Raw genomic sequence first — 144,179 nt, 5'->3', positions numbered from 1 at the left:
CTTGGAGGTCATCTAGTCCAGCATTTCCCAACCTTAGGAACTTGAAGATGCGTGGACTTCAACTCCCAGAAAGCTATGCTGGCTGGGGAATTCTGGGAGTTGAAGTCCACGCAACTTCAAGTTCCTAAGGTTGGGAAACGCTGATCTAGTCCAACCCCCTGCTCAGGCAGGAAACCCTATACCAGGGGTAGGCAACCTCGGCTCTTTTATGACTCATGGACTTCAACTCCCAGAATTCCTGAGCCAGCTTGGCTGGCTCAGGAATTCTGGGAGTTGAAGTCCATGAGTCATAAAAGAGCCGAGGTTGCCTACCCCTGCCCTATACCATTTCAGGCAAATGGCTGTCCAGTCTCTTCTTAAAAACCTCCAGTTTTAGTTTAGTTTTAGTTCCCCAAAACATCCAAGTCTCATAACCCGCCGAAAGGTAGATCCCAAGCGCTACCCTTCCCCCTCCTTCCGAGAACCTCGAGCCGACGAGCTCAGCGGGGCCAACGCCCTCCATCTTGGAACGCTTCTGCGACAGCGAGGGCCCTGCCGCTCGTCTCAAGCGGAAGAGCTCCTGGGTTCCGCTCGGGGAGGGGGCGGAGGCGCCATTTCAGACCTACGGAACTGCCTAGCTACGGCGCGGGGGTTGATGGGAAGGTGGTGGATACTGTTGCTTCCGGCTTAGACACTGGAAGGTGATTTCCCCCCTCCCCTTTGCCCCCCCCCCTCCCCGCTCCGATCCGGTCTCTGAGCTCCCTTTTGGCTCCCGCCGTCCCCACCGGAGCGTCCCCCCCCTCCGCTGTTCAGCCGGTTGTAGTGGGAGGCGGGGCTATGGAGACGGAGTATTACGGTGGGGAGCAGTCAGGTACAGTCGGAGGAGGCGGGAGGGCGAGCTGGGCTCTCGGCTGGTAGGATTTGGACTGTAGAGTTGGCCTGTCGAGATTCTCAAGTCATCCAGGTCGTGGTTGTCTCCCAAGTGCTTTTTCAGCTCCCGTTTTTCCTCTTGGAAAAAAAAACACCTTTGGGACGACTCTACGGCTTGCATATGAGAGCAAGGGAGTCACGAGCTTTCTTGCTGTTTGGTTGTTCCAGCAACTGGGTGCGTGGCGTACCCGTTAGGCCCCATTGTGTTATGAATCTGTCGGTACCCGACCGTTGCCCGAGTTCCTAAGCCTTTCCTCAACCCGAGATCCTCTAGATCAGCGTTTCCCAAACTTAGGAACTTGAAGATGCGTGGACTTCAACTCCCAGAATTCCCCAGCCAGCTACGCTGGCTGGGGAATTCTGGGAGTTGAAGTCCACGCATCTTCAAGTTCCTAAGGTTGGAAAACGCTGATCTAGATCAGTTGGGCTGCTGTTTCTGGAATCGTCGGGACGAAGCTGATAGACTTAATGAAAGTGATGCTGCCCTGCAGGGAGAGAGAGGAATTTGCCCAGTCTAACTTAACTGCGTGTCGCATTTCCATGTTGTGTTTTGATAATAGGCAGGTTTCAAAATATAGTTCCAAAACAAGGAAGGAAAATAGATTTTGCCCTCCTACGATCTGTGATCCTGTTAAACCTCCTGTGGGAGGACAAAAGACTTGAAGACATTCTCCAGTCCGCCAACTCCCTTCTTGAAGCTTCTGTTTAATTTTCTAATCAGTGAGGGAAGAAAAAGGAACAAAGATAAAATGTAATTCAGTTTGTGTGGCTAGAGCTGTGTGTTGAGATGTGCGTTATGGAGGTGCCCATTGAATCCAGATCTCTGCACAGCCCGAATAACCAAACAGTTTGGTTATTGTTTGTACTATTATTTATACTATTGAAGTCTTTAATTAACTATGGAAAGCAAATATAATTTAAAAATAGAATGGAGAGCTATTATTTATTTACTAGATTTTTATCCTGCCTTCTGTGTAAGTGATTTGAGTGGTGAATATACCTATACTCCTTCCTCCACCTATTTTCCTCACCTGTGACATTAGCTAAGAGAGAGTGACCAGCCCAATGTCACCCAGTTGGCTTTTATGGACTAGAACTCACGGTCTCCTGATTTCTAGTCCAGAATCTTTCATCACTACACCAAACTGGCTCTCAATTGACTATGTGTTTGAAAGGGATGTGTGCAATTCACTTGATGAATAGATGTATCTTTTTTGTGTTAGCTTCAAATTAGGTTTGAGTTAGTGACATTTCCCCAAAAAAGGAAACGTTTTGTGGACCAAATTCTTCAAGTAAAGTTTCCTCTTCTTTGTTTCATGTATAGTAATTATAGAATAGTGATGATGGCTTTTATTAACTTCCAGGTATTTTAAACTACAGCTTATGTCAGCCTTAAACACTGTGACTAATGGTGAGAAATACTGTAGTCAGTATGTTGAAGACAGTATGTTAAGGAACCTACTCTATTTTCACTTTTATGTCTAGTGTAGAATAGAAATATACTGAAATTCAATTGAGAGAGAAATATATATTATTGCAGTCAGTGACCAGCCCATAAAGTATATTATATACATAACATGAATAGTAATGAATAAATTAATTAGGTAAGCAAATCAATCAAAATGTTGCTCTTCTTACATATTGCATGATATAATTTGGCCAACTTAAAGAATTGAGCCTGGAATAAGAGTTTAAAATAAAACTGATGAAAATGATCAAGAAATTTAGTTAACAGCTCACTATAGGTATCAGCATAAAACAAACAATATAGCTTTGATGGGTTCAGTGGTTCCTCTATATGGGCATAATTTGGATTTGAATGGGATAACCTTGTATCAGCCCTCTAAAATTTCTGATAGAAGAGTGTTGAATTGTGTCAACATTAAAGCCATCCTTAGTTTTGGGACAACAGTTGGTTCAGATAACTGGCAGGTCATTAAGGAGAAATATAAGGTTAGTTTGAATAATGATGTTTCTATGACATTTGATTGCTTCTGTTGTATAATCATGCCCTACCATAGATACTTAAATTAAAGAAAACCCAAAGAGTTCCAGTTCGTTGTATGTTGCCTTAGTTCAAGGGGAAACAAAATTATTGGAAAGAACCCGAGGAGTTAGATCTTCTGGGGAAAAGAACAATTTAGTTCACTACCTGACAATTCATATCCAAGCACTGGATTCAATCTTACTGACACCATCCTCTCAATGTAGAATTACATATGGAACACTTGGAATATGCTCCTGAGGAACTTAGTCTGAACCCTTTCCAAGGGGGCAAAAGAGGTATGGATCTATCTGGACACCAATTAATAATTGTGTTTGAACTTGTCCTGAGTGAGCTCAGAATGCAGCAAGAATAAGCAATGTCTATTTACTGTAAAATAATTTTTGCAGAGCTGTAGCTGATTTTTGGGCTTTTTTTACATGTAGATATGTCATAAAGTACAACACTAAGATATTTAAATAACCATTCAATTGGACGATTGTTTAATTTCCAGATATATTTTTTACGGTGTTTGGCAAACACCAGTGCTTACTATACTTGATTTCTAAGGCTACTGTATTCAGTATTCAGCCAAAGCTCGCAATGCTCTCTTTAGACCAGTATAGGTCTTGAAGAGCAGAACTACTCCATGTGCTTAAAAACAGATTACTGTATATTGTTCTGCTTATTTTGAGGGATAATGGGAGAAATTGTTTATCTTGGCAACTAAAGGATTGATGTAATAATTGAAAAATAATACTTCCAGAATATATCCATGCCAAACTCTTCTGTTACCAGACATTTTCTTGATACAGTGATTTTGGGTAATGCATCTGACCTCTATAGTTGAGTTGTCCTATAATTTATAGACAATAAACAGAAAGGTTTTGAAGCTTATATGCTAGATTAGGCTGGGAAATTAAATCAAGGACTGCTATAAAATCAGTGAAGGCTGCATATAGCTTTGCACATGGTTTTTAAGTGATTTCCCCCAAAAAATGTTTCAGTACAAGAGCATAGTGAAAAGTAGAGTATGCATTTTTAAATTTAACTTGTTTCTTGACTAATAATGTATTTTCTCTAGGTCTAGCCAATACCAGAACTTAATGGATAGATATCTGGCATGTTATTTATTGATAACGTTGAGGAGATCAATAGGCTAGTAATTTAATGGAGTTCGGTACTTTTTTTTGTAAATGGGAACTATTAGGAAAAAGCCCCCAAAATGCAATTGTATTGTTAACATTTTAACTCTTAATTTCATTTTGATAAGCTGATTAGTTATGTCTTCCTTTTTAAATGGTCCAGAACATAAACTTTCTCAATGAATATTATATAAACAGTTGCCGTCCTACTCCTGTACCTTACTACATTATTTGTATGTAATAATAGAATCTGTTTCCATGGTTCACTGAATATGTTTACAGTATTTCAGGATTGGTAATCTTGACTATGTTGAGTTTCTAGCTCCATCGTATTCCAGCCGCTGTCTGAAATTGAATGTCTAAACAAGTCTTAATTATGGAATATTTTAATTCAACATTTTGTTTCTGTTATTTATATTTTTATTTTAGCCATTTTTAAGTCTGCTAACTTAAAATGATTCGTAAAGCATGATACAATGAAAAAAAACCCAAAACAACACTCAATCCTGTAATAAAAGCTATTGTTAAAACTGAGGCTTCAACACCACTCTAACCCAAGATCTAATGAAAAAGCCAGTTTTTGGAACTCTTTAGAATACAGCCAATGTGTAGGATAGATTTACCTGAGGGTGAGAGGGCAACAGCAGAAAAAGGCTGCTATCTGAGTCCAATCAGTTGACACTGGTTAAAGGATGGGATCCAGAGCATGCCAACTTTGTCCGATTATGGAAGACAGATAATCCTTTAGATATCCAGACTCTATGCCACGAAAGATTTTATAGGTAACAACCAGCACTTTGAACTGTTAATTGAAACCTGTTGGTAACTAGCAGAGCTAGTAAGTTCACATGTGAAGACCTCCAAATTCTCCATCAATTCTGAAGGGAAAAGTGCAGTATTACGTATTAACTCCAAAGTGGTGAGTTACCTCACTCAGCAGTCTCATATAGGTGTTAAACAAGGGGCAAGAATATAGAGATAATTAAAACTAGTACAGTACAGTATTCATTTGCATTAATGTAATTGTTTCTACGTATTGAAAGCCATTGTCAACTTTTTGTTTGATTTAAACAAATAATGTGTTACAGATGATGGTGGAGCCACACCAGTACAGGATGAGCGTGATTCAGGATCAGACATGGAAGATAACAGAAATGGACAACACTCTGGATCAGAGAATGGAAGCATAGGACAACATTCAGAGGTAGTATGAAATAAATTTTTAAATATTAACTGGAAACTATTCTGCCCATGGTTCCTATCTGTTTAAGCAAAGGATTTCTTAAAAGTTAAAAGTTAATATTTAATTCATATGATCTTTTAAAAGTAAACTGCAAATTACAGTATTTCACTATAAAACAATATACATTTTTCAAAATGTACAAGGAAATAAACATTTTGCATAAATTTCATGTGTACTGTATATTTCAACAAGGTTTGCAATAACTTTCATTACTATATACCTATTAATAGTGTTAGTGAAGCATTTTGAAAAGGATCCAGGCTGAAAAAATAATTTGGGATTGAGCAGATTGTTGCCTTTGAAACTATTTCACTTAATAGTTTCCTATATTATTTAAGTGGAAATAAGTGTTGATTTTATGTTGTATGAACGGAAGATTTTAACCTAGTTGATTGCTAATATGCATCAATGATTTAGTATGTGCCTTTGAAGTTGATGTCAACTCTTAGTAACCACATAGTTAGATTTTCTTCAATACGATCTGTCCCTAACCTAATCTTTCAGGTCTTCCTACAGGGCACCCATCACTACCCATCAGTTTTCTTAACACACCTAGCCTAATAACAAAACAAGTGTTATTCTCATGAACCTGTACTGGGTTCCCTTTTTAAGGAGGCTCCTTAAACTCCAGTAACAAATGGAGCCTCCTTAAAAAAATGAAGCCTCTTTAAAAAAAATTAAAAAAACCACCTTGTTGCAAAATAGCAGGAATTTGCCACCAGGCTGTATCTCTAAGAAACTGATCCTGTATCAGGCTGGGTGCCTCTGTCAGAAGCTACAAAAAACAGAGCATTAGTTGGGTGTTATTGGAACCTGGAGGAGGCCAAGTCATGCAAGTCCTTTGGTGGGATTTCCCCTTGTTTGCTGGAGGCTCCAGACGGCCTGATCTCTCCTTTTGCTGGAGTTTGGAAACTTTGGCTGGCCTCACTTCCCCTTGCTTGCTAGGTGGGAAGGCAGCTGGAGACTTGCAAACTCCGGCTGGCTTGATCCTTTTCACTAGCTGGGAGGGAAGCTGAAGGACTGCAGGGACCCTGGCGAGAAGTGGGAGTACAGGGTGCCTGAGGTTGGGGTAGCCATCTGTAGGCCTTCCAGGGACTCTACCATCCCTGAGGTACCCAGTGCTCCATTTAATGACCCTCACATTCATTTAATGGTTGCATCAGGGAGAACAGGGAGTGGCGTTGTTAAGTGAAGCTGTTTTGCTTAACAGCCACCATGGCATACAACCCCAATGGGTAGGTTCCATTACGGTCTTATTTTGAGGACTACCTGTACTTAATTTACAATTAAATGCTAAACATTTCAGCTGTAATACCTGTGATCATTTTTGCTTTAATTATATTATTTGATTTGGCCTTCATTTACTTTCTGTGGCTTCCTTAATATTATTATTTCTATTTTTCCAGAATGAACTTAGTGATGGGGAAGATGACAGACAAACTCTAGAACATCCCATGACAGACTCAGAAAATGAAGATACACCGGGACAGAAACATAGTGATTCAGAAAACGAGGATGCCGTTAATCATAATGGCAGTGACTCAGAAAACGAAGGGGTTGATGGAGAGAAAGACAGTGACTCTGATATGGAAGATAATCCTGTTCAACCCGCCAGTGACTCGGAGAATGAGGATGCTGTAAATAATCAGGCCAGTGATTCTGAGGCAGAGGAGCCTCTGAAGGGCCATGGCAGTGAATCTGAAAGTGAGGAACCTCCCAAGAACACGGGCAGTGATTCTGAACATGAGAGCTTGCATAAAAGGCATGGAAGTGATTTAGAAAATGAAGAGCCCCAAAAACATCCAGCCAGTGACTCGGAAATTGAGGAGCACCCAAAAACCCTTGACCCTGATTCAGAAAATGAGACGGTGCAAAAACCTCTTGCCAGTGACTCTGAAAATGAGGAGCAAAAGGTCCAGTCCAGCGACTCTGAATGTGAAGATCCCCCCCGAAATAAAAAGAAAATAGAGGTAGGTGACAGTGATGGAGAAAATAAGAAGGAAGAGGAACTGGTGAATAGTGCCCAGCTTTCAGATAGTGATGTTGGAAAGAGACTACATGGTTTTGACAGTGAAGAAGAAGGAAGTCCCAAAAAACAGAAGATAGACAGTGATGAAGAAGATGGAAAAGAGGAGGAGAAATTGGCCAAAAGGAAAGCTGTTGTGCTGTCTGATAGTGAAGATGAAGAAAGAACACGTAAGGAAAAATGAATTTAGAAGTAATTTTCAGTCTATATATGCTGTGATTCCAAACTAAATGTGTGACATAACGTTTTGGCTCTGAAGTTTTATGTGTGATGTGCTCACATCAGCATATTATCATTTGCATCATCCAGGTGACTAAAATGCATAAGCAATCCTGACATTAGGGATTGCACATTCAGTAGTAATAAACATAGTGCAGAATAGGGGATAAATGTACAAATATTTTATTTTTTTTATTTTTATTTTATTTTAATTTAATTTGTATACCGCCCTTCTCCCGAAGGACTCAGGGCGGTGAACAGGGCAATAAATACCAAAATACAAAAATTAAAAACAGATTAAACCATAGTGCCCAAATACAATAAATAAATTACTTAAAAACAATAATTAAAACCCAAACCCATCAGACCAGGCCAGCTTGTTCAAACAAATAGGTTTTTAGATCACGTCAGAAGGAGCAAAGGTCGGGAGCCATCCGGAGCTCAACCGGTAAACGGTTCCACAGGTCAGGCGCACCCACAGAGAACGCCCTCCTCCTGGGGGCCACCAGTTGGCATTCTCTGACCGGTGGCACCCTGAGGAGGCCCTCTGTGGGAGCGCACTGGGCGGAGGGAAGTTGATGCCGGCCGCAGGTGCTCCCTAAGGTACTCCGGACCCATGCCATGTAGGGCTTTGTAGGTCATTACCAGCACCTTGAATCTCACCCGGAAGGCAACTGGAAGCCAATGCAGCTCACGGAGCAGAGGTGTAACATGGGAGTATTGGGAGACCCCCAACACAACTCGCGCGGCTGCATTCTGCACCAGTTGGAGCCTCCGAGTGGTCCTCAAGGGCAGCCCCATGTAGAGAGCGTTGCAGTAGTCTAACCGAGAGGTCACGAGCACATGAGTGACTGTACGCAAGGCATCCCGGTCTAGATAGGGCCGCAACTGGCGCACCAGGCGAACCTGGGCGAAGGCCCCCCTAGTCACAGTTACTATATGATCTTCTAAAGAAAGCTGTGAGTCTAGGAGGACTCCCAAGTTGCGAGCCCTATCTACGGGGGGTAATAACTCACCCCCCCATAGTAAGAGATGGAATGATCTGAGTTTCCCGAGATGCCGGCACGCACAGCCACTCAGTCTTGTCAGGGTATATATATGTGTGAACAGTGATTCATTTTGATATGTCTAACAGTTGTCACCTTTTCATACTTTGGAATGGACTAAATGTAACACATCTTGAAAAGCTGAATCCTCAAAAGTTGGAGGAAAGGAACTGAAAAATTTCTCAAATTCTGTTGATATCAGTATGCCATTATTCTACCTCCTGAAGCATTAGGCCACCAAAATAAATAGGACATGGTGAACCCCAGCTGCTAGAAGTTGTTCTCAATCTACATCCATTGAAAAGTACATCAAAAGCAATTTAGTGTGTTCACTTAATTATAGAGAAAAGTACTGGAACTATTGCATGTATTGCAACTTCCCTATCTTCCCTAGATATATTTAATGATATATTTGTACTACTTCTGCTACCCATTTAGCACTTTCTGTTTTATCTATTCTTTCCATAAACTGATAATTTTCCCCCCTATAGGATAGGAGAAAGCAATAAGAGATATCGAAGTGGAAAGTGCAGATTTCTTTTAATGTTTGTGTAGGGCAAATCGTTTAAAAATGAAATTATGTTCAGTCTTCAGCATGTCGATGATTCTCAGTTATCCATTGTAGTTTTCTGGAAGTTGAATTGTGGCAATTGGACTTCTTTCCTTTTTTGGTTTAAAACATTTCACTGCTTATCCAAGTGGCTTCTTTACTCTATTCTTGATTGCATTACAAATACTGCAGCAGTCCAAAATGAGCTTTCTAAGGTGTGGGTGGTGGATGATTTCTCTTCATTAAAATGAAGAGAAAACAGATCTTTGCTTGATAACATCTTCCATGCTAAATGAAGTGGGCCATACAGTGGCCCATTATACTCCACCCCCCTCCCCCCAGACGGTTGCTATTTGACATTATAACAGCAGGTTGAAAAAATTGCCTTAGTGCAGTTGATTAGCAGGAAGTATGATAAAAATGAATTGGCAGAGATCTACAATGACCTTTTTGGGAAAAAAATGTTTTTAAGCTAGCTATACAACAAAGAGGGACTCGGTGGCTCAGTGGGTTAGGACACTGAGCTTGTCGATCAGATGGTTGGCAGTTTGGCGGGTCAAATCCCGAGTGCCGCGTAGCAGAGTGAACGCCTGTTACTCGTCCCAGCTTCTGCCAACCTAGCAGTTTGAAAGCATGTAAAAATGCAAGTAGAAAAATAGGGACCACTACAGTGGGAAGGTAACAGTGTTCCGTGCGCCTTTGGCGTCTAGTCATGCCGGCCACATGACCACGGAGATGTCCTCGGACAAGCACTGGCTCTTTGGCTTTGAAACGGAGATGAGCACCGGCCCCTAGAGTCAGAAACGACTAGCACGCATGTGCGGGGGAACCTTTACGTTTATACAACAAAGATGTTAAAATAGGACCTTATTACTTCAGAGTGGTTACTGGAATTATTAATAAACTTAGGAGGACTTGCTGTTACTTGACACAAGTTTAATTTTTCTGCAGTTATCTTTGTAAATAATTCCTTTTGCTTTTAATGTTGAGATTTTTTTCACAACTAGTTGATAATTATTTTGCTCCAAATTGGCTCTGTTTTTGATTCATTTATTTATTCATCTGTTGGTAGCTGCAAAAAAGGGCCGTGTTATCTCTGATGGTGATGAATCAGACAGTGATGCTACAACAGGGAAACATGAAAAGCAAAAGAAATCTGTCGCTTCTGATAGCGAGGAAGACGATGACAAGGGTGACGGTGGAAAGAAGAAAGAAGAAAAAGATCTTTTTGGAAGTGATAGTGAGTCAGGAAATGAGCAAGAGTAAGTAATTTTAAGATTAAGTTCTGGAACAATATTTTTTGCTTATTGTACACTATCCAGTGGTGTTTTAAGTTGGGTTGCCATATAAATTCTTGAAGCAAATAAAAGTTGTGGTGTTAGGTAACATGTATAGAAAATGGTTATGAATAACAGCTTGTTGGTGTGTTTTTTTCAGAAACCTCATAGCAGATATATTTGGAGAATCTGGAGATGAGGAAGAAGAGGAATTTACAGTAAGTACACGATGAATTTATATTTTGTTCTTCCCATTCATCACTCCTTCCTGTAATTTTGAGGGATCTGCCAATACACGTTTCTTTAAGTAACTTTCATCTTTGTTCAGTATATTTCTTAGACTCTGATAACAAAATAGTATGCCATTTTCAAGTTCACTATTATGCTTCATTGGGAAAACATTTATTGGTTGTTTTTTTTTCTGCTCCTGGATTTGAAAGACAACCCGCACTCTATACCATAAAATATAAAAAACATAAAAACGAATAAATAGCAATTAACACAAAATAAACAAAAAAGAATAGCCTAACTAAATATAAGTTGCTGGTGTTGAAGCCATGCTATTTGCTTTAGTTACAGAGGTTAGCTGTATTTGCATTTCTGAAGACCATTAGCAAGCTACTTCCATAATGTCAAAAAAAAATACATAGGCATATCAGCTGTGCTTTTGAAGCAGGCTTATCTTTCTTTACCTTTTTATCATCTTGCCCGATGGAAATTTTTTAGACACTTCCAAAATCCTGCATGCCATTTCATCACCTTTGATTTTTGTTTGTTTGTTAGCTTTATCAATTACTGGATGTACAATTGATAACCCTAGCCAGCTGGAAATGTGATATCCTGGATGAAATATTAGTATGAACCTTGAAAGCTTTATATAAATTCTATGATTGATCTCTGTTAAGTATTCTTAAAAACACTGTTTATATAATGCATTATATAATATACATATTATATTAAGTTATATTTAACCAACTTCTATTGTGTTTAACCCAAGGGATTTAACCAAGAGGATTTGGAGGAGGAGAAAGCAGAAAGAAAAGAAATAGCAGAAGAATCAGATTCTGATGACAATATCAAAAGAGGAAAACAGTAAGCTTCTTGTAATTTTACAAGAAACCAAATTGATACGATGTATATCAAATTATGTATCATGTTTAAAAATCTTGCATTTTCTCCAGGCATTTCAACGTAGCACACGTATTTCTCTTTCGCTCCCCAGTTTAAATATCTTTTTCTAATCCTAGTTCAGGTTTGAGGAACAGCCATATACTAAACTTTAGCAAAAAGTTTTAATTAGGGCAAATGTTTTTATTATTAGAATTCTACATTGCCATCTTCTATAAAGGAGGTAGAACTAAGATGAGGATGTCAGTACTTTCTCTAAATAAAACTTCGATTTCTGATATTATCTACAAAGCCATCCATCCATGCTCCTATACTTTCTATTGGACAAGGTACCCTTTGAAAGCCATTATTTGTATTTTTGGTTCCACAACCAGCTTGCTTTTATAGAACATTTGTTTAGGTGCCGTGTGTTTCTGTGCAGGATAAGGCCTATGCAGATCCTTTATCCTGTGGGATTTAGGATAAAGGATGGAATTATAGTCTTAAGGTGGTAAAAATATAAAAATCACTTGGCTGTTTCATGCACTCTATATTGGGATTGATAGCAGATAACTTAAATCCTAATTTACAGCTTGATACTGTTGCTTTTCCTGAATAACAAAACAGAACATTTCCATACAATTGCTTTTTGTAATTCTTGAGGGTGCTACCTTTTTTCTTTAAATACCAGTACATTTACAATTTCAGGATTGTGGCCAATGTTCTAAATTGTACATCATAATTTTTAGGAGTAGATAAAGTGCTCTTTATTTTGTTGATAGATCTGTCCCAAATACATCATGTATTATATGTATTGGAACCATTCTTGCTTAAACTTGGTTAAGCTATAACTATATCCTGTTAATCCTTGAATTTTGTGAAACACTGTCTTTCAGTATGGATTTCATGTCAGATTTTGATATGATGTTACAACGGAAGAAGAGCATGAGTGGCAAACGCCGGCGCAATCGTGATGGCGGGACATTTATTAGCGATGCCGACGATGTAGTCAGTGCCATGATCGTTAAGATGAATGAGGCCGCAGAGGTGTGTTTGTTGCTTTCCAAGGCTTGTAAGGATATAATTCACGCATTATATAAATTATTTTAAACTGGATTTCAGGAAAGTACTATGTTTGTCTCACTGAATTGAATACAGGTAGTCCTCAGCTTATGACAGCAATTGAGATCAGACTTCTGTCATTAAGCAGTGCCGTGAGCCGTGCTTGGTTTTACCCCTTTTTCTCTGTAACCATTAAGCATATCCAGCTTTTCACATTGAGTTTGTTAGTTAGAAGCCTCCTGGAAATGTCACAAATGATGATCGTGTGACCCCGGGATACTGAAACTGTCGTAAATACAAGGACAATTCAGAAATAAACCTTCACTTGAGCATGTGCGAGAAATGGGCGGGGATAGCGATGCCCGTCCTACGGCACCATGCGCAGTAGTTCAGTAGGCAATGAGTGGAAGGAGAAGGTTGTGTTGCAGTTGAACCCTGCCATAGAAAATCCCACCAAATGTGAAGTGCATGCAGTAATACGATCCCTATGTGTGAAAAAACCTTCGGCAGCTGCGATTCATCACGAAGTGTAATGTTTACGGACCAAACATGATGAGGGAGGGTGTCTACGTCAGTGGTGTTGCATGTTTAAAGAAGGACTAACTGACATGCATGATGAGGCAAGGAGTGGCTGCCCCTCTGTATTCAGCGATGAACTCATGCAGGAAATTGACAAAAAGGTCCGTGAAGTCTGTCGGTTCACAATATCTGCACTTTCTTTACACTTTCCCCAAATTTCTCAAGAGTGTTTTGTATGAGGTAGTGACAGAAAATTTGGGATTCCACAAGTTCTGTGCTCATTGGGTACCAAAACTTCTTTCTGAGGAGCACAAAACACACCGAAAGGGGTTCTGCTTTGGACTTTCTCACACGTTATGCCGAGGAACAATTTCTTAACAGAATTGTAACTGGCGATAAGATCTGGGTGTCGTACGTGAACCCCTAAAACAAACAGCAGTCAATGGTGTGGTGTCATAACGCACTACTCAGAAACCCCAAACTCAGCAAATATTGTTTGCCAGAAAGGAGTACTGCTAATGAGGTTCGTGGAGCGTGATTCGACCATCAATTCAGAAGTCTACTGTGAAACGTTATGAAAACTCAGACGAGCCATGCATAACAAGCGTCGGGGCATGCTGATTTCTGGTGTCTTGGTTCACGATAATGCTCATCCGCACACCACTAGATGCACCCAAGAACTTTTGAAGCAGTTCCGTTGGGATGTTTTTGATCACCCCAGATTTGGCGCCAAGCAACTACCATCTACCATGCTGACCTCTCGTTTGGACTACTGCAACGCTCTCTACATGGGGCTGCCCTTGAGGACCACTCGGAGGCTCCAACTGGTACAGAATGCAACCGCGAGAGTCGTGTTGGGAGTTTCCCAATACTCCCATGTTACACCTCTACTCCGTGAGCTGCATTGGCTACCAGTTGTCTTCCGAGTGAGATTCAAGGTACTGGTAATGGTGTTCAAGGCCCTACATGGCATGGGTCCGGAGTATCTTAGGGAGCACCTGCTGCCGGCATCAACTTCCCTCCGCCCTGTGCGTTCCCACAGAGGGGCCTCCTCAGGGTGCCACCGATCAGAGAATGTCGATTGGTGGCCCCCAGGGGGAGGTCCTTCTCTGTGGGCGCACCGGAGCTATGGAATCGGTTGCCGGTTGAGCTCCTGATGGCGCCCAACCTCCGCTCCTTCCGACGCGATCTGAAAACACATTTGTTTGAACAAGCCGGCTTGGCCTGATAGGGGGTGGGTTGGGTTTTTTATTGCTCTTAATATTTGTATTTATTGTTTTTACTTGGGTATTATGTTTAATTCCTTTTAACTTTTGTATTTTTTGTATTTTATACATCTGCCCTGTTCACCGCCCTGAGTCCTTCGGGAGAAGGGCGGTATATAAATAAAATTAATAATAATAATAATCTTCAGGCATGTGCTCTTCAGGCACATGAAACAGTGGCTTGCGTTGCACCCCTTTGACGATGACAGTGCGCTTCATGATGCTGTTACAGGGTGGCTTCATTTCCATCTGGGAGATTTTTTTGCAGAATGAATTTCAAACCTTGTGAGACGTTATGACAAGTGCCTCAATTTGAATGGTGATTATGTTGAAAAGTAATGTAATGTGGTAGTTTTCTAATGTGTATAATAAAAGTTCTGTATCTGCGAATGTCTATAATTGATAACCAGACGGAGGTTTATTTCTGAATTGCCCTCATATTTGCCAGTTGCCAAGTACCTGAAGTTTGATCACATAACCACGGGACACTGCAACGGTCATAATCCAAGGACTGGTCATAAAACATTTTTTTCCATGCTGTTGTTAACTTTAAACGATCCTTAAAGAAATGGTTAGAAGTCTTGGACTACCTGTAGAGCCAAAGCTGATAATTTGCAAATCTTTTAAAAGAGGCTCACCACGTTTTTTCTGTTTACAAAGTGCAGCATTGCTTGTTAAATTTGCCTTTTTTTACTGCTTGCTTAGTTCACATTCTATAGGAGAATTTTTATTTATTTATTTATTTTATTTTAATCCCATTTATATCCCGCCCTTCTCCGAAGACTCAGGGCGGCTTACAATCTAAGCACAAATCAAATGTGCTTAGCAGTAGTGTCAAGATCTTGAAAAAAGCTCTTATTCCTGCTTCTGCCTAATACCACAAGAGTATAAGTACTCTTGTGTGGCTAACATGTACACTGAATGAAGTCCGGATACAGAAATCAATGATTCAGCACATAAAAAAACCTCAGGTATAAATGTAGGAAATACCAGTGAAATTTACACAATCATAATTGCTATTTTTTTCTCAGTTATTTTGTTTAGGCTTGGTTGGGCTTCCTTTTTTAGTTATTTCATTACAAAAGGTTGTAGTTGGTTTGATTTGCAAATGTTTTAAGCATTTTGCTTTTTTCTGCTTATGTTTAATTCCATGTATAATTTCTTGCAGGAAGATAGACAGTTGAATACACAGAAGAAACCAGCACTAAAGAAATTAACTTTGCTTCCAACTGTAGTCATGCATCTTAAAAAGTAAGCAAAACTCTTAGTTCGTTTTTCTGTACAATTTTGGAAAAAAGGAAGGTTTGATGTAGATGGTCATATGCTAAATCGTTATGTTTTTATCTAGGTAAATAGATACTGTAATTATCCTTTACTTTGTTTTATTATTTTAAAATGAGATGAATTTAAATTTTTGAAGACTAACTTTCTGTTGAAAATAACTTATGACTTTTAATGGTTTATTATACCTTGGGAGGTTTTATTAAAATCACTGAATTGTTAAAGGATTTTAAAGGTGAATAAAACCTAACTTGATAAGAGTTTTTCAGATAACCTGTTTGGAGTGTAACCAATCTAGCTACAAATCTATTGGTAATATCAGTGAATCATTTCCTTGTAATAACTAGGATCCACATAACTTTGTGCATTTAGATTATTTAGGTTTTTGCACCAAATTAGCCTATATCAGACATGTCAAACTCGCGACGTCACGTGACGTCACGCGACGTATCGGAACTTTTTCCCCATTGCCGGCAATGGGGTGGGCGCGGTTTCTTTGTGACGCGTCCGGCCCATGGGCTGGCAGTTTGACACCCCTGGCCTATATCCTCTAAAAGTTGTTCTTCAAGTGTTGTATAGAATCATAGGATTCAGTGGAAACTTAGAAGTCATCTAGTCCAACTACTTGTTTAAAATATGATCCATAAGAGTACCTCTGACAGATTGCAATACTGTCTGAATCCATGTCTTTTGAAGATATGTAGCAAAAGAGAACTCAACATATTACATGGCAGACTGCTCCATTGGTTGACAGTTCATACAGTCAGGAGGTTTTAATCAAACCTGTATGTTACTAGAAGTTTGTATAAGACCTTGTTAAGTTATATCCAGTATACTATAATTACAGTATTCCCTGATCCACTAATAATTTTATCCAAGAAGATAATAGTCTGATGTCGTTTATGTTTTAAAAAAACATTTGCATGGTCCTGTTAATTGAATCATATCTATCATAAAGATACTGCTTGTCTGTTCAAAGATCTTGCCCAATAGAGAAATCAAACTAATAGATCAGAAGGGCAAATAGTTGTAACTGGAAGGTAGGTACATAGGTGATTTAAACATATTGAAAATGGCTTCCCATCCCATTTTAATATTTTTGTCATTTTAGGCAGTGGAATAAAGAAAGAAATAGATAGACTTCCATCAAATATGCCTTTTTCTTTACTTTCGAACTGCTAGTTTAACCTTTTGTTTTCAATTTTTAGGCAGGACTTGAAGGAAACCTTCATTGACAGTGGTGTAATGTCAGCCATCAAAGAGTGGCTTACTCCATTACCAGATCGGAGTCTTCCTGCCCTAAAAATTCGAGAGGAGCTTTTGAAGATTTTGCAAGAGGTCAGCCTCCCATGCATGCAGAGTCAGCATAATTTATTTAGAAGACTTGTTTTGTATTCGGCTAAGATTAATATTTGAGAAATTAATAGGCACATAACAGTAAGATGATTTGTGATACTTGCATAGTTTCAGTACCTACAGAAATATTTTCATTTTAAAACTAATGCAGTAATGAAGTATAGCTGCTCTGTGAGGCCAAATTCTATAAAAATGTGAACATTTGAAAATGTGGGAATCTCTGGATTTAAATGATTTCCAACAGATGCTTAATTTCTTGCATCTTATATGTGTGGATCTCCACAGCTGGCCTGAGCATCTGTTTTGTCCTACTTTAAAAAATCCTTCCTGATATATGAACCTAATATGCTTAGAATTTTGTTATCAAAACAAAGCTGAAGTTTAAGTAGACTATGGTTTTTCATCATTCTTTTTTGTAGTTACCTAGTGTGAGCCAAGAGACCTTAAAACACAGTGGGATTGGAAGAGCAGTGATGTATCTCTACAAACACCCAAAGGAATCACGGCCCAACAAGGATATGGCAGGAAAGCTAATTAGTAAGTAAAGTAATATACTGCACGCTACTGAAAAATAAAATTCACTATAAAGTCCATCATCTGACAAAAATTAAAATAAAATAGCATTAATTAAAATAATCTACCTATCCCAGGTCTTTGGGAAGGACTTGAAAAATGGATAAAAATGCCAAATCCTGTCTGAACATCTAGTTGTCTGACAAACTATAAAAATAATAATTAAAAAATTAATGAATGATTGAAAAAGAACAAAAAAGACCCTTCAAAGAGCAGACCTGATGAATCATTAGCTCCTTTTTTCTACTATCAGTTTTCTGTTTCTAAAATAGAAAACGCTACCAAACATTCCTACTGTTGAATATGTGATGCGGTGCTTTGCAGTCTTAATTTAATTTATTTTCTTTATTTTCTTTTTTTTTTGAAAATCATTTTTATCTTTCATTTTGTGTTTGGGAATTCAGGTGTTTGCAAGATTACTGCTGATAAATGCAGGCTTAAATATACATAAAACTTGTATATTTCAGTTCTTTAAACTCATTAAGTGAGGGGCCTAAACTACAGCTGTCTTAAATATTTGTCAAGCTGGTATTGTGTCTTTATATGTGTGCTGATTTTAACAGTAACTAAAATGTATATTTCTCAGTATTTATGATAATTTTAAAAGCTATATTTTCAGATTTAATTAAAGGAAACTATAAATTTGTTAAATTTAGTTTAACAAATTTGTTAAACTAATTTAGTTTTGTTCTTCACCCTTTGTTAATTTAAATGGACTAAAATCTCTGTTTAAGGTTAAGCAGTTCAAGTGGCTGTTGGAAGTCAAGTTTCTTATTGGGTAGATACTGGGTGTGTGCTGTTTTCTTACTTTTACTTAATTAACTCTTGTTCTCTCTTTTTTAAAATAAAACTAAACAGATGAATGGTCCCGGCCCATTTTTGGCTTAACATCAAACTATAAGGGAATGACCAGAGAAGAAAGAGAACAGAGAGATCTGGAGCAGATGCCTCAACGAAGGCGATTGAGCAGGTAAGTATCTTATACGAATATATAATGCCTTTGGTGTTTCGACTCCAAAAGCTATGTAGTGATTTCAGTTATGTATAATTTAAACAGTAATCAAAAAAGTTGCTGCACATAGTCTTCTGGAGTCTCTTCCCTGGAATGTTTTGGAACTTGTCATTCAGTTTGTAAAAGTTTTGATATTATGAAAGTACTATTTATTTTCAAAAACCTTTCATTTGCTTCTTCCTGAAGCATTCTTCGTTAGGAGCATTCTTGTTCCTGTGAGTTTGCAATTTGCCGAACATGCTTTATGTATTTGTTCCTGTGAGTTTGCAATTTGCCGAACATGCTTTATGTATTTTATATATATATATATATATATGAAAGAGACTATTTTGATTGTGATTTGTTTACTCATCTTTTGTAGTACTAACAATCCTCCTTTTGTTTTTGCAGCTCTGGTGGTCAGACTCCCCGCAGGGACTTGGAAAAAGTATTAACAGGAGAGGAAAAGTATGTGGGGCTGGTTAAATATTGTTTTGATACCTCACAATTTCATTCTGTGGTTTGTAATGAAGAATTTTGAGCTTTTTGTGGGACAAAAGAGCCAACTGGTGAGATTGAGAGAGATTCTTAAAACACTCTCGTGTTATTTAGCAGTACCTTTGTTATATTTTTTTAGAGCTCTCCGACCTGGTGATCCAGGATTTTGTGCTCGTGCCAGAGTTCCAATGCCTTCCAATAAGGATTATGTAGTGAGGCCAAAATGGAATGTGGAAATGGAGTCCTCTCGGGTAAGTGGCTAATGGAGAAGGAAGACATTCAGTAACGTTGAAATTAGATTTCTTCTAAGTTAGGTGTTGCAGGATTCACTTAAATTGTTCTTCACTGCTCCTCTCAGTATCATTTCCATAGCTTCATCCATGCACTTCATATGCTATTCTGTCCCTTGTGAAAATGCAACCTATATATTTATCAACCATTTTATATTGCTGCTCTGGCAATGATCTTGGAGATATTTACAACGGTTCTTTTTCGGTCCAATCCCATAATTATCCCACAAAGCTTTTAGATGACTTTCTTTACACCATCCTTTCTGTTCATCGCAGTATGAAATGAAAAGCATTCATCTCTTCTGACTTCTATTTTTTATATGTGAAACAAGGCAAAGAAAAAGAGTGTTTGATTATGTTGTCTGTTATCAGTAGTCCATTCTTTAATTTCTAGCCCGGGACTCTTAAAAAAGGTATTAATCGTCTGGAAAAACACAAGAGGCGATTTGCTGAACAGAAACGCCTCAGTAAAGTGCATCGAGCTGTCAAGTTCAGCATTGAAGGCAACCGGATGCCCTTGTAGCCTTATATTTCACTTGTCCCTGATCTAAGAGGTATCCCTGAAAGAAAGTGTGAGCTGTGCATGTGCTGTTCTGCTTGCCATTGTTATCCATTTAGACAAAAGAGCATGTCTTCACCAACTCAGAGGTTTCATTAAAGCTTTCTGATCAGGGAAAATAACGAATACGTTGGGTTTTGTGTTTTTTGAGGTTTTCAGGGTTTTATGACTGAAAAACTAAAAAGAGTTGACATTTAAAACTAGGCTGCTTTTCAGCAAGGATACTAACAGCTATTTTATATAGCATTTTCTTGTGGTGGTGAGCTTTCCACATGCCCAACGTGTTGCTTTTACTGTATCCTAACAATTCTTACCAATCCAGCTCATACCAATTCCAGGTGAGTAGTCCAATGTCAGTTCTGCTTGTTTCTGGAGCTGTCTTGAGTCCTGTCTTCGGTCAGCTATCTTCCCCTAGAAGTCCTGGGAATTCACATCCCAACTCAAGATCTTTTACGTGATTTTGTAAAAGGTGTAATAAAGATTTTGTCCTAATATAGATTTTTAGATATTTTCTATGGATGATGCAGCATTTTGATTCTTGTTTTATTTTGTTCTATATGTTGTCATGAATGTGTAAGCTAAATTTGTAAAACATTTCTCATGAAACTGTGTGATAATATTCTTTGATTTGTCAGGTAGCTACTTATTATGTATACTAGGGACTTTAATGGTTTTGAATCCCATTCACATTCAGAAGTGGCATGGTTGCCTAGAGGTGCAGATCCTCGCCTCACAATCGGGCGATTGAGATTTCAATCCTAGGCAGCGACCGATGTTTCTCTATCAAGGCCCAAAGAGAAAATATCTGCTGCAAACTCCACATAGGTGTCAGGAAGGGCATCAGGAAACACGCAGCTCAATTCAGTCACCCCGACTCCACCATGATAAAAGGGTTTGCAGGATAGTAAAAAGGGAAAAAAAATCTCATTCACATGCAGATTCAGGTGTTATTACTAATTTCAATAGACATTTCCAAAGGGAAGCAGAAGAGAAAAATATAGCTGTTTGGGAGATAGACTGCTCAACAGATAATGCCATCTCCTTCGAAGAGTTTCTACTCACCTACTGTGGGACAGAAAATTGCCAGTTGAAAGAAATCCAATGGGGTTCAGTAAATTAATATTCTAGATAGCGGTGGTGATGCATCATAAATATTTGCTTTTTCTTGCCCTCACTGTTATATTTTCCATATTGTACAGTATTTACCAAGCCAATCTGCAAAAGACTGCAGACTTAATAATCTTTTAAAGTAGATTTTTATTTTTTTTAATATACAACAAAAATCCAAATAAATCAAATACAGGAAAAATAACTTGGTTTCTAACATAGTATTAAATCTTGAGAACATAGGGTAATCATTTCTTAAGCAGTGAATGAACGTTTGCATTTATTATGAGAATAGCCAGAATTATATGTTAATCACAGAACCTTCTAAATACTACTTGCTGCCTCTAATGCTCAGAAACAAGACTAAATGTTACATTAAAAGAGGAAAGTAAACCTTGCCTAAGATATTAGAGAGGACATTTAATGGATTTCTTATAATGTTGTTAATGTTCCTGTGAACTCATTTGCATATTCCAGTGATGTATGGAATATTTGTTTCCTATCCATCTCTTATGAACGAAGCCTATGTGAATAGCCGAGCTGGTGCTTGAGTTTTAAATCCATGGTCTAGATTCCAAACTTCAGCAGTATATGAAGAATTGTGTCCATTTTTATAAAAAGCAACACCTTTTTTGTATATCTTTAATGTACAGTACATCTCTAGACAGTATTTGAATATAAGCCTTTGAGAGTCCCTCACAGTGTTACTAGTTTCTATAAATGAAAGATAGCAACAGCAGCAAGGGATGGTATATGTATGTTTTTGTGGTTTATAAATATCAAGATGTCATTGATGACTGTTCTAATACTAAATAAAAGTTTTTTTTCAAGTTCCAGGCAGGTTCCAAGAAAGGGGTCAGTCGCCTGGACAAACAGATGCGGAAGTTCACAGACATCAGGAAAAAAAGCAGAACATCCCATGCTGTAAAAATCAGCATCGAAGGCAATAAAATGCCATTGTGACCTTCCGCAGAATCACCTTTGATGTCTCCTGTATAGACTCTCAGAAAATGTCTACATTTTTTAAAAACACAAACTTTGGGGGTTTTAAGTGCATCTTCAAATTGTTGGTTCAGCTGATTGTAATACATGTAGAGTTATGAACCCTGGGACATTGTTCATTATGGTTTTATTTAACCCTGACTTCTCGTCTCCTTTGTACAGACAAAACCTTGTATTGCTGCAAATCTCATACATTAAAATCTGTTTCTGAGGTGGGGTTTGTGTGATATTTTGTGAACTGAATATGTATATAGAAGTTTTACTATTCTTAAGTCTCAAAGAATACAAGAGCTATGATTATATTTTTATAATTAGAGGTAAAGTGTGTTTGTGCTCTGTTTACATATGTAGATTTCTGTTAATTGACCAAATAACACTATGATAAGGCACCTTTTTCTTTAAAAAATACCATTTTTACTTTGGGACAAATATATCACATTTTAAAAGAGAAAGAAAGAACATATTAAACATTTAATATGCTTATATCATTGGGTTTAAGAATCTTCTGAAGCCTTGTAATCTCTTTATCTCTTCTATAAATGTATTGTCGTTTTAATGCTCATGAAAGAAGGAACGCATTTAAGTAACAATAGTTGGAAGTAATGAAATTCCACTTCATATTATAGAGTCAGTCAGATGTTCAGACTGGATTTTATCCCTATATCAAGTCCTCAAGAATCTGGGATAGGCAGCTGTTAATATTGATGTTGTTAGCGGTATTGTGACAGGATATAAGCTGTTCCAAACAAAGCTGCCTTTTGCAATTGCCTGATGGCGATTATTAAAACAGAACCAACTGGAGTCATTAATATGCTTAGGATCACAATAGGAATATGGATTTATTGAAATTCCTGCAGTCTGTTTTATTATTATTATTTATTATTATTTATTATTTTGATTTATATACCGCCCTATTCCCGTAGGACTCAGGGCGGTTTACAGGGCAATTAAAATCATACCATACAAAAATTAGAAGATTTAAAACAATTAAAACAATTAAATTTGGAGCCCAAAATTTAGAAAAGTTAAAACATTAAAATCCAATTAAAACCCCTCAGTCTAGGCTCGACAGCTCAAAGAGCCAAGTTTTGTTTTGCTGTCTAATGGCATTCTGCTGAGCTGATACTCAAAATTAGGCATCCACTTACAAGAACAATGATGAGAACAGAGGAAAGGAATATGCTGTTTATTAAGAATGAATATGAATTTAAACACAAGAGCTTAGAACTACCATAGATATTAGTGGTAAAGTAAAAGGAATAAAATATATGGCATATATTTTTCTTTGAATACCCTAAGGTAGGACTTGAACTCACAGTTTTTCAGTTTCTAGTCTGGTACTTCACCACTACACCAAATTGGCTTTCTTCCATCAAATTAGTCTGCAATCATTAAAGAATGTGATGTGAGGAAGTTCAGTGGGAGGAGATTCTTCAACTCCCACTTCAGGGAGCAATGATAGCAATCTGTAATTGCATTACTGTTGGATGGAACATGCTATTCAATTATTCAAGCAACTGGAGGCCGTTGCTGAAAGTTCTTGGCTTTCTAGCATATATCCAGATTTATTTTGCCATTGTTAGTTTTGTAGATGCTGCCTTATAGTTCAGCTGTAAAAATCCTAAAGGATCTTTCCTCTTTGCTAAAATGTCCTTGAAGATTGCAAAGCTATTATATCAATTTGCAGTAGAATATTTTCTTAAATTAATAAACTGCAGCAGCTAGACTAATACATGGGAGATAAATGAGGCTTTTAGAAATAGAAGTGTGTAGACAGAGGAAGTGGATGTAAACAAATGTCTTCTAAGGATTAAAAAAACCTGTTCCTTTTTGTAATCCTCTTAGTTCACAATTTTAATAATTAAAATGAAATATGTTTTCATTCAGAGGGTCTCATCTGTTCAGCTGTAATAATGCTCAAAAGCTTTATTTTTGCTTACATTAGGTAAAGGTAAAGGTTCCCCCGCACATGCATGCTAGTTGTTTCCAACTCTAGGGGCCGGTGCTCATTTCCGTTTCAAAGCCGAAGAGCCAGCGCTTGTCTGAGGATATCTCCATGGTCATGTGGCCGGCATGACTAGATGCCAAAGGCGCATGGAACACTGTTACCTTCCCACCGTATTTTTGCATTTTTACGTGCTTTCGAACTGCTAGGTTGGCAGAAGCTGGGATGAGTAACAGGCACTCACTCTGTTACGCAGCACTCGGGATTCGACCTGCCAAACTGCTGACCTTCTGATAGACAAGCTCAGCGTCCTAACCCACTGAGCCACCGCTAGACTATGACTAATTCTGCTCCAATCCTAGCTATATTTGGGAACATGACTTGAAGAATGTGAAACATTCCTTTCTTGAGATCTTTCTCCTCACTGTTTGCTTACATCATATAAAAGATATAGTTCTGTACATCTGTTTTCCATGTTGGAAGAGAAGCTTGTTCTTGTAGCTCAGATACATACACTTGATCGGCTTGGGCTGGTAATGTTTTCAAGCACCTGTCATTCTAGCAATCCTTGTAGTTTGCTGTTGGCACTATTGTTCTGACCTGTAGCTGCACAATGCAGTACTGACATTCTTACAGCTATGAGGCATAAAAGCATATCCTTAGGCATACTGGTTCAAAAGTAATAAGGTGAAGCATATTTTATTCAAATTTAATTAATGGAATAAAATCAAATTGTTTATTTTTTTCTTTCACTTGGCCCTACCCACTTTATGGAATGCAAGTCATAGCACATCATTCAAGTATAATTCAGTCCTGTGCTTGAGACTCCCTCCACATTCAGTATGTCTCTAAATACTATTCATCAGAGAACAAGTGAGTGGAGAAGAAGTATAACCTTGGGCAGTGGGGGAGGGGGCAGGGAGAATACCCCTTATGTATTTGACCTTTATGGGAGAGGTTTAAAGAGATTTGGCATTCCTGTTGTAAATGTTCCTAGTTGGAAGCACTGGGAGGCACTGTCTCTATTTCAGATAACGTGCATTATATTACACAATTCAGAATCTGAAGTCTATGCCTTGAATAATCTTTAGGAGACAGCTCAAGGCTATATATGTGTGTGTAAAAACTGCTGAATATTTACAATTTATTTTCCATGTTCTAGAAACAAATCTGTCCAATCTGTACTGCTGAATGATCGTGATCTGGCACCAAAATTGCCAGCACAATCTGGGGATGGAGATGGAGACCTCAAATAGCATAGTGTGCTTACCTAAACACTGCAATTCTTACTTTCAAAAGCAATCACACCATATTCATATATTTTTAAGGTTTTGTTGTTTAACTCAATTTCACTGGCTGCTTTATATCTCTTTTTACTCCTTGGACTGTTGCAATCATTGACTTAGATCATTATTTAGATGCAGGGAATGGATTGACAGAAGCAGCTCCTGTATCCACCATTCTGAAAATAACAAGAGACAACTAACCAGGTCAATTAAAAACCTGCAGTTGTATGCTTCAAGAGTAACAGTAACTCAACATGGCAAGTTGTGCAGCTGCAGGTTTTTCATCTTTGGCTATTTTATAGTTTAAACATTTTGTGAATCCATGACAATGACTTGTCAGCCTGATCAGTCATCAAATTATGCATGTTCATATGAGCACGAATTGAATGTTTGGCTCTTCCTTTTCCACCATAGCCTACTGCACTCTGCAGGATCACACAACCCCATGGCCTTTGTGGGGGTGGGGGTTGGGGGGAGGAGGGGAAAGATTTCAAGGGTGGATCAGAATGATGAAAGCAGAGTTGTAGAACACCCTGCACGCTCCACCTGTTTTTAACCCATATATTGTTCAAACATGTGAAAGACACCGCTTGTGGTAGGACACTGACGCTATTTTTGACAGTATCTTTGAAGCCCTTTGCAAGGGTTGAAAAATCACTTTGGGAAGTGGATGCTGAAGCAGTATTTCTACCTATCCAATTGCTTATGCTTAAATCTGAATTGGATACTGATACAGATTTATAGAATAATTGTTTCTGAAAAAAAATGGCAACGTAATTACTTACTTCAGTTAAGAACAGCTATAGGAAACAAACCTGCAATGTGATCTGACTACTACTAAAGTCACAAAAAATATATTTTATACAGATTGGTTTTCAGTGCAGGCTATGCAAAAAAACTTCCAGAATTAGTTTCGATTACTTCCTTTATCCATGAAATATAATTGGGTACTAGAGTATAAGCTCCATATTTTCCGACTTCAGCACAGCCTTCTCCCCAGCTGACAATCCCCAAGAGATACCAAGTATTATGATAAGATACAGCAAAAGGTCCACCGCTATCTCCTTTGCAAGCATCCTGCCCTTCCGCATCATAGCCTGCACAAAACATGCTGTCCGTAATGAGCTTCTTGGTTGACTGCCGACAGGTCTCCATGCTCACAATGGGCAACCTAACTTTCATGAGAAAGCGAGTTAACCTACCCTTAGCATAAGTTGCACCCCATCCGCTAACTGTTCCATGAGCTACGTCTTCAATCAGCAAAGTAGCTAAGTTAGGACGAGGAAGGCAGATGGGAAGTACATTCTGGGTAAAAATGACATCGCTAGTCAATTGGACCAAAGCAATGTCATTGTTGTAGTTCTGTGAGTTATACTGAGGATGTCTCCAATAGTGCCGTACTCTCACTTTTTGTTCATCTCGTTCTCGCTGATGTTTGTCAAAATCTCCTGAAAAGCAAATGAAAGTGTGAAAACAAAGAAAAACTAAGCAGTGCTGACAGTGGAAAACAAGGAAAATGAGGGGAAAAAAGAATAGCCTTAGATCCAGGTAGAAATACCGCACGTTGGTTATAGAAATACTGATTCTGCACATTAAAAATGCTTGTAAAGTATTTTTTTCCTCAGGCACTTCAAAAACAAGGGGGTTTCTAGATGAAGCTGTCATTGTGCAACTACCCTACCTCGTTTAGAGAACTCTATGGGAAATTGAAATGACATTGTCTTCCATTAATAACATTATCATTGTTCTTCCACTGGTGCTTTCAATTTTTTACTATTTTTTTAAAGGAAGAATACAGTATATACTACTACTCGACTATGAGCCCTAGAACAAGCCAGATGTTTTCTCTGAAATAATATATGAAAACTGAAAAAGTAGAATGACTGTGGCAAAAGAAGGCAAAGATAGTACCAATAGTAACAGGAGCCTTGGGAACAATCCCAAAACATCTGGAGCACCACTTGAACACCATTAGCCTCAACAAAATTATCATCAGTCAATTGCAAAAGGCAGCTTTACTTGGAACAGTTTATATCCAGTGATGGTATCTTTTAACACCAAAGTCACTGAGAGTGACTTGGGCAGCCATGTAAATTTTCATAAATAAATAAATAAACTCACCATAAAACAACATCTGCCTAACTCTACTCCTTGGAAAGGACTCTTAGGTAGATTAAAAATCAAATTCTAAGTTTCTGGCCAACTATGATCAACCATAATAATCCAGGCAAAATATTTGGCTGATTGTGTGACCAACCATAATAATTTATTAAGTTCAAGTTCAAGTTTCAAGTTTAATTTATATACCGCCCTTCTCCTTGGTAGGGACTCAGGGCGGTTCACAGGGCATATATAAAAAAACGATACAAAAATTAAAAAAGATTAAACCAATGCCCAGTTAAAAACAGTAATACAATTCTAAAACAACAATTTAAAACCCATAATCCCCTGTCAGGCCAGACCAGCTAATTCAAATAGGTGGGTCTTCAGGCCACGACGGAAAGTTCGGAGGTCTGATGCCATCCGGAGCTCCACCGGCAGTTGGTTCCATAATGCCGGAGCGCCCACAGAGAAGGCTCTCCCCCTGGGGGCCACCAGTCGGCATTCCCTGACCGGCGGCACCCTGAGGAGGCCCTCTCTGTGGGAACGCACAGGGCGGAGGGGAGTTGATGCCGGCAGCAGGTGGTCCCTGAGGTAACCCGGACCCATGCCATGTAAGGACTTAAAGATCATAACCAAGACCTTGAACCTCACCCGGAAGACAACTGGTAACCAATGCAGCTCGCGGATCAAAGGTGTAACATGGGAGTACCGGGAAACTCCCAAGACAACTCTCGCGGCCGCATTCTGTACCAGTTGGAGCCTCCGAGTGGTCTTCAAGGGAAGCCCCATGTAGAGAGCATTACAGTAGTCAAGGCGAGAGGTCACGAGCGCATGAGTGACCGTACACAGGGCATCCCGGTCCAGATAGGGCCGCAACTGGCGCACCAGGCGAACCTGGGCGAAAGCCCCCCTAGTCACGGCCACTATATGATCTTCCAGGGTAAGCCGTGAATCTAGGAGGACTCCCAAGTTGCGAGCCCTATCCACGGGGGGTAAGAGCTCACCCCCCATAGAAAGAGATGGAACATTTTGAATGTCCCGGGATGCCAGAATGTACAGCCACTCAGTCTTGTCAGGGTTGAGTTGAAGTCTGTTCCTCCCCATCCAGACCCGAACCGCCTCCAGGCAACGGGACATCACAGCGAGGGCATCACTGGGGTGGTTTGGGGTCGAAATGAAAAGTTGGGTATCATCGGCATATTGATGATACCCAACTCCAAAACCACGAATGATCTCACCCAGCGGTTTCATGTAGATGTTGAACAGGAGAGGCGAGAGAACCGACCCCTGAGGAACTCCACAAACGAGAGACCTAGGGGCCGATCTCTGCCCCCCTGCCAACACCGACTGCGAGCGTCCCAGGAGATAGGAGGAGAACCACTGAAAAACTGTGCCTCCCACTCCCAATCCCCTGAGACGCCGCAGCAAGATACCATGGTCGATGGTATCGAAAGCCGCCGAGAGGTCTAATAGGACTAGGACAGAGGAATATCCCCTGTCCCGAGCCCTCCAGAGATCATTCACCAGAGCGACCAATGCCGTCTCTGTGCTGTACCCGGGCCTGAAACCCGATTGGTAGGGGTCCAGATAATCCGCTTCATCCAGGACCAGAGGGAGCTGATGCGCCACCACACTCTCGACAACCTTCGCAAGAAAGCGAAGGTTGGAGACTGGACGAAAGTTGTTCAATACAGCTGGGTCCAAGGCAGGCTTCTTGAGGAGAGGTCTCACCACCGCCTCCTTCAAGACGGTGGGGAAATAACCCTCACTCAAAGAAGCAGATATAACCGCCTGGAGCCAGCCTCATGTCCTCTCCCTAGCTGCATAAACCAGCCAGGAAGGGCACGGGTCCAACAAACATGTGGAGGAGCTCAGCCTCCCCATAATCCTGTCCACTTCATCAGGGGTCACAGAATCAAACTCTTCCCAGGTAACGTTGACAAGACCGCCCGTGTCCTGACCGCCTGACTCTGCCCAGCTGGAGTCCAAACCGGTCCGAATCCGAGCGATTTTATCCGACAGATGTTGACTAAATTCCTCGGCACGACCCTGCAAGGGATCCTCCCTCACCTCCTGATTAAGAAGTGAGCGAGTCACCCTAAACAAGGCGGCCGGGCGATTATCTGCGGACGCGATGAGGGTGGAGAAGTAATTACACCTCGCCACCCTCATCGCTGCGAGATAAGACCTAATATAGGTTCTTAACTGCAACCGGTCGGGTTCGGATCGGCTAGACCTCCAACGGCTCTCTAGGCCCCGTTTCCGACGCTTCATCTCCCGGAGCTCCGTGGAAAACCATGGAGCTCGCTGGGATCTGCGCCGGGTCAGGGGCCGCAAGGGTACAACCCGGTCAAGTGCCTCAGTGGCTGCCCTTTCCCAGGCTTCCACTAAGGCATCCGCCGAGCTGTGAGCAGTGGAGGCAGGTGGGGACCCCAGCGCCGCTTGGAATCTATCAGGATCCATTAAGCGTCTGGGGTGGTACCATCTAATTGGCTCCGTGCCCCCACGGCGGGGGGTGGCAAAACGGAAGACCAGCCGCAGGAGATGATGATCGGTCCATGACAGGGGCATAATAAATGGAGAGCCCCCACCAAGATCATCCAACCACCGTCTAGATAAAAAAATCAGGTCAAGAGTGTGGCCTCCCTCATGAGTTGGTTCTGAAATTACTTGCGTCAGGTCCATGGCCGCCATGGAAGCCATGAACTCCCGAGCTAGCTCAGATGAACCTCCCAGGGATGGTAGATTGAAGTCTCCCAAAACTATAAGTTTGGGAAACTCAACCACCAAACCCGAGAGGATATCGAGCAGCTCGGGCAGGGCTGCCGCTGTGCGACTAGGCGAAATGTACACCAGCAGCAAGCCCAACTGCGCCCCAGGACCAAATCTCACAAAGAGAGACTCACACCCGACTATCTGAGAAACGGTGGTCTCCCGCGGGCATAAGGTCTCCCTAATAGTAACCGCCACTCCCCCACCCCTACCATGAGCTCGTGGCCGGTATAGCACCCGGAAGCCTGGTGGGCAGAGGTCAACCAAAGGGATCCCACCCTCTGGGCCCAACCAAGTCTCCGTGATGCAAGCCAGGTCCGCATGCTCACCCTCAACTAAATCCCTAACGAGGGGAGCTTTGTTAACCACGGACCTGGCATTCAGGTACACCAGCCGGAGCTCAGGAGGCTGCACATCCTCGCTCCCGGGATCTCGGGGAAGAAGCAGAGGGTCGGAGCGCCTCACCGCTTGCAAGTAGCGGGGACGGCCCTCCCGGTAGTGATACGGCCCCCTGTCTATCCGCCTGCTGCCATTCCCCGTCGTGGGAATTGATAATCCCACGACCCGCTCATGAGCCCCAGCGACAACGCCACCCCGTTCTCCCCCCGTGCAATCAGACCCAAGTCTGGTCTGAACCATGGTAGATCGGCCACCCCCCATAGCCAAACAACCCCTATCTCCCACCCCGCTCCCTAGCCCTATAAAAAAATTAGATAAAAAAATAATCAGAGGCTTAAATTAAATGTATACATTGCCCAACTCCCAGAGACTCAGGGCAGTTTACAATTCTTAAACATTTAAAAAGAAAGAACAATATAAAAACCATCAAAACAGAAGTAAACAAAAAAAATTGATAATAATGAAAATAAACTCAGAGGGGAACAAAAAGAAAGAAAAAGGGCATTAAACTAGCAATTCTCTCCAAAGGCCTGAACAAATCAGGTGATCTGCAAATCAAGTACACCTCCATAATATACTCAGGCTGGTAAATAATCAGGATTCAGTATCATTTTATAAAATTAATTAAAATATATCAATGTTTCTCAATCTCAGCCTTAAGATGTGTTGACTTCCTGGATGAACAATTCTGGGAGTTGAAGTGTTGAGGCTGAGAAACACTGAGGTATACGTTTGCTTGCTTCTGTAACTGCTAAGGTTAGAAATTCATTCATTTATTATTTATTTATGTGATACCAGGACAGGAGACTCTACTGCTTCTTTTAGAATACATTGTGGGGAAAATCAAGCATTACAACACTGTAATTTTGTTTGTGTCTCTCTACAACTTACCCACTGTAACTTGATGTGGGGTGATGGTATCAAAACAGTGCGCTGCAGTAAGTACCCACTGACTACTGATCAAGCTGCCCCCACAAAAACCGTAACCTCTATTATTTTGAATCAGTACCTAGGGAGAAAAAAAATAATTATTTTTTAACCCCAGCTGCAAATCTGTATGAATTTCCTACATTCTCATTTCAATTATTTAGTATTGAATCAGAGGTTAATCGTTGTACACAAAAATACAATGATTTGAAGCAACACATTTCTTCATACACACAGAACAGTATTGCAAGCTTCCTTTTTCCAATAGTTATACAAAAGGACAGCATATACTGAACAGTCAGTTGTCCTCCCTTGGGAGGCAAAGGTATCATTTAAGAATATATCTGGACAAATTTTAGAGGTCCTGTTGGCACTGTGCTTGTTGAAAGGAGACGTTCATGGTCTGAGGCTCCAAGCCTACATGCAATTCTCCACAGCCTTAAGGAGGCCTAGATCTCTGCAAAAAGGTAAAGGTAAAGGTTCCCCCACACATGCGTGCTAGTCGTTTCTGACTCTAGGGGCCGGTGCTCATCTCCGTTTCAAAGCCGAAGAGCCAGCGCTTGTCCGAGGACGTCTCCGTGGTCATGTGGCCGACATGACTAGACGCCAAAGGCGCACGGAACACTGTTACCTTCCCACCGTAGTGGTCCCTATTTTTCTACTTGCATTTTTATGTGCTTTCGAACTGCTAGGTTGGCAGAAGCTGGGACAAGTAACAGGTGCTCACTCTGTTACGCGGCACTCAGGATTCGACCCGCCAAACTGCTGACCATCTGAACGACAAGCTCAGCATCCTAACCCACTGAGCCACCACGTCTCTGCAAAAGATGTTGCTAAATATCTTGAATGACATAGAAGGAGTTAATTATGAACTATTGAGAGTTCCAACATCTGTGTTCTGTCTTTCTTTGCTTTTTGGAACTTACCTCCTAGCTTGCCACTCAGAATTAACTTCCGTTGAAAAGATTGCACCCTGCTGCTTCATAAGGAACCTCACCCTTCAATTCTAACAATGTAAAATGAGGTTATTTTATCAAACGCTTTAAGCGCAGAAGTGTTACCTGCCAAGGACATGCTCCTGGGCGGCAAAAAGATCCCCCAATTATTTTGGGGTTCCTATCTGTGTAGTTGATGTTTGACCATCTGAGTAAATCCTCTTCTGTGAAATTTCCTTCTAGCTTTTCCATGTTGTCTTCAGTTTCTCCTGTGAGATTCAACCATTCTGAGGAAGCCCAACTTAACATCTGATTCCAATTGGTCATGTTTTCTTGAGCATTCGTTTCGCTTTGCGTGATATTTCCTCCCTCATAAGAACGTGTGGATCGCTTAATCAGCCCACAAGGGAACGGATCTGAAATCAGGGAGATTAAACCACTGAGTTTAAGGAAAGTTGCTTAAGCATGTTTTCATTAGCTTAAACATTAATAGACATATGAAGACTTAGTGCTAATGAAGACAGCACTAAGACTCATCTTAGGACTTTGCAATTCTTCAGATTTGAAGGACAAAAGATGAAAATACAGCCCATCATCTGAAAATCCTTAAACCAGAAATGTATTTCTCAGCAGCTGCATGAAGAGCAGTTTATATGAAAAAAATGATCTTATTTTATATGCTTCCTTTGTTATTGAGTCATTGAAAAAATGCATTAAACAGTAATTCACCTTTTTTGTTTATATACTATATTTTTATTCTTTTTTTACTTTCTCAAGATATGGAAGAATTAGTTAAAATTTAAAAGTAATTTAATATAGTTACAATAACAATGAATAAGACTTCTAAAATCATAGATTTAAAAGCTACAAACTCTTTAAAGTTTGTGAACATCCAACAGTAATATCACCTGGACAGAAATTGAAAACTGTATTAGCAAAAGTTCTGGATGAATAGAGAGACTTAACCAGTACTGAAGCATACAATGCCTGATGCCAAATGTAATTAACTAGGGAGTTCAAGAGGATTTGTATCAAGAATTGTGGCTTTCATGTCACCACGTAGCAAATCACTGGCAGAAGAGGCACCTCAGGGAAACCTTGCCACTAGAATGTTGATGATGGCCGCATACTTATTAGGGTGGGCACTAAATTATAAGTCATACAGGGCAATATAAGTTATAACAATTACCTTGATTTTGACTTGATTGGAAACTTGTAACCAGTGCTTCTACTTCAGAACAGGTGTCGTATGTCTATGGCTTTCTGTGTCAATCTAGATGTAGAATTTTGTACTAGCTACAACTTCCAGACCAATGTCAAGGCTCCCCTCACATGTAGCACATTGAATAACACATGGTTTTTGCCTATCTAGAAAGTAATGAATATTTTGAAAAGTTTGAAAAAGGCATTCTTTGCCACTGAGTTGGAAGGATATTTTGGATACACATGAGCCAAGGGCTAGAGAGAACTCATGACTAAATGGATGTAACCTTTTCATATAAGCCCAGGCTTTGTTCAAATTATTCAGCACAAGAAGTTGTTTATAGAAAAGAATAGCAGATAAGGAGAAATGGCTAATGTAGCAAGAGTTATTACAACAAGTAGATGGAGAATTTAAGATGAAGTGAAGAGAACAATTGGAAGACATTTCAATTGTTTTCATATGCTCAGTTAAAAGAAAGGTTTAATATGGATAAAAAGACAATTGGAATTGAAAAACACAAAACGGGATTTGAAATTGAGTTATATTTAATAAATGAGCATGCAATAGCAAAAATGTTTTTGCTAAAATTTGAAACCGAAGAACAAGCTAAAGACTGCATGACAAAATGGACTATTAATTTTAGATATAATATACAGATGGACACTTGGGAGACAACGTGGGTAACTGTACTTAATTTCCATTGTGTCCTAATTTGTTTCACTGAAAGAAGAAAAAATGTTATATGAAGATTTATGGGCTTGAGGATTTAAAAAGATGTGAACTAAGTGAGGAGGTGAAAGAATTTATGTAACATTTAAGAGGAGAGAAGATTATAAGACTGTAATTATCTGTTGAAGGGAAGGTTGAAAGTCATTATATTTCATAACTTCATTTTCTTTGTTTCCCTTTTCCTTTTCTTTTTTTAGATTTGTCTTTTATTTTGTATAAAATTCTCAATATATACTGCATACATAAATAAATAAAAACCTGTAACCTGTCAAGCACTAGGAAAAATCAAAGTATGATTGATGGATCAAAGTACCAATAGCCAGCCAGAATATGAACATCTAATAATTGCTAGATACCGCTGTTAATTGTCTTCTTAACTGTAACAATATTCCATGACAAGATGGATGAAAAACAGTTGGTCAGAGGCAAATATTTTTAGGTTATAAAACAAAAGATGAACTCATCCAAGTGTTGTTCTGTTCCATAACTGCAATTTTATAACTGCCTTTTGCCTACTAATTCTCTTGCTATCTTTTCTACATTGGGAAATTTTGTGGAATCAAGGAACAACAAATTAAATTATGGTAAATATCTAATTAAGGATTTCGGTAACCTCCCTGCTTGCATTGGTTGAGGAAAATGTTATGTATGTGTCTGATCAGTCTTTGTACCTCTAATTACTTATAAAACTAACTAACATCCCTAAATATATTTAAGTAGATAATCCTGAGCTGCCACCGCTTATTTATGACGGGCTGGGAAAAATGAATTCAATATTTAAAGCATTGACCAAGTGTTATTCTACATATAAAGAGGAAATTTGGTCCAATTTTTTTCAACATAATACTTCATGATCTGTGCATCTAAAGTGCTCTTCATGCTGACTGGTTGGAAATTCTGGAACCATAACATCAACCCATTTAGGGAAAACCAGATTGAAAAGGGCTGCTGGAACATTTAGTTTCTAAACCCACATTTTTAAACCAGTAAAATGAGTCATTACCTGAGGGGGTACAACTCTTCCCGTCTTCATTTAGTGTATATCCTGCTGCACAGGAGCAGGTCACACGAAGTGAATGTTCGGTATCTTGGCAGTATTGCTCACAATTTCCATTTTTGTACCAGCATTCAAATTTCTCTGCATTGGAGACAGGGATGAAGGTCCTTGAGTCATTACTACTTACTCTCTCCAACAGACCATAATCCTATAATAATAGACTATCACTAGTGGGAACCCAAATCACAATTTATCATTTTTTAAATTAATAGAAGGACCTTCAAGTTATACTTGGGCCTCTGTGTGTGTGTGTGTAATGTGTGTGTGTGTGTGTGTGTGTGTGTGTGTGTCTTTGAATCAATCCATGCAGTTTTCTTGGCAATGTTTTTTTGGCAGTGGTTGCCACTGCTGTCTCTCTAAGGATAAAACTGATAGTGAGTGGCTCAATATCACCCAGCAGGCATTATACTTAAGACAAGACTAGAACTCACATATCCTGGTTTCTAGCCTACAGGTGAAACTTGAAAAATTAGAATATCATGCAAAAGTTCATTTATTTCAGTAATGCAACTTAAAAGGGGAAACTAATATATGAGATAGACTCATTATATGCAAAGCAAGATAGTTCAAGCTGTGATTTGTCATAACTGTGATGATTATGGAGTACAGCTCATGAAAACCCCAAATCCACAATCTCAGAAAATTAGAATATTGTGAAAAGGTGCAATATTCTAGGCTCAAAGTGTCCCACTCTAATCAGCTAATTAAGCCATAACACCTGCAAAGGGTTCCTGACCCTTTAAATGGTCTCTCAGTCTGGTTCAGTAGGAATCACAATCATGGGGAAGACTGCTGACCTGACAGTTGTATAGAAAACCATCACTGACACCCTCCATAAGGAGGGAAAGCCTGAAAAGGTAATTGCAAAAGAAGTTGGATGTTCCCAAAGTGCTGTATCAAAGCACATTAATAGAAAGTTATGTGGAAGGGAAAAGTGTGGAAGAAAAAGGTGCACAAGAAGCAGGGATGACCGCAGCCTGGAGAGGATTGTCAGGAAAAGGCCATTCAAAAGTGTTGGGGACTTTCACAAGGAGTACACTGAGGCTGGAGTCAGTGCATCAAGAGCCACCACACACAGACGGATCCTGGACATGGGCTTCAAATGTCGTATTCCTCTTGTCAAGCCACTCCTGAACAACAAGCAATGTCAGAAGCGTCTTACCTGGGCTAAAGAAAAACAGACCTGGTCTGTTGCTCAGTGGTCCAAAATCCTCTTTTCTGATGAGAGCAACTTTTGCATCTCATTTGGAAACCAAGGACCCAGAGTCTGGAGGTAGAATGGAGAGGCACACACTGCAAGATGCTTGAAGTCCAGTGTGAAGTTTCCACAGTCTGTGTTGATTTGGGGAGCCATGTCATCTGCTGGTGTTGGTCCACTGTGCTTCATTAAGTCCAGGGTCAATGCAGCAGTCTACCAGGAGATTTTGGAGCACTTCATGCTTCCTTCTGCAGACGAGCTTTATGGGGATGCTAACTTCATTTTCCAGCAGGACTTGGCACCTGCCCACACTGCCAAAAGCACCAAAACCTGGTTCAATGACCGTGGGATTACTGTGCTTGATTGGCCAGTAAACTCGCCTGACCTGAACCCCATAGAGAATCTATGGGGCATTGCCAAGAGAAAGATGAGAGACATGAGACCGAACAATGCAGAAGAGCTGAAGGCCGCTATTGAAGCATCCTGGTCTTCCACAACACCTCAGCAGTGCCACAGGCTGATAGCTTCCATGCCATGCCGCATTGAGGCAGTAATTGCTGCAAAAGGGGCCCAAACCAAGTACTGAGTACATATGCATGCTTATACTTTTCAGAGGTCCGATATTGTTCTATGTACACTCCTTGTTTTATTGATTGCATGTAATATTCTAATTTTCTGAGATTGTGGATTTGGGGTTTTTATGAGCTGTACACCATAATCATCACAATTATGACAAATCACGGCTTGAACTATCTTGCTTTGCCTGTAACGAGTCTATCTCATATATTAGTTTCCCCTTTTAAGTTGCATTACTGAAATAAATGAACTTTTACACAATATTCTAATTGTTTGAGTTTCACCTGTAGTGCTTTTAAGTACTAGACCAAACTGGCTCTCCAGGTTCCTTTAAATAGCCAATTTTTGTCTTGTTTAGTGTTATGACTTACTCCCTAATTTTACACCTTCTCTCCCAGCATCTTTTGATCCCTGCTTCACCACCTGCCTTAACATAGCAGCTTAGTCGCTACCACCACCTACTTTCCAGGGGCGGCATCTACCTGATCTTTTCTCCAATCCCAACATATGTGAGATAGGATTCCCACAGATGGCAGATAGGCTGCCATCTGTGTAGTAAGTGTGGAAGTATAAGGGCAACATGTATATATATAAAGGAAATACATTTCTATAGCAGTAACTTCTGACTCTGTGGTATGCAACTAGGGAATTCAGCCTGTCCTCCTTTGGGAGGAGATAGATTAATCACACAATAAATAAATAGAAGCAAACTTTATTTTTGAAAAAGAATGTTATCATTCCTTTTAACTTTAACTTTTAATTTAAATAGTTACATGCAATATATGCAATAATAATGGAGGAAATAAAAAATACTGAGTTAGTTAAATCACAGAGAGCACTTTAAGTTACTCTTCAACAGAAAAAAGTAGAGGTAAAGATAAGAGTAGAGTAGAGTAGAGTAGAGTAGAGTAGAGTAAAGTAGAATAACAGAAATGGAAGGGACCTTGGAGGTATTCTAGTCCAGAGATGTCAAACTCGCCAAGTCCATGAGTCATAAAAGAGCCAAGGTTGCCTACCCCTGTTCTAGACCCTGCAAACTGTTGGGGTCTGCAGCATACTTTGTTGCCTGAATGAGGGGGAGAGGATGATACGAGGGGGCAAAGCCAGTTCTGTAGGTAGCCTGGCCCTATGACATGTAGTGCTTTACAGGTAATGACTAACCCCTTGACTTGGACCTGGAAGCAATCTGGCACCCAGTGCAGTTTGTGGAACAAATGTATTGTATGTGCACTTTCTTTGCTCACCCAGTATGACTTGTACAGTTGCATTCTGCACCAGTTGAAACCTCTGGATACTTTTCAAAGATAGCCCATTTAGGGTATATTGCAATAGTCCAATTGGGAGATGACCAGGGTATAGAGGGTCACCCTGTCCTGGAAGGGGCATAACTGGCACACAAGGCAGAGTTGGCCAAAGGCTATTCTTGCCATGGCTGCCATTTGCTCTTTGAGCAGGAGCTATGGGTCCAAGAGGACCCCTAAGTTATCCACTGGGTCTGTGTGTGATAGTGCAATCCTATCCAGGGCCAGAGATGACTTTTGGATACAGAGGGGCCCACACCCAGCCACTTCATCTAATCAGCTACTTCAAGCAATTTTTGGGAAGAATGGAGTTATATATATATTTAAGTTATTTATAAAAAGATTTTTGAAATTTATGTTGGAATGAAAACAGATATTATAATTCACATTTGGAAATGAAAAGGAGAAATTAGGAAGTAGTTGTTATGGTAACTGAATTAAACCTGAGTCCAAATTCTGAGTGATAAGACATTAGAAAGAAAAAAGAATATTATTATTCAAAATAATAACGATTGGTCCATTTAGTAATAGCTTTGATGCTTCTCTGCAGCACAACACATAAACAAAAATTGCACCACAGGATAATTCTTCAGCCACCAATATCCTTATCTCACACTGTAAAGCAAAGCATAAAGTAACATTCACCAGAAAACCTAACTCTAAATACACCCAAATGCCAATAGGAATGTATTAACCTAAATGTTACTGGTTTTAAAATGTTCGTCACCAACAGTGACCAAAACTTTTGCTCTGCCAGAATAATGCTCAAATAGTAGACATTCAAAAGTCAAGGTGAGACCTCTGAAATTAGTCCTCTTCCTTGATAATAACTGATGCATCTTAATTTTTAATTTTTTAAATTTTAATCCCATTTATATCTTGCCCTTCTCCGAAGACTCAGGGCGGCTTACAATCTAAAGCACAAATCAATGTGCTTAGCAATAGCCTTCATTCTATGTATGTCCCCCCCCCAAGCGGCATTTTTACAAAGTCAGCTTATTGCCCCCAACAATCTGGGTCCTCATTTTACCTACCTCGGAAGGATGGAAGGCTGAGTCAACCTTGAGCCTGGTGGGATGCGAACCTGCACTAATTGCAGGCAGCTGGTGTTACTTAAGGAGGCATTAGCCCACTGCTCCACCAAGGCTCTTAAGTTTGAAGCAAATCCTTTGACAAATCAGGGACCAGGCTATTATTTTGGTTCTCTGATCCCAACTACATGACAGCTTTTCCTGACACACGTCCTCTCTAAGCTACCCTTTTATTCACCACGCTAGTATGACTTTTGGCCAACAAAGTATCACCAGTTTAGGAAAGCTTCCACAAAATGTTACAACAACAGTAGGTAGGCTAATGTTATTCTCCACTCACCTATTTCACACTGATTTCCTCCATACCTTGGGGGACACGTACAGGAATATGTGTAGTGTCTGACTTTACATATTCCACCATTTTTACATGTATTTTCTTTACAGGGGTTGGAATCTGTTTGGAAAAAGAGATTTGATGATAGAAATCAAATCCAGGTAAATATTTGAAGTAAGTTCTTATTTATGCATTAAAGTATTTTGTTACTCACTTCAGTTTCAATAACACACTACATAATCTAAAATATTTAAATAATAAATAACAACAAAAATAATAATGTCAATAAAATGAGAATACAATAGATTAGTGGACAATGGAGGAAAACTATAACAGTTCATTATATGAATAATACATTAAAATAATTCTATCAAGTAAATAAAATTCTTGCTAGAACAAAAGCAAAATCTTCAATAGATTTCAAATGTATTGAAAAGTTAGCATAGGTGTTTATAACAATTATTTGCGCAGAATACACAGAATATGAGCAAAAGTTTTACCTTTGTAATCAAACCAAAACTCCATCTGCAAAATAAATGAAAAATAAAAACAGGTGATTAGGCCAAAGCACCCTTATAAATTAATTTAAACAATTCAACATAAATAATTAAGACACGTATGATTTAAAATCAACCTGGTTCTATAGAAAAGTTTTGAACAGAAGGTGGATCTGCCTCACTGATTTGCATAGATTATGAGGATTTGCATCATGAATATACAAATACATATGGCACCCATTTCTCAATTATATATATACCAGATTATAAAACTAAAAGCTCTAAAAGGCCTGGATTTTTTTAAAGACTGAGCAGTCCTTTGTTGATTGTATTACAGAAAGAACCTGTAGTAACTTAAACAGTAGTTTGCTCCAAAGTAAGACTCTACTTACTAGCTGCTATTAATTTATTATTTATTTATTAATGCTGTTAAGTGTCCCTGTATCTGCAGGAGGTATCTGCTTAAAATGATTCTCCTTCAGCCTCAATTATGTCACTGAAACTAAAAAAACGAGTGTAATTAAGCATAGCAAGATTAGTCTGAGCACTGTTTAGATTTAGTATTTGAAGCAAATTGCAGAAATTTTTTCTTAGGTTAAGACTTTTGAACCAGCCTTCTGTTAAAAAATAATATAGTTTCCACAACCTTGAAGCTAATCCAGACTAATATAGATTATTATACTCTGTTGTGTTAATGCTTTGCCTCATCATTTCCTTGTTGTGTAACACAGCTGATCTGTTCAAAGAGGGTTTGGGCTATAAGAAACACATCCAAAATATTCCCATACCTCTTTAGTGTGACATCCTGTAAGACCTGTAGGAGGTGAAGGATGAATCACAAGAAATCATGATTTCAGCTGGAGAAGTATGTATACAAGTCCATTTTAAATACGTGAGGATTTTTTGCTGACTGTTTAAAGAAATAGAAATATTTATTCCAGCCACTGAAAGTCAAAAGATTGCTCTTGTATTTTACTTATTTATTCAGTTTGTATAACTGCCCTTCTCAAACCAGTGAATCTGAGTAGCAGACAAACATTGTATGTGTAATTCTTTTATTTATTGATTTTAATGTGCCAAATTATTGCTAATTTTAAATGTTTTAACAATAACTACAGTGGTATCCGAGAACCAGTTTGGTATAGTAGTTAAGGCACCATGCTGGAAACTAAGAGCCTGTGAGTTCTAGTTCTGCCTTATCACAGCGCCATCTGGATGACTTTAGGCCAGTCACTTTCTCTCAGCCCTAGGGAGCAGGCAATGGCAAACCATTTCTGAAAAACTCTTGCCAAGAAAACTAAAAGGACTTGTCCAGACAGTTACCAGGTGTCAACACTGACTTGAAAGCACAAACAACAATAACAATAAAGCAAACAAAACAGTAGTTTCCATGAATGTGGTTATTTTCAGGAATCAGCAGTTTCTATGGGATGTTTCGATTAGACACACTTTCCTCTTACACTTGCATGAAATAGTCAGATGTCCCTACAATTCCATTGCTCACCGTTTTCTCCCTTGACTTGAAAATCTCTCTTGCCTCCTCAAATGAACACTGTTCCTCTCTGCATTCTCTCTCCAAATTTCCTGGGAGAATCTCCTCCAAGAAAGTGTTAGCACGTTTCTGAATCCTCAGAACCCGGTTTGCCTTCTCTTTTTTCACAAATACTGTAGGTAAAGTGTAATATATCACTAAGAATTCCAATTTCTTCAATTTAGGGTAATATATATATGTATATTCACACTGAACATACTGCATATACATGTATAATATATGCTTTACTGAAGGGCTAAACTGGGGAACATGTTTGGACATTTCTCCTGGGCTTAAATATGGGGGCGGGAGGAGAGATCCATAAATGAAATATACTGTATTTATTGGCGTATAACACGCACTTTTTCTTCCTGAAAATAGGGGGCAAATGATGTGTGCGTGTTATACGCCGATATAATTTAAGGTTTTTTTCCTGAAATTTCCTTTTTAAAATGAGGTGCGTGTTATACGCCGGTGTGTGTTATACGCCGATAAATACGGTATTTAAAAACATGTGACTGTGTTTCATCTTCAAAATTCATCTCAAAACAACACTTATGAAATTAAAATAGCATTGTTCTTAAAGTAACAATCAGAAACATATGGGTTTAAATATTAACTATGGTTGTTAATACATGATCCATATTGTGACTGTTGGTAATGAATAATAGGTACCTGATAACGAATGTGAAAAGATGATGAAGCAGCAGATTAGGAAAATCAAGGTTGGCCCCAAGAAAATTCTAGCCATTGTATATCGAAAGTGAATAGTAGAATATACTGATTTGGAGACAGTCACCTATACATAGGAAACAAGACTAAACAAAATATCCCTCAAGTACTGAGATAAGAAAGAGCGAACTAGACAATAAGAATTATGTATATACTGTATGGGGAATAGTTGAGAAGGCTATGATCTAGAAACAAAGAGAACGGAAGCCAAATTTATTTTGTGGCCATTTGGATAGTGCCTAAAACCAGAATTAAATGTACTGGAATAATAACTCAGATATTTTGCTCTTAAAGGAAAAATTAGCATGTTGAGGAAGTTAGAAGTATCTGTTTTTATCACTGATCTGATGCACTAGCAATGGCTATATATTCAATGTGTGCAAGTGAAGAAACATCTGAAGAATAGTAGTGCAAGCAGATAAGGCCCACTTCCTTTTAATCTCCTGTTAAAACTAACGTTTTAACTGATGCACCCTATAGGAACAGATGGTATTTCATTTTGTTTTTACAGCCGTTGATTATGCTCATTTCATCAAACAACAATTGCCATCCAATAACAGAAACTTTGTTGCTCAGGAAATCAGGTACATGTTAAAGTAAGAAAATAAAGAAAAAACCAGGCAGCTTTAAAGGAAACAGTCTCTGATTTGTTGCAGCAAATTAGAAATGTTGCGTTCTCTTACCTGATTAGGAAGGGAAAAGTGCAGAACATCTACAAAAGCTAGGAAAGAAAAGCTACTGAAAATTATATGTTGATGATTAAACTATTGCAAATATTGACATGGAAGTTCTGGTCTTAGGATACTATGGCAAAAAAAACCTCCCCCACTGCAGCCTAAACATTTTAAAGTTAAACAGATTCTTTTTCTTTGCTTGTGGCCTCTTTTTTTTTATAATCCTCACATTTTTATAGAACTTGGGATTGGGGGGGGGGGAAAGAGAGAATGCTTTCCTATGTTTTATTCATCACACCATAAATGACTTTTTGAAAAACATTGGAACTTTCTCAAAAACCTTCTCTTCCTCTTCTTTCAAATAGAATGTTTTCTGGATATCTGCACTTTTTATCCCTCCGAGCTGTAGTTATTATTTGATATATTTCGGTAATATTCTGCTTTAAGCACATGCAATACATGCAAATACTTTAAGCACATGCAAATACAGCTTCCTCAACAGGTTTTCTAGCTGGAAGATAATTCATATATCAATATGTGCATTTATGTATGTATCAGAGATTTGAGGGAGGATAAATACCCCATGTCACAAACATGGAAAGGAATCGATTTAAAATATTTAAAATAAGATGGACCAAATTTTTTACTCCTAAAACATCTAAATTAAACATAATCTTCCCAGATAGTCAAATATTGTTAAGTTTAATTGGTCACTGGCATCAAGAGAACAAAACAAGATGAAAATCACTTTGATATAAAAGCCAATTCAAAGTGATGCATGGGTTTGGCAAAAGATGGATCTGGATCCTAAAAAGGATCTGAGCAGGACAACCTGCCACACAAGGAGCTACAGTGACAGCTGTGATGCCCCATACACCATTAAGGTGATTAGATTACAAATATGTAGCTTTAACACATGGCCTTTTGTCTGAGGGGCTTCCTTTTGAGAAACAGATTTTGATGTGTAGCCTTATATCCATGGATGGCAATTTATAGTTCAGGAAAGGGAACAGGAAAGAAAATAGATGGTAGCATATTGAGCATATGTATACTCCACGTGAATATAGTAAACAAATAGAATAACAGTTCTAAAAAATACCGTAGGAGTTATGCCAAATAGCCATGGGCTTCACCCCACAAACTCTATAATTGTGTCTATTCAAGGATAACACACACCAAAAAGAAAACTCCATTATGCAAGCAGCAACTCCCACTAGCTTGCATTCAATTTGAACTTGTTCTCTCCCATCTAAATCTTCACAGGCTCCAGGCACCAAGACATAGTAATAGCAGCACCTCTGCACAACTCAGGGTAATAATTTATGCTTTTGATAATAATAATTTATGCTTTTGATATCAGGGTAATAATTTATGCTTTTGATATCATCAGCATACTGTAAAATGTTGGAGGACCTTTCCCAAGAGTTTCACATACTGTAAATGTTAACAATCAAGGTGGTGAGGACTGATTCCTGTGGTGCCTGGTAAATGATGTGTCACTTGATCAACCTTTTCTACAATAGATTAAAATTATTCATAGAGAATGGAGAAGAAGCACTGCAAAACTCTTCCTCAATCCCTAACCATCACAGGAGGTCCAGTAAGATAATATGATTGATGGTGTTAGACTGCAATAAGGGAGGAGAAATATGTATGTTTCACCTCCTTTGTCACCAAATTATAGACACAAACATGGACATAGATTCATTTATGGTTGAGTTGGCTTTTTGTCTTTCTTCACTACCACTCCCGACATCATCTTTCAGAGGGACTTAGTAAACTAAGGCACCAAGTGAAAATGGCATCCAGAAAGAAGCTACTCGTGGGTAATAGAATGAAGTTCCAGTTTGCATCCTGATACCCAGTTTTGAGCTGAACTGTCTATCAAGCAGTTGGGAAAGTCCCCAATTGTTCTCTTGAAATCAAAATGGTTGTAAATCCAGGATTGTCATAGAAAACTTTTGCTGCATTTGACCAAAATGAATTTGCCAACATTTTTTGCAAAGAATCTGTGATACATAGCGAGACTATTGTAGAAAAGCAACACAAAGCAGAGTCACTTGTATGTTCTGTTTTTATTGATCATTAGCATAATAATTTTATGATTTCATTTTCTGTCTGATCCAGTCAAGATATGAGCTGATCTTAGTGTAGATTCCAAAATTATTAGGATCCCCACAACCTTCTCCCCAACTCACTAATCCAAGTAGGAACCAGGTGTTCTTGAATTTTACAACCATAGGACCACCACTGTCTCCATGACAAGAATCTCGTATATCTCCTGGTATCCCTGCACAGAACATGTTATCTGTTAAAGAATTCCACATAGAATGGATACAGTCATTCCGTGATGCTACAGGGATTTCAATAAAATTGAGAACAGAGGAGAAGTTCTTCTTACTATTCGCACTCTGGCTTCCCCAGCCTGTTACTATTGTTTGAATCCCTTCTGTCATCAACTGTTGATCTGCCAGGTTTTGGGTAGGCAGGCAAATGGGTATAATATACTTATTGACAACAACTGGGTGGGATAGATGTAGTATTGCAATATCATTATCATAGGTGTCTGAAGAGTAATTTTCATGAAAGAATATCTTGTCAGCAATGATAGTTATCTCACTTTCATCTATTCGTCGTCGGTGATATTTCCCTGTAACATAAAAATTTGGAAATATTATTTTCTTGAAAGTAAGCCAAGTCTATCTTTCTCCAAACAGTTAAAAAGACATTTAATAAAGGTTGAACATTCTCCCTGAATATTAGAATAAGCAAACTCCAAACTATAATAGGAATAAATAGCTACTCAATTATACTACAGATTTGCATGCAGCAGGAAAATTGCCTACTATATTGTTCTTGTTAACCCATAATCAGGAAAAATGGAAAGGAAAGAGAAAACATGCATATAATGGAATTGGATGGAGAAAATTAGAACAGAGGTGGGTGGACTGAAGACCATTCATTCTGTATATCTTGTTGGTTGAAGAGGATGGGAGATGCAAAAAAACATTTTATACACATTTCACTTTTTCAAACCAAGAAGAGATGAAGTATATGAATGCCAGATATTTTTAAAAAATTAAGAAAAGCCTGCATGGAACAGATAATAGGTTCCTCTAATCCAGGGGTGTCAAACTTGCAACGTCATGTGACGTGTCACAACATATCATGACTTTTTTGCCATTGCTGGCAATGGGGTGGGCGCAGTTTTGCCATGATGCATCTGGCCTGCAGGCTGGCAGTTTGAGACCCCTGCTCTAATCTAACCTAGCATTTTCTTCCTATTGTGACCAAAGAGTGGCCCTGGGTAGTCCTCAGTCCGCTATTTGTGTTTTTCAACAGCTGGCACTGAGTGATAGACAGACTCCATAATAGTTAATTACATCAACAACTTTGTCAAATTCCCCCTTTTCAAGTCATCAAAATTATTATGGACAGCATCATGTCTTCATAGTTTAAAAAGAGGCAGTGTCAACAAGTCCTCTTTTATCAGTCTTTTATCTTTCACCACTGAGCTTCATTAAATAATCTCAGGTAGTAATACTGCAAGAAAAGGAGAAAAACTCCTAGTCTAGTTTATTACATTGTGTATATAGGTAGATCTCGACTTACTAAGTTCATTTAGTGACCGTTTGCAGTTACAACCAAACTGAAAAAAGTGACTTGTGATATTTCTTCACATGAACATTGCAGCATCCCCATAGTCACCTAATCAAAATTCAGACCCTTGAGCAACTGACTCATATTTACAACGGTTGCAGTATCCCGGGGTCATGGGATCACTTTTTGTGACCTTTTTGACAAGCAAAGTCAATGGGGAAGCTAGATTCACTTAACAACTCCATGTCATTCACTTAACAACGGCACCAATACACTTAACAAACTGTGGCAAGAAAGGTCATAAAATGCGGCAGCATTCACTTGGCTACTGTCTCACTTAGCAATAGGACTTTTGGGCTCCACTGTGGCCATAAGTCCAGGACTACATAGGTAATTTTATATGTCAGTATAGGTCCCCATCTTACTTGCTGTGTAAGTCCTAAAACTCCCAAACATTCCTTTCCTCAGATTGGAAATATTCCAACCTTTTGATTATCTTTCTTGCCTTTTCTGGGCTTTTCAAGATTTGCTGAGTAACACATAGAAAAACAAAAAATCATATTTGTAACATGTACGCCCTTGTAATGCAATCCAATCGCAATCAAAATTAACAAGTAAAAGCTAATAAATTCAATATGCACCATTAAATAACCACAGTAAAAATAACTCACAAAACTGAAGGACTCTAACTCTATAAATCTAATAAAATTTCAGTTTCACTTGCCACACAACTAACACAGCAGATCCTTCCAGACCCCAAATGCCTTTCCTTGGTATATATAAAACCATACATTTGGAAATAAATTTGTTTCTATAGAATGGGTCAACAAATTGTGGATGGAATAGTGAAATAGGCATGGGAGTTATGCTTTTGGTTCAATTACTTTTATTTATACCTATTTAAGAGTTCAATCCAGTGGTGGGATTCAACCAGTTTGCACCAGTTCAGCAGAACCGGTAGCCAATTTTTTGTTGCCCAGGCCCAGAACAGACTTCTGGAAGCAGCATCCACAGAGAGAACCAGTTGTTTACATATTTGAATCCCACCACTGGTTCAATCCAAATTTATCAGAACAATTCTGCAGATGCCATGCTGTGTCCCAAAGGCACTTCTGCACCTGGAGACAGGATTGATAAAAGTCGAAGCAAGAATCTATATAGCTTCCTTAAACATCTGTCTACTCGTCGCAGCTTCTGCCAACCTAGCAGTTCGAAAGCACGTAAAAATGCAAGTAGAAAAATAGGGACCACTCCGGTGGGAAGGTAACAGCGTTCTGTGCGCCTTTGGTGTCTAGTCATGCCGGCCACATGACCACGGAGACGTCCTCGGACAAGCGCTGGCTCTTCAGCTTTGAAACGGAGATGAGCACCGGCCCCTAGAGTTGGAAACGACTAGCACGTATGTGCGGGGGAACCTTTACCTTTACCTTAAGGCTTAATTGCTTTCCGCAAGGCCTTGCTCTATTAATTATTCAAGATAAATTGCCTTCATGGATCAAGGCAATCGAGTCCAACCTTGCCAAACTAGGTTTCTCATCAGCCTCAATTCTCAAACTGGACTACGACCGAGCAAAACAAACCTTGTGTCAAAGGGTAGTAGAGGACATTGAGAGGCAAGGGGACTTAGGTATAGCTCTGCTGTTTCTGGCTCCAGACTCTATTAGATATGTGGTTACACCTGCCAGGTATCTTAGTCAGTTGGAGTCAGTAAACCACTGGAAAACATTCTCACTTGCACGGTGCTATGCATTTTCATTGGCCATCCTATACGGCAAGTATAAAAAGACACCATTGGCTGAAAGACTCTGCTTCCTGTGGTTCAGGAGAGTGGAGACCATTGGACACATACTCCTTCAATTTTCTTTCTATAGAGCTATTCGGAAAAACCATATCTTCCTCATAATTGATAGGTATCCTGGTCATTCGGAAAATATTTATCTCCAGTGGTTGCTTAAGGATGAGCAGGCAGTGATTACGGCACAGGTGGCTAGATTCTGCGCAGCAGCATTGGGGATTGGCCAGAAACATAAATAAACATTTTAAATCTTCTTAATAATCTTTTATAATTAATTTTATTACATGTTTTTATCCAGCATTAGACTATACTCAATGTATTTTTATTGTCAGGCCAGTATGATTCAGTTTTTCTAAAGGTAGCTAGGTTTTGTTATACTGTCTGTATAACTAGGCAGACCTTGGTCATCCATTGATTACATCATTAATTATAATATATTGCTATGTCTTCTTGTGTTGGTTCTGTTTAGTTTTGTTTTATTTGAATGTTTAATTTATGTGTTGGCCTTTGGCTGTAATAATAAATTGAATTGAATTGAATTATATCTATTTTCACATGTTCCATCAAGCTACCCACTATACACTCAAGTTCATGATCAGCAACTATCAGCTTAGATCCCTTCAGCTTATAGGTGAAATTAAAATTGTTGTTTTCTAAAATTGTTGTTCCAATGTGTATCACTGTTGCATTATATTTTTATTTAAATTTAAAAATTATTATAATTAACAGTTGAGCCCAAAATGTCCATTGCTAAGCAGGGACTTAAGTGAGTTGTGCCTCATTTTACATCCTTTTTTGCCTCAGTAGTTAAGTGAATCACTGCAGTTCTTAAGCGGATTGTGTGGTCATTCAGTGAATCAGGCTTTCCTCCATCGACTTTGCTTGTCAGAAGCTGGCTGGGAAGGTTACAAATGATGATCACATGATCCCAGGACAGGGCAACAGTCATAAATACATGTCAGTTGCCAAGCACCTGAATTTTGATCACATGATTATTGGGTTGCTGCAATAATTGTTAAGTGTGAAAACTGGTCATAAGTCACTTTTTTCAAGGTTGTTGTAACTGTGGATGGTTGTAAGTTGAGAACTACCTATAAATCCTTTGGCCCTGCTCTTAGATTAAAAAAAATCCCATAAGCTTGTTTTCAACTCTTGTAAACAGATGATGTAAGCATCTATTAAGGAACTTCCCCTGGCAGGATTAAGGAGTTTGCCTTTTCCCCTGTGGTCTCTGCCTGTGGAACATTCTACCACTGGAGGTAAGATCTGCTCTTACCCTCTTGGTCTTCTGGAAGGTCCTGGTTTTGCTGGTTGGCTTAGTGTCCTGATGGGAACACTCTTTGCTGGAGATGGTTGATGGGGTAAGAGGAAGACCTTACTTCTGTGCCACCTGTCCCTTGATTCTAGTTTTTATACAATTCTTTTTATTTTAATTGTTTTTATATTTATTTTTATCTTCTGAAAGCCACCCAGAGTCATTTTATTACTGAGATGGATGTTTTATAAATTCAGTAAACAAATAATGAAATCATTGGAGAAACACTCTTTTAATTATGCCCCTTGAAATTCATATCTCAGACCCTAGGTCTAGGATCAAGAAGTAGAAATGTGAATAGGCTGTGTACTTAGGAGCCTAAAGCAAATGGTCTCCTTAGGAGAATGCTGTTTCTCCCAATAGATCAAATCTGATTGATGACTAGGTGCCTCCAGCATTTAAGCCTCCACCTGAAAACAGGATGATGATTAATAGAACAAATTTTGTGTTCTGGGAAACCTTGATCTCATACCTTCTTATCTCTGAATATGCTACTGGTAAGATACTTTTGTTTTTCTTAAATTTTATTGAAACTGGAATCATAGCTCTGATGTCAACTGTAAATGCTTGTTCATGGCCTTGGATTTTTATTGTCAGTTACCTTGCCTCGCAGGCAAGGTAGTTTATTTAACGAAGTTTAAATTTTAATTTCTTGTTACTAAGAGTTATTTCTGGAAAGATCAGTTCAGACATACCAGTAGAATCTTTTTAGAATAATATTATTTTAGTTTGGCTCTCAATCAATCAGTCAGAATAGAGGTGGAAGGAAAGTGGAGGTCTTGTAGTTCAACCCCCTGCTCAAGCAAGAGACCCTATACCATTTCAGACAGGTGGTTGTCCAGTCTTTTCTTAAAAAACCTCCATTGATGAAGCACCTAAGACTTCTGAAGGCAAGCTGTTCCACTGGTTCATTGCCTTCACTGTTAGGAAGTTTCTCCTTCATTCCAGGTTGCTTCTCTCCTTGATCAGTTTCCATCCATTGCTTCTTGTCTTGCCTTCTGGTGCTTTGGAAAATAAGTTGATCCCCTCCTCTTTGTGGCAGCCCCTCAAATACTGGAATACTGTTATCATGTCCACCCTAGTCCTTCTTTTCTCTAGACTGGGCATGAAGACTTGATGGATGTATCTACCCAGAGTTAGGAATTCAGAAATCTCTACAAAAATAGGCATTATACCAATGTTTCTCAACCTCAACGACTTTAAGATGGAATTGACATCCACACATTTTAAGTTGGTGAGATTGAGAAACACCGCATTATACAGGGTAAAAGACTTATTGACACATGCAATATTAAAAAAGAATACAGGCACTAGGGTTTTCCTTACCAAGGATCAGTTTGATTCTCGATTCTCGAAACACACAATGTGCAGCTGTCAATACCCAAGCAGGATGAATGAGAACACCACCACATTTAAATTCTCCTGCACTATTGCCCAACATAACCTGCAATGGAAAGAGGAAAAGGCTGTTAAATCTGTTCCCTTGCCCATGCCGTTCTGTGTTTTGCTCTGCTGGTGATCATAGAATCTGAATTTACCAAATTGTTAGGTCAAATGCAATAGCCCTTGGATGTTTTGCTGGTCAGGATATTCTGAATGGAATGGAAATCATTGGGACAAATACTGTAGGAACTGCATAAAATTAAATTTACATTTCTTCTGATGTACTTATCTTTCCAATTGGTATTGAAGTTGTCACTTTTATGCTCAGCAAACTGTTTGAATATATTATATTACAGTAACTCAAATGGAATTCTTAATTTGGTCACAGCTCAGGCTGGGTGCTTGTCATCTTCTCTGAAAATTCTTTACTGTCTTGAAATAATTCTAAAATGGAGTTGCAGGTGAGGATTCAAAGTGCTGTTAGCCCTAATTTTAAATTACAGTTGCTTCTGCATTGCCCAGTGTCCTTTTTATTAAAATGCAATGACTGTATATCCCAATCCCAGGATGAGAGTCCTGAGAATTCCATTCTTAGACATCTGTATGGTGTAAGCTTAAGTGAAGCTGGTATGTTGTTCAACAAAGCAATTTGGAAAAATCAGGTCTTCTTAACTGGTTATAGTAACTAGAATCCATTATACAATGCATCAGCTCCAAATCCTCTTTTTTTGTAGACTTCAAACTTCAGCAATCCCTCTGACATGGTTGCTGAAAGGTTACAGCATAGCTTCCTACCATTTTGAAGTAGAAAACTATACTGTAAATCCTAACATAGGAATATCACAATAAAAAACACCCAAAATTCAGCCCTACTCATTCATATGATATAGGTCATTCACTTCCTCTTTGTAGCCCTTAAGTCATCTTCCCATTCTTAAGTATGTTCCCTAGATACCTAAAAGTTTTCCAATCTGATATATTCTAAGCCTTTTGCTTTGACATGACAGTATTTGTCAAGAAAATATAATGAACAGTATATGGCGGCGCCTGGAATGGCTGCGGCTGCATTGGCTCTTGAAGGTGAATAGTTTTGGGAGGGATAGTAAGGGCTATAGGCCACATGATCAGGAAGATTTTAACGTGTTTGAGCAACATGGTGGAACTAAGGTAACATATGACATACGACCGACAATCTTTGCTGGCCTGGCGAGTTTCTAGTTGTTTTGGAACTGTTGGTGAGACCGTTAAAAGTCGTTGGCGCTGTTTGAATTTGTTCTGCCAGCAGCAAGATCTGACTGCTGGCCCAGTGATGGATTCTACTGCAAATCAGGGCTGTTTCCAGAGGAGGAGAGGACCTGGAGCTTATGGAGTGAAGGAACTGGATGAGGCTGTCAGCAGGCCCAGAGGAAGAGAGAGAGGCTTTTGGAGGAGTTGGTGGCAGCAGCATCGTGCTCCAGGGGCGAAAAGAAGCAAGGCCTCTTTAAGGAAAGGGTGGAAGAGTCAGGATCAGAAAAAGGAAAGAAGGCGAGGTTGTCAGAATACAAGCGAATTTGAGGGCTAATCCACATGGAGCCCCATTTCCATCTGTCCTGTTTGCCATCGTTCACTCCCTAGAGACTAAAATGGACAATGTGAAATTTAAGTGGGCCCCGAACAAGGAGTATATATCGGAGGTGGTGACCCTTTGAGAGCTGTATGCAACGAAATTTCATTTTGATGTATGCCAATTGGTGTACATTCAAAGTGACAATAAAGTTATCATCATCTGATGTTGTAAACACTGAAATAAAAAGGACTTACAGGCCAATACATGGAATAAAACAGATGCCCATTTCACAGAAAGATCAAAGCTACTACAAAATGAAGATTTCATTACTACATACTTGCCAAGGGCTGTCTCCTCTTTTTCCAGGATTACCCCCAATTATTTTTGCAACCTTTAATTTGGATTCCACAATTCTCCCACAGGAATACTCCACTGCAAAAAAGGAAGGAAAAGAAAATTTGAATTACCACTATTATACCCTAACAATTATCCCAATATTCAACCAAGATTTTTCAGCTGGTTTCTATTTTGCCTCTTTCTAAAGGTTTTTTAATTCCTATAAACTGCCCTCTCAATTTCTCATTTACTCAAATAGTGGGAAATGTTCTCCCAATTACTTTGGCTTTTATAAGGAAAGTTAAGTATTTTTATACTTATATGACTGTGAGGTTGTGTTTTATTTATTTCTGATAAATGTTCAGTAATACCTGAATATTTTCATGAGTAGAAAAGAGAAGTCTGGAAAATCGGATGCTTTTTATTTCTTTATCTCCAGGTTTGCTAGGGTACAGATTTCCTATTTCTTCTGTTTAGCCACTAGGAACAGCTGAAATCCAGCAAAGGAGTTACATGTAGGATGTTCTGAGATAGTAATATTTGGCAAACCATTATTCATTTCTCAGGTTCCAAGAAGCTCATAACAACATTTATGCTGGGGTACTACAGGTGGAAACCTTATTTCACTCAAAAATGTTTTCTTGTCCCAAGTATAAAGTGGCATGTTACAGTTAATTCATTGAGTAACTGTCACACTGAAACTTCTTGAATTGTCTTCTTTCAAGTTTCTATAGATTCTATGTTGAATCTGAGAATTCTAGTAAACTGAGCACATTGGGCAGGGGTGGAGAAATAGTTTGGAAATGATGGTTTGATTCAGACTGAAGAGTGCTGTTTCATTCTTGTTTACTTGGAATTATATCCTTCTGTTCTTAAGGAAACATACTTCATAGTAAGTATATTTAGAATTACATCTTAAACATTACTAAAATCAATGCAATTTCAAAGGTATTTGATTCATGTCTTTCTTTGCCAACAGAACATGCCTTCTGCTGGTAATTTGTATGATGCAAAGTCATCCATCTCTAATTCAATGTATCATCATACCAAGAAAATCCCAATAAAAATGTATGTCTTATTCATGGAGTTTCCAAAGCCATGTTTGCTTACGCAGTACCTAGAACTGATATTTAGTCCATACACTTCTCACCCCTCCAGTTAATGATCGGCTATCAGAGTCACAATTATTTTGAAGGCCCCTGAATCCACAACTGCCATCCTACCAGGATCATAATTCATAACCTTGAGGTTTCTTAATGCAAGAACCTTGTCTTACTGAGGATTCATTTGTATTTCTTAACAATAGCAATCACACTTAGACTTGTATACCGCTTCACAATGCTTTACAGCCCTCTCTCGTCTAAGTGGTTTACAGAGTCAGCCTATTGCCTCCAACAATCTGGCTCCTCTTTTTACCAACCTTAGAAGGATAGAAGGCTGAGTCAACCTTGAGCCATGAGACTCGAACTGCCAAACTGCTGGCAGCCAGGAGTCAGCAGTAGTAGCCTGCAGTACAGCATTCTACCCACTGCACCACCAGGGCTTTTAATCTACATAACAGGTTCTCAGGAGATACTTTTGTAACACTTGCGAACAACAGTTTCCTTTTATTTATTTATTTATTTATTTGTTTGTTTGTTTGTTTGTTTGTTTGTTTGTTTTATATACCGCCCTTCTCCCGGAGGACTCAGGGCGGTGTACAGAGCAAAGTAAGTATACAATAAACCAACAATAAAACAAATAAAACCCCAGATCTACAAATAAAACCCCAAATCTATCAGGCCAGGCCGGCTTGCTGGAATAGATAGGTTTTTAAATCTCGCCGAAAGGTGCGAAGGTCGGGGGCCATCCGGATTTTGGCTGGTAAGCGGTTCCAGAGGATTGGCGCACCCACCGAGAATGCTCTCCCCCTGAGGGTCACCAGCCGGCATTCTCTGACCGGTGGCACCCTGAGGAGGCCCTCTCTGTGGGAGCGCACAGGACGGAGGGGTGTTGACGCTGGCAGTAGGTGCTCCCGTAGGTAATCCGGACATGCCATGTAGGGCTTTGAAATATGGGATGTAGGAAATTTTATTCAATACACAATCCATGACAGCTCAGTTGGCAGAACATTAAGCCACTAGAACTGCTTGCAAAATTGATCATGGATTTTGCTCTTTGCATGTTTTTGTCACACAGGGAGGTGTGAACTCAATTAGGGTTTTCTCACTTTTTTTTCAAAAGAATTCCAACTTACTTTTTCACAAGTATTTAAAAGTCTTAGGGAAACAGCCAGCTGGTATTCTGGAAAAAACCCATTACGTGATTTTTGGTGAGCCTAAACGCATTTTTCTTTGAACAAGGCTGATTCACAGAAACAGTATATAATGCTTGTCCCTCAGTAAAATAAACAGCAATATTTCTATAGTGTACCGAATAAATATTCTCATGATTATTATGTTCTAAGCAATAAGAGATTGGTAAATTTTAAAATTCACACTGCAAAATCTAACACACTTTAAATAATGTTTACATAAATGTATGTTTGCCTGATCATCTCTTTACCTGAAGGTGCACAAGAAGTATGATTATCCATCAGGTGGTAGTCCAAAGCACAGCTGCACAAACGGTATTGCTTATTGTTTCCTTCACTCTCATGGCAAAAATGTTCACAGCCACCATTGGCAATGGAGCAGTTAGTGTAGATGACCTCTGGGCAGCAAAAATAGAATGGCATGACATGTTCTTATGACAAAAAATTAATTAATCATTACGGATCAGTTAATATCATATATCCTTTCCCTATAAAGTTATGTGGTGGCACAAAAGTTAGAATGCAGTTTTGTAGGCACATTCTACCCACATACCAGAACTTCAATCCTAACAGGTTCAAGGTTGACTCAGCCTTCTATATTTCTGAGGTCGGTAAAATGAGGCCCCAGATTCTTTTGACAATATACTGGCTCTGTAAACCCCTTAGAGAGGCTGCAAAGCACTACGAAGCGGTATATAAGTCTAAGTGCTATTGCTATTGCAATGTGAAAAATGAAATTGGCAAAATCATGTGTCTAGCAAATCACAATCTTGTGACCTAGACTCTACAACTAGTGGTAAATGTGACAGTTGTAAATGTGACTACAAGTCATAAGTCCTTTTTCCAAAGTCATCATGACTTTGAACTATTGTTAAATGAACGGTTGTAAGTTAAGGCCTACCTGTATTACCATCCTATACATTTTGTTGTTGTTAGTTGCGAAGTCGTGTCCGACCCATCGCGACCCTATGGACAATGTTCCTCCAGGCTTTCCTGTCCTCTACCATCTTCTGGAGTCCATTTAAGCTCACGCCTACTGCTTCAGTGACTCCATCCAGCCACCTCATTCTCTGTCGTCCCTTTCTTCTATTACCCTCAATCTTTCCCAGCATTAGGCTCTTCTCCAGTGAGTCCTTCCTCCTCATTAGGTGGCCAAAGTATTTGAGTTTTAGCATCAGGATCTGGCCTTCTAAAGAGCAGTCAGGGTTGATCTCCTCTAGGACTGACCGGTTTGATCGCCTTGCAGTCCAAGGGACTCGCAGGAGTCTTCTCCAGCACCACAGTTCAAAGGCCTTAATTCTTTGGCGCTCAGCCTTTTTTATGGTCCAACTTTCACTGCCATACATTGCAACTGGGAAGACCGTAACCTTGACTATACGCACTTTTGTTGACAGGGTGATGTCTCTGCTTTTTAGTGTACTGTCTAGATTTGCCATGGCTTTCCTCCCGAGGAGCAAGCGTCTTTTAATTTCTTGACTACAGTCCCCATCTGCAGTGATCTTGGAGCCCAGGAAAATAAAATCTGTCACTACCTCCATTTCTTCCCCATCTATTTGCCAGGAATTGAGAGGGCCGGATGCCATGATCTTGGTTTTCTTAATGTTTAGTTTCAACCCAACTTTTGCACTCTCCTTCTTCACTCGCAACAAGAGACTCTTCAGTTCCTCTTCACTTTCTGCCATTAGAGTGGTATCATCTGCATATCTTAGGTTGTTGATATTTCTTCCAGCAATCTTAATTCCAACTTTTGACTCCTCTAGCCCTGCCTTTCTCATGATGTGCTCTGCATATAAGTTAAATAGGCAAGGCGACAGTATACAGCCTTGCCGGACACCTTTCCCAATTTTGAACCAATCAGTGGTTCTGTGTCCAGTTCTCACTGTTGCTTCTTGGCCCGCATATAGGTTTCTCAAGAGACAAATAAGATGTTCTGGTACTCCCATCTCTTTAAGAACTTGCCACAGTTTGTTATGATCCACACAATCAAAGGCTTTAGCATAGTCAATGAAGCAGAAGTAGATGTTTTTCTGGAACTCTCTAGCTTTCTCCATGATCCAGCGTATGTTGGCTATTTGATCTCTAGTTCCTCTGCCTCTTCGAAATCCTGCCTGTACTTCTGGTAGTTCTCGATCCACATACTGCTGGAGTCTAGCTTGTAGGATTTTAAGCATAACTTTACTAGCATGAGAAATGAGTGCAATGGTGCGATAGTTTGAACATTCTTTGGCACTGCCTTTCTTTGGAATTGGAATGTAAACTGATCTTTTCCAATCCTGTGGCCACTGTTGAGTTTTCCAAATTTGCTGGCAAATTGAGTGTAGCACTTTTACTGCATCGTCTTTTAAGATTTTGAATAGCTCAGCTGGAATACTGTCACCTCCACTAGCTTTGTTGTTGCTCAGCTTTTCTAAGGCGCACTTCACTTCACATTCTAGGATGTCTGACTTTTATACATTTATGATTATAAATTAATCTTGTGGAATGGAAGTTGGTAACAAGGGCTACATTGGAGATGCCATCACATATGCACATTATATAGTTGTAAGTAATCAATTAGAGTTGTTTGAGATAAGATAAGGAACCCATGGTATAATATCAGTGATAATAAATCTGAGTATCAAAAGTAGCATTACCATTTTGGCAGAATCGTCCCTCCCAGCCTTTGTTACATATGCAGTCAAATCGCCCAATGCCATCCTTACAGAATCCATTCAAACATGGGCTGGAAACACACATATCTCCATCTAAAAAAAAAAGCATCAGAAAACCCAGATCATACAGATCTTCACAGTATTTATTTAACACTTGATGTATTTCTATTCATGTTTACTCCAAGAGCATAAAGTAATGGAAACGTTCTTTCATTTTGTCCCCACAACGATAACCCTGTAAGGAACTTAGCTGAGACATAGTGACTGGCCACTTGGTGACTTTTTGTGACTGAGGATGGACTCGAACCAGGATGCCTCCCCTTCTAATCTGACTCCTTAGTACGTACAGAATGCAGTTCCTTTTTCTCTCAGCCACACAAATTCTTCCCTTTGTTATGATTCACTTCTTTTGAGTAAAGGAGGTTCAGAAGATATTAGGAAAAAGAGATGCAGGAACTTGTTTGGAATTTAATCCTTTTTTCAAGGTTACAATAAAATACAGATATTTGTTTAGGCAGAGAGGGATATACCGTATATACTTGAGTATAAGCCGACTCGAGTATAAGCCGAGACCCCCCAATTTCACCCCCAAAAACTGGAAAAAGTTATTGACTCGAGTATAAGCCGATCCGCCGTTCTGCAAGCCTCTGCCGCCAGCAGAGGCTCGATCCGCCATTTTGCAAGCCTGAATACACAGGAATACCCTGTGTGGCCGCGGCTCTCGGGGAAGCCCTGGCTGTCCGCTTCCTCGCTCCACGCTGCCATTCGGGGCCCGCGCGTTCCCCGGGCAAATCGCGGCACCCAGCAGGCGAGGAAACACGCCCGCTCCAGTCGCCCCCCCTTCCCTCAGGAGACGCGAAGTAAGTGACCGCCCGGAGCTTACCGAGGACTTGCGCGCGGCCGAGGCTTCGGTGCTTCCAGGATCGCGCGCACCTCTCCCAAGCCGCCGCCGTCCAGAGACCTGCCGAAGTTTGGGGAGGTTTGGGGAGGTGCGCGCGCACCTCCCCAAACCTCCCCAAACGTCGGCAGGTCTCCGGACCTCCGCGCCCTGCCTGCCTGCTTCTTTCTGCAGCGGAAAGAAGCAGGCAGGCAGGGCGCGGAGGAACAGAGACCTGCCGACGTTTGGGGAGGTTTGGGTGCCTCCCCAAACCTCCCCAAACGTCGGCAGGTCTCCGTTCCTCCTGCCGACGTTTGGGGAGGTTTGGGCGCCTCCCCAAACGTCGGCAGGTCTCCGTTCCTCCGCACAGACCTGCCGACGTTTGGGGAGGTTTGGGCGCCTCCCCAAACCTCCCCAAACGTCGGCAGGTCTCCGTTCCTCCTGCCGACGTTTGGGGAGGTTTGGGCGCCTCCCCAAACCTCCCCAAACGTCGGCAGGTCTCCGTTCCTCTGCGCAGACCTGCCGTTTGGGGAGGCGCCCAAACCTCCCCAAACGTCGGCAGGTCTCCATTCCTCTGCGCCCTGCCTGCCTGCTTCTTTCCGCTGCGGAAAGAAGCAGGCAGGCAAGACGCGGAGGTCCGGAGACCTGCCGACGTTTGGGGAGGTTTGGGGAGGTGCGCGCGCACCTCCCCAAACCTCCCCAAACTTCGGCAGGTCTCCGGATGGTGGTGGCTTGGGAGAGGTGCGCGCGATCCCGGAAGCACCAAAGCCTCGGCCGCGCACAAGTCCTCGGTAAGTTTTTTTGTTGACTGGAGTATAAGTCGAAGTGGAATTTTTCAGCCCAAAAAGTGGGCTGAAAAATTCGGCTTATACTCAAGTATATACGGTATTCATTTCTATATATTCTATATTCATTTCATGTGTACAGAGATGAGTAGGTATCAGGTTTGTGGATGAGAAATGAAGGTCATATATAAACAGAGGCACCGAATCAAGATCACGCGAAGTATTAGTACCGCTTTATAAAACCTTAGTGAGACCACACCTGGAATACTGCAACCAATTTTGGTCACCATACTACAAAAAAGATGCTGAGACTTTGGAAAAAGTTCAGAGAAGAGCAACTAAGATGATCCAAGCCCTGGAAACTAAAACACATGAAGAACGGCTGCAGAACTTCGGTTTGTCTAGTCTAAAGAAGAAATAGGGGAGACACGATAGCACTATTCCAGTATTTGAAAGGCTGCCACAAAGACGAGGGGGTCAAATTATTCTCCATAGCACCAGAGGGCAGGACAAGAAATAATGGTTGGAAATTGATCAAAGAGAGAAGCAACCTGGAATTAAGGAGAAAGTTCCTAACAATTAACCAGTGGAACAGCTTGCCTTCAGAAATCATGGGGTCTCCCATCACTGGAGGTTTTTAAGAAGAGACTGGACAGTCATTTGGCTGAGATGGTATAGGTTCTCCTGCTTGAGCAGGGGGCTGGACTAGAAGACCTCCAAGGGCCCTTCTAGCTCTATTCTATTCCAATCCTTTATCAAAATCTATTTCAGGCTAATGGCAGGAAGTGAAGAAGAACTAAAGAGCCTCTTGTTGCGGGTGAAGAAGGAGAGTGCAAAAGTTGGGTTGAAACTTAACATTAACAAAACCAAGATCATGGCATCCGGCCCTCTCAATTTCTGGCAAATAGATGGGGAAGAAATGGAGGTAGTGACAGATTTTATTTTCCTGGGCTCCAAGATCACTGCAGATGGGGACTGTAGCCAAGAAATTAAAAGACGCTTGCTCCTCAAGAGGAAAGCCATGGCAAATCTAGACAGTACACTAAAAAGCAGAGACATCACCCTGTTAACAAAAGTGCGTATAGTCAAGGTTACGGTCTTCCCAGTTGCAATGTATGGCAGTGAAAGTTGGACCATAAAAAAGGCTGAGCGCCAAAGAATTGAGGCCTTTGAACTGTGGGGCTGGAGAAGACTCCTGTGAGTCCCTTGGACTGCAAGGCGATCAAACCGGTCAGTCCTAGAGGAGATCAACCCTGACTGCTTTTTAGAAGGCCAGATCCTGAAGCTAAAACTCAAATACTTTGGCCACCTAATGAGAAGGAAGGACTCACTGGAGAAGAGCCTAATGCTGGGAAAGATTGAGGGCAATAGAAGAAGGGGACGACAGAGAATGAGGTGGCTGGATGGAGTCATTGAAGCAGTAGGCATGAGCTTAAATGGACTCCAGAAGATGGTAGAGGACAGGAAGGCCTGGAGGAACGTTGTCCATAGGGTCGCGATGGGTCGGACACGACTTCGCAACTAACAACAACAACAACATTTCAGGCTATTCCAATATTTCTATATACTAGGACAGGAGGAATAAAATAGTTGCTACTCTTGTTAAACCAATAGGTACTTACTTTGTTATAATTATAATTACTGAGTATGCTACCAGCTCACCCTGTAACTTTTCTAGCACAAACCATAAGGTAAAGGTAAAGGTTCCCCCGCACATGCGTGCTAGTCGTTTCCAACTCTAGGGGCCGGTGCTCATCTCCGTTTCAAAGCCGAAGAGCCAGTGCTTGTCCGAGGACGTCTCTGTGGTCATGTGGCTGGCATGACTAAACGCCAAAGGCGCACAGAACGCTGTTACCTTCCCACTGTAGTGGTTCCTATTTTTCTACTTGCATTTTTTACATGCTTTCGAACTGCTAGGTTGGCAGAAGCTGGGACGAGTAACAGGGGCTCACTCTGTTACGCGGCACTCGGGATTCGACCCGCCAAACTGCTGATCTTCTGATCGACAAGCTCGGCGTCCTAACCCACTGAGCCATCATGTCCCTGCGCACAAACTATAGAAAGGTATCTACTTAAATTAACACACAATCCCTTTCCAAGTGGAATCACTATTCAAGAAGTAACCTGGAAGGGAAAATGGTTTGGTTTTCTCTTGCTGGAAAGCTGAATGTTAGAGAGCTGTAAAATACTTAGCTGCTCATAAATTCATCTGACATATGTAAATCGCTAAATTGTAATGGGATGAAAAATCATTCATTTGCATTTTTATCATATTTCTTTTATTTGTATTGCTATTGCAAGGCTTCATTCTACAGATTTTTTTTTGTTGATCAATGTTATTGCTTGGCACTCAAGTTGATTTTGGAATATTCATCAAACTGAGGAATTAAAAACAGGCCTATCATATGCCGGTAGCAAAATATCTAGACAATCACCCATAAGTTAGGAAAGAAATAAATCTTTAATTCTTTTCTATTATGTAGTTTTCTTGATTTCTGCAACTCAGATATTATAGCCCTAAGAAGATTTGGGATAGTTGATTTTCACATTAACAGCACAAACAGCTTCTTTTTTCTTGGTGAACAAAATTTCCTTTGCATTATTTGAGTTAATTTAGACTAGCTGTTTGCTTAGTGGTAGATTTATTGTGGAGTCACAAGGCTACAACAATAAACACTCAATTAACTGAAAGTTTCATTCCAATCTAGCCATTTATTTATTTATTTAAGAAAGTTAAGAAATTTATATAGCCATTTAACTCAACCAGTATGAGTTGTGAGTATTGTGGGTGGCTCACAATAATGAAAAAACCACACCAAGAATTCAATTAAAATAAAAAAGAACCCATAATAGGAGATCAGGAACTCACAATTATTATCTTCCTCCAGACAGATGGAGGAACCCATGCCACAAAGGGATTTAAAAGTAATAACCAACATCTTGAATTGACAACTTTGAAAACCAATACAGCTTACACACCTGAGGTATTACATGCATATCCTAAGGGTCCCAAGAACTGTCCACATAGCTGCTTTCTGTGCCAGTTATAGCTTCCAAATACTTTTCAAAGGTAGCCCTATGTAGAGTGTTTCAATAGTTCAGATGTGAGATGATCAGGGCATGAGTGACTGTTTGCAGGGACTCATAATCCAGGAAAGGGTGCAACTAGCACACAACATGAATTTGCCAAAGGCCTAGGTCATGAATGATAGTAAGGAAGGCTTCCTAATCAGGAACAGGCATGATTGGCACTGAGGGCTGTGTGTAAAATCTCTGCAACTTGCAAGGATAGAAAAATAGCTTGTTGTGATATCCGGGGAGCCTAAGACCCACTGCTATTCAGCTTTGATGGAACTGAGTTGAAACCAGTTCTTCCCTGGAAAGGGAAAGAATTACTTCTCTCAATAGCATAAAATCGAGCAAGTAATAAACTAATGGAACGCAACTAATAAGAATGGAGTAAATACATAATGAACAGGAGATATAAAAATGGTCACTAGAAATACTCAATACATCTTTACTCACCGATATATTTTGCCCAGAAAGCTAACTGAAAAGAAAAAAATAATAATTTAAAACTCTAAAAATCTTTTCTATAAGTAGCCATATTGTATAGCATCAACATTTTGCAGATTGTTTCTCAGTCTGATAATGAAAGAATGAACAATTATTCAGAGTCATTTATCCATCATATCCGCTATCATCCATCCAGCACAATGAAAATATAACCAATGTTTACAATATTTGCTTAAGCAGTGATGTTATTGTTTTGACATAAAGTCAACTGCCAATGCAATGGGCAATACAAATAGTAATAGTGGACTTAATTGGATATGATGGTACACCCATATAAACCATCCAATTTGAATCAAGTTCCACAATAATCAACCAAGGCCAAGAGAAGCCAAAACAAATAAGAAGTCGAAGTGTTTGGTTTTTTTTATAGCAAATGTTAGGAGTGATAATTTGGTAGTGAACAGTCTAATCCCAACAAAAAGTAGTCCCACCAGCTGCTAGGGTTAGAGAACATCTTGTGTCAGATTACTAAATTAGGATGTTTCTTTCTGCTCTTTAGTTTATTCTGCTCTTTCAATTGGATAATGAAGCTTCACTCTATTTCCCAATCTTTTAAAGAAACTTACAGTTTTTTCCATGGTTTCAAATATTTCACTAGCTTCTTCAAAATCACATTGTTCTTCTAAACATTCTCTTTCCAAGGAACCTGCCTTTAATTCTTCCAAGAAAGAATTTGCGCGCTTTTGAATCTTCAGGACACGATTGGCTTCTTGGCTGCTGTAAAACACTTGGGAATGGGCATATGGAGTATTTATGGTATTTTTATATTACTAGTTTCAGAAACATATTTGTGTTATATTATTTACCTGATATGAGAAATAATTTTTAAAGTAAGAAAAAACATGCTTTGGAGTAAAATAATGAAGCCAATGGAGATTACAATTATTGCTCCTAGGGCTATTCTGTAAAATCCAAACTCTGTTAATGAAGGTAAACTCTTATGCTGCAACACCTATTTTTTCAAAGTGAGGTAAATTGTGTAATTCTACATGTACTTGTTTTCACATCAAGATGATGGTAAAATATACCCCATACTTCCAGTGTGTGACTAGGAATAATTGGAAAAAGGATTGTATTGTACAGAATCCAAATGACATTGGGTTCTTTCAATTATGCTTAGAGACTATGCAGTGGCTGGCAGAATAGTTTAACCTGATGTTCAAAGGGATGACATACCTGAGGCTCCATATCCTTTAAGCAATATGAAGGCAGCTGAAAATGCCAGAAGAGAAATGATTCTACCCATTGCACAACCGATTCCACAACTATGAGAACAACCGTAAAAAAAAAGGGTGATTCGTTTTAGAGAAATACATATTTTTATATATTTTCAAGATTATATATTTAAGAAAGCACAGGCTGATATTTGATTCTTTCGGTAGGGCCTCCGAAGTCTCTTGCATAGTTTAACTTTACTCTTAGTTTTTTCACCATATATTGGCCTTGGAAGTAACGTCTTCCCATCTACCACTCCTGTCTCTTTATCTGATTAACTAGTTGGCAGCTTTCTGTTTATTTGACAATAATTCAATTTAAGGTGTTTTTAAACTTTCTGTTCAAAATCTAGGCAATGCATGTTTAACTGAACCCAAGCCTAATCCAAAACCAAAACAAAGCATACACAAGATAACAGAACTAAACTAAATGTATTGTCAATTCTCTTTTAAACTTTCCCTGATGATAGTCTGCATTTCTTATCCCTTTGCATTTGATTTAGGTAAAATATTGTTTAGGATTTTAAATGAAATATATGAACAACAAAAAAGATTTACTGACCTCCCTGGCTGAATCACAGTAGTCTATTCTTCCACCATTGAATGCAGAGGACACTAGTTAATCCATAACCTCAAATATTTACTCAGGAGATACACTTTGACAGCCTTTCTTTCAGTTAAACAAAAATGGCTCCTGTGGGATTCTACATGTAGAAAAGAAAATCAGGAATGGTTTGCTTTTAAACGTGTGCTTTTCTTTCTGATTTTCTTCTCTACTTATTGTTTAGGTAAGCAATGGCTAATTAAAATAAATGGGTTTTTTTCCCTATAAATTAAACTCTATTTCAGCTTTTCTATAAATTCAACCCTACTTCAGGTTTATTGCTTTAACAAAAATGTTTAGCCTAAATATTGGATATTTGAAAAGTGAATCAGTCCTTCATGAAACTTTCCACATGTGATAGTATGAGATATCACTGTCTTTCATTTGTTGCCCCCACTTGTGTCATTGCTTTTTAAAGCCCTGCCGCCCTTCAACAGATATACTAAGAAATAGGACAGTGTACAAGGTCTTTTGACTAACACCTTCTAATTTTATACTTGGGACCCTCTAAAATTCTTAAGATTGCCTACCAACAATTTCAAGTTAAAGTGATCACAAGAGAGCACCAGAGAGCAATAGTTGTTTGTTCCTTACACTGATTATCCGAGATTTTAGTGACATTTTGCCAGGAAGCAATCGTCTTAATCTAACATCAGATTTGTCAATGCTTCAGCTCCTAGAATTCCACCACCTTTTTTTCTGCAAAAGGTTAATTATGTTATCTCTTGCCTCCACTTACTTTTTATTTTAATTAGCATCGGCACTTTTCTTATTTTGGGGACTTTCAAGGCTTTTTGATTCAGGCTAATTTCTTGTCCTTTACAGCTTAGTCCACCCTCCCTGTGGTGCTGTTCCATGTCTTCAAGGTGCTACTTAAGGTAATTAAAAAAATAAATTCATCGTCTATGTCATGTCAAAATCATTTAATCCTGTGGGCAATTCATTGACCAATTTTGGAAGGTTGCAAAAGCATCCTACAGACCAAACAAGAGCACATTAAATTCAAGCCCATGCTATGTAATGAAGGCTTACGCCTTTCTACCACTTTCAACAACAGCCACAAGTACTCTTTGGTCACATCCAGTATGAAAATTTATTTATTTATTATTATATTTGTATACCGCCCTTCTCCCAAAGGACTCAGGGCGGTGAACAGGGCACATATAAAATGCAAAATACAAAAGTTAAAAGAGAATTAAATAGGAGCCCGAGCTAAAACAATAAATAATGGTATAAAAAACCCGCAATAAAAACCCCAACACATCCCCCATCAGGCCAGGCTGGCTTGTTCAAATAAATAGGTCTTCAGATCGCGTCGGAAGGAGCGAAGGTCAGGCGCCGTCTGGAGCTCAACCAGCAACTGATTCCATAAGTCCGGGGCGCCCACAGAGAAGGCCCTCCCCCTGGGGGCCACCAGCCAACATTCTCTGACCGGTGGCACCCTGAGGAGGCCCTCTCTGTGGGAGTGCACTGGACGGAGGGAAGTTGACACCGGCAGCAGGTGATCCTATAAATATACCCTATTTATTCCAGAAAGTTATCAATGCAAGATAGTGGAATTAGTCAAACTCTTTCTTACCCTCCCCACCTTCCAAGGACTGAGATCAAGAAGACCTGAGGAGATTGTGAGGGCCACATCATGCCTGCCACCCTTCAGTTTTCTTTCTGGCTTTATGTTGCCCTGGGGTTATTGAATAATGAGTAGTATCCAAGAAAAAAAAGGATAAAAAGGAAGTAGAAAAGGTTGCTCAAAATTAATAGACGCTAAGGCTGCAGGTGTACATAGTGTCATCACAGAAATGGTAAAATGGTTTATCTGAGTACAATTTCTTTAATATGGAGACTGTTTTATGGGGCTGGCTAGGGAACCCTGGAAACTGAAGTTCACACGTATTAAAGTTGCTGAGGTTGAGAAACAATGATCGAGGAAGCACCAGTTTGGTAAAGGCTACTTAAAAGTTTTATCCTCATTCCCCATAACAATTCACTGCTTTCAAATACTTTGTCATATTTCTCCATTATCAAAATTGGAATTTATTGTTAAAGGCTTTCTTAAGTGGTTCCATGGTATTCTGTTGCTCCCTGGAATTAATCTACATGAGAAATTCAGAAAGCTCTAGCCTTATTTTGAATGACATCCCACCCAGCCAATCAGATGCGTTTAGTGTTGTGATGTTATCTATTACCATGATGCAATTTATTTTAAATAAAAATTCCAATCTGACGTTATGCAAAGGTAGAAACAATGTATCTGCAGTTATGAAAAGCAAATGGCAGCCAGCAGGATGGGAAAACTGAGATTTGGGAAAGAATGATAGTAATTACAAATTAATGTTGCAGGTGTCTTTGTCGTCTGTAATGTTTAATGCAGTGGCAATGGATATACCATTGGAAGACCTCAAGGACCAGGTTAGATACAAACCATCATGGAGAATATCCATGTCTTGTCTACTTATTATGTGCCATCAAGTCAGCAAATCAAAATCTTTAGTAACAAAATATTTCTGTGAATAAAACTTACCATAAATGCTGAGGCAAAAAGGCACTTGACAGTGGTGATTCTGCTTTAATAGCTCATTTGGTTAGATTTTGTTCTACACATCCTTAAAATTATTTGTATTATGATTTTATGACAAGAAGCCAAGGAGAGTATGTTAGTCTACCTTTATTCAGCATAAGCTAGAAGTAAATGAAGGTGCAAACACAGATTTTGCATAAAACTATTCTAGCAATCAGTTGGAACAGGAATCCAGTACACTACACTACATGTAAACAATGCTATAAATTCCCTGAATACATACATATATATATATATATATATATATATATATATATATATATATATATATATATATATATATATATATATATATATATATATATATGTATTATATCTGTATTGGCCAGTATGGTATAGCCTTCCGATGAAATTGAAACACTGAGTAAGCCTGCAACTTCAGAAACTTTTCACTGCTTATGAGATGCACATAATCGCCATGCTTTCCCAGAAATATCCTTTGTTTAAACAAGAAATAAGGACAATATTTGATACAATTCATTGAGAGAAAATCAACAGGCTTTCCTTCCAAAATCAAGAATCTACAACCCATGCCTTAGGCTATCTTTACTGGCTATGATGGAAGCCTTAGTTATGTGAGGTACCAGGATCTTGCTAGATTATATTACTGATCCTTTACCAATGAGCAATTTGTGTCAGCCACTATGCAATAAAAGGACAAACCAAAATGGGCATTAAAGTGCAGCACATTGGCTTATTCAGGTGAAAATATCAGAATCCTGAAAGCAGATGACATTATTAGATACACTGGGCCTGAGGAGTCATGTCCCATTAAGTCTCTCAGGAAGTTCAAGAATATGAACTGGAATCAATTAAACAATTCCTAATAATCATAACCTCAGTACTTTGGCCTATTTCCTCTTTCTAGAATGTAATTGTTCTAGTTAAAATGATAGTGATGGGTGTCTTGTAACATTTAGACAACCAAGTTTAATTATGTGACTACTTTCTCACCATGAGCTAAGAAATGGCATCACTGTTTGCAAGAATAGGAGCTTCTTTATTAGCTTATTTTCCACGATAGACCAAATGGCTTGGTTTTGGCTGAAATTACCTGAATCCAACATGGTAAGCCAGTTTGTTAAATTATGGCCTTAGCGTGCCAATAGCACCCATAAACTTGTGCATTATTTTTAGATTTTGTACCATACCACTAAAATGAATAAATTACATAATGTATGATTCAGTCCATAGCAGAACTAAAACAACAATTATAAAAAAAGCCCTCAGTACCGAGTAGGTGAATGTGAATCTCCATGCAAGTATTTGGAGAGGAACACCACACAAGTCTTAATGTTATCAACAATGTATCTTATTCCTTTTTAACCACAAGAGAGGAGAAAAAACACATTTTATCAGACACGTGTTAAAAAAATAACCTGTGATATACTCATGTACTGTACTGTATTATAAGGATTAAAGTTAGGAATGCAGTACTGTAAGTCCAGCTTCTTTTTCTCTCTCTCAGATTTTAAAGTGGAGACCATTCATTAAGGCACCTTTGTGTTTCTAAACAAATTGTGGTTGCTAGGATGCCTGGAGGCTGTAATCCAAAATGTGATATTAAAGTGCCCAGTTCGGGATTTTTTGAAATATTTGTTCCTCTTCTAATTTAAGATGTCTAAAAAAGAAGAGTAAAAGACAATTTTCTCTACAGGAAAAAAAAGTACAGAAAATTATCTAGGAAAATAAATGAAAACCTGCAACTGCAATTGTCAGGCAAAAAATCATGTCAGTCATCTGAATTAAAAATTCCCACTTTAACAGTGAAAGTCACTATAATCTGCCTATGAACAATTAATACGATTATAATTTATAAAAATTATAAAATTTTTCTCCTAATAAACTACTCCTTGAATGGGTTTACAGTTATTATGGATCTTTATTATTCTTTTTAAAACCAAACTTACACTTTTGTGTTTGTTTTACTTTGCTGTTGTATTTTTAAAATACTTTGTGTTCTTCATCTCAATAATAAAGCAAATTATAAAATTACATTTACCATGTTTAAGCTAATCTACTTTGTGTGGTATTTTAAGGATAAATATTACTTAATTTCTTAGATGAAAAATAGATACACATCTAATGAAATGCATACCATTAAGTACAACATATTAAGGACTACAACTATGGTTTCAGGCAGTTTCTCTCTCTCTCTCCCCCCCCCCCCAGGTTCTGCCTTTGCCCATAAATTGGTAGGCATTACAGATGCCATTCAAGCATAGTTATACTGCCAAGATCCTTCATAATTTTAAGGTCAGTTTTACTTAATACATTTGTATTTCTATCCCTACTAATAAGGCATATTAAACACTATTTTTCTAATTACTATAGCAACAAATCAATTATTTACAGCAAGATCAGAAAGAGACTGTCTTTATATACAAGAACATTATATTTACAACAATCAGCTGCAAAATATGTACAAACAAGAGATGCTTTCACGGTAACGACAGTATAAATTAAATAATAAATAGCATGTTTATATTCTTAAGGCACAAATACCTTCTTCCCAAGACTGTACAGGACTTAAATGTTTCCCTATGCTTTTGTCTGATCACTGCAATAGTTATAATTCCCCTGTAGAACAGTTTTCACGGTTAACAATACACACATCAAATGACTTATAAAAACTTGTTTTTTACAACACAAATATCTGTTAAGATACAAGTTTTGTGTAAACAGTCTTTAATTTACCATTCATACTATATTCACTTTTAAATAATACTCAGTTTCAAAATAATACAGGTATTAGAGGTTTTCAAGGGACAACCAGCAATGTGTGCATTTTAGTTCCTATTGGAGAAGTAAAATCAGTGGGATTTTACTTCGTGAGAAACCACTGTGAATAATTTCACTTAACTTAAATGTGAATAATTTCACTCAGCTTAAACCCAATAAACACTTTGGTGGGAATCCTATGCACGCAACGAGGATTTATTTCTTAAATAACCAAGCATGGAAGTGTACTGCACATTGCTGTAGTTGACAAATACCTGCAATGAATTCAAAAGCGGTCTTTCAGGAGCAAAAAATATAAACAGATTAAAGCAACACGAATAGATTTTATCCAGTTAACTGTTCCTGCCAATGGAATCCCTTTGATAAGTATAACTAGGGACAGGGACAATTCTTTCATCTGAAGTCTGTGCTATGTCCTTAAAATTTCACTATTAAATAGTATGGTTTCCTGGAACAACTTTGATGAGTACAGGAGTTTGGTTGCAAACTATATTCTGCAAAAAGGGCCATTCACTTAGATCTTTATTTAAAAACTAAAAAAAACCTGGCTCACACAGAAAAAATGGTCTTATTCTTGCAGAGCAGAAACCTGCATATTATTATCAATACTGCAATTTTTATATCCAAAGCCATTTTAAAGATAACAGACTATCTAGAACAGATTGGGTGTTGCAGAGGTAACAATTTATTATACCTGTTCCTTCTGTACTGGTTTTATAAGTTTTTGATATGGTTAGATGATTAATCAATAAAATTTGTTGGTGGTAAATTCAGGGATTTTATTTACACCTGAATTGTTAATGTTTTTTCACATTTCACAGTATGATATTAAAAATACAATTTCTGACTTCTGACACACGCACTTGCTAGGGTAAATTCTTTTCCTTATATTTCCCCATGTTCTCTGAAATTTAATGGACCAATTCAAGTTTTATGAGTCATGTTTTAATGAAGTGCCAAGAAATATTAGCCTGAGCAATCCAACCGTGTATTTTTGCCCTCGAAACAGAACACCTTATGCTTTTTTATAAAACAAAAAATACAATAAAGCTAGAAACCTTAAACTGTCAGATTGAAAGCTCTGGTATATCATGGCACTTTTTAACACTTCTTTTCTTCCTTAGGAAAAAAATAACCAGCTTCAAATAAACAATACTAGATACCCCAAATACCACATAAGACAGATTAACAACACATACTGTCAATCTGATGCAGTTATAGGGTTCATAAAATTTGAAATTCAGGACTTCCATTATGTAGAAAGGAATTTAAGTAAATAAGTCAACAAAAAAGAATCCAAGATAGAAAATTATCCTTACTAATTAATACCTTGGGATGTGATGGTATAATACAAGTTTAAAAGCTAATTTATTATGAGAACTCAAATTATGACAGAACTCTGCAAATGCAGATCTTGGAAGAGTGATGACTCCCAACCGGCATAGAATAAAAAGGAAAATAAAATGCCTGGTTAAGTCAAAAGAGAAAGTTAGGCTGTTCAAGATAAGAACAATTTAGTCAAGCATTCCTGATTTCACATGATCTTTAAGAGAAACACATAGCAAGCGCTATAATTTTTCTAGGGTTAAAGTTTAGAAATCCATCCCTTTTTACTGCATTTTTCCCCTAAAATTATATATTGATTTTACTCCCTGAGGTGTTCAATGGGAAATGGAAGAAATTGCCATGTTTATCATCAACGATAAAGCGCTGTTTTCTATTTGATGGTGACATGTTTTCATTAGAATCATAGCAAGAATTTGTTTAAAAAAACCCTGGAGAATTAATTTTCCGGTGTATATGCATTGAACAACAGTATTGTTAAGGATCAGCATATTCGGCTATCTTGGAGCATTTCTGGGTCCTTCCCATGTTTCTCCAGGAACTGATGCTTTAAACAAAAATATTAGCATCCATGAATATTACACAGTAGAACCAGAAAAGAACAAGGCAGATTTAGACAAGTAGTTATATGCATTTCTGGCACAAAAAAAGCATGTCAGGAAAATGCATGATAAAAGTGTCTCTTCCTAATTTAAGTCTTATGGCAATTATTACAAAGGCTATATATTAACTGTATAATTGGTGAATTAATTTTTTTAAAGTTTCCTAAATAGTAGATTTACAAATGCCCTTTTTTCATTCTCAATGTCTAATTTTATCATTGTGCATGCTTGAAAAACAGGTGTTTTCATTACTCTTAATGCCTGTCACAATTCTTAAAATATAAAGTCCTTAGCATTGACTTTGGTGACTTAACTCTCCCTCAAAGTTGTGGATCCACAGGCTGGTTTACCAATCTTGATTGACAGGAATCAAGGAAGATGCTTTGCATCAAGAATATCCAAGTTTGAATAAAGGACACTGAGATTGAGGAAGCCAAGCAACACCTAGTCTAGCAAAGTGTGACTTGTAGAGTAGATTGCACTCTATGCCATATCAGAACAGTAGCACCATAAAAAGCTGGATGTGAGCTCTGAACACTGATACTATTCGGCTGTTCCACAGGGACAAGAGAAATATGTGCCCTGACAGCTTTCAATTGTGCAGAGATCAGGAGAAATGGCAGAAACAGGCTCCCAAAACAGTGGTTAAGCCTCGGTCACAGGAATATTCTTGCTCAATTCCTTGATCCCATGTAATATTCTCTTCATGTGACCCACTTTGGTCACTCCTAGATCCTGAAAAAAAAATGACAAGGATAAACTTAGGTTATGAAAAATTAGCCAACTGTAGAATACATATTAGTTGAATCTTCTCAAAAATGAGAATGAAGCAGAAGCATCTCAAAACCCAAATGATAAAGCCATAATGCTGGAGAAAACAAGATATAGTACAGAATATGCTTGAAGTAGACATTATTCAGAGGCACAGATTATCAGTCAGGCAAACTGCACAGGAATGACTAGCAATAAAAAAAACTTAATTCAAAAATTGACCAAGTGACACACACAAAAAATTATTACATATAAATGAGCCAAGAAAACATGTAATTTCAACACAAATAAAAGCCACACTTTTTATAAAGTAACCCCAGATACTTCTATGTTCATATTCTATTTTCAAAGGAATCGTATCTTCCCAATGTTAGATAAATCTTAGCAGATTATGTTTAGTTAGTGTCAAGCCCTACACAGATAGTCAAAGTCAAAGAAGAACTACACAGACTCAATAAAGTATTTTTAATGCTAATCCAGGGATAAATATATAACCTTGGAAATTACAAAATAAACTACCAATCCTCATTTATATGAGTTTATTAAGGTAGTTTATTTGAATGATTTGATCCGCTTCTTCCCAGATTTCTTGTTACCTGAGTTGAATTGCTGTTCATAAGATAACCTGCCAATAGATTTATTTCCATCTCTTGGGGGTTTATGGCTACTCCCCCTTCTATTACTTTCCCTTTCTTCCAACCATTCTCATATTTGGATCTAGTTTTAGTTTCCTGTTATATTTGTAGCTTTGCTGCCACTGCTTGATAGTAATAAGAAGCATACGTCTACAAGAGAATTTTATAATGGTATTCATTGTCCACACAGCTGTGAATCTATCCAGAACTGGTGTGACAGTCATATTGGCAGTTGCCTGAATCCTATTATCAGTGGGGCTGAATTCTGCATGGAACCAAAATTCATTTTCTTGTACTAACCTAAAACTATATTCCAACTAGAATAGCATACATTTCCTCATAGCAATAATTAAACTATGGCTATGACTTAATAAAACATATATTTCATCAAGGAATTATACAGGAATGCTATATTTCAAGCAGTTGATTCTAGGAGATACAGTAATGTTGAATTTCAGGTATACTCTATAACCTTAGATTTGGTGTGGGTATTTCACCAAGTCTCTCTTTTTCTAACCTAAAAATGAATAAATTATTCTGTCTAAAGCCGCCTAGAACGGAGAGTATGCAGACCAGCTCCAAGCACAGTCAGCAGAGGCAAATGCAAATGGCTATTTTGATGAGTTCTTTATGGAAGTACCTTGAGATCTCTCCGTTCCAGATGCAGGAGCTCAGAGCCCCGGATGTCATGCCGGATGAAGATATCTTTATACTCACAAAGACTGAGATGTTCAAGCCAGGCTGCAACCTCCTCTGTTCCCCAGAGGTGAACTGTCAGAGATGGAAAAGCAGGGATGTTGAGTACCCCAAAGCCCAGAAGGAAAGGTAATGAAAAAGATGATCAGCAGCAAAGACCAAAGTAGCACAAAAGTGAAAGACAAAACTGTACTAACATATCTTAGAAAGAATAGTTCACTGATTCCAAAATAAGGAAAAGCTAAAAAGTTAGACACACTAACTTAAATGGAGGCTAGATAATTAGACAATATTTTTTCTGAGATCAAGGAATTGCCAATAGCTTGCACTTTCAGATTAGGGCCACATCTTTTTACTCAAAAGCAAACCCTAATAAGTTTGGATGTTTGCAATATAGGGCCTACCTATATTAATAAAATTTATTCAGGAAAAAATGATGTAAAATGTAGGAGATTTGTTTATTCATTTACTTTTGTCATCAAAACAGACCAACATTGATATGATGTAAAATTCCACCTTTTAAAATGTGTGTTCTAAATTTTTAGCCCAAACATATTTGGTTAATCCTGACACAAAATTCAGTCTGAACTTCCTTTGCTATATGAAAATTCGACAAGCCTATGTTCCAGATCTTGTTATCCACAAATTGTTTTGAAGATGACTTTTTCCATAGGACATTTTGGTAATCAGTTCTTGAAGAGTTTAATCTCTGAGACTCATCCTTAGATAGCTTTTGACAGGGAAATCCATGTTCAAATACATGCATTATAATAATCATGTGTCTGAAGTTGGATTAAAGAAGAAATTATTAGATTTCTACAATTCATTTAGATTTGTTATTAACCAAGAAATAAAAGATTGTGAATCTTGGTAAAAGGCTTAGTCATAACTCATCTTGGATTTAGACACTTGTATCACAGTTTAATAAAGATTTAAATCTAATCAGTAATTTTTCTTTAATATAATGGTTCATTAATAGAGGAAACTTAAGAACTCATGGTCTTTCTAGTTCCTTATATCAAGGAAATAGACATTGTGAACAAAGTCTTATTGCATGCATCTGTACCAAGAAATCCTTTGCATCTACCAAGCAAATCAACATATCTATATGGGCACTATTTTGTTTAGGGAGAAAAAAATGTCTGCACAAAAATACCCAGCTATCCAACCTTTCTACTAGCCTCTAAATAAGAGAGAGGATAAGAGAATCTAAAAAGCTAAAGGCAAAAGAGAGAATGCTGAAATGTTAGTAAAATAGTGGGAAGATAAATGATCTCATTAGCTCCATAGAACACTGAGAGATATAAGCAAACAAATCAACTAATACAAAATTGGGAAAAGATTGCCCTGATTCCATTTCAACTTTGATTTGAAAAGGTTTATTTTTAAATATCATACCAACAATGAAGATTAAACCTCAGGATGCACCAATGAAGATGCAGAATCCCAAGACAAGATATGAGACTTGATTAAAGTCTGGGAGAGAATCAATGAGAGAAAATCAATAACCAAATCTGGGAACATTAGCAGGGGAGGTTTGGAGTTATGCAGGCTTGGGTTCAACAATCACTTCAGTTTTTAAAATTTCAAAATTTCCAATAAACTTCTCTGGCCATCCAAAAATGTACAATATTTCAAAGTCCTAAGTTCTATTTGCAGTGTGTTCTTAGTTTCTGTATTTTAGAATATTCAGTCTAGTAGTATGATACATCTACAAATACAGTAATCTGCTCCAGGAAAGTAAAATGCCTGTTTTAATATAAAGGAAAAATAGATAGGGAATATTAAGGGAATCGGAAGGGAGACATTGTTTCTTGCAGAAATGACATCTATGGGCACATTTGGATATATAGGGATGTGAAAAAAGGCAAAGTGGAAATGCAGATGGTACCCGGCAATCCCAAGCTACTGCTTGTCTCCTTATTCTTGTTGTTTTTATCCTTTTTAAATTTCACCAGACGAAATTTGCCACTTCGGCTGCGTTTAGAATAATCCAGCATTTGGTTCTATAGAAAAGAGAAACCACAATATTTTTTGTAGACTTTCAATTTATATAGGATCCCCCTCCCCCAATGTTCATTCATTTTATCAGACTCTTCTGATAAAATTCACCAGTATAATTATTTAATTAATCTTAATTTAATTTAGCATATTGCAGGGGTATTTGACCTAGGAAAGTAATCTTTCCTTCCTTTTCATTCATTCATAAAATTTATTGGCCACCCATTTTACCATAAAGTAATTCTGGGAGGCTTACAGTGATAAACAATATATCTACATTAAAACTTAAATAAAGATTAAAATCTATGGACATGTGGTGACGGTGGAGGTGGAATGGGGAGAGGTGGGATCTGTTGTTACTTGATCAACCACCTCCATTGTGCTGTTCCCCCACTGGGGCTCTAAAACCTTGGTGGAGCAGTGGGCTAATGCCTCCTTAAGTAACACCAGCTGCCTGCAATTAGTGCAGGTTCGAGTCCCACCAGGCTCAAGGTTGACTCAGCCTTCCATCCTTCCGAGGTAGGTAAAATGAGGACCCAGATTGTTGGGGGCAATAAGCTGACTTTGTAAAAATGCCGCTTGTGGGGGGGGGGCGAAAGCCCTAATAAGCAGGCATATATATAGAATGAAGGCTATTGCTAAGCACATTGATTTGTGCTTCTTAGATTGTAAGCCGCCCTGAGTCTTCCGAGAAGGGCGAGATATAAATGGGATTAAAAAAAAACCACTCCAAGAACACCACCTTCCAACAGGCACGGATCTAGATACTCCCTCTAACAAATTACCTCTTCATCACTGGGCTCCACGAGTTGCCACAGCCATGGGATATCTGCTAGTTTCCTTATGTGAAAGTCCATATCTGTCAGTGCAGCTTGGAGCTGTTCCTTCTGGGGAGGATCCAACTGCTACATCAGAAATGAAAATATGAAGACACAGTTAAGAGCTGTAATCTAAACAGAGACTTGTCTAACCTGTAATAGAACTACCATAAGGTACATTCATATCACACTTTATTCTGTTTTATTGTTTAAATATTCTACTCTAATGTTCAGACAACATGATATAGAAACAGCATGGAAAAAATCAAAGGTCTAATAAAAGAAAAGCTGGTCTTTGCCCATAATAAAGTTTTTTTTGTGAGAAAAGAAAAATATACCAAATCCAGCTTACCCCAACCATTCAATGCAACACTTCACACCTTCCTATCCGTATAAACTATCCTTGCTTTCTCCACAGCAATTCCATACTACATACATTATCTTTTGTTTCTTAAACTTTTAATCTATGGACAAATAACTACTCTGCACAAATCCTACTTCAGGCAATTGTACCTTGATGTGAAAATGGAATCAACTGCCAACGGAACTCCGGACTGCCCCCGACCTTCGTTCATGTCGCCGGGACCTAAAAACCTGGCTCTTTGAGATATCTGGTCTGGACTGAGGGGTTTAATGTTTTTAAATTGTGATTTAATTTTTGTGGCTAGACTTACGGTAATTTAATTTATTTTAATTTTATATTGGATTGTTTTTAAATTTTGCCTTGTAAACCGCCCTGAGTCCTTTGGGAATAGGGTGGTATATAAACCGAATAAATAAATAAATAAAAATCTTAATAGAGTTATTGTCCAAGAATACAGCAATCCCTTTTGCTCTTTGCTTTGCATCAGTTTTGCATCTACTAATTAATAAATTCATTAAATTCAAGAGGCCAGCATTATGAGCTTTATAACAAGTTAGACCTTACATTGTTTAATTATTTAAATCTGATTTTAGAAAAGGTTTCTGCTAATGCAGCATTTATAATGGATCTTGTGAAAATTAATATTAAATGGTCATTCTCTACAGCCAAGTTTCCTTTTCTGAATTCACTTAACATGCTTGAATAGCATGAGATCAATTTAGTAACATTTTGTTTAGAAATTAAAACCTCTAAAAGCTAACGTGTGAAGAAGTGTAAAGAATAGTTCCCTGTGCAAGCACCAATTGAAGAGCTATATATTATGTTGCAGCCTTGCTCAACCACCTTTATAAGGCATCTGTCCAATTATAAACAGATCCTATGTTTACAAAGTGGTGGATGATCTCATGCTAGAAATACTGTCACATTATTGTCACATTGCTTCCTTCCAGTCTGTTGGCAGGGTTTGTGCTCGACTTTCAGTTGTGAACAATTCCTGGAATTATGTCGCAAGTGCAAACATTGCAGTGAAAGAGGCCAAAATGGACTTTATAATGTCAAGTGGTTTTTTGCGGAATACAGAATTTATAATGGAAGCAAGGAGAAGAGCAAGGGAGCTGGATCCAAGGACAGATCAGACAGGTACTCATTCACACATCTTTTAACCATTAACTTTATGAAGAATGCACAGCCAACATCAGAATAACAAACCTAGTATTTACAAAGAGGGAGATAAGTGTTGTCCTGTGTTATAGGCTAGTAGCGTACTTCAATAATGAAGCAAAATATTCTTAGTGAGGACAAATAAAATAAATAACACAACCAAAGAGAAATATTTCATGCTATTTATTTCTTACCAGGGCCATTTTTCCAGCCAGAAGAAGTTCTGTTTCATTGTGCAAGGCTTTAACATTATTTACCATTTCTACTACAAGGTTGCAATTCAGGCCCTGTAGAAAGATTGTATGTGTAAGGACTCGAAGCTGCAAATCCAATAGTGCAATATAGGACAGTCAAAATGCACTGGAAATGTACCTCTGTAGACTTGGATTTTGCATACACTTTGTCCATAGATTTGGAGCTAGCATTAACAGCATGAGCAAGTTCTTGTTCCATATCCTGGTATGCCTGGGCAATTTCTCGAATGCTGTAGGAAAACGTAAGAGAATAGGTGAAATGTAGAACCACCACCTTTCTAGGATGTCTTATTCTGGTGCTATCTTCTCTACTGGTGACGGGAAAGAGCCTCACCTGTGAATCAGAGCTCCGGCTGCTCTGCAAAACTGATTGATATGAGTTGATTCTTCCTCAGATATAATCTCAGGATGCAGTGTGAAAGAGGGAGGTCTGGGCAGCTCACACTTTTGTTTGTCTTCCCAAGACTTTAGCGTATTCTCAAATGCCTAAGGGGGAGAGGAAAGGGAGAAGAGGCCATTTGCTTTTTAGAAGAAAATATATTTGGTTTTTTATTATTATTCATTTTTATTTTTCCATTTCTTCCACAAACAAGTCAACACATATACCGCGATACGTAAATACATACTCGTAAGTTTGGATGCTGCTCGCCCATTTCCCCTTTCACTGTATCCACCTTCCTTCTCTCTCTTCCCTCTTCTCTACTTTCTTTCTCCCTTTCTCCTCTCTTTCCTACTTCCCTCTTCTTCCTCTCCTCTCCTATTTCCCTCACCACTCCCCACCCGTTTCTCCCCACTTCTCCTCCTCTTTCCCTCCAACCTTCCTACTTCCTTCCCCCTCCTCTACTCTCTTCCCTCTCTCCTCTCCTTTCTTCCCTCCCATTCCTCTTCCGATACAATTCAGGGGTAATGTCCGAGCAGCTCCTCTCCTTAGATTTTCAATATCTATATTAGGTATGATAACATTAATTTTCTATTACATCAAAATTTCTATAAAACTGGCCTTCTCTTCTATAAATTTTTATACTACCTCCGGTTATGCAATACAGTGTCGCCTGGGTCTCCCTCCTTATCTCCTCCTTTTTCTTTCATCTAAATTAGTATTAGCCATCTTTTAGGCATATTCTCTTTTTCACCCACTCATAAAATTTTCCCCAGATTTCATAATACTCTGACTCTGTCTTATCTTTAATTATCATTATTAATCTATTCATTTCCGCACATTCCATTATTTTCCTGATCACCTCTTTTTCTGGAGGAGCTTTCAGTGCCTTCCAGTTTTGTGCAAACACAATCCTAGCTGCAGTGGTTATATGAATAATCAAATATGTGTTCTCTTTGCTATATTTCTCTAGTAAAATACCCGAATATTTCTGGTCTTAATTCTATACGTTGTTGTATCATCTTTTCTATCCATGATTTGATTATATTCCAATAGGTTTTAGCTTCTACACATGTCCACCACATATGATAGAAAGAGCCGGGTATTTGATGGCATTTCCAACATTTCATAGATCTGTCCTTAAACGTTTTAGCTAGTCTTTCTGGAGACATATGCCATCTGTAGAACATCTTGTACATATTTTCTTTATACGTTGTTGCCACTGTCAATTTATAGTTTCTTTCCCACAATTGCTGTCATCTATCTAATTCAATCGTATATCCAAAATTTCTTGACCATTTTATCATTGACTCATTAACTCGCTCCTCCTCTAATTCCCTATATAATAAGTAGCTATACATTTTTTAATCCATTTTTCTTCAGTTCCCGTAAGTATTTCATCTAACTCTGTTCTCCCCAAATTAAAACCATCTATTTTAGTATCTTTTTCATATCTAGATTGTATTTGCGTTCTCATGTACCAATTCATCTTTATTCCTTGTTCCTCTAATTGTTGTTTGGTTTTCAGCTCTTCCGTGTCTGTTAGTAGGTCTTTATATCTTATAATGTTTCCCATGTTAAACATGTTGGGGTGCATTAACGCTTCCATAGTTGAAAGCCAATCTGGAATCTTCAAGTATGTTTTTTCTTTATTTTCTCCCAATCAATAAAGAATTCCTAATATGATGTCTCTGGAAATAGCTGTGTATTCTATTTTTCCCATACCGTATGAAAGCATGCCATCCCAACTGTAAGTCATGTCCCTCTAATGTCAATAATCTAGAATTCCTAAGTAAGATCCATTCTCTCATCCATGATAATGCTGCAGCCTGATAATATAATTCCCAATTAGGTATTTTTAAATTAATCCTTGCTTTTTCCCCCTGCCAAATATATTTCAAAATTATTTTATTTAGCCCCTCAAAATATTTCTTTTCCAATCTTATTGGTATTGTTGAAAACAAAAACAACAATCGTGGTAGTATATTCATTTTGATTATTGCAATCCTACCCATTAATGATAATTGTACCTTTTCCCATTTATCTAAATCTACTTTGATTTGTCTTTTCAATTTGTAATAGTTATCTACTTTAATTGTTATACATCTTGCTTTCAGGTGAATCCCCAGATATTTTACCTTCTTTACAATCTGTATATCTAACTTTCACATCAATTCTATTTTTTTGTTTTTCAGTCATATTTTTCATTAACATTTTTGTTTTATCTTTATTAACCTTCAAACCTGCTAACTCACCATATTTTTCTATTTGTTCTATTAGTACAGGCCCTGTCTCTAGTGGCTCCTCCACGATAAACACTAGATCATCTGCGAAAGCTTGTAGCTTATATTCTTCCCTCTTAACTTTCATACCTTTTATATCCTTATTCTTATACTTCTATTTAGCATCTCTAGTGTCAATACAAACAATAATGGAGATAGAGGACATCCCTGCCTTGTTCCCTTCATAATATTAATCTTTTCAGTCATATCTCCATTAATCATTACTTTGGCTACTTGCTTATTGTAAATTGCTTTAATTACATTTGTAAATTTCTCCCCAAAATCCATAATCTGTAGTTGTCTTATCATGAATTGCCAATTCACGTTATCGAATGCTTTCTGCGCATCCAAAAGCATCAATGCCATCTGTTTTTCGGGATGTGTTTCATAGTATTCTAATGTGTTTAATATAATTCGCATATTGTCTCTAATCTGTCTTTTCGGCAGAAACCCACTTTGATCCAAATGAATAAATTGGTTTAAGAACTTTTTAAGTCTTTCGGCCATGATTGATACAAATATTTTGTAGTCCACATTTAGCAAGGAAATCGGTCTATAGTTCTTTATTTTCTGTATTTCCGTTTCTTCCTTTGGTATCAGGGTAATGAGTGCTTCCGACCACGAATCTGGTATCTTAGCTTCAGAGAGAAGTTAATTATAGAGTTCCAGCATTACACTGCCTAACGGTTCCTGCAATGTTCTATATAGTTCTGCTGGTAGCCCATCGGGTCCTGGTGTTTTGCCATTCTTTTGTTTTTTAATTGCTTCTGTTAATTCCATCAATGTTATTTTCCCTTCTAGCAGCTTTTTAAATTTCTCCAGGTATTTCTGTTTTTTCCAAGAATTGTTTTATCCTATCATCTGAAACTGTTTGTTGCTTATATAAATTCTCATAATATTCCCAAGCTATTTTTTTCTTTTCTTCATTCCAGTGTTGTAAAGTCCCCTCAGCATCTTCCAGTTGTTTAATCCATCTCTTCTCTTTTTCCTTTTTAATTTTGTATGAAAATATATTTGTTTGTTTGTTTGTTTGTGTGTGTGTATGTGTGTGTATATATATACACACACATACACAATTTTTCCTTATAAAATTTATATAATAAAAATTACATCCAAATCTTTGGGCATGTTTGGAAATTGAGATGGAGTTAGTTTTATTTTGCTGAAAAAATAAGAGTGATAGGACATCTGAATGACTATTATTATATGAGCTTTTGTGTGGAAAAAAAGCCCACTTCATCAAATGCTTGAATCATAGTCCCTAAGTTACAGAAATATATGTGTGGATAAGGAAATTCACAAAGTGAAGTGGGATGTCTAACACGTATTCTTGTTAGGTGGATTCTCTTACCCTGTCTCTGGTTAATGTTTGTGCCCTGTTTTTATGAACAATCCAAATATATCCCGGGGGTTGAATCCAAGCCTCTCCATCAACTTGCACAGGGACTCCCTCATCTCCCAGAATTGCAATCTTCACAGTTCGGCACTAAAAACAGAATATCTAGTGTTAATTGCATCCTAAAAGCAACTTACAAAACAATGTCTGTTTTATGCTATCCCAGATATATTTCATATGTCCAATATAAATAAAAGATGGTATTACTGCTCATAGTAACAGTATGAATTTCTAATATCTAGCTAAAATAGAGCATTATTTAGAAACTAACCTATGTTGAACTTTGTTGATTACTATCTTTGCTAACCCTTTAACCTTTAACATAGAACTGTCAGGTTTAACTTTTATATAATACTCAATTCAGTCCTCTCAAAGGAAATCATCTTATGGATAAAAATAAGCCTAGTAAACACCTGGGCTATCCGATGATGTTGAAGATTAATTACACGAGAGACAGCCATCTGCATACTTCCAAACACTGCAACCACTTCTAGGATCTTATCATCAAAAGAAGGAGCTGTAAATGTCTACAGTAACACAGAGAATTAAACAAATTAGAGTTGCTTCAAGTATAACGGATTCCTTTTGCTCCTAATCATGACAAACAAGCAAGCAATATACAAACATGTACTTTAAAGAGCATACATGCATTATAATTCTACAGAAAATGGAACAAGATACTAATATAATATTCTTCATTCTTAAAGTAAAATATAAAATGACAAATGCAAAAGAAACAGATTTTATTTTTCATGTCACCACTGGTGACTTCATTTTACTACTAGTAAAAAACAAATTAAACCATAAAAAGGTCAAAAATATTCTTGTTAGCTCAAGAAATTATGAAAAGATGGAAACTTGAGTGGAAAAGTGCTTTGTTTCAGTATTTTCTTTCAAAAAATGTAAAAAAAAGATGAGAAATACTTACATCATCTTCTTTAGTTCCTCCCCAGAAGTTTGTGCCTCCTGCATAGCTGGGGATGTTGAGAACAGCAATTCCTTGAAGACTGGGCAAAGGGATTGGACGCCCATCACACTATATGATATAAAGCCAATTTTATATAATGTTTCAAACACAGATTCATATATTTGATTGGTAAACCACCTTTAAATGCTAGAGAGTGTAGACAATTGCTCAAAATTAATCTGGGAAATTAATTTTCCCAAAATTCATTTCTATACTATTACTGCAAAGCTCTCTTCTACTGATGAAAGGAAAATAACTATAATTAGAATTTTTAAAGAAATATCTTCATGTTTCTCACCAACGAGCTGATTCCTGTGTAGACATTAGTATTTGCTTAAATAAGAACCTGAAATTTACCTCTTTCCTCATCTTTTTATCAAAATAAAATAATGTAGAGGAATTCATTGCAATCTTCCTTAAAAATCTAAAGTCATTTCTAAATAACTTGTACTATGGATACATGAAAATGAATTAAAGATCCAGTATATTTTTTTATAATGTGAATGGGTCCATCAATTTTAACTGGGTGATTTCATTTAATATAATTTTCCATTAAAATATACGAATGATTTGTAATACTCAGCAAATTCAACAATTCCGCATTTGTATCAATAAGCATCAGTGAAATAGAGCAAAGTTAGGTGGTGCAGAATATTCAAAGAGCACTTCACAAAGTGTCAAAATGCATTTCCTCAAAACATTGAGGTAGCTGAGCCCTCAAGAAGTTTCAGGCTGGCTGTTTTGGGGTCTTTCTCAGTATCTGTGCACGCACAGCTACTCTGTTTAACCAACGGCCTCAGTGGAAGTGTTGTCCATGCAGCCCAGGAAGGCCTCTAAAACAATTATGCTGAGCTTTGTAAAGAACATGGAAGTTTCCAGAAAGGCACTCCATTCACGCAGGCATGCTTTGCAAAATCCTAATAATTAACAGAAAATTATTTGCAATTTTTGGGCACTCAAGTATGCTTAAAAGATGTCTTATAGCATGAAAATCATGAACCATAGCACAAAATCAAAAGGTTCATCTGTTCACTTCAAATAATAGTTCAAACTGGCTAGGGCTATTTTAAATATATTACCTCTAACAAAACCTTCTGTTCTAAGTTTTTGTAAGTTCTGTGTAGCAGCTCCTTTGTCCCAAGAACTCCATACCACATCATATTTTTTGTACGACTTCTGATAAGAAAACAGAAGTAAAATTAAATATATCAAAATTATCACTAAAAATGACACCAATAATTATACAACAGTAAGTATTAAAGGAAGCGTAGATTTATATTTGCAGTTAATAGATGAAAAGTTTAAAACTATCTAAAATAGATTGCAATACCTGCATTTCTCTGGATGTTCATCACGCTTGTTGTTGAAATCCAAAGAAATCTTTGCATCCAAGCCAATTCCAAAATAATTATTCATGACACATTTCTCTATGTAACAATCACTGCAAGATGAATTATATCATAAACAAATTGTTTTCATGTGATGGAATAATTTAGCATCCTCTCTGTTTTCTATCCATTTGCAACACCTTATTTATTTATTTCTCTCTCTCTCTTTTCTCTCTCTCAATATATTTGTTCTTGGAGATATCAGAAACATGGTTAGCCAACAATTGAACAATAAAGAGAAATATAGTGAACAGTGCTGGTGTAGGCTACATCCTCTAGCTCAGGGGTGTCAAACTCAATTTCATTGAGGGCTGCATCAGCATTGCGGTTGCCCTCAGGGGGCCGGGTGGGTATGGCCAGGGTGGGCGTGTCCTACTGGCTGGGCGTGGCTAGAGTGCGTATGGCCTACTGGGTGGGCGTGGCCAGCTCTACATCATTCGCATCAAGGGTGCCTATGGGAGCCTGTGCAGGAGTGGGACAGATCTGAGGGTCTCTGGCAGAAGGAGAGTATCTGGGCCAGGGCCAAGACAGTGGCGGCCATTCCTTCACTGTTTCCAGGATGGCTTCGCGGGCCACATGAAACCTCCGGGCCCTGGGCCTTGTGTTTGACACGTCTGCTCTAGCTTTAACTCCTGCTTCTAATTTCTTTTGCTTACTCTTTCTTATTCTTTTTCTGAGCTCAAGCTCTATGTTGTAATGGCTATGTACATAATTAAAATATATTTTCAGCCTTTTTTGTACTCCAGCTAGTAACAAATATTAAATATGTAACACGCTCATTTTAACTTATATAGTGAGTAATGAGAGAATCTATTTTCTTTATTGCTAACTAAACACTCACAGATTTTCTGGCTCAGGGTTAAATGGATCTGCATTGATCAACAGCCGACTGATGACAGAACCTCCTGGTAGAGAACCGGATGTCCCAGCACGGAGATCTGCCAAAATAAAGCAGAAGTTACAAGAAATGACTATGCAAGTTAAGAAGTGTGGCAGAACAAAGCAGATTTACAAATTAATTTTACCCTCAAAATCAACAGGCAATATTATATCTAATAAGCATGAAACATCATCTCACGTTTCTACTATTGTTGAAAGGTAAAGGAGAAACAGAACTTGATTTTATTAAAAAAAAACCAAGTTTAGTACTAGTCCTACGCAGAAAGAGATTCAAGCACATTTTCAGCACGCACAAAAGAGATTCCAACACTTGTTCCTATGTTTTCCCTGTATCATCCAGCAGAAAGCTGTAAATGATTTCCACATATCTTTGGAAGCAAAGTTTCTTTCACTGTTTTAAAACATTGTTCTAATTTAAAACAGCACAATATGGTGTTAATTGTGCCTGTATTTAACAAGGATGATTTTTAACGTGTGCAAAACAACTATAATGGCTGATACATTTTCTGGGCCTAGAGTTTTGGAAAAAAATTCAGAGAAGAGCAACTAAGATGATCAAAGGCCTGGAGACTAAAACATGAAGAATGGCTGCAGGACTTGGGTCTGGCTAAACTAAAGAAAAGAAGAAATAAAGGAGACATGATAGCAGTATTCCAGTATTTGACGGCCTGCCACAAAGAAAAAGGGGGTCACTTTGTTCACCAGACCACAAGAGGGCAGGATGAGAAACAATGGTTAGAAACTGATCAAACAGAGAAGCAACCTAGAATTAAGGAGAAACTTCCTGACAGTGGAACAGCTTGCCTCCAGAAATCATGGGCGCTCCATCACTGGAGATTTTTAAGAAGAGACTGGACAGTCACTTGTCTGAGATGGTATAGGTTGTCCTGCTTGAGCAGGGGGCTGGACTAGAAGACCTCCAAAGTTCTGTTCTATTCTATTCTATTCTACTCTACTCTACTTTATTCTCTTCTAATGATTAAGGTTATTTGATTTTGTGTGATCACCACTGACTATCTGAAACAATGTGAAATATAATGGAAAAACGTTCATTTATATAGTGATGCAATCCTATTTCAATTAAATGGGAAGAGTGCTATTGAACTCACTGGGATAGATGATCTTTGCGTTCAACATTGGCAAGCTGTCCCGGTTTCCTGCCTGTGGAGGAAGAGAGGCAGAGCTTCCTACTGCTATATTTCCTTTACTTATTAGTCTTTCACAAGGAGACTTGATTACTGAAAAACATAAAAAAGACCATAGAAACTACAGCATACTAGTGATACTACAATTACAATACACAATAATAATATTATATTATTTTCATCTATTTGTCCTGATATTTGACCCTCATTTTTTTGGTATGATCAAACCACTTCTATATTCACCACACATTCATTCTTGACTCCATCTCTTCTTGTTTTACAACCTCAGAAGCAATGTGTTGGTGCCGGCAGCTTGCTTGGCAAACAGCTGATGTATTTCCCACTGTGTTCCTGTTCACTATACTATTTTCTAATCCCTTCATGTCCAATCACTCTACTCTACTGGGGAGTCGGCAGAGGAGACATTTCCTACAGAAATTGTTTGGTGAAATCCTTTTGTTTTTGAGGAGCAAGAGAAGAAGGGCTGCACATGAAAGGGGGAGAAGGGCAAGGGAGAGAGGAGCGTGCAGGTTTTTTCACTGTCTTGTTTTGCAGACTTGGGCAGTGTGGTGCAGTGGGATGGGATTGGTGAGGGAAGTAGAAGGGATTCCAATAAAGCATATTACAGAAGGGGGGAATCCTTAGTCCCATATGAGTGCTGGAAGGTAGGGAGAGGGAAGCAGGGATTTTTAATCCTACTTGGCCATGGGGGAGACCAAATGTCTGCCTCAGAGAGATGCCCATCAACTTCTGTGTATTTTCTCCTGGTTGGCCCCAGATCTGAAGGACCCGAAGGGATGCTTTCCCAGCCCTATTTGACATTCCAAGTTACATGCAGATGTATGCCTCGATGTGCTTGCAAAGAGAAATGTAGAAAGAAGTCTTCATACTTCCCATTTCAAAATAACATTTGTTTTTGAAACCTGTATTTAAAACTTCTATTGCTAAGGATTGAAGGAGACTTAACCAGTGCTCTAAAACCTGCCATTGCGGAGGTTCCTAATAGCAGTTGAAAAGCAATTTCCAAAAGTAATTAAGAAATGCGGCTTGGTAAACTTTATCTCCATATAAGCTACATTAAGACTGTGAGCTTGGTTGAAATCTCTTAACTTCTAGCTGCTCAACTGACAAAATGCAGCTGTCCGGAGAACCTGTGGGCAATCTATGATAGATTTGCCATATGCCTATATCTATCTCTTTTGCAAAGCTGTCCCAGCTCCTTGAAATACATCTAGTTCACTGTGAATCCTCACCAGAAATTCTTTTCTTTTTGAGTAAACAGCAAAAGGTAATTAAAAGTTTGATTTTGGAAAGTTACAAACAAACCCAAAAGGGTTTGAAATAAGATTTTGAAATCAATGATAAGAATGCTTCCCATGTCATTTTGAATTCTTAAAAAAACCCACAATGACTTATATACCACTTCACAGTGCTTTATAGCCTTCTCTAATCAGTTTACAGAGTCAGCATATTGCCCCCAACAATCTGGGTCCTCATTTTACCGACCTCAGAAGGATGGAAGGCTGAGTCAACTTTGAGCTGGTCAGAATCGAACTGCTGAACGGCTGGCAGTCGGCAATCAGCAGAATTAGCCTGCAATATTGCATTCTAACCACTGCGCCACTACAGCTCTTAAGATGGTACTACGAAGGTTGAACACTAGAGCTAACCAGAAAGAATTAAAGATTGCAACTAAAGGAGAGGGAACACTTAAATTGAATATAGAACAGAGCAAAATGCTTTAACATTAGATATACTGAAGTACAGATACCCCTTAACTTACGACCATTCATTTAACAACAGTCTGAAATTATGAGGGCCATAGAATGGGTGTTTCATGGCTTGTAAAATACCTCTGGCCATTGAAAAATGTTGCAGCATACCACAGTCAGCAATCTGACTGCTTGGCAACCTGTTCACACTTATGACCAGCCAAGTGTCCTGTGATCATGATCACCACCTGCAATATTTTCTGCTGGAAAGTTAAAGAGGAAGTCAACAGGGAAGGTTGCAAGCTGCTGCTCTTGCCGCAGAGTTGAGATTCTCTCCTGGCAAGCAGCTCTTTAAGAAAGAAAGGACTTCCTGCTGGGAGAGAATTTTAGCTCTGAAAGGGCTATCTACCACCTGAGGGAAGAACTCCTCCGGCAAATTGCAGAAATAGAGTTCAGATCCTGAAGATCTAAGCTCCATTCCTACAGCCTTTTTTTTTAGAAGAGTTCCCTTCTACGTAGCTCTTTTGTTCTATTACAATCTTTATTACAAACCAAACCAAAAACATCCATTAAGCTTGTGGTATATAATCACTCCTCTGACTACCCAACTGAAAGCACACAGCACTTGAAAAAAATAAATCTTTTATAAAATATGTCAAGTAGGCTCTGGAAAGGTGCTTATAAGGAAACTGGAGATAAATAACCTGCTCCACATAAGAGGTTTACCTTTCCGGTGGCTTCTCCCTTTTGGAAATCCATAGTTGCCAATGTGTGAAGACTGTAAATTGATTTTGTTCTCATTCCTTAGATCCTTCCCTTCTTCAGGGGTGGAAAAATCCAGAAGAAAGCTTGCCTGTTCTTGGGTTTGAGCATTCTGTTCATCAACAGCTACAAAGTAAAACAGAAACAGAATCAGGTATCTTTGCTCATGCTGTACTCAGGAAACTAGCCAAGCAAAATAGTATTTTCATCAAGGTAGAAACTCAAGTTAGCTTTAGCGGATGGGAGAATGCTCAAATCACTGGCTATCTTGCTTTTATCATTTCCTTTTAAAAGGACTCCCTAAAATAAAGATCAGGTTGCTTATTATTTTTTGGTTATTATATAATGGATTATGTCCCTACAAAGAAAATATATTCAAAATTTTCTACTGTTGAGAAACATTTTTAGGCAAAAAATGCAATTTGCAGTGTGCATTCCAACTTTTACCATCAGTTTCCTTTAAAATTATCCTAGGCTGCTATGAGTAATAGGGCACAGAAGAAAAAGAATGGATGAATGCACAAATGACTAGTTGTACCACAATTAAACTTAAGCAAATTGTTCTTTTCTGTGATCTATGCTATAACTGAAAAACAAGTTTAACTCTCAGTAATTCATATACTACATTTTAATGGAGAGTAGTTGTAAAAGTCATGTTCAATCTGAGTTCTAATGTTGAGAGAAAAATGCTTTAAAAAAGTGGAAGACTGGGTCTATGTCATTGTCTGGGTTGGATCTAGAGTTTGCAGCAAAAGATGGTAGAGATTTTTTTTTAAAAAAAATGTTGAACAGACTATGGCTGGAGTCCTTCAGGTGACAGCTGTATTATTTTATATGCAACAACTTCTATTATTCTATTTGCTAACCTCTGAAGTGAAACTGGTGGTCCATAGTTCAAGTCTAAGCAACAAAGAAAAAGTTGCTGCAACTGAACGAATGATATCAAGACCAAATGCTGCACATGGACATTTAAGGAATGAAGGTTTCTTTCTAAGGGGTTAATAGCAGACCAAAGAAAGAAGGTAGGTAAAAAGCTAAGTTGGTTCAAATTTAAATGAGAAATACTGCTGGTAAATATGTAGTGCAGTGTAAAGTTATTCTTCTGAGTGGGACATATTACCAGCAGCAACAACTATAGGTAATGGTGAAAGATTTCATCCCCATTTTATTCAAGAATATACATCAGTTGGAAAGGTAGTCAGTGTTCCCTCAGGAAAGGGAGGAGATAATAGAATATATAGCTGTGGCACCAGAAGTAGCCTTTTAGTGATGAGAGGGGAAAAAATATAAACGTATGTATTTTATAAAAATATAAAAGGGTGTTTGCTTTCAAGAATAAATAAATGTATCTTCCAGAGATTGAATATATTATTTCAATCTGGAATATAACTTTCTGTACCGTACACTGATAGTGTACGGCCCCATTGCTAAAGTTGTTCTAAACAATCATGTGATAGAACATCTAGCCACAAGAGGACACTTAAGAGCAGTTTACAAAATTATTTTGGAAATGCAAACAAGTGAGGGAAACTTCTGGCATACATCTAATAGAAGGGAGAAAGGAAAGTGGTTTAAAAAAATGAACACTGGAAATGGGCTTCTATACATACCCAGCACAAATACAGAAGTTCTTTAAGTATCTGGACTGAAGTAGAATATCAGAAAGATCCTTTTAACTAAAGCATCATAAATTGAAGCATCCTTTTGAAACTCTACACAGCACTTTGGGAATCCAAAAGAAAGATATTTTAGGAGGAAATGGTTCTCTTTTTTAAGCCTTCTTTTTATAGAAAAAAACACTATGCAAGAATGGCTTATGACTAGTAATATAATGCATAGTTATACTATTATTTATTTAATTTGGAATTAAAAATTAATAAATCACCAGGTCCAAATGCCACATTACTAAGAATTTCAATATTAGCAATTAATTATTTGTAGCATTTGATTATGCAGGAAAACTTAAAATGGATACAAAAAGTGCATCTATTTACTATTACTTCCATTTGCATAATTTTAATGTTATTGTTTTCTCTTATTAGGTATTGATCTTATTGGTATTATGATTTTTTTTAAAAAAATATTTATGTACTGTATCATTATATATTGGAATCTGCCTTGAAAAATCCTTAATACAACCATGCTGAATCTTCTGACAAAAAAGTGCCACCATTTTCAGTAAATTACACACATTTTATAAATTATTGTCTGAAGACACTGGAGTGTGCTTACTTGGCAAATGTGAAACAAGACCTACTAAAAGCAAATGAGCATTGCTTTATTAGAACTTCTGAAGGTCTTCCAGAGTTGGTAAACATGAAGACATGATGCTTTGGTCTAAACTGGACATTGTGACATTAGATGGATAGTCTAAATTTTCTTTGAATTTAATTAGGCGCTTTAGAATAATATAATTTTAAGAACACAGCACTTCTATTTTAAGAATACAGCACTTAAATCCCAAGTCTATAGAAAGATAATATATAGAAAGATAATAGAGGTATTTCTTTCAGGCAGTGGCTGGATTACCTTTTTCTGCATGCTCAATAATTTGACGAATGGCTTTTTTCAAACTGTTGGCTCTCAACATTAGCTGTTCACGTGGTCTAAATATCTGAGCACGAGCAATACAGGATGACCCTGCTGACAGCTCAGTAGAAGTATCACAAGCCATGCCAGAACCATCACCATCTTCTGTTTCTTCCGCAATGGTGGGAGGTGGGTTTGGCAAAGATGATGAAGCCTGAGATTCTTCATTCAGTGTCTTCAAAAGTGAGTCCAGCTTCTCTTTCAAAACAGAGCACTACAAGTAGAAAGAAAAATGTGTACAGTGATTGTATAGTATGGGTCTATGTGCGTATGAGAGACAGAAACGGAAATGTCTTTTTCCAAATACCTTTCTGGCCATGACTTCTGACTCCTCTGAACTTTCTGGTGCTCTTTCATATGCTTTCCCTACTCGAGCTACAAAATCTTTCACGGTTTCACAAAGCACCCTAAAGAAGGCAGAAGAAATATGCAGTAATCTGTTCTCATTCACAACCTCTAGCTTCTGTTAGGTCAGCTTCCTTCTTAGTACTTACTTGGCTGATGAGATGACTACTGAGTGTTGGTCAGATGTCAAAATTTTGGATAAATGAGCAGCCACAGAATCTTCATAGAAAAGTATCTGTTGTACCTTGTGAAAGCAGACATAGAAAATTGTACCATTTCTGCCAATAATGCAAAGCACAAAATTAGAACTAATTTGTACATGCTCAATAAAGACGGAGTCAGGATTTCAATTTATTCCATGGGGAACATTACACAAGTTAGCACAACTGTCAAATCCTGGCTGAAAAACCCTACAAAGTAAAACATCGGAGACATAGTGATCTCCACTGTAAACTTTATTAGGCATAGCATATCGGTAGATAAAAGGAAAGCTGGCTCTGGCAATATGGCGTGAAACAGATAATTAAAGTAGTAAAACTTTCCCTCCCTCTCTGACAGTTCAGGTCACATTGTCCAATTAATCTTCCAGCAATTGTTATGAGAAGAAACCTTCGGCTGGCCTAACATCTCTTCATCAACTTTGGCTCTCACACTGATAGGGAAGACCTGTGGATCCCAAGCTCTTCCCTCCCCCCTCGCAACTGTAGGCAAGCTAGAAGCAATATGGCAGTCCTAATAACAATAAATCTTTGTAGCTTGACAACAACTTGATAGAAAAGTGAAAAAGGGGACAGGTTACAAATATTTTGAAATAATCAAAATAAAAGATATTGCATATTCATACAAGGGACATGACTGCAGTAAAACAAGAAGGGGGAACATGTGAAACTTTAGATGTATGTAACTATATTATGATTTGACAATTTTGGAATTCTGAAAACTGAAAGATCTAACTTTACCTTCTTCTACTTTAAACTTCAAATCTCTGTTAAATGGTTTTGCTTGAACCTCTGTGAATCCTTTAGCTACATAAAGCACCATATACCTCTTTAGCACTCTAAAGTTTATATATTTTAATGCTCTTTCATGTCATATGAATATTTGCTTTATTTTATTTATTACCCTAGTTTTCCAGCTTGTCTTTCTTTACACTGTCTCCTGTTTAATAATTACCTACCTCAGAACTTTCACTGAAATCTTCAAGAACTGTACTAGCTGATGTTTCACGAGGGAGTTTTGTTTCATATACCATAATGCTCCATCTAGTAAAAAAGATTTATTACACCAATTACTACAAATCAGATCCTGTATACTATTAAAAATGAATAGGAGATACAGTTCATTTTGATCTTTTATTGATTCAAGTGGATCAGTAAGCATGAATATTCATAGGCACATATATGTATACCTACATATACATAACATACATTTATACACATGTATTATATTCATGCAGAGTAAGCACAAGTTCATTTTCCCTACATCCAGTAAAATGGCCTTAAATTACTAGCAAAAAATAACAGTAATGTTTACCCATGGGAATTCCTATGCTTAAGAAATTCTGAATACACAAGAGATGTTAATCATAATTACTGTTCATAGTATATAATTACATAAGTATTGAATGTTCAGAAATCAGAAAATTTTAAATACTGTACTAAAATAGTCAATGCTTCTCAATTTAATATTTAATGGATAATTATTAAGTAGTATACGACTAATATTATTACAGAGCAAGACATATAACCTGATAAAATTTTCACTTTACTATTTTGAATATTATCATTTATAATACCCAAGTAAATCAACTAATGCACATTAAAATTATAAATCAAACAAATTAGAATAATACTTCCTTTAAAAATATCCCTTCCAGGATTAAACTTGAACACATTCTGCTAATTTGTAAAAAGCAGAGATATAATTTTTTAGCTTGGAATATAAAAGCATCTTAGCTATTTTCAGGACTGCAGAATGGCACACTATAGCAATGCAACTGATCCTCCTACATAACCAATTGTCTTTGTTAATACACTTTTAAAATTTAAGGCATACAAACATAATGCATATATGCCAACAATAATGAAAGTCAGATTCCATCAGATAATAAAGAAAGATATTTAATCTTGTATATATAAAACTGTACTTCTAGGCCGGGGGTCTTCAAACTTGGCCCTTTTATGACTTGTGGACTTCAACTCCCAGAATTCCTCAGCTAGACACGCTGGCTGAGGAATTCTGGGAGTTGAAGTCCACAAGTCATAAAAGGGCCAAGTTTGAAGACCCCTGCTCTAGGCCTTTTATATTAATTTATGTAAAAGGATGTTCTTAAGTCTTCCAAAGTGGCTGATGTTTGTTTGGTGTTAAGTTCAGATTCAGCGAATGTCAATACATAATGTCATTTACCTATCAAGCATTTTGGTACTGGCCCTTTCCAGCTTTTCCAATATTTGAGGAAGTTGAGTATCATCATCACAAGCAGATCCCCAACCTAGCACACGTGCAAGGTCATTGCCGGTACCTAAAGGCAAGACACCCAACTGGCACTACATATAGGAAAGGAAAAATAAAAACATAGCATAACCAAAAGAGCTTCACTGAAAACAGTCATAAAAGAGAAACACTGAACTCATTCTAATTTCATTAATGCAGAAAGATGCATGAAATAAAATTACATGATAAAGAGATTAATGTGTCATTCATACTATATCAACATTTTTCCAGGTTCTCCCCGCCAGCTCAAGCTTCCTCGGTGAATATCTGATCTGTGCACTCCCTTTACACATATGGTATTTATTAAAATGGTTTTTTTTGCATCATTCTTTTAACAGATTTGTTCAAAAGAGCTTATTTGAAGTCTTTTTCATCATCTTTTCAATCCTCACTTGGGATTGAATTATATAACTTTTATTTTAAAACTTTTCAAAGTATCTAAAGTTTCTGTTTTCCTTTTTTACAGGCCTGGCAACAACCAAAACAAAGCCGCTATTTCTTAATAGGGGTGCATGGCGAACTAATTTTAATTATGGATGTTATTAAGAATGCTTTTAATCTCTGGTGAAAGATTAACATTTTAGTTTTACTGCTATGATGTTTTGCCATCATAACTAATTATCATAAATAATTGTGCTTAATTAGCAGTATTTTCTAAGAAAATAGCCATTTTAAGGCTAATGAAATAGCAGCCCAGGAATCATTTCAAATATGTCAGGACAGAACTCCATTTGGCAGGCTGTTTATGCACAGCTAATTAACAATGTGGGACTTCCCAATTTTATCAGGAAAGTGCGACTAAGGGTTGGGAATTGCAGTGATCCTTATGGTGACCAACTCTGTATAAATTGCTAGTTGTACAGGATAGTACCTTTAAACTTTCAAGGGTTTATGATTTTATCACCGTCCCACACAAATTAATGAACAAATTGCTGCACCTCATGTTAAAATTGAAAACCCCATATTTGCCATATAACCTTTCAAGCTCAAATACTTCATTATTTTTCATAACAGTTTGGCATGAATCATGTTTGCCCTTTGGGGGGATTTATTCTTTTTCACTTAGGGATAAACACTGTGGAATTAGAAAGGCACCTGTTTATGGAGACTGAGGCTATCAATTTCAGAGAGTACCCATCCAACGCTTCCATCCCCACCACACACCAGAATTCGGAAAGTGTCGAATTTCTGAAATAAACGTAAACTGCCAAGGGGAAAAAAATTACCATTAAATATATTATTCAAATTTGAGAATGCTAGGAATTAAAATCCACTGTATGCATTTTCTGCACAGCAATAATACAAAATATTTATTGGATTTTTAATTAATCTGAATAAGTTTCGAGTTACAGGGTCATATAATGAACATAGTACAGTTCTTTATTAAGCAGATGCATCTTCTAAAAAACCAGTTTTGTGCATTTCAACACACAAATGATGTTATGGAGCTTTGTAAAGAAGAAGTTATTTTTATGCCAGATGTGAATGGAATTGGACAACTGCTCAATGAATAAGCACTTGCTTTGCATGCAGAAGATGTTAAGTTAAAGTCTCCCGGTGGCAAATTTTACAGTACTAGGCTGGATAAATAATTTGATATGATTTAAAATACTCATAAGTATGAAATAATTCTTATTCAAAAACATAATATCAATTAAAACAATCAAATATAAGGAAATGACAACAGATCTGAGACTTCCTTTATGTTGTATCGTCCATACCTATTGATATGATATACTCACTAAAATAAGTAAAACTAAGTAATAATGGCAGTGCAATGTTTCATAGGAATATATTTTGATATATGAAGGTAAGCTCAAAATGTAGACAAAACAGAAACACTGTTTTGTTTTGAGCCTGAACCAAACACGTTGCATTTCAGAAGTTCAGTCAAACCATTTTAGGAGGATTGTGATTTGGCAGAAGTACCAGGTTTCAGACAATAAAAAAATCTGGAAGGTTGCTGTGACAGAGTAGGGCAATGCTGTTGCACTTACTCTCTTTTCTCTCCCACTGTCTCTACCCAATCCTTACTATTCAGTCTTAGCCAGCATCCATTTATTCTCCTATTCTCACCTACCAATTTAACCTCAATTTTCCAGCAATCATTTTTTCCTATCTCTTCTGAACTATGTGACATCACTCAATAGTCCTAATTTTTTTTTCTGCTCCTACACTGCTGAAAAACTTCAGTCCATAATGCAACCCCATCTCCAGATCAAACATACACGCACTTTACCTGTATGCCCACACCAAAAGCAATGTTTCAAACTGTTCCAAATCGGTTATTCTGAACAGAAGATAAGAATGGCTAACTTTTATAAATAGAATGCAATTTGCCTACCCAAGATGAGGTCCTCCATTCATAAGATCAAAGACTTGTGCAGGATTTAACAGTTGTTTAAATCTTCGAAGGAACTTTACACCCTGGTTGTCTCCACTTTTTGAGTTGACAAAGACCAACAAAGGGCTTGTACAAGAAGGAGGACAAGTGGCTTTCCAAAAACCTGAGAAAAAAACAATGATTGAGGAAGATTAGTAATTATACATTTACAGAAGTTTACTTATAATTATTGTTTTACGATTATGGCCTTACCTAAAAAGATGAAACAAACTGATTTTTAAAAATTATTTTAAAAGTAATTAGTTTGAAACAGAAGTATATAAAATGCAGATCAGATTTGGAATAAAATGCAAATCTTTTTTAAGGGTCAGGAAAGCCAGAATATTCTATTTCTTCTTAGGAATATTCTATTTCTTCCTTCCCATCACCAGGTGTTCCAGTTCTTTCATCTAACTGTAGCTCAGTATGCCATGACCAATAAATATGTTCAGTCATCAGAGAATACTTCTTAATTTCTGCTCTTGTTCTTCCCCTGGGACAACACTGATAAATAGTAGCAACTATAATGACTTACCATCAGAATCAATGCTGTTGAGAGCTGTGGGAGGGATGACAGACACTTTACAAAGGCCAAGGGGGCATTTTGTTGGTAATAAATCTCTGCATGAGGTATGTACCTGTAACAATAAAAATCACACCCACTAAATTTTGTAGTGCCTGGTTTCTGACTTTTCATTTGCTTTTCTAATATTTTCCCCACACAATAATACAGACATAAAATATTAAGAAATTTATTATGTTTAAGATTTGCATTGAGGATACAGTGATACATCTAACAATGTTCTGTATTAAGTTTTTCATAATTAAGGTATGCCTTGCCAAAACACAAGACAGCCTAGTAAGACAAGGCCATAGTTAAGTTTCAAATTCCAAATGTGAAAGAATTCAAGAATATTTATTACTTTTTCAAATGGGATTTTTTAAACAAGGCACTTGTAAACAAGCCAACCATTTACCAAATCTCCTTTGGTGCTAACATTATTGCAGCTTGACATTTAGTAAAGTATTTTTACATATTAATGGATTTATCCTGGTCACCATTTTCTACATTTAATTAAGAATGGCATTTTCTCATAACTTAGAAGAATGATATTTGGCAAAAAAGAAAAAAATTGAAATCCTTCCTCAACTTATGAAAATACACCTGTAATATATACCAAAGGAGAGCTGAATCGTTCAACAATGCACCATAATTACTTACCATGGCTTTGCACCAAAGACAACGCCAGTCTTGCAAGCGTAGGACACTGCCACAAGTTTTATCACACACTGTACATTTGGCACTCACAGGTAGGTTTCCCTCCAGCCACTGGTGTGGCATTGAAATCTATTCAACCAGAATTTATTTTTTTAACAAGACAGGTTTAAGAGCCATTACAATACAAACAGATATTTCTTCACATGCAGAACATAGAAATCCCTTATTTTATATAACACTTTCAATATAGCATATATTTATGTAATTTGGAATACAGATCTGCCTTCTTAAATGCCTAAAATAGTTTTGGTGCATTACATCACGATTGTAGGATAGCAGTGCTTATGTCCAGGCAGACTTTTACAAATCAAACTGTCAGCTTACCAGTTCATATTATGGGTTCCCAAGAAAACTAAATAATCAAGTGTAGTTTCTTCTTTTCCTGAAATTTCTCTTATGCTGGTATTTAGAAAAAATGAGAAACGAAGTACTCTTTGCCTGCTTCTTAACATATTCAAATATTAGTGCAACTTACAGAAATATATCTCTCTCTCTCTCTCCCTCCCTCCCTCCCTCCTTCCCTCTCCCTAAGCCAGGAGTCTCACAAATATGACAGGTTGTATTTCTGCTAGGGTTTAAAGGAGGTAGTAAGCATTAGCAGAGATCATACTTGAAGCTCTTTTTTACAGTAGTATCAGAAAAGTATTTCTATGCCACTACTTATATATCTACCATGGGGCTCAAAGAACGCGAAAAATCTTTTGTCAGTCTTGCTACTTCCAGGATTACCTATGGTTTATTGTTTGGTCACAGATGAATGAAAACACATCTCACCTCTTCTTCAAGGCTTATTAATTCCAAAAGATTTGGAAAGAGCCAGGCAAAATATTCTTCAAATGTCTGTTTGGCATTTCTTTGATTATTGGTTGAGATATTTCCATCATCTCAAGATCACCCAAAATGTCTAATCTCAGGAGTAGCTCGTTTTTAAACAAACAGCATACAATAGTTTCTGAACTGGGAGCATTATAGAAATGTTAGGAAAAAAATAAATACTCCTGCACTCCAGAAAATTAAAAATGTCCCTCACTGAAACCTTCAGAGTGTCTTAGCAGGGAAGCCCCCTATTCAGTCTGCTTTCGATATCTTTGGTAAAATGTTGTTTTACATACCCCATCTTCTTTTTCAATGATATCCTTCCCAATGGATGCCAGCGTTGTCCATTTGCAGTTATTAGTTGCTCGGACAGCACATCTCTTGTGAGCCTTAAATTTGCACACTAACAAAAAAAAAGTGTCTATGTATTGGGGAAAGCACGAAATGAATTAATCTCTGAGAAATTGTATTTCCCATCTTTTCCATTCCTCATTTTTGGTGTCTTGTTTTTGTTTGCTTATTTTTGTTTTTTTTTGTGTGTCTTACTGGCAGAATCAGGAATTCATAAACTGGAAGCACATATAGAATCAAACAAGTTTTACTCTGTACTATTTAAGTAGGCTGTAGTTATTTATTTTTTTATAAATTTTATGAGCCTCATTTGTCAAATATCAGGATATGAAATCAAATACTTCACTTTCTTCTATTAAAACTCTTTTGACTGTTATTTTCTAAAGGTAAAGGTAAAGGTTCTCTCGCACATGTGTGCTAGTCGTTTCCGACTCTAGGGGCCGGTGCTCATCTCCGTTTCAAAGCCGAAGAGCCAGTACTTGTCCGAGGACGTCTCCATGGTCATGTGGCTGGCATGACTAGACGCCAAAGGCACACGGAACGCTGTTACCTTCCCACCGTAGTGGTCCCTATTTTTCTACTTGCATTTTTACGTGCTTTCGAACTGCTAGGTTGGCAGAAGCTGGGACGAGTAACAGGCGCTCTCTCTGTTACGTGGCACTCGGGATTCGACCCGCCAAACTGCCAACCTTCTGATCGACAAGCTCAGCGTCCTAACCCACTGAGCCACCGCGTCCCTATTATTATCTACCTAATGGATAATAGATTTTATAAGTTATTGTAAGCCCATAATTTCATGTGCCAAACAACATATTATAAAGAAAATATTTACCTTCACAGGAGAGTCCATGAGATGTGACCCCAGATAATGCCTCTCGACACACATTGCAGTATGTTGGACGTGCATGTGAGCAAGCATACCAGTTATGCATTCCTGAAAAATGGTCCATACTGTACTGGGTAGACTGCAAATTAAATTCAAAAATGTAACATAAAATAAAATACTCATTTTAATTTTATAAATCTAGTTTTGCGTCAATACAAAATATATTAAATATATAAAAATTAAGGAGTAAGAATGCCATCTCATATTTAAGTAAGGAGAAAAGAAGTAAATAAACTGAAGAGTACAGTGGGGGTCAAATGAATTATTCCAACCTATGCATTATAAAGATTTATGAGAGAGCAAGAAATGGCCACCCCAATGAATTTTTAATTGGGATACTAGTGCATAATCTTTGAATTTGGCTTGGCTGAAAACTTTAACAGTAGCCACTAGAAACAAGAGACTGTTGAAAGCTATAAGTTCTGTATGGGAACTTTCAATGTTTTCTTTGATAACAGGGAGCAACCTATCAATATAATGTTAGAAGATTACATACCTGCTGATTTGAACAATACTATCTGTAGATTATATATTACAGAATTATATTATATATTATAGATCTCTATAAATTATCAACATTTACTATTGAAAATTTATTCTTTAGAGCTACTGGTAAGTAGTAATTGCTTAACAGGACATGTAAACGTTTTTTCAAATTAATTGTTAAAAAGAAAAATATGCTGGAAAGGTGCATGAAATATATACTGCTCAAAAAATAAAGGGAACACTTAAACAACACAATGTACTGTGTTTAATAGTAGGATGTCTTATCTTGTGTACCCTTTATTTTTTTGAGCAGTATATTTCACATTCATAGAGCAGTATATTTCACATTCATAGAAACTGCACTGCAGTTTCATAGCAGAAAATTATCTCAAAAGACAAGGCAAAATATTTTTGTCAGATAAAAAACACTACAGTATTACTCTTTTAAAAGAATCAGTATTTATTCTCACTGAAAGATATGAATTACAATTTTTTAAAAAAGGAAAAACCTGCAATGTGGCTCCAAAACTGTTTCCTGAGAGAAGGCAAATAAATATATATTCGGGGCTTAGAAAGGGACAATCTTTCCACCATAGTTTCTCCTTACCCTGCCACTAAGGGTGAAGGCTGGAGTTGGAAAAGCAGGAAACAATCCTGGTATGAGAGAACCATTGTGTAATCAAAGGCCAGACTGTGCAAAAAGCCAGGCCAGATGAGAAACATATTCTAAAACATTTGTTTAAAAGGCAAATAATAGAAAGAGGCTGAGGATTTAAATACTGAGGCATTTAGGTGACCTGCACTGCTCCACACTTTTGAGTTTTTACAAATTGTAAAGATCTGGTAGGTTCTCCCAGGCCCTTGGTTAGGAAGATTCATGTGTTTAATGCTGTCCCCAAAAGGGCTATTCAATTTTATACACTTGTGTTTGTCACAGCCGTGAGGCCCAAGATAATACGGCTGCATCTGGTTGTTGTCACCCATTTAGCACCACTGGGGGAGCATGTATAGATTAAGGAATGCTTTAGGACGGTGACTGAGCCTATTTGGTTTTTGATTCTGTATTCCAGTCAGCTGCGTTCTTCTTTTTCTTATTTTTTAAAATTGTAAGTCACCCAGAAACATTGACGAATTGAACAACCTCAAAAACTGAATGAATGAATGAATGAACGAACGAACAAACAAACAATGCATACAGTATGTACAACCTGGATGCTGTTCTTCATTTTATTAAGACTGCTTATATCTGCAACAAAAACTCTTTTCTAGTCAAGTCTTTGAATTCCTATGGTTTCATCAGATTCAAGAGAAAATAATTGTTGGCAAACTTTGTGACAACAGAACTATTAAATTTGGCTCTTAGTTATACATATTAGTTTTGTGTATATTTATTTAATTTTTGTGTGTGGACATCTTTTGATAAAATATGTATTTGTAACTTATTTCTGGATTTACCATAGTGAGCTATTAATATAGTAGTAAGTCTTTTAAATATACAGTCTATTGGAAAAGCCTATCACATTAATAACAATATGTAATGCAGGTAGTCCTCAACTTACAACAATTCATTTAGTAACCATTCAAAGTTACAATGGCACCGAAAAAGTGACTTATAAGTGACTTATTTTGCACACTTAACAACCCTTGCAGCATCCCCATGGTCACATGATCAAAGTTCAGACATTTGGCAACTGACTTATATTTATTATGGTTGCAGTTTCTCCCAGTCATGTGATCACCTTTTGCCACCTTCTGACAAGCAAAGTCAATTGAAAAACCAGATTCACTTGACAATCATATTACTAAGTTAGTGACAACCTGCAGTGATTCACTTAACAACTATGGCATGAAAGGTCATAAAATGGGCCAAAACTCACTTAACAAATAGACCTTTTGTCTACACCATCATACACTTCTGTATGTCTTTTATAGGCATCAGAAAGGGGCAAAAATATAATGAGCCTCCATGCTGGAAAAGATAATTTACCATTGTTGTAAACTATTCTCCTTCTGAATACACTTATGACAACTGACCTCAAAGTATACTATCGCAACTGATCAGCACACAAGAATAAAAAGCAATAAATATCATGATGCACAGTTCCATACTGTAAGAAATGGATCCATATTTTTATCTAACATTACCTCAAAATGTTCACGATTCTGTACAATTTTTAGTGCAGCAATCCAGTCTTCCATTTCTTTTCTGTTGTCAGCACATAAGATGAGTTTTCGACATGGGGTAATAACCTGAAAGATAAGAAAATTGTGTCCAAACCCCAGAAATACTAAAAGAGAAAGGAAACAACAAAGACCTACCTAATTAGGGTTTCAATTTTCAAAACGACAGACTACTTTATCAGAGGTAGTAGATTCTGGAGAGATAAAGTGTGCTATGATACTCTAGGACATAGGTCTGCAACCTGCGGCTCCCAGTCCTCTGCCATGTGCAGTCCCAAAAAAAAAAAGTGGGACTAAAAAAGTTCAACCAATCAATTCAAATATGCAGGGTAGGTGCATATCTCGCCTTGGCTCCACTCTTCAGTCGAACCCTGTTCTGCGCATGTGCGCATGTACACACATGCGCACACATTTTTTGCGGCTCCCAGTTTTTCCTTTTGTGAGGGAACCGGTTCTGAATGGCTCTTTCACTGTTTCAGGTTGTTGACCCCTGCTCTAGGATAACACTTTTTATATTGTTTATGGGAAACTGTTCAGGGTGATTCTGGATAAATGTGTCAGTGCAACATATAATTATTGTATATGATTAGAGATACAAGTGAGTATTGATATCCTACTGCACACATTCATTATCACCGCCACCCCCACCAAATTCTGTATCCACACACATATATACATAATACTTTCACTCAAACTCACCACAGTCTCCAAGGCATGAAGAAACATTTACGTACTACGATTAGAATTTAAAACAATCTCTGAGGAAACAAAGTATGCTGTTTCAAAGGTTTACATGAAAAGAGTTAAAACTCAAGAGATTCTCTCGAGGACAGAAACAATAACAACTACTAAAACCCCAAGACTACCTCTTCTCCAACTTTTCACTGCTTAAAACATTCTCCATTCATTGTAATATAGCAGCAGGATACATTCCCCACCACTATTACCACCATTGGCATGCAATTTGCCTTGCTTCAATTGACAAACCTCTCCCTTTTCAAACAAAATATTTGGATTCCCATGTTGGAGAAATGAATACACTTCTTCAGCTTTTGAAATATGTGTCATGCAATTTTCAATATAAAAACAATTTTATTTATTTATTTTATTTTAATTCCATTTATATCCCACCCTTCTCCAAAGACTCAGGGAGGCTTACAAGCTTAGCAGTAGCCTTCATTCTATGTATATGCCTGCTTATTAGGGCTTTCATACACCCCCCAAGCGGCATTATTACAAAGTCAGCTTAATTGCCCCCCAAAATTAAATAATACTGTGTGTTTTATAGATACATATACAAAGAGGGGTCTATGAAAGTAATGAGCTATAGTACAGTATAATTCCTCATTTGTGTGACGTAAATATAATACGGCCTAAGAGATTCTGGCCAGATCAATTCTAAAATCGGAACCGATTTTATCTAACATACACACATACATACTTTATAGAAACATACTAATATCCATTCTCTGCTTTCTGTTTTACTTACCCATCATCCAAAATGTAACAGAACAATTACTCTACTGTGGCTTTTGCAAACAACTGGGAGTCACAAACCTTGCTTATCTAGGGAAAAAGGCAAGGAATCTGATCTACCAATAAATCCTGAACCAACTTTTGCCTATCTCTGAAGTACAGAGCACAAGAACAATACATTATTTGCCACGTTAATGTTTAAAGTATAATAACTATAAAAGCCAGTAGAAGCCAAACAATCTAGTGTACTGAGCCATACATTAAATAAGCTATATCTCAACCCTATAAAGACCAAAGGAGCTCCCAAATAATAGATAATAAATATGAAAGTACGGACAGTAAGTATTCTGTGAGGCATACATTGAGACAATCTGCCAGAAAAAGACAAAGGTACAATAAAATTAGCACACAATTAGATTAAATTATTACAATTATTTAATTATTATAATTAGAATTTGTAATATTTACCTGACAGAGCACTCCTGACAGAAAACAGCAATGGTTCCTTGAATTCATAGCATTTTCCCTGTACTTACAATTTATAAAAATCTCTAATTTCTAGTTTATGTAATCTGTAGTAAGATAAATCTATGACAATATTTAGCAATATTTAAAGATAGGATTTATCCCAGAATCAACTAAACTGGGGCTCAGTAGTTTGAGTTACCATGAGTTACCATGGAAGTAAAATTATGGTTATAAAAGGCATATGGTACCTTTTCTCAATCTGAAATTAGTATCCATTTCCTATTAGGTGTTAATGAAGATACACTGAAACAATTAAAAGAATAGGTCAAATAATAAAAATAAATGAGATGGAAAATCATGCAGAATATGTTAAATTGTGATGGAACACAGTAGTCTGGATTCCCAGGAGAGACGGGGTACATTCCAGAACACTAAGAAGCAGCTGAGTTCAGATAGTTTGTGTAACAGAAAGAAGGGTGAAGACAGAACCTTCCTAATAGTTTTCAGAGAATATGCTTGATGTAGATAGCTGAATACTTCATTTTGGCAAGATTCTATCTATAGGAATGGAATAATAAAGAAATCTGCTTGGAAGAATCACCATGTATTTCCCCATTTTTTGGATCTGACAAAAATTAGATTGTTCCCAGTGTAAGATTATTAATGCACACTGTAGAGCACTAAGAGGCAGAACCAAGGGATTTCTAAAATGTATGGCCTGAAACAAGGTATCATCATCTAAGGCCTACTAAATCCCAACACAGGCCATAGCCAAAAATTAGGAACTGTACATGTACCAAACAGGTAAATCAAGACAGTAAGCCATCCAGCAGACAGACCACCAAATCAAACACAAGCATGCTGTCAAAAAAGGACTGTATAGGACAAATTTTCCTGGAGGGTTACTTTATAGAGAGGAAATGTTACAGGTGAGATTAACCTCAAATGCAATCTGTGAATCCATGACAGGACATAAAAATAAACACGTACCCTTTATCGCTATTAGTCCCCCTTTACAGCAGACATCATACAGATACAGGAAACATACAGACAAAAATATCCTGCAAAATAAATACACAAAAAGGTTGATCTAATTAAGCAATCCCAAAATTAGAATGCATACATAGAAACAACAGTCTATACTCAGACAGCTGAATTCCAATATGTTCTATAATAAGAGCCTATTATTTTGTTGGCTAGGAATGATGAAGATTGTAGTCCAAGTCATCTGAGTGGCACCAAATTACAAAAAAGCATATGAAAATAACTAGATCAACCTTTATGTGTTTACAATATACAAAAATTGTCATCTTTCTATCATATATCATGACAGAAACATATCACATTCAAACTCATTGTCTTCTTGTCTTTCACTATCACACACACAACGTATTTACTAATGCTTGTGGAAAAACCAGTATGATGCACAGAAAATAAAATATAAAACATAAAACAATTATCATATTGCTTCCATGCTGAACTAGCTTACTGAGGATAATACGCATATTAAGCCAAAACACAAAGGCTGTTTTAGATTGAAGGCCACCACCATCTGACACAAATTTTCTGTATACTGTCATTCTACCTCAGGGCAATCTCAATAAATACATACAATAGTCAAATTCTTCATATCACTGCTAATCTCATTAAAATAAACATAAGCTCTTAAAGAAAAAATTGAGGAAAAAGGAATAATTAAGAGCAAAATGAATATGCAAAATAAATCTCCTTATTTCAAAATGCTAAATTAATCTCTGTTCCCCATTTTGCTTTTATTATTATTAAAACAATCTCTTTTTAAACTCATTTCAAAAGAGAAAGAAATTTAAGATTTATTGTCTCATTTTGATTCTGTCAAAAGAAATTGTTTACCCACTGTGTTACTAGAGCTTTCCCAACATTTGTCAACTGCTCTGAACATTTTCCAAAAAAACAAAACAAAACGAGGGCTTTGGTAAAACATGTAGTAAAATGTCCCTTTTTTATTTATTTTATTTATTTATTTTATTGCATTTATATACCGCCCTTTCCCTGAGGACTCAGGGCGGTTTACAGGGAGTTAAAAATCAACCATACAAAAGTTAAAACCCAATTTAAAAAATATTAAATCAACCCTGTACTATTAAAAACCCCAATTAAAATGAATGTCTCCTCAGCCTGGGCCCGAGAGCTCAAAGAGCCAGGTCTTCAGGCCCCGGCGGAATGATCGGAGGTCGGGAGCAGTCCTCAGCTCCACCGGCAGCTGGTTCCAGAGGGCAGGAGCCCCCACTGAGAAGGCCCTATCCCTGGGTGTCACCCGCCGGCAATCTCTTACCGGCGGGACCCTGAGCAGACCCTCCCTGTGGGAGCGCACTGGGCGAAGGGCGTTTGATGCCGGCAGCAGGTGTTCCCTCAAATACCCCGGACCCAGGCCATGTAGGGCTTTATAGGTGATAACCAGCACCTTGAATTTCACCCGGAGGGCAACCGGAAGCCAATGCAGCTCGCGGAGTAGAGGTGTTACATGGGAGTATCGGGAGACCCCCATTACAACTCGCGCGGCCGCATTCTGCACCAGTTGAAGCCTCCGAGTGGTCTTCAAGGGCCGCCCCATGTAGAGAGCGTTACAGTAGTCCAAACGGGAGGTCACGAGCGCATGAGTAACTGTGCATAGGGCGTCTCGGTCCAGATAGGGACGCAACTGGCACACCAGGCAAACCTGTGCAAAAGCCCCCCTGGTCACGGCTCCTATGTGATCTTCAAAATTGAGCCGTGAATCCAGGAGGACGCCCAAGTTGCGAGCCCTATCAACGGGGGGTAACACCTCACCCCCCATCATTAGAGGTGGAATAACTTGGTTAACCCGAGATGCCGATATGCACAGCCACTCAGTCTTGGCGGGATTGAGACGAAGCCTGTTTCTCCCCATCCAGACCTGAACCGCCTCCAGGCACCGGGACATCACGGAGAGGGCATCACTGGGTTGGTTCGGGGTGGAAAGAAAATGTTGGGTATCATCAGTGTACTGGTGATACCCCACCCCGAAGCCACGAATGATCTCGCCCAGCGGCTTCATATAGATGTTGAACAGGAGAGGCGAGAGAACTGACCCCTGAGGAACTCCACAAATGAGAGGCCTCGGGGCGGATCTCTGCCCTCCCGTCAACACCGACTGCGAGCGGCCCTGGAGGTAGGAGGAGAACCACCGTAAAATGGTGCCTCCCACTCCCAACCCCCTGAGACGCTGCAGCAGGATACCATGGTCGATGGTATCGAAAGCCGCTGAGAGATCTAATAGGACCAGGACAGAGGAGCAACCCCTGTCCCTTGCCCTCCAGAGATCATTCACCAGCGCGACCAATGCCGTCTCCGTGCTGTGTCCAGGCCTGAAACCCGATTGGTACGGGTCCAGATAATCAGTTTCCTCCAGGAACAGAGGGAGCTGATGCGCCACCACACTCTCAACAACCTTCGCCAGAAAGCGAAGGTTGGAGACTGGACGGTAGTTGTCTAAAGCAGCCGGGTCCAAAGCAGGCTTCTTGAGAAGGGGTCTCACCACCGCCTCCTTCAAGGCGACAGGGAAGACACCCTCCTTCAAAGAAGCAGTTATTACTGCATGGAACCAGCCTCGTGTTCCCTCCCGAGCCGCATAAGCTAGCCAGGAGGGGCACGGATCCAACAAACAGGTGGTGATGCTCAGTCTCCCCATGATCCTGTCCACATCATCAGGGGAAACAGGGTCGAACTCAGTCCAGATAACGTGCTCAAGACCGCCTGATTCCTCCACATCAGACTCTGCCCAGTCAGAGTCCAGGCCGGTCCGGATCCGAGCGATTTTGTCCGCCAGATGATGACTAAACTCCTCGGCTCGTCCCTGCAAGGGATCCTCTCTCACCTCCTGGTTAAGGAGGGAGCGAGTCACCCTAAACAGGGCAGCCGGGCGATTATCTGCGGACGCGACAAGGGCGGCAAAGTAGTTAGACTTCGCCGTCCTTATCACCGCAAGATAAGACCTTATAAAGGTTCTTAACTGCAATTGGTCGGATTCGGATCGGCTGGACCTCCAACCGCTCTCTAGACCTCGTCTCCGACGCTTCATCTCCCGGAGCTCCACAGAGAACCATGGGGCCCAACGGGATCTGCGCTGGGTCAGAGGTCGCGTGGGTACAACGCAGTCAAGTGCCCTGGTGGCAGCCGTTTCCCAGGCCTCCACCAGAGCATCGACCGGGCTGTGGGTAAGGGTGATAGGTATAGGCCCAAGTGCCCTCTGGAACCGATCCGGGTCCATTAGGCGCCTGGGGCGGAACTACCTGGTCGGTTCCACCGCCCAGCGGCGGGGGGTGGCATGACGGAAAACCAGCCTCAGGAGGTGGTGATCTGACCATGACAGAGGGGTGACGGACGGGGAGCCCCCTCCCAGATCATCCAACCACTGTCCAGACAGGAATACCAGATCGAGAATATGATCCCCCACATGAGTCGGGCCCTCAATAACCTGGGTCAGGCCCATGGCTGTCATGGAAGCCATGAACTCCCGAGCTAACTCCGACGACCCTCCCAGTGACGGCAGGTTGAAGTCACCCAGGACTATAAGCCTGGGGAACTCCACCGCCAACCCTGAGAGGGTGTCGAGCAGCTCAGGCAGGGCTGTTGCCACACAGCTGGGCGCCAGGTATGTAAGCAACAAACCCAACTGAACCCGAGAACAAATATTTTGAGACAAATATCACAATGACCAAGAGACAGAAATACAAATGCCACATTGGCTGGGTCTAAATTAGCTTAAAATATGTAGAAACATACTTCAAACAAACTTTGAGGTAGTCAAAATGAATCTGCTAAATATAGCTATCCTGATGCAGCCGGCTTCTGAAAACAGCCAACTCTCTGTGTGACAGAGACTGATAACTATAGCTGTTTCCTCTTTACTCACATCCTGCTTGAATACAGCTTTGTATATTATTTGTCAGTTTGGAATTTCAGAACTTTAAAAACAACAAGCTATAAGTAGAATGTAAAATAAAACACAATTCTGCAGATAAAATTGACTAATAACTTTGGGTTTAACAGCCACATAATTCATGTCAAAATTAGACCTATGCACTTCTGTTATTTCAGTTACTATGCAGGTCCCATTTATTTTTTTTATCAGTGAGGACATAAGAAAAATCAAGAAATTCTCACTAGCACAATTATAAAATAAAAAATTTGATGGGATACACATATCATCAGAGTAGAAAACAAAGGGTAGATGGAAGCCCATAATATAAAGCTAACAATTTAATTAAACATAGCATTAAAAATACATCCACTTCACAAAAGGAAAACAGAGAATGACAACTGCTGAGGCTCAAATATCTAAGAAACTTACCACAAAGAAAAGAATCCAAATGATAAATCACAGATTTGAGTCCAAAAAACACATAAAGAATGGAATTAAAATCAATTCATAAAAGTAAAACTTGATGATTTGGAGAAAAATCCTAAAACTAATCAAATAAACAGAGGCAAAACTAATCTTGCCCTTCCATGGAAAAAATAGATACATTTTGAAGAATTTTTCCAAAGCACAAAAAACAAGTTGTCTCAAAATAAACTTTTCAGAACTAAAAACTACTTCTTAGTCGTTAAGAACTACTACTTCCTACAATTGCTCACAAATATAGGCAAAAGCCCACAGAGTTATTTATTCCCTCCCTCTACTCTTTTTAAAAAGAAAATTTAATTGGCTGGCTGGGCATGTAAAAAACTGAATTTCCAATCTACTTCTTTCTTTTTCAGAGAATATGCTTGATTCATTGGATGATCAGGGGAATGCTATAGAATGGAAGGAATGAAGGCACAGCATCACAATTAAGCTTCAGGATACATAAAAAATGAAATAGAAGTAGTACATGATTCAGCAGGTAAGTGCAGAGTTGATGGGATACTGTGGTATCCACAGATACAGATCAGTGGTACAGATCACTGATCTTAAGCTTGCTGTATCAATGTAAAATGTATGCTTTTATTACAATTGTCAAATATATTCTCTAGTATAATGCAGAAGTTGGGACAGTTGCTGACTTGTAACCAGATATAATTTTCTAAAATATGATGCCAATGAACAGTGATGTACAAAATATTTGAAAGTAATTCCCAAACCCGTACAATTTTATATAAAATTAACAACAAACAGAACACTATAATCCAGATATAAAAATAAATAGGCAATTGTAAATTATTTTCCTACTATATTATCTAGAGTATGAAGATCATCTATTAGATAATATAAGCCAAGAATATGTAGAACCATCTTTCTCCCTCTTTTTGACACTATCTCCTCTGTCCAGCAGATACATAAACACATACCTATTTTCTTTTATTCCCTCAACTTCTCTTCTCAGAGATCTGAATTGACCACTTAGACATACTAGGTTTTTGAGGTAAAGCTTAGGATGTCCGTGAGCCAATTTCCACTACAGAACAATGGAAATTATTTCCTTTCTGAAATACCAGCCTGTATTTAGCACTGACTGCTTGATATCCGTACAAATTTAATAGGAAAGAAAAAAGGACAAGTCTGCAATAGAAAGTCTGTGTATGTGTGTGTGTGTGTGTGCAAATCAATATTTGGGTGGGGGAAGGAAGACTATACAATTTGGCAAATAGATTCTGGACTGCCCTTAATTTTACTAGAAAAGAATTAAACTATTATTTAAGGTAGCTATTTTGCTTCTACTACTATGAATAAGCAAAGACACTTTCTTTATCCACAGGGATAAGAATGTAATCTGATTGACACGCCTCATCATGTTAGAACTGCTATCTGGTATGTATACCTACAATAACGTTAAACATACCTAGTGCAGCAATGCAGATTTCATGTTATATACTATTTCATTTTTCTTCCAAAGATTACTTAAAACATAAGCAAACTTGCAAAACTGGCTTGACCTGAAAACATAACAAGACAAAGTCAAAGAACTGTTTGAACAGGAAGTAATGAGGGTTGTAAAACATTACCTTTAGCTCTTTGAAAAACTGTCTGTAGCTCAACTTAACTCATTCAAATAAAATGTGAGACTATGTAGCAGCAAGTGAAACAACTTTCTGATTGCTTCCTTGTTAATATTTATCATTCAGCCTCACCCACAGATAAGTCTATATTCCATATTTGTTCTCCCTGCCTTGTTAACTTTTCTTATTCTGCAGTAAAACTGCTGACATGAAACTGCATTCTCTGGGAAAAAAAGAGTCCTCTCCCAGCTCAGGGTCAAATTCCTTTCTCTAGCTCTAAGATAATTTTAAACAAACCAGAGTTGTAACAAATCTAATAAAAGATTCATACAGTAATTGGAAAAGTGCAAAACAAACAGCCTCTTTCTAATCCAAACCTAAAGAAAACTAAAATATGAATTAGAATCCCTAAGCATACTCCTCATTTTGAAACTTAAGTTTTAGTAATGCAGCCAAATTAGTTTCATTTTCTTATGGATTTAAATCTGACATACTCCTTTTCAATTAGTTACATGAGTAACCAGCTCCTCTTCCTGAAGGGATCCTGTGTCTTACTGGGTTAGAATAATACTCCTAAAAACTACAAATACACACAAAATTCACTTGTTATATAAGTCACCACAGCCTTCAGGATGGAAGCCTCATGCCCTCCAGACATTTTGATCTTCAGCTTCAGCAATTTTTTACCATCGTCCATTCAGGCTGATGGAGTTCAAATCTAAAATTGCTGAAGGATACTAGATTGACTATCCAGAAAACCTCTCAGGAGATTTAGGTAAGAATATACCAATCTTGTAAGACTGAAATATATTCTATAATTTCAGCTTTAAAAAAAATGGCAACTGCAATAAGGACTTTGTAGACCATATCTGCATTATCTTTATAGATCACAGATTAGGAAACAGAGTTTACCAGTATTCATTTATTGAAGTGGATTCTGAATTGTTTGCTATATAAATTGCCATCACAAATGTCAACCTATGAGATCTATAACACTGGTTTTAGATGTTAAAATGCCAGCCTGACGTCCTTGAAAGAAGTATAGTATAATATAGGATAAAAGGAATACAGAGAGATAAGCCAAGTGACCCAAATAGGAAATGTAATATAATATAAAAACCAGTTCTTGCTCTATTTGCAGCTTTGCAAAATAAATTACACAGATATGCCAAGAACAAAAGAACAGCAGAGTTCAGTGCTCCTGTTTTAACATATGGAAACAAACCTTTTGAATATAGCTTCTTTTCAAATAAAGCAAAATATACTTGCTTCCTCAAGCAATGTTAATCTCCAAGTTCCAATTTAAGTGTCAATATATTTCCTACATCATCATTACTCATCTGAGTACACTACAGATAACAACTAAAAAGCAAAATTGAATAATGTATGTCCAAAATTAAACAGGATTGTAACAGTCTTTAGAAAAAATACCTTGATGATTAAAAACTCAATGTGTCATAAGCAGATTCTCTCTCCAAAGATTAATTACATCCAAGAAACTGAAATTAAGAATCTCCATATACATGTTTGTTTAGGAACCGGCTATTATCAATAAATCCATAAACATGGGGTCTAAATGTCCATTCAAATTTTTTTTTAAAAATAGCATTTTAAAATGTAAAATCATTTAATTAAAATACTAAATGCAAAAAGTAAATAGTAACAATTCAACCAGATTAAAACATTATTACATAAGAACTAAAGATTTGTTGAAAACAAAAATATCTATTTTCTAATGAAAACCAAAGGTGATCTCTGAGATCTGCTTAGATATCTATAAGACAGCACTACTAAAAGACATCATATTTTATTGACTCCCATGAACTGATATTTATATACCAATATAAGTACCCTAATTCCATGAATATTAGGAATTAGGATTTGGTCCCTAACAACAAAACCCCATTGTTCATTCTATTGATGTGCAGATCTGGCCATATCAACTGTAAAATATTCTGTCTCATTCACAGATAATATGTCTTTTTTATGTGTCTAGTCCCTGTTTATCTTTGTGCTTCAAAATCTGTTTGCATCTTGAAGCACTTTACTGAACACAAACATCTAATGAGTTGATTTACAAACTCAAAGGTTTTTTTTAGTGCAAGCTATGGTTTGGAAATACTTTACTACTAGTACTATTTTTCAATTCAGAAGCAATCTTAACTGGCATTTACCAGGGAATAAATCCTATTGTTTAACATGACAGTATAAGGAAAATAGGAGGCATAAGTATTAATTAAGATCATTGTCTTAAGTTACATATACATAAAATACAGAATAAAAATGTTACATTACAACAACAATGATTTTCAGTAACTGGACCAGTCTATAGTACTATAATACCTCTCTGGAAGAGGAACAGGGAAGCATATAACATAGGGATTCACAAATAAATTTTGTAGTGCTATGACTCCTAAAATGCTATATAAATGTGTGTGATCCCCATCACGGATAAAATTAATTATTTCATTGGGTTAGTGATGGTCAAGAAATAAATATTTGATAAATATGTATTATTATAAGAGAATATATATATAGCTCAGGGTTGAACTGTAGAGTCTTTGGTGATCTCTGAAAACCAACCAAGCAAGGATCCACAATAGATATATTAAAACATTTATATATATATTATGTACAATGGAACTAGGATGTTTATAAAATTAAAACTTTATTATTAGAATGGAACAATACAAAACTATATTAAAAATAAGACTGTGCTTGCTCAGTTTTGTACACTTTCTGGAATCTGGGTTTCTTGTTTTACATTTATAAGACTAACTGGAGAATTTGGACTTTACTGCTTTATATTATTCATAAAATAAAAAAGTAAAAAAGTAAAACAAAATAAAGCAAAATTAAATTAAAATTAAAATAAAATTAAAATAAGAAGGGATATGATTCACAGTTTGGGAATCTCCAGCATATTATGTTTTTTTTTCTTGTTTCAAAGAATAAATTCAATATTAAGCAGCAAAATGGGTATTTTACTCTCAAGGAAATATATCCATCATTTACCACTAATGTAAGCATGTGCCAGAAGTATTGTTTAGTAGCATAAATATTGAGAAAATGGCAAGAAGAAACAGAGAAAATACTATAGCAGAAATCATTTTAAATGTTTTAAATGTTATAAGTAGTAACAGAATAAGTGCCAAAACTGTTTACTTACTGTTTATTCTGCAGATAAAACTCTTATTCCAGAGTGCCCACTATTTCATAAACAATTTTAAAGATATCAACATTTACAGAAATAAATATTTTAATTCATTTATATTAGGAAATTAGGTGTTACATTATAATAAGACTGCAAACTTTAGATCTGCTCTCCATCTCTTTCTGTGCTGGAAAATATGACATTTCTAATTGTATCTCTGGAAGCAATATTCTCTCTCATGTACTTTCAGTCCTAAAATGCATTCATTTATGCCACAATACAGACTAGAGCAAGGGTGTCAAACTGCCGGCCCGCGGGCCGGAGCATCACGGAGAAACCGCGCCCATCCCATTTTTGGCAATGGGAAAAAGTTCCGATACATCGTGCAACATCACGTGACGTCGCATGTTTGACATGCCTGGACTAGAGTAACACAGTGAAATCCATCACTGTTATCACTACGAAGTAACAGAAAGAACCTGATAAACTTACTCTAAAATATCTGATTCCTGATGGATTCTAATAATAAAGAGCATGAGGTCTTCAGTACGTTTCAGTCCACTTCCCTTTTATTACATAAAATCACAAAATCACCACCACTGTTTTTTTTTACTCCATGTCCCTGAGTTTGTGCCTTCTTTCCTTTAAAGCAAGCAAGTTATTAAAAATTTGGAGCAAAAATGAATAGGAATATTTCTTCCCTCAACCAAATTCTGGGAATTCTGATTCAAACTGATTAGCTGTGTACTGAAAGAAAAGCAGGGGCAGAAATCTCCTGCTCACCGAAAACTCAGGACACAGGCACTGCTGTGAAAACATGTTGTTTCCGGTCTGCGGTAAAGTCAAGAGGTACTTCCTAGAAGAGGGTGCATGAAGACTTCCAGAGATGAACTCCACCCCTACCAGCAACGCAGACTGCAGTTGTAGAGGGCAGTCCTAAGATAACAAACATAGTGGACAAGAGATTCTGCCTGCTCACATAGACTCGGTCTTGATATTTCATGAAAGTAATTCAGAACAGATGAAAATGACATTTTTACTGGAGAAAAGGCTATTGACGTATTTCCTCAGTCTTATTTTAAAATAATGATTTAATGGGAACAGAAAAAGTTAATATCCATTTTATGCCAAGGGTGCATGAAGACTTCCAGAGATGAACTCCACCCCTACCAGCAACACAGACTGCAGTTGTAGAGGGCAGTCCTAAGGTAACAAACATAGTAGACAAGAGATTCTGCCTGCTCACATACTACTGGCCTTCATCTGTGGCTGGGAACATTTTCCCTGGATTTCCCCTAACCTCAGAGGTAGCAAATATAGACTCGGTCTTGATATTTCATGAAAGTAATTCAGAACAGATGAAAATGACATTCTTACCGGACAAAAGGCTATTGATGTATTTCCTCAGCCTTATTTTAAAATAATGATTTAATGAGAGCAGAAAAAGTTAATATCCATTTTATGCAAAGTGGATATATATGTTTATGTTTTAAGAGTTTATGTTTTAAGAGTAATATTAACTATAGAAAGTGGCTTCTTTAATAAAAAGCTTATTCATAAAGTTAATACAAGTCTTAAAGCAGTATCTTTTTTTTCCAGCTCAGGTGGAGGCTTGAAAAAAGTCAGGATGCTTTAATGAATAACAAGTTTGTCCTTGTATAAGACTGAAACCTCTTCTAAATAGTTTTTGAATAATGCATTAGTATATTAGTACATTCTAGTGCATATTTTATGCCTATATCTCTATACATATACACAGAGAAGAATTTTAAAATTCCACGAAACACATAGAAAGCGTATTTTGTATCTTACTTATATCCTATCTTATTTTCTCTCAGGAAAATATCAGTTTTCAGGCAAAGAAAACTTTCTATTATCAAAGAAATATATGCTTCCTTGCAAGTCAAAAGTTTTATTTATGTATTAAATTTGTCCAACTCCATTGCAATTCCTGGCAATGTACAGCAATAAAAAGAATACAGTATTAAAACAATATAATGAAGAAAAAAGAACAGTGGTGTCATGATACAGCCACAGAATATAAAAGCTGGCATAACATTTCCATAGGAGGCCTACCACTCTCCCTAGCCCAACTCTGGAGGAAAAGTCATGTTTTTTAAGACCATCAGAATGAGGATTTCTACAACTGTCTGAAGGGGATGCTTTTCTAGAGGGCAAACAATGTGACACAGAAAGCCAACAGTATTTGATCAATGGAGACTGAAATAAAATATATGTTATTTAAAACATCTGCTTAGCCACCCACCTTAAAACACATTTTGGTTGGCTTATAACCAAGAATAAATAACAATAAGAACAAAAAAAAACAATAACAGGAAAAAAACAACAGAAAAACCTGGTACCTCAGTCATACTTCCTTGATTCAATCTACAATCTGACTTCACCATATGCCAAGTCAGAAGATAAAAGTTGGAGACCTGTTGGAACTGGAAGAGGGGATGTTCCATAAGTCAGGGACTACAATGGAGAAGGCTTACTTATGAGAGCAAGATGGCAGTGTTTAAGGGAAGGGACCAGGAGCATGCCCACCTTATCTACTCTGGTGGGATAGGCAGATACTTCATGGAGAGGTGATTTTGCAGATAACCTAAATTAAATTAAAAAGAAAACTTGAGCAAAAATTGTCCTTACCAACTTAATTATTATGGGATTATTTAAGTGGCACCAATGTGCATTGAACTTTATATTCCAACAGTAACAAGATAGGGCTTAGTCTCAGTATGCATTGATTCTAGCCAGTTTAAGGAGAATTATCTTATATACTCAAGATGCTTATGCAATTTCACAGGCTTTTTTGTCTGTGCTTTTTCTTCCTAAAGAAGCCATCCCACATTTTTCATGGTATTTTGGTTAGAAAAAAATCCTAAGGTAGAAAAAGCACAGACAAAAGACTAGCTTTTAGACAATGAAATCAATTCCCTAATACTCTTCAGGTAGAATCAATTTTATTATTTTTAGAAAGGGAGGGAGCTGACTACAGCTGGGAAAATTTATTACGGTATTTAGCTAGTCAGATAGTATGTAGATATTCCTTTTAAAATTTTAGTTATTTTTAAATATTGATTGCACATCTCTGAGATTATGCATATAATAGTCGATGACTTGTTACTATATCTCATTTTGTTTTGCATTTTAGCTAATTTTATTGGGTTGTTTTAATTGATTATTGTAATTGATTATCCCACAGGTATAATATGGATAATACCGTACTGTATTATCCATATCATATGGATAATTGGGTTTGGCTTACCTGCGGATGGGGATATCCATGAATATATACAATGACACTTTTTAAAGGTACCTGTTTTTCCTGCATATACTTGCTATAAACCTATCCAGAGATAAGATGACCCTTGATTTTTTTTAACCAAAATACCATGAAAAATGTGGGAAGGTTTATCCGTGGATTATGCATGCTATTTTGATTAAAAACTCAAGGCTTACTTATCTGCAGATAGTCTTATACACAAGTATGTAATGATGTATTATTCATTGTATCTTGAACTGTTTGTTTCTCATGTTATATCAAGAGAGGTTGATAACTCATGGATATAGAAATATTCTGAGCTATTTTCCAGCCCTTCACAAATTTACTCCCATTCTTTCTCCTGATACCAGGTAGATATGTTATATGCTTACGTTGTGATGATGCCTTTATAGCAAACTTTTAAACTACAAATAACTAATCATTTATTAATTTTTTAAAATCTAAGCAAGAGACCTTCATATTTGCTAGAGACTATAACCAAATTGAACTCAAAATTATAAAGGAAATGATAAGATTGTAATCAACTAAGCTGATGGGACTCTTCTATTTCTGTCCACAATTTTAAACACTCCCAGTAACGATAATTACCAGCAGCAGAACTGTATTGATTCAACAGGAAATTCAACCAAAATGAACTCTAGAAAGCTTTTAAACCAATATGTCTCATTTCTAAAAGCATACCTAAAATAGTATGCCTTTTCTGTTCAGTGTATCTTCAACGTATACAGATAACAAAGCTACAGAAAAACAAATTGAGAAGAAAATGCTACTCTTCAGAGAAAAAAATATATGTTATATAAAAACTAGCAAAGAAACTCAGGGCTATTGCTATTGAAACAGTACCAAAAATAGCCCTGTCTTTCTATTTGTAAGGCAGTTTTAAAGGAGGTACTAACAATATTTACCGGTATTTTCCAAACTGAAAACTATGGTTTTATTTCTTTTTCTATAAGGTGTAATGTATTGGGCCTTGTCTTGCTAAAGGAATATCACGTGGGGTTAATTGCTGGAAGGTTGCTCAAGCAGGGAAGCTGGCTAACGGCTCCCAGCTCCTCAGACAACCCGTCTCCAGCGCCACCATTGGCTGCCTCTATGGTGGCAATAGGTTGCTTTAAACCTATTGGCCGCCGCCTAGAGGCCAGAGTATAAATTGCTGCATTCGCAGCCCTGTTTCTCAGTTCAGTTCCTGTAGCTAAATAAACAATGATCCGTGCTGAACTCACTTGCTTCGTCTCGTCATTGAAGCAACGAGCCCAGTATCTAACATAAGGTATATAATGGAATCATTGTATGCAGTGATTTTAAGGGATCATGGAGCATATCTAGTCTATCCCTTTCCTAGTGAAGCAACCCACTGTTACAGCATTCTGGACCAGCCTCTGTTTAAGTATCTCCAGGAAAGGAGAATTCACTGCTTCATTGTTAAACAGCTTTTATTGTTGGAAGCAATCTCTTGATGTTCAGCTGAAAGCTAGTTCCTTCCAATTTAAAACTATTCATTTTTTTGTCTTATATTCTGAAACAATTCTGGCAAGTTATGTCCCATTTTACACATGAAAGCCCTTCAGATATTTGAAGATAACCACCATATCTCCCCAAGGCCTTCTCTTCTCTAGGCTAAACATATCAACTGTCTCCAACTGTTCTTCCAGTCTTTCCTTTCAGGAACTTATTATTATAGTTGTTCTCCTCTGGACCTGTTCCATTTGTCAATGTCCTTCCTAAAATATGCTGCATAGAAACAGACACTAAAATGTTATGTTATTCCCAAAGCTTGAAATAATATCCTGTACAGTAAAATACTTTGGCTAGCTGAAGAACTTGGGAATTCATATAAATATAAAATGAGAAACAGTCATTTTTGCAAATTACTTTCCACCTTTTTAAATAAAATAATTATATAAACATGTAGGGCCATGGTACTGCAAGAATGTATAGAAACAGAATTCAAAATTGAATTTTTGATCCATAAATATTCTTACAACATATTTTGGCAAGTCTTCATCACTCTGGTGAACCACCAGTTTCATTCTTCAAATCATATTCTTTAAAAAGTATGTATTCCCATGACACAGTATAAGAACAAGAAATAAAACATCCAATAAATAAAGAAACAGAATGAATTAAAGTAATATCTTATTAGCTTGCAGAATGGAAATTTGAACATAATAAACTGGCCTGAAAAAATTAAAATGTTACTGACTTATACTAATTATATTTTGCCATACCCAGATATCAACAAATTCACAATACTAAAACCAATTAGAGTTGCTATGCACATTTTTTTTATAAACCAAGCAACAGAATTATACATCACTATTTCACAGAGAAAGATATAATCCTTCAACAAAATTGAACATTAGTAATTTCAGTACTTTCTGCCCAGGTTTTTAACTCCCCCTTTTGACCTTCCTTTGCTTTTTATTTTATGCTACCCCAAGTAAGGATAATAAAACAAAGATATGCTTTATTATGATATAGATTGCAAGAAAACTTACCGTGAAACTATTGTTGACATTTTTAGTGCTAGATTCTGCCACACTGGCATCTGTCAGATCCACCTCATCAAAAATAATTGACTGGAAAAATTTTAAAAAGTTAAGAATTAATTCAAGAACAAAAAGAAAGTCTAATATACAAAATTTGGAGATTAAAATAACTATTATGGGTAATTTCTTCACAGGAGATATTCTTGCCTATTTAACCAGAATGAGGATAGCTAAATCCTTTGTGGCTGATGGACTGGATGAATGGCAACATGACCTGTCCAGATGGTGCAATTAGGGCCTATGCTCTATGATAGCATTGACAGTCTAAATCCATCTTCCCCAAACAGGTTCTATGAGTCAAAATGCCATATAAAATCAGAGAAGCACATTGCTGCCTATACACAGGATTATACTGGGTATAATGGCTTAATACTTCTACTACTCCACTATCTCTTTTGTCCATCAGCAGATTGTTGCGGGCAATATGCTGACTCTGTAAAACGCTTACAGAGGGGTGGAAAGCACTGTGAAATGGTATATAAGTCTAAGTGCTATTGCTATTGCTATAAAAATCAAAAGTCCATCTGCCCAACTGCCCATAACTGCTCTTCTGCAATGGAAGTTGGGTACTTCTCAAAGCTACATCTGTCTCTCAACTTGAACCAATCACCATACAAGAAAGAGTGGGACTTACAATGGAAGGGTTGCACCAAATGACTACTTGCACTAAAGCTGTATATTTTAAAAATTATTCATAAATACTTTAGACCTCTTTAACTTACTTTTAGCTAAAACAGTATAACATTTTCCAGGCTTCCATAAAAGCTTGTAAAAAGATGCCACTGTTTTAAGGAATCCATTTATTAAAATCAGTGTAACTATTAAGATCTGAAACAGATCTTATGCTCAAATACCTAGAGGGATCTGATTTCTAACAGATCTCACTTATAAAAATACAAGCTCTTCACATCTAGAAGAATTTTTATTGACAAATACACTTCAAAATAAAAAATCTTAAAGTTGTATTCTGAATCTCTATATGACACAAGATCAAAACTTGAACAGAAGCTCACTAGAATTCTCCACTCCAATCTATTGCTACATGAAGTCCTGACACAGCCAGGCAACCTACGGTATTTCAACTGGAGAGTTCTCCGCATATCTAGAAGATACTGACAGCTCAACCTTTCCTGGTAAATATGCAAGTGACCAATCATGATAAATTCAAAGTGTCTTCATTATAATTAATTTGTTTGAAAACTAATTTTTGTCAAGAGGAGATTGTGAAAGAAAGCCAAGTGAATAAAGTTACTGCTGTTAATGACTACTGTAACTAAGTTATCAAGTGCTTCCAATATCCAGGATGAGAAAAATTCTGTATTAGATTCAGCTTTATTATATAAAGTAAAACTTGAAGGCATCTAGGCCTATTGCACAGAGGTGGAATTCCCAATAAAATACAATGTTATATCATATATATCCTATTTTTTCTGATTTAATGTTGTCAAGATTTTGCAGTATCTCCAAAGACTGAAATTAATGAAATGCACATCGTGTTAGGAGTATTTCAATATTATTGTTTTAAAACTAATGGTATTACCTATTGGTAATAAAAACAAAATATATGATCCTATTTTAATATTTATAGTTAATGTGATAATAACATACCTTAGCAGTTTTGGCGTAGTACAAAGTTCGTCCTCTCAATTTGAAATATCGCCTTTTCCACCGCTGGAAGGAATTGGTTTGCTTCATTAACATGCCCTCTTTGATAATAGTCTGGAAGCCAAAAAAATAATAATAATGTTTTACATACAGCCCATTTATCTGTACTACTTGCTCCTCTCCCATAACAAAAAGAAGTATTGCTGAGGTTTATAAAAATATTATTTGACTGCCCTCTGCTGGAAATACTTAACACATATTTGAACTGTAAATCTTTTCTATATCCAAACGCAAGAAACAATTGCTTTTGTGTATAAAAGACATTATCATGCTGTGAGAATACAGTTCTTTCAGCAAAAATTATCTTATCAAACTGTAAAAAAAACCTCAGGCTAAGGCCAGCCTAACCTCTGATGTCACTTGTTTGACTAAAGTTAGAACACAGAAGGATACCTCATGTAAAGCTATCAGCATTTAATTGCCACAAGAAACAAGCTGCATAACTTAGCTTAATGGAAAAAGTCATAAATAAATATAAATACTTGAAGATAGTAGGTAAATCTTTAAAACATGAAAGTTTTCAATCCAAATACAATGGATCTGGCATTAACTGACTAACGGAGAACTTCTATCAGCAGTAAGTGGCACAATACCTAATTTAAAAGCTTCACTTAACACTATCTTCTTACCAATTCAAGCAGTTTAGCATAGAAACCAATAATTTAAAAAGATACTGAAGGAATTCCATAACCTATTTGTTCATTCTTTATTTGAAAATAAGAATACATGTATGAAAGATAGCAGTGCTTTCAATTTAAAATGAGGCATCACCATTATACTTAACAATGAATGTAATCACTGAGATCAATAATATAAATCTTATTATATCATTCTACTAAGTTCATGCCCTACCATATGAAACAATCTATAATTTATTTATAGTTATATTTTGAAGATTCTTTAAAAATAATTTAATTAGTTAAATTCACAAAAATAACTAGGCCCAAACTATTTTCTTTAGCCAGATATTCCACACATACTCACTTATTTTAATCTGTTATTGCACATCCAGGTCTCCAACACTTAAAAGTATCCTTTAATAGAGGGATAAATTATATAAAGTGCCTGTTAATTGCTGCAAATTTTCATGTTTTCCCTTGCTGTTTTCTTAGTAATCATGGGGGGAAAAACAGTACACAATCATCACTTCTAATTTGTTTACAGAAGAATATAAATTCTAGTTTTATTAAATTAAAACCAAATCAGAAGTCTTAGAGGAAAAAAAGAATCACATCTGCCTTCCAAGTCAAAATAACCTAAACTAAAACAGTGAAATATTATCATAACTAATTTACGGTTAATGGCATTAAATGAGACAAAATAATTAGATTTCCTATCTTTATCAGTGATGAAATGGGAAAAATGCATTCACACTTTTCAGGGACAAAATATAGAAGAGTTAGCAAACAGAGTTTGCTTTGTTGACCTTAGGTGATCTCAAAGAAGCTAAGCATATTCAGGCCTGGTTATATTCAGAGCAATGGCTGTGAACTAAATTGGAAAGTTAAAAAAAAACAAAAACCCTTCAGAAAAAGGCAATGCGGAATGGTTTTTTTTATAAGAAAACAGTAACAATTAATCAGTGGAACAACCTGCCTCCAGAAGTTGTGAATGCTCCAGCACTGGAAGTTTTTAAGAAGACATTGGACAGCCTGAGCAGGGTGGTGGTGGTGGACTAGAAGACCTCCAAGGTCCATTCCATCATCATCATCATTCATTAAACATGAACCTCAGTCAACTGAACATTCAAATTGACTGGCGCTGATGGTTGACACGGGTTGCTGCCAGCATCCTAGGTATCAACCAGGTACCTCCTTAAAATGTAAGATGTTCCAGGTAGCACAGTTTTTGTAGCACTGCTGGAGTTATTGCAGGAAGCTGCAGTTTCTTGATGTGTTTTGCAAAGTTTTGAGACATAGTTCCCAGTGCCCCGATGACAATGGGTATCACTGTTACACGTTTCATCCATAATCGCTCAGTTTTGATGGCCAGGTCACAATATTTTGTATTTTTTTCCAGTTCTTTTTCTTCGACTCTGGCATTTCCTGGTACAGCGATATCAATCAGCTGTACGCTTCAGTTCTCTACAACTGCAATATGTGGTATGGTGTGTTCCAAATGACGATCTGTCTGTATTCGAAAGTCCCACAAGATCTTCACCCTCTCATTCTCAACAACTTTTTCCACCCTATGTTCCCACAACTTCTCGGACACAGGCAAAGTCATATTTTTTACACAATGCCCAGTGGATTAATTTAGCAACTCGGTCATGTCTAACTTTATAATCAGTTTATTTTGCTGCAGTCACATATTAGATGTGAAACAGTTTCAACTTTGTCGTTGCAGTCGGCAATTTGGATTGTCAGTGGATTTTTGTATCTTCGCTTTCATGGCATTAGTTTGTAGTGCTTGTTCTTGATCAGTCAGTATTAAGCCTTCCGTTTCTTTCTTGATGGTTCCCATCTTAAGCCATGCCCATGTCAAGTTGTTATCACATTTTTCTTCAATGTTTTTCAAATGCTGTCCATGCAAAGCTTTGGTTTTCCATCTATTTAATCTGTCATCCAGCCATTTTTCCTTATATTATGCCTTTGTTTCTGTTATTTTTATAATGCTCTCTGTTTTCACAGCCGGCAGCAGTTTTTCTGTACTTTGATTCACATAGTCATTCGAACTTCGTTTTTAAGAAGACATTGGACAACCATTTGTCTGAAACGGTATAGGGTTTCCTGCCTGAGTAGGGGGCGGGGTTAGACTAGAAGACCTCCAAGGTCCATTCCATCATCATCATCATCATCATCATCATCATCTTGCTGTATACTCATAGGAACCAGTTCAACATGAGACACTACCTTTTTATTTTCTAGGATAACCACTATCAGATGGAATCCATTATTATAATCCTCAAAATTATATAATAAAAAGAGTACATTAAAGCACTAAAAACGGATGTCATTGAGCCTGACTACTATTAATTTCCCACACACTCATGTATTTTTCAAGGCAATAGAAAAAGAAATCCTTTGCTTCTACACTTTTACATGATTTTTTGCTGACATCTCAGTTTAGCCTACAATCTTGATATCGCCTGGTAATCTCCCACTATCTATCAACCAATAGGGCTATGCACAGCTTTTGATTAGATTTAAAACTTAGAAGCATAATATCTTTGTGCAATTCTTGAAAACAACAGCTGCTAGAGGATTCCAGGAAAAGCCATTACTGCTTTAAAGAGTTGCTTACATGTGCTTTATTCTCATTCTGAAGCTCTTTTTAATTTGATGCACTGTGTAATAAATAATAAGGTCCAAACCTGCTTAGTGTATGAAGATTAACTATGCTCTGTTAGATGCTGCCCCCTAGCTGGGCTCTACTAAAGCAAGGCACTACAGAACTGACATACAAAAATCTCTTAATTTAAGAATGTTTTCAACTCTTCATAGGATGTGTATCTTCAAAAATCTGCAAGGTTTTTTTTTCCAGACATAGCCATATGTATTTTTCCTACCCTATAACTAAAACAGACAAAAAGAGTAGCTACCCTGACTACTATAAAGTTACCCACATCATCATGAATTCACCTCTTATGATCTTTCATAAATTATATATGCAATTCATATTACAATTTGCAACAAATCAGCAGTAGGGACTCTGCAGAATTTCAACCAGCAAAATGCATAAATGAGCCATTAGATGAAGTTGAAATTAACAGTTATATTTTCCTAAACAAAATTTGCCTAACTATATAACAAGAATTAAGTATTTTTCAAATTTTAATAATTGCTTCCTCCCAAAATAAAGTAAAAAAGCTATGTTTTCGATGAAAACAATAGAAAAATATGTATTATTACAAGTATTTAAAACAGGTGAAACATAATCAAAGCTTGAATGCTAAAAAAGATTAATAGATATTTTGTATCCTACTACTACTTCATTCTGTTTACTTTAAATTTATGTCAACCCATGTTTCCCAGCCAGCCAGGGTGTTTATTCACACCTACAGAACAAACTCACCTGTGCAAATGTTGAGTACTCTTCCATCTCTTTTAAATTTTGGCTTAAAAAAATCACTGCTACCTCCCCTTAATTAAAAATAAACCAGGGGATTTTCCAGTATTAGAATATTTACAGGACCTCCATAAGTGAATGACTTAGATATGAAAAACTACCAGAAATGATGTCACTGTAATTGGGCTGCCTCTTTCAAAACACAGATGCTGCTGGGGAAGAAAAATGAACTTGTAGTTTACAGCTGCCCATCTCTGCAAGAGAACTGCTGTTCTATTTATAGCCAGGCAGCTTAGAAAAGACTTTGGTGGGTTTGGGCGGAAAAGGCTGGAGATAAGATCAAGATGACTTTATAGCATTTTCTTTTTCTTTTTTCTTTATATATTGCTACTTTTCTGTAGTTAGTTCATATTCCAGTTAGCAGTTTTCGGTCCTTTCAATTCTAGGAAATGCTTTTTGAGGACTGAGTTGAAGTAAAAGCAAAGTAGCAGTTTTCTTCTCCCTAAACAATCTTTAAAAGAAATAGGACTCCATGGTCACAGCATATTTTTAGCTATCACATGTGGGCAGTTATCCACAGTAAATGGCTAAAGAGAAGAAACCTATTATTCAGCCTCTTCACTTAAAAATGAGGAAGCACTATTATAAGAATTTCTACATTCTCTCAGTAGCTATCAGCTAGTCATAGGAATTAATGCATTTTAGTTACCTGGGTAGCCAATGCAAGCACCAATTAAAAATTAAAATCATTATCAAGAATTTGCATTTCAGCAACACTACTTGGGTCCCAAAGAATGCAATGTTACCCACATAAGAACGAATAAATTGTTAAAAATCAAGCTGTATTGTTGGGGGGCAATAAGCTGACTTTGTAATAATGCCGCTTGGGGGGGCGAAAGCCCTAATAAGCAGGCATTTTCATAGAATGAAGACTATTGCTAAGCACATTGATTTGTGCTTTAGATTGTAAGACGCCCTTAGTCTTCGGAGAAGGGCGGGATATAAATGGGATTAAAAAAAAAAGCTGTGTCTTCTTTCCTTTTCACAACCAAGAACATTGTATTAAGTACTATAGTTAAGTGAAGATGTAAATCTAGACTGCCCTAATAATAATACTTTCCTTTTCAGATGAAAAAGAAGGAAATAATGTTTATTGTAAAAAGCCCTCTTGGTTAAATGATCTGCTCTAGGAGATATAAAATGAGCAATCATTTATATTTACATCCTAGCCATTGTGTAGATCCAAGTAATCTGTGGCTAGATCCAAGTAATAGTGATTTGCCTGGTTCAGCAAATAACATTAATGAGGCATAAAACAACAATATTATGAAATATATACACAAAGTTGTTACTAATGGATAATAATTTAGGATAATCTCAACAAATGATCCTCCTATAAGTTCTGTAATGTCGTCTAATAAAGGAGAAAAAAATCATTTTGGAGAAAATATATTTCTGCAATGTCTTCTGAGTAAGGAGAAAAATAACCCTTTTGAAAAAGAGTTCAAGAAAAGAAAATGTTCTTGCTTCCTGAAGATATGCATTGTTACTGTACCTCTCCTCTGCAGCTGCAAAATTTTTCTTTCAAAATTTTATCTCTTTTCAACAATGAATACAATATACAGTAGCAACATCTATTAGTATCTGAGCAAAAACCATTCCTTCACATAGATGAGCAAAAAGTCATCCCCTGAATTTAGGAATCTGAATGCCAAGCAGATGAAAACAAAATTAACCCCACCCTTAAAGCAACTGTGCATATCTTTTACTTACTGGTGTTAGAAATTTAATTCAAACTGTAAGTCTTTGCAAATGGAGACCACAAACTACATTGTGTCCGAACCCTATTATTGTTTCTATTTTCTGCAAAGTATGGGTGAGAAGAAGTGGAACAATCTGAAAAAATCTGGAACATATATATGGCTATGGGTATCATTTTGGTAACCATGCACAAAAGCTCATATAATCAGTTACAACAATAAAATTCCTTACAGTAATACCTTAATTTCTATTTTCTGCTAAGAACCTACTATTTTTTACATTCTGGAAATATCTGGATTCTTATGTTCTTCACCACATCCTGTTGCCATGTGATCCACAGGTAAACTGTGCTGCTTGAAGTATAGCAAAATTTTTTACAAATAACTAAGTTTGTAATAAATTTGTGTACCAGTGGTGAAAAGTAACACGAAAGTAAAATAGCAAAATAACAGATTGTAAATTATTATAGATTGTAAAGAATTTATTTAGGCTAAATTGCAAGAAAAAATTCCTCTGCCCTATATATTCAGTAGCTTTATAACACTTATCATGACTAAAACTTCTACAATCCTGCAAGTTAATTTATCATTTTCTTTCCCAGGGTCAATAAGACTGTCTTCTCTAAACAGAACAGAATTCAATCTATATTATTTCAATCTAATATTCAGTGATTCAACATATGACCTACATGGAAAATATCCCAGAATTCTCTGTAGTTTGAACTCTCCCAATAGAAGGTCTAGAAAAGGTTCCTGTCCAAATAAAGCTGGACAGCCCAATGTTTTTTCTATATTCTAAATCTTTAATGCATAACATACTTTCCACTAGATAATAATGCATGCGGCAACAACTATATTGATATCTTCTGGGGTCCATACCAAAATTTTATTTTATTTTTTTTAAATGTAGTTACAACAAGCAAAACATGGAGAAGCTAGTAATATCATTATTTCAATGAATATTTCTAAGTCTTACATAGACCCAGAAGCATTTTAAGAAACTAAAAAGTGCATCAGTAGTGATGGCTGCATGTCTTGCTTGAGAATCTATCAATCTTCTCAGAAATTAGACAAACATAACCAATCAGAAACAGGCATACAGTGCTAGGGCTTTTTCTAGCACTATGACTTGATTTACTCACAATCCTAAATAGTTTCAGTGAACCAAAACATTTGGAGAGCTCTGCTCTGTACCTTTGGAATTAAAATTAATTGAAAGCTTATGGACAAATACTCAAAAGCACATCTTTGATATAATGTATCTGCACGATCATTGGTGAGAAACAAATCATGAAAGCCACAGGATTTTAGTATTTGAGTGGCTGTGAACTGAATGAGTACAGCTGTAACTGCTCTCTTGGATGCTAGCTTGGACAAGGAGGAGCAGCTGGCTTTAGAGTTATCCGAGGGAGGCAATGTTGAAAACTAGGAGCCTGAGATGGCTTCAGTGGGAAACTTGGGGAGCCAAAGTCAGAAATGGCAGAGGTGGGCAAACAAGGCAAAGCTGCTCAGCAGGTGCCGGGACACAAAGCTAGAACCACTGGGTAAACAGCAGGTTGTGCAGTCTGGCTAGGAGATGCACCTGCAACCAGTCAACACTAACGAAGATTTGCTGCACCCACTCAATTCATGGACGCGCAGGGCTGAGCAGAGAGAGGAGCGAGAGATCAATGAGGCTACTCATGAGGAGGTAGCCTTGCCTTTCTCAGTAAGGTGCACAGGGTGGTGTCCATTTAACCAGGTGTTAGAACTTAGTCGGTGTTGGAGACCGGAATCTGCTTTGCTGTTTGTTCTAAAGACCTCATCCTGCCTTATCATGTCTTGAATCCTGTGATATTGGTTTTGGTATGCCTTTGTGATGCTGTCATTGCACTTTTGTCTTGTTCAGATGTGACCCTGCATCTAGCCTTGCCATCTTGGCTCCCCCGTCTCTTGCCTCGCAACCCTTGGAGCAGAAGGAACTGCAACTGACCTCACTTCAGATTCTGAAATTTGCTATATGGTTGGCCTAAGATTCTTCCCCCCCCCCCCCCCCCGCCGCTTTTTTATTACTTTATAACTAAATAATAGGAAAAATAGGGGAAGGGGAAGGGAAGAGAAAAGTGTAGAAAAGAAGGGAAAAAGAAAAAAAAGGCATTGACTTCTGACTCCCTTTGGTGCAGAAGAATAACATAATAACATCAAACCTCAACTTTTTACTTTTACATAATAGTATAAACTAGCCATTTCTAAACAACAATCTAATCAGTAAAACCCAAAATCAGTTTCCTTTTTTTCCTCCACAAGCACAAAATCTAGAAGCAGTTTCCAAGTAGAAACAAAAGGACTTGTGTTTTTTTATCAAAGCAATCAATTTAGCCATCTCTGCTGACTCCATCAGCTTTTGCAGCCATTCATCCATTGTGGGGATTGAAGCATCCTTCCATTTTTGTGCATAAAGTAATCTTGCTGCCATCAACATATATAACATCAAAGTTCCAACTTTTTTCCAAGTCTTTTTCCATTAAACCCAAAAGAAAAATTTCTAGTTTTATCTTTATGTTCACTTTAAGAATCTTCTGTATTAGACTATGAATCCTACTCCAATATTTCTTTGCTTTATCACATGTCCACCATAAAAGATAAAAAGTCTCTTATTAACATTTGCATTTCCAACATTCATTTGAAATACCTTTATATATTCTTGATAACTTATCTGGTGTTAAATACCAATGATAAATCATCTTATAAAAATGTTCTTTTAAATTGTAATTTAATGTAAATTTTAAACCTTTCATCCACATAATTCTCCCATTGTTCAAGCATTACATGATGTCCAAAGTTCCTTGCCCACTGAATCATACAATGCTTTACATATTCACTTTCCAAATTCAAATTCAGTAATGTTTTATAACAATGATGTGTTTATCACTACCACACTATAGGATTTCCAATTCATTTTTAACAAAGACAAACCTATAACTCTTTTTGTCTAAAGGGAGCCTTGGTGGAGCAGTGGGCTAATGCCTCCTTAAGTAACACCAGCTGCCTGCAATTATTGCAGGTTCGCATCCCACCAGGCTCAAGGTTGACTCAGCCTTCCATCCTTCCGAGGTAGGTAAAATGAGGACCCAGATTGTTGGGGGCAATTAAGCTGACTTTGTAATAATGCTGCTTGGGGTGTGTGTGAAAGCCTTAATAAGCAGGCATATACATAGAATGAAGGCTACTGCTAAGCTTGTAAGCTGCCCTGAGTCTTCGGAGAAGGGCGGGATATAAATGGAATAAAAAAATAAAAAAATTAAAAAAAATATGTTGTAAATATATAACCAATGGCAGACATGTCCTTCTGATTTCTAGCTCTTCCTTAGACTTGAGGATAGGATCACCAGAATTAAAAGATATTATTTTACCATAAGTCTACCAGTCCAGCTTCAGCACCATTTCTTTTGTAAAAAACAAAGCTTCCTGGGGGGACACCCAAAGAGGCATCTTCGTAGAAAACCTTGTTTTTATGTGTATTCCAATCTCTCAGAAGATTGGCACGTCTAACAAAGTGGTTGTTGAAATCAACATTTACTTTAACCCTGTCATACCATAAATAACCGTGCCATCCAAATATTAATTCATGACTTTCTAAATCAAGTAGCCTCTTATTCTGGAGGTGCACCCACTCTTTTAACCAGACCAAACAACAAGCATCTAAATACAATTTCAAATCTGACAAACCCCAAACCCTCTTTCCTTATCATCCTGCAGTAGCTTATATCTAACTCTTGACTCTTGAGGGAACTTTGTCACACCTTGAAACGGGTCTTGTTGTAAGGACCTTTTACATGCATGGTGAGGCCTGGTGAATAATTGGGTTTAGTTGTACTAATAAATACATCTAACTCCCTCCCATGTGCATGTGCTCATGGACAATAGCTATTATTATAAACAAGGAAACTAATATTAGGGATGGGATGACAAATTAAAAGCACCACAGTAATATGCAGAGTAATCAAAGCATTTGAGGAAGAACTGAAGCTCTTACTGAGAAAGTATGTAACACATGTTGTGCTTATAACATCCTGTCTACAACTTTACTTACTGTTTTCATTCCTGGAACAAAAAACCCCCACACATGGTTGAAGTACAGTATTCCTAGTTAAACCTTTGTCTTACTCTATGACTCAAGTCAATTATGCTTCCTTAAAAATGTAATATGGCATTATGTTTTATAATGTTATTGCCTCTCTCACACATAAAAATCTCATTATACTAGACGGTATAAATACCCAGGAGCAGAATATTTGCTTTGTGAATATGAATAAGAAACAGAAATGAAATAGAAAAGTTAAGACTAAACATACTTCAGGCTTTATGAAGTTTAATGTTTTCTTGCCAATATATGAGATACAAGGAAAACATTTTCTTAGCACATGAGATTTATTGCAATGAACACTTAAGATCTAACTCGCTGATAAATTCAAGAGACCAAGTTCTTGGCTACAGAACTAACACTTACTATAATACGATAAAACTCTCCAAAGCTTATAATCATTCAAAAGAATAAGAACAATCCTACAGTGACTGGGAGGAAATTGGATTAGGAAAACAAATCCTATACTTATATGGTTCATTGGAATACTGAGTATTTCTCATTGAAATAAAGAAATGTTTCAAACTCAAATCACAAATGCCACATGGGGACCCATTAGCCTGAGGGCTGCAAAAACCAAAGCCTTTTCATCTAATGGTAGAAAACTTACTTTCTGATACTCACATTTCAGTCTGTAATCCGTACGTTACAGATGTTGTTGAACTGCAACTCTCATTCAAACTGGCAAGGTTGAGATTGGATATAACAGTTCAGCACCATTAAAATAGCCATAAGCTATCTGTTGCCCACAGACCAAATTTCAAAAAGAAGATTCAATTTCCGAAAAAAAGACACATTAATTTCCAATCCCCACCCCACTGAGTGTCTGTCAAACTTCTAAGTCTTTTGTTACCAGAAGCAACTACAGGATTTCTTTCCCCAGACACCTTCTTCACACTTTTTACAGGTATTCCCAGCCAAGGCTGTTGCAAATCTTAATTCCACAGATAGCCCCCAAAAGACTTTCCAGTTCTCAACTTGCAAAAAAAACAACCTACATATCTACCAAAACAATCCCTCCCCCCCACCCACCCATTATAAAATTACACCAGAATCCTTTTTACCAAGACAGGATTTCTTATTCTTGCTCACCCCATTTTCTTCCTGTGTTCACATTTTTTTTCTTAATTTCCAGAAAAGGAATCATTTTCACAAGGTAATTTTGTTCCCCTGAAATACCAATATGAAATGTGTGAAGGGGAAATCACAGCAGCACACTTCCTTACTCCTCCCTAGCTCATATTCTTCAAGGAGAAGGTGAAGGATCGAAGAGATGGCTGCAGTGCTGCCAACTCAAAGCTGGTTGATGTTGCAGCCTTTGTGGCTTCACATGACCTTATTTCTTTTCCCCCCTTTAGGGTATGTAGGAAAGGTACTGTTTTAATTAGCAGCTAACCTGCAGGCAGTAGTTTCCTCAAACAAACAAAAACAAACAAACAAAAAACAGAATGCCAGTTATCTTTGTTCAAGCAGCTGAGTTCACCCTCCAGAAGCCTCACCTGTCCTGACCACCAAAAACAAACTGAATCGTCCCTGAAATTTGCTTGAAAACCTCTTCTGCATAGATTAGTACAACTACACTTCTATTTGTTTTTTTTTCAGTGCTACTGCTAAATAAGAATTGTTGCAGTCTACCAAAAAAAATGACCTAGAGAATTGTGTGTTTGAAATCTCTAGAGGGCCAAGTGCACCTTTCTGTATCTTAAAGAGCTGGCATTATATGATTAATAGCTACATGTTACATATATGTTTTCAAAGGTTTTGTTTTGCTAAGATTAAAGTGTCTTACTCCCAATATGTAACAGAATACAGATTAAAATGCTTAACTGCACAGTTGCTTCTACTCAATTCATTTTCTCTGGAATAACCTTACTTTGTCCAGTTACCTTTAATGGGAAATCCTTAAAACATTGTTTCCCCATCTTTGTTATTCTGCTCTTTTCTACTTTTCTGCCTTGTATTTATTCAGACATGATTTGTAGTCATTTTATTTTAAACATAATAGCAGCACCAGTCTACACAGTGTAGAGATGCATCACATCATTACATCATTTAAGAAGAATTCTTCTTTTTTAAATGAATTGGGACGTGGGGTGGTTAACCCACATATACCTATTAGCAACTTCTTAAGTACACATAATATCTTGGTGGAGCAGTGGGCTAATGCCTCCTTAAGTAACACCAGCTGCCTGCAATTAGTACAGGTTCGCATCCCACCAGGCTCAAGGTTGACTCAGCCTTCCATCCTTCCGAGGTAGGTAAAATGAGGACCCAGATTGTTGGGGGCAATTAAGCTGACTTTGTAATAATGCCGCTTGGGGGGTGTATGAAAGCCCTAATAAGCAGGCATATACATAGAATGAAGGCTACTGCTAAGCTTGTAAGCCGCCCTGAGTCTTTGGAGAAGGGCGGGATATAAATGGAATTAAAATAAATAAAAAATAAATAAATAAAATCCATTAGATTGTTCCCTTTTAAGAGAATGAAACATAATAAAATGAGTCAAACTTAAAAGATTTGAATCACTTTGTGGTGAGATGGGCAGCAAACAAATTTAATAAGTAAAAATATTTTAGACAGCACTATTCATTATTACCCTCCATATTTTCTATCCTATGTAGTCGTTTATTTCTCACAACAGACCATAACTATTATCTTTCCATCAATATTTGCTCAAATTAAAATTTCTCCATTTTCAGATCTTTAGTAAACATTTTATGAAGGTACACAAAATGTATCTATTTATTGTATTTTCTTGCTATTTATGTATCACTTGCAATTGTTCACTTGTAACTCCATTTCCCCTGTCAAGCAACTTTTTGGATCTAAGATACATTAATTGTTAGAGCCACCCTCCCTGTTGCCTTATATAATTAACTTTCTCTCACCCTATAACAATATAATATCTGCATATAAAATAAATCTATGTTCCTATCTTGAACCAACACACTGCATTCCTTATCTATTACTTATAAATACTATACATTAAACTATCAAGGATACATTGCATATCCTCATCTTAAACCAGCTTCAAATTCATTTATTTTCCTCGCCCACTTTCCATTCACTTGAACATTTTTTACTTTCTCTTCCTGCAGTCCCAGTTCTGTACTTTTATTCATCTACAATAATTACTTTCACTTCTTTTCATTTTTTTAATGTCCATTTTGTTCCCAAATTTACTGTTGACCCTTGACAAAAATGATTGGCCGTTACATTCATAACCATTCATTACTCTTGTAACTTTCACTCATTCAGTCTTTCATCATAAATAAATCAAATAAATCAAATCACTCCTTATATGTATGTTTTTTTTACAGTTTATATGTATAAATATAAATAGTTTTATGCTCACACCATGCACATCAAATAAATAAGACTTTTTTCTAAGCAAATACTTACTAGTCATAATTCTCATTCATTCTTAGGTCTTCAAATGGCCAGATCGTTATTTTGTATGCTTGCATCTCACTCCTACTCATCCATTCATATTGCTTAACAGATTTTTTTTTGTCCTGGATTGAGTTCTTTGAGAAAGTCTAGCTTTTTTTTCATTATCACCATTATCACTCACTTTTTTTGTTGTAGAACGCTCAGAACGGAGTTCCGGCACCTTTTTTGGATGGAACCTTGTAGGGTAGGCAAGGCCGGTTGTATGACATGTGTGAGTTCTAGCACCTTTTTCTTTTACAAAAAAAGCACTGCTCACACCTAATATGCAACTATCACTAACTACAGATTTCTAGTTTTTTACATACCCATAAAAACCTAAGTTGATATCAATTCATACCTAGTGAAACTTTAGTTCTTTCATTCATATTTAAAATGCACTTCATTTCCATACATGCAACTCTGCTCCATAAAATGAACAAGCAACATCCAAGTCAGCATAGATACACACACTTTAATCTACAAATATTCATGCAAATTTACTCAAAACTGGCTTGTCACTGTTCAGGAGAATCTCTATGATAAAAATTAATGTTTTATGAAGAATTATTTTTTGTTTCAGACAATACCTGTAATTCTCAATAGACAATATACAAAAAATTTTATGGACAATGGGACTAATGAGTAAGGAAGAACAGAAAATGCTCTTAAAATGTTTGCTTTATTCTACTTCCATTTAAATAAGAAGCAATGTTTTAACAGTATTAGAAATTCTGTTGTTACAGTGAAGTCCTATCACTATTCTGCTGAGTCATATAAGATGCCCATTTTCTGCAAACCCTTCAAAAGAGATGCATCACAATGCATGAAAGCTACACTGCAGATAGTAAGGGAAATGGCTGTGCCTGCACATGCATGCAGAAACAGCTGGGAGCAGCTTCCAGACAGTCATGTGAGTCTGGGGAAAAATGTTGTTACTTTGTATGTTTAGCATACACTGCTGTGTATTCTGAAGCATTTCTTCCAAAGGATTTACACAATCCTATAACATATGTTCCAATCATGCTATTTCTTTCACTTTTCATTAGATGAATGTAAGGAAAGCAGGAGCAATAAGGGTTGGATTAAAAGTCACAAAACATTGTGATTGATAGTTCTGAAATCTTGATTTGCCTTGAGAATGATACTTACCTTCGCTAAAGATTTTCAAGCAGATTAAAGCAATGGAATCTTAATGGCTATACATAATTTCTGTTTATACTCCTTGTACTTACAGTGTTTATATTCACATGCCACAAGCAAAGTGTTTGGGTTTTGTTACAGTTATATTGACGTAGGAAATGATGCAAAACATAGTAAGTGATTCATAGTTGGATTCTGCCTTATTTGAACTCTCCAAAAATATGGTATTAATCAAAGTATTAATTAAAGTATTCTGATCTGAGGAAATTGCCATACCACAATGTTCTCCCTCAGCAATGCTTGCATCCTAAAATTGCATTCATGAGACTGATATACCCTTTTTTCACAATTATAAGGGAATTGTTTTATCAGTTTAAATGTATTGTTTAAAACACTATCAAAATATTTAAGGAGGGAAAATTTCAAATATCGGTGGTTCAGTTTTATGTGATTTCCTAGGAATCAAGCAATTAGGAAACATTTGCTATAATGTATAATGCACTGCCAGGAACTCTAAACTGCCACCCAAATGAAAAGAAAAACTACACACCAATATTATAAGGTGGGCTTGGAAAATGTTTTATGAAGCTTCCATCATCTCTGTTATGTTTTATACTTTTTATGAATTATCGACCAGACAAATAAATCAAGTTACCCAATGCTTACTATAGATATGACTATTGCATTACAAATTAATATTTTTCCCTATGTGAAATATAAGCCTTTTTCCAGAGTTCATTTGTTACATATCCTCGTCTGAAAGAAAAGTTTTTTATAGCTAATATTCCTGGATTTCTCTATTTTATTTATATAGAAATCGAGAAGCCTAGAATAACCCTTTTCAGTCCTCAGCTAAAGATTATACAATGTATACTTGAGTTAATTGTTTTGTTGGAAACAAGTGTAAGTTCAACATACTTCAGGCCATACAAGGACTACATTGTTCCTGTATTCAATCTGTGCAGCCTCACTACCCATTTGTGTTGCAGACTGAAACAATGACCACGAAACAGATATTCTGAAACACCTGAAAAAGATGTCAAGTGAAGAAATCCCTTCCTCAACCAAAGGAAAAAATAAAATTCAGAACAAGAAACTCCTGGCAGCTTCTAGGCAGCCTTCCCTCAGCCTGGATCTATGGAAGCAGCAGAAGGTCTATTCTGGGGGAAAGAACCTGGTAAGATAGACCGGTCAGGTGGCGAGGTTGTGTCTACAAGGCAAGACCTGGAAAGATATCTTTGAGACCAGTGTTGGAGTTTAGGAAGCAGACTATCTGAGCTGTACAAGCCTGCTTGGGATACTTGCCAAAGGAGTAAAGGGCTGAAAAAATCCTGGGTTCCACAATTGCCTCTAATAGCAAAACACCAGTGGGAGGAGATCAGGACAAAAATGTGTCTTCTTTGGAAACTGAAGCTTCCATCTGAAAGACAACTTGTCTGCAACAACCAACACCCAGAATACCTCACTTTTGATTAAACTGGCTGGATCTGTTAGGAGTGGCCATTCATCAACATCTGGACAGCCAGATGATTTAAATGTAATTATTCAGAGTTAATTTCTTTTGCATCAATGTATACAAAGACTTCAGTGACTTACTCCCATCCCCCATGGTCTTAGCCACATGTGGTACTTGTAACAGATTGGCTTTAAGAACCCAGTGTGAAATCAGAAATTCATTGCTATAATTCTCCCTAGTAGGGAAAAGCATCTAAATTTATCTTTGCCATTTAAGATAACCGTAGACCTTTTGCCAAAAAAGTGATAGTTTTATCCATACTTGTAAGAACGTCAAGTGCTGAATTCAAAGCAGAAAATATAACACTTCTCCTTCTTTCCAAGAAGCTTACTTTTTTACAGTTGTGTTATAAAAATGCTGGCGGAAGGTCCAGGAAGATTGTGTGATACTACTTTCTAAACTCTGGACACCCTGAACCAAAACAGTTATATAGCGTGCATTTGTGAACAGTATGTGTATAATGTATGACTAATAGAACTCAGTTCTGTCAGGCAGTGACCAAGTCTTTACCTCTAACAAATTGGCCATTGAGAAGTGGCAGTCACTAGTGCTCCTAGGTAGAATCTTCAGATGATTTGGATTTATATGCTGCAAATAAATACACCACTGCCTCCCAATGATGGAGACTGCATATAAGTTTCTTAACTTTTAAAACAGTGGGAAGATCAATTATTGGGTTTGCTATCTTTTTTTCTTTGAAAAAAAGAGGCTATTATCTGCTGTTCTGCCCCCTAGAAAGGGAGGAAACAAATCATTTTCTCCCAGACACCACTCCCATCTAAGGTAAAGGTAAAAGTTTTCTCTGTCCAGTCATTTCTGATTCTAGGAGGCAGCGTTCATCTCCATTTCTTAGCTGAGGGAACCAGTGTGTGTCAAAAGCCCTTTCTGTGGACATGTGGCTAGCATGACTATATGCCGAGACACACAGAATGTGGTTACCTTTCCACTGAAATGGTACCTATTTATCTACTTGCATTTGCATGTTTTCAAATTGCTAAGCGGGCAGGAGCTGGGACAAGTAACAGGAACTAACCCTATTGTTAGTTAGAGCCTTGGTGGAGCAGTGGGCTAATGCCTCCTTAAGTAACACCAGCTGCCTGCAATTAGTGCAGGTTCGCATCCCACCAGGCTCAAGGTTGACTCAGCCTTCCATCCTTCCGAGGTAGGTAAAATGAGGACCCAGATTGTTGGGGGCAATTAAGCTGACTTTGTAATAATGCCGCTTGGGGGGTGTATGAAAGCCCTAATAAGCAGGCATATACATAGAATGAAGGCTACTGCTAAGCTTGTAAGCCGCCCTGAGTCTTCGGAGAAGGGCGGGATATAAATGGAATTAAAATAATAAAAAATAATATTGTATGGAACTTGAATCTCAAACACAGGCTGCCAGCTTTCCAGCTGAAAAGCTCAGTGTCTTTCCAGCTGACAAGCTCAGCTGAGCCATCACCCACTTCCCATTATTCTTCTACATCATTCATATACATACATACATATACATATACATACACACACACACATATATATATACACACACATATACATACACACACACACACATATATATATATACACACACATATACATACATACATACATATATATATTCTTATTCTCTTGAACTTGTTACCACTTCTTTGTTACCGGTCAAGATTTGCCTAGTTGACTGTTCCATACTTTAGACAGACTCTCTGAAAAAGCCTTGACTGAATAAGCAACCAGATACAGAGGAGCCAGTCAGTAAGGACAAGTTAGCCTACCAAACTCAGTTTAATTTATTCTGATTAAACCAATAATAAAGTTTGGCACAAAATGAGAGCATTTAAAGCACTCGTCAGATCAAAGCATAACATCACCCAGACGGGAAAAAAAAATAGTAGAAACTTCTGCTTAGCTGTGCTCCCTCTGGGAGTAACTGCTGTTGCCACTGAATTCACCAGACCACTATGCTGCCTAAAGGGGGAGTCTGCACGCAAGATCATAGATGTGCGAGCTAAAGGGAGGATTCTTTATGCCAAAAACTGGTTTCCCACGGAGAATGTGAGAACAGCTTGGTTTCAACAGAGCGATTTCCCAGTTTAACTAGTGCTTCTAGAACAGGGGTCTTCAAACTTGGCCCTTTAATGACTTGTGGACTTCAACTCCCAGAATTCCTCAGCCAGCCAGGGCTGGCTGAGGAATTCTGGAAGTTGAAGTCCACAAGTCATAAAAGGGCCAAGTTTGAAGACCCCTGTAATCTAGAACAAGCCCCAGAAGCCCACCCAGTACCCTACGCTGTGGCTTACAAACCACAACGGCCAAGCCAAAAATCCCAACGAATGTGTGAGAAGCAAGTATGAGCCCTGCCAGCGGGGATGGGGCCTTCTTGGTCCACTCCCGGATTTCAACATTTCCCAAACCTCGAGAGAACGGAGGCTGCGGTGCCCGAGCTCTCCCTTTTGTGCAGGGTGCAAGGGACGAGCCCCAGCGCCGAGCGTCCCTGCCGAGAGCAAGCGCATCCGCTTCTGGCCGCCGCCTCCCCCGCCCAACGGCTTAGGGCAGGGGTCGGCAACCTCGGCTCTTTGATGACTCGTGGACTTCAACTCCCAGAATTCCTGAGCCAGCAGAGCTGGCTCAGGAATTCTGGGAGTTGAAGTCCACGAGTCATCAAAGAGCCGAGGTTGCCGACCCCTGGCTTAGGGCAAAGCCGCAGCCCCTGCCGCAACAAGCGCCTGTCACCTTCGCCGGCTCACCTGGGCTCCTTCTCCGCCTGCGCGACCCTGTGGCCGGCCTCGGATCCGTTACGGGGAACGGGTGAAAGGAAGGATGAGGCTTGGAAGGATGAAGGGAACGGAGCCCGCAGCCTCCCCCAACCCCGCGCCCGGGCTTGGGACTGGCGGGGAAGGGGAGGACGGAGCGAGGGACGCCGAAGGAAGTCTTCCCCTTGCCTACCACCCCCGGTTTACGGCTGGGGGGGGGGGCTGGAAGGGAGAACCGAGCTGGGAGGTTGCAGGCCCGGCGTTTTCTGCCTGGAAAGGGCAGAGTGGGAATGAAATGGAGGATGGGAAGCCTGGGGAGGGAGGGAGGGAGGGGGAGGCAACCCTCGCCTCCGCTCCCCTCAAGGCCCGACCCTCGGAGCTCTCACCTTCTGGCGGATCTGGCCGGAGGTGGAGACCTTGCGGATGAGCTTCTGCGGCGAGCCGGATTCTTGCTCCGGCTCGCTGTCCGACGACTCTTCGGCCGTCGCCGTAGGGGCAGCGGCGGTGGCCCCGGCCTGGGGTTGCGAGGCTCCCGCCGCCGCCGCTGCCGCCGCCGCCGCCATGCTGCACGGGGAGGAGCAGGGCGGGCAGCGCCACCTAGCGCCTCAAGCGGCGCCGGGCAAGCGCCAGCCCTGCGTGGGCTCAGCAGCGGGGGAGAGAAGCCGGCAAGGCTGGTTGGCCCTCTGGCGGACTGGCATCGCATTGGCCCGAAGCAGCCGCCCGCCCAGCGAGTGGGAGCTCGAGATTTCTCTTTCGCACGTGAATAAACAAACGCTCGGGATTTTCGGTTCGATGATTAAAGCACTTAGAGCAGGGGTCTTCAAACTTGGCCCTTTTATGACTTGTGGACTTCAACTCCCAGAATTCCTCAGCCAGCAAAGCTGGCTGAGGAATTCTGGGAGTTGAAGTCCACAAGTCATAAAAGGGCCAAGTTTGAAGACCCCTGACTTAGAGTCTGAGTGAGGCAGAGTAATTAATCTACACCTTTAACTCAGTTTATTTCTCTGCCGTGATTCTCTCTACGTCGGTAACTTGAAATGATTCAGATTATTCAGCGAGGGCACAACTCTGGCATTCACTGAAAGCAAGATTAGATCAGATTGCTTGCTTGCCTACACAATTACTGCCCTTGTGAAGTGGATTCATTCAGGGCACCTCCGCACTTGTTCTTTAGTTCTATTACGGTTCAGTTTTATCATAGTTTCTAACATGGACCCAGATTGTTGGGGGCAATTAAGCTGACTTTGTAATAATGCCGCTTGGGGTGTGTGTGAAAGCCCTAACAAGCAGGCATATACATAGAATGAAGGCTACTGCTAAGCTTGTAAGCCGCCTTGAGTCTTTGGAGAAGGGCGGGATATAAATAGAATTAAAATAAAAATAAATAAATAATAAATACTGCTGGAGTAAATCCACTGAGTTTTCAATCTTGTGGAATCACAAAGGTTCAGACTTCATACTGGGAAAGAACTGTCACGCAGAACGATTTCCAATGGGGCCAGTATGTGCTATCTATCTATGCTCATGTCCATGCTTTTAAGCTGTAACTTTTGAGGTGAGTTTCAAGTCAATGCTGATCCTTAAACTCAAAAGCATGCAAGCTACTCAGAGCTCTCACTCTCCCCCCTCTCAAATCAGCTTTATTTCTTTATTATTTTAAAAGCGCACATTTCTTATGCAAATCTATGCACCAGCAATAGCACAGATAAATAACTATAACAGCAATCAGTACATTACTGTGATTTTGTGGTCTGAGTCAAAGACATCCCCCCAAACAAATGCAGATATTACTATGCAGGTTCATCCAATATCTTAGCCCAATTTTTATAGGTCTTTAAGGCCTTACAGAAGGTCAGCCAAGTCCCATGACAGAGTATCATGAGTATACTACGGTAAGTCCCACTAGATGACAGTGCCTCAGAGAGTGGATCTGAAGGATGCCTACTCTGTTGGATCTGTTGGTAT

The 144,179-nt window shown here is 37.8% G+C and overlaps 4 protein-coding genes across 10 annotated transcripts; 1 reads left to right on the top strand and 3 right to left on the bottom strand.

Annotated features, from left to right (window-relative positions):
- The first annotated feature begins 546 nt into the window (after positions 1-546).
- On the top strand, positions 547-22,220 carry IWS1 (interacts with SUPT6H, CTD assembly factor 1). 5 transcript variants are annotated; one of them, XM_083364585.1, is made up of 16 exons: positions 704-850; positions 3,121-3,192; positions 5,127-5,242; positions 6,688-7,477; positions 10,195-10,384; positions 10,560-10,617; positions 11,397-11,491; positions 12,403-12,553; positions 15,521-15,603; positions 16,842-16,971; positions 17,409-17,526; positions 18,421-18,532; positions 18,965-19,021; positions 19,191-19,302; positions 19,736-19,895; positions 21,839-22,037. In XM_083364585.1, the coding sequence occupies exons 1-15, from the start codon at positions 817-819 to the stop codon at positions 19,862-19,864; spliced, it is 2,247 nt and encodes a 748-aa protein (XP_083220711.1). In that variant the 5' UTR covers positions 704-816; the 3' UTR covers positions 19,865-19,895; positions 21,839-22,037. The 5 variants fall into 5 exon arrangements, with proteins under 5 accessions (XP_083220714.1, XP_083220712.1, XP_083220711.1 ...); XM_083364586.1 differs by lacking the exons at positions 704-850; positions 19,736-19,895 and adding an exon at positions 647-680 and having other exon boundaries at positions 21,839-22,220; XM_083364584.1 differs by lacking the exon at positions 19,736-19,895 and having other exon boundaries at positions 705-850; positions 21,839-22,220.
- Positions 22,221-26,125: 3,905 nt separating this feature from the next.
- On the bottom strand, positions 26,126-42,116 carry LOC310640770 (coagulation factor X-like; the record flags this gene model as incomplete). The annotated part of the gene is made up of 7 exons (XM_083363288.1): positions 26,126-26,688; positions 31,406-31,523; positions 32,503-32,792; positions 35,313-35,447; positions 39,813-39,926; positions 40,307-40,331; positions 41,808-42,116. The coding sequence occupies 7 exons, from the start codon at positions 42,114-42,116 to the stop codon at positions 26,126-26,128; spliced, it is 1,554 nt and encodes a 517-aa protein (XP_083219414.1).
- A 3,192-nt stretch (positions 42,117-45,308) lies between these two features.
- On the bottom strand, positions 45,309-65,208 carry PROC (protein C, inactivator of coagulation factors Va and VIIIa). 3 transcript variants are annotated; one of them, XM_083363576.1, is made up of 9 exons: positions 65,174-65,208; positions 64,574-64,662; positions 63,964-64,124; positions 63,347-63,371; positions 58,142-58,252; positions 55,760-55,906; positions 53,217-53,311; positions 51,277-51,394; positions 45,309-45,890 (listed from the first exon to the last, which is right to left on the bottom strand). In XM_083363576.1, the coding sequence occupies exons 2-9, from the start codon at positions 64,641-64,643 to the stop codon at positions 45,340-45,342; spliced, it is 1,278 nt and encodes a 425-aa protein (XP_083219702.1). In that variant the 5' UTR covers positions 64,644-64,662; positions 65,174-65,208; the 3' UTR covers positions 45,309-45,339. The 3 variants fall into 3 exon arrangements, with proteins under 3 accessions (XP_083219702.1, XP_083219701.1, XP_083219703.1); XM_083363575.1 differs by lacking the exon at positions 65,174-65,208 and having other exon boundaries at positions 64,574-64,805; XM_083363577.1 differs by lacking the exons at positions 55,760-55,906; positions 65,174-65,208 and having other exon boundaries at positions 64,574-64,806.
- Positions 65,209-68,094: 2,886 nt separating this feature from the next.
- Positions 68,095-142,807, bottom strand: DGKD (diacylglycerol kinase delta). The gene is made up of 30 exons (XM_083364468.1): positions 142,601-142,807; positions 123,444-123,554; positions 121,785-121,865; positions 103,886-103,990; positions 101,201-101,333; positions 100,314-100,420; positions 99,145-99,270; positions 98,458-98,560; positions 97,884-98,046; positions 96,635-96,743; positions 95,453-95,592; positions 94,224-94,308; positions 93,196-93,290; positions 93,009-93,108; positions 92,642-92,915; positions 90,077-90,238; positions 87,603-87,731; positions 86,435-86,531; positions 85,536-85,646; positions 85,285-85,381; positions 84,167-84,274; positions 83,652-83,765; positions 83,194-83,328; positions 79,516-79,667; positions 79,300-79,411; positions 79,122-79,214; positions 77,370-77,489; positions 76,475-76,589; positions 74,528-74,658; positions 68,095-73,216 (listed from the first exon to the last, which is right to left on the bottom strand). The coding sequence occupies exons 1-30, from the start codon at positions 142,775-142,777 to the stop codon at positions 73,127-73,129; spliced, it is 3,675 nt and encodes a 1,224-aa protein (XP_083220594.1). The 5' UTR covers positions 142,778-142,807; the 3' UTR covers positions 68,095-73,126.
- Positions 142,808-144,179: the final 1,372 nt, after the last annotated feature.

Source organism: Vipera ursinii, assembly GCF_947247035.1.
Source record: "Vipera ursinii genome assembly, chromosome: 5".
Taxonomy (NCBI): domain Eukaryota; kingdom Metazoa; phylum Chordata; class Lepidosauria; order Squamata; family Viperidae; genus Vipera; species Vipera ursinii.
Note: the sequence above shows the minus strand (reverse complement) of the source record. Positions and strands in the feature narration are given on the sequence as shown.

What these genes read in the sequence shown, in the direction of transcription:
- PROC (XM_083363576.1), bottom strand. Translation starts at nt 64,643, where the DNA reads ATGGGTAGAATCATTTCTCTTCTGGCATTTTCAGCTGCCTTCATATTG. An exon ending in TTGAAACCATGGAAAAAACT is followed by an intron (nt 63,372 to 63,963) that starts GTAAGTTTCTTT and finishes TTTTCTTTTCAG; the next exon opens with TTAGCTTTCTGGGCAAAATA. An exon ending in GAGAATCAAACTGATCCTTG is followed by an intron (nt 45,891 to 51,276) that starts GTAAGGAAAACC and finishes TTTATGTTACAG; the next exon opens with GGAAATATCACCGACGACGA.
- DGKD (XM_083364468.1), bottom strand. Translation starts at nt 142,777, where the DNA reads ATGGCGGCGGCGGCGGCAGCGGCGGCGGCGGGAGCCTCGCAACCCCAG. An exon ending in TCATGGACTCTCCTGTGAAG is followed by an intron (nt 100,421 to 101,200) that starts GTAAATATTTTC and finishes TTTTTTTGTTAG; the next exon opens with TGTGCAAATTTAAGGCTCAC. An exon ending in TGGCTGGAAAAATGGCCCTG is followed by an intron (nt 77,490 to 79,121) that starts GTAAGAAATAAA and finishes TTTCTGATGTAG; the next exon opens with CAGTTGGATCCTCCCCAGAA.
- IWS1 (XM_083364584.1), top strand. Translation starts at nt 817, where the DNA reads ATGGAGACGGAGTATTACGGTGGGGAGCAGTCAG. An exon ending in GTAGTCATGCATCTTAAAAA is followed by an intron (nt 15,604 to 16,841) that starts GTAAGCAAAACT and finishes TTCAATTTTTAG; the next exon opens with GCAGGACTTGAAGGAAACCT. An exon ending in TATGGCAGGAAAGCTAATTA is followed by an intron (nt 17,527 to 18,420) that starts GTAAGTAAAGTA and finishes AAAACTAAACAG; the next exon opens with ATGAATGGTCCCGGCCCATT.